Below are 144,179 nucleotides of genomic sequence, written 5' to 3'. Positions count from 1 at the left end.
CAAACATATCCATGGTTTGAAGAAGAAATTATGAAGAGGAGGGAGCTAAAAGATCTTACAAGGCAAGTGCATCCATTTTAAGATGGTACAACTAGAATAAGAATTCATATAGTTGCATTTCATAACTTTCATCCATCATTAAAATATGAAAAATACAAAAAAGCATTGGTTTTAAATTGTGGTTCCTCAAAGTTTTGCAGGATAGAAAAGTCCTCCTTGTGAATATTCACATTTATCTTCAATTAAGCTATCTAGCAGGTTGAAAAAAAACCATCCAAAACCTTGGAGTTGGCCAATTTGTTCAACTTTATAAGAGAGAAATTAGTGAGGATTTATGTCATTGTCATCATGTAAAATGACCACTCAAAGGGATGTTATTCACAAGAATGAGGAAAATTATATAGTGGAAGGGCATTAAGGTGGTTAAAGACATTGACCCACTATCCCACTTGTAGTTTGTTGATGACACCTATTTAATGAGTGAAGCTAATGCTCAAGAGTCAAGAATCATTAGATTACTAATTAACAGATAAAGTGCATCTTTAGGTCAACATGTAAGTTGGAACAAATTAGAGGTGTTTCTCTTTAACAAAAGTGTTCAATACCAAAGGCAAATATACAAGATCTTAGGCTCAAGAATGGGTAAATTGCCAAGTAAATATCTTGGTATTCCTTTATTTGAAGGTTCCTGTAAAACTAATCAATGGAAGGATTTGATCGGCAATTGTGTTAAGAGGCTAGAGGGATGGAAGAACAAATTGGCTAAGTTCTGTTGTTAGGACATTAATATTAAAGTTAGTAGTCTCAACTATTACAATTTACTCCATTTGTTGTCTTAAAATTACAAAAAAGGTAATAAGGTAATTGGAGCAAAGGATGAGGATTTTTTTTTCAAAATAGAGAAAATGTAGATGATAAGATGCCTCTATTGGCATGGGACAAGATTTGTAAAACCAAAGCATGTGGAGGTTTAGGCACTAGGAATTGATAGATTATGAATATGGTTATGGGTGCTAAATTGTATGGGAAATTTATTCAAATCCATATATGTTATGGATTAGATTTTTTAAAGAAAAATATTTAGACACAAATAATTGGGGGAGGATACTAACTATTAGGGAGCCTCCAAAAGGATCAACCACATGGAACTTTATTCTAGATTGCAAGAAGATTATTATTAATTATTTGACCAGGCAAGTGGGTAATGGTCAGTTGGCTTCCTCTTGGAGCAACTTGTGGAATGGTTTCCTTGCTCTCGAAGATAATGATGATTTTCATGATTTAAATTTTTTTTTTACTGATAGGTAGGGAGACAAAAATTGTGATTATACATAGTCAAAGAACATTATTTTTGGTGAACCATAGGGATGCATAAGTTTAGAAAATATAGGGCTATTGGGTCAACAACTAGCCTTAATGTGTGATGTTTTTAGAAATAGGGAATTTTTGGTGATAGGGAAGGAGGATAAGTTAATTTGGCATGCATCTCAAAGTGGACAATATTCAGTGAAGTAGGTTATCAAATAATGGCTAATGATATCAATTTGGTAGATTGGCCAACAAAGTTGTGCTAGGATAGAGATTTTCTACCCAAAGTTGATTCCTTTGTATGACTAACTATTCAACAAAGGATTCTGATAGAGGTGTGGAGAAAGAAATATGGCTTTATAGTCTTACTGAGTGTGTATTGTGTGGAGAGATTATGAAGGATGCAAATCATTTGTTAGTACAATATAGTTTTGTCAATGAGTGTTGGGAGATGGTTAGATTGAAGCTAGGATGGGCTAAACCATTACAAAATACTTTGAAGTAGGTTTTTGTTGGTTGGCCATCAAGTTAAGGAAGAATGGTTTTCATCTAAAATGTGGCATGTTAGCCTCTCAGTTATAGTATAGGAGATTTGGAAGGAGAACAATTGAATGATCTTTCAAGATAAAGTGGAGCTTTTGGAAAAGGATTAAAGACAAAATTAACCATCCAATTGAATAAGTAATGGGTGTTTCTACTACACATCTCAATCAAAGTATTCCCTATACTATGATGGATAAAGTAATTTAGTCAAAATTCAAGTTTTATAATAAAGTTTATGAATAAATGAGTTTCAATTGCCCCCTATACTAAGAAAAAGAAAATGGTTAAATGGAAGTCACTTAATTATAGATGGATTAAACTTAATCTCGATGTGACTATTAGGGATAATCTAGGTCTATCAGAGGTTGGGTTCATTGCAAGTGATTGGCTTGGCAACACAATACCCATTGCTACATAAAAACTTGATGAAGAGACGAATAATAGATTGGAAGAGAAGGCTTCCTTTTTGGCTCTTGAGTTGGGCACGACTTTAAATATGCAAAAAAAATATATAGAGGGCGATTCATATATAGTTTTGCAATATATTCCACAAGGTGAACCCCAATCTTAGCATCTAAAAGGTATAGCAAATTTTATATTGGAGGACCTAAATTATTCTAAGGAAGTAAATAAGCCACATGCACATAAATGGTAATATGGAGGCCAATGTTTTGTCAAAGTAGGTATTTTCCTTTAAGAAGTAAGATGAAATAAATATAGATGACTTAAGTTCTCTAAAAAGTTGAATTGTAAATTGGTTGACCTTTATTTAGTTATTATGGAGTGTTGATGATGGCTAGTTCGAGGGTCCTTTATATAATGATTTCTTCCTACCCTCAAAATTTGAGGATGGTGTTAGGAGAAACTTTATTGTCGTTTCATGCGATTGGATTACAATGGCCTTGATTCATCTCATGTCTCTAAGGGCTTGTTTGGTTGCTAGAATAAGATTTGGGAATCAAAATTTGGAATTCTAGATTTGGATTTCTAGAACTTAAAATCTAGTTTACAGTTTCCAAATTTTAGTTTGGGACAATTTGGTTCAAATTTGTTATTCCAGACTTGTTTGGTTCAAACTCAAAAATTTGTCATTCTGTATCTAGAATAGTTGAATCTATGGGATGTTGGAGTTGATGAAAGATCAACCCCATAGCTCCCAAGAATCACCTGCATACAAAAACTTGTCAAAAAAAGAGAGGAGCAAAAACCTATGGAAGCAAGAATTGCCAGATCCATAGATGAGACATTCTTGATGAGCAACAAGATGAATTGTTATTATCAACAATGAATTAATCTCAATGAATTTTTACAATGAGAGATCATCCTTATAAAGGTGATTGAAAACCTAAAAAGGTCTAACCTAGGTTTCATAATAATAATTAATAAAAGAATTAATTATTATATGCCTAAAGTTTAGCTTAAGTAAACTAGAGTTGATTAAAAATATCTGATTAGTCTAACACCCCCCCTTAAGATAAACTTAGGGAGTAGCTAAAAACCTAGAAACTACTACTGAAAGTAGAAATGGGTCTCGGCAACAAGACCTGATGAGGTACCCAAGCACAAGAAAATCTCTACAAAGAGGAGAAATAGACAAAACTGCATGGGAAAAACTCTACTCCAAAAAGAGATGGAAAACATGCTGAAAGAAACTAGTGAAGGATTGAAGAAACCTCCAAACTAGGGAATGTCTCAGAAGATAGGAACAAAAGATGATCATGAAGAACATCACCGAAGCATGTAGAAGCTGCAAAGCTCTGTCAAAAGTAACCACCGATCTGAAGAACCTTCGCTAAAATAGAACCTGACCAAGTAGAGAAGAGTATAATTTGCATCAAATTAGGAGGCACACAAAGGAAAATAATTGAACTTGAAGATATAGATGGCATGAAACACCAAAGCTTGAAGAACTAATCAATCGAACCAAGAAAGCATGATAAACAACAAAAGAACCCTCCTAATGCAAACGAGGGTGAGGTGATAGGCAACTGGAAAAAAGTGGACCAAAAGAACTACATGTCAAGGAACCACGATCAAGATGCACAAAAGAGTACATATGTGTGTACTGAGGTGATCAATCTCAGACACATCATGAGGCTAATGTCACAAAAGGGACACTCACTAGACAAAGGAAGATGAAAAACAAAGACAAAACATCATCCCTCCATGGCAATTTATCAAAGTAGTACATGTATAATAAAGCACAAGACATAATGAATCCCAAGAATACAATAATCTACACAATTTTCCTCAAATGACACTACTCAAATCAGAAGGCAAAACAAGGTAAAACAACTGAAATGAAAATATAGATGAAATATGTCACTTTATCTTAATGCATTTGCAAGAATGCATACAAATGATGTCTAAATAGACCAAAAGAGACATATGACTAATACAATAGATAGTATAAGTCATGACAAATCATCTAAAGCAATGAAATCGATCCTCAAACTTGAAACAACCAAGATATCTACTAGAATGAAAAAATGCAAAAGACTAAATAGAATGTGCCTAGAGTAGAATATAGATAAACAACTAGCATCACTAGAAAGAGCTCAGAAAGAGCTTTCAAATGATATAAAGAATTCTCAAATTAGAGGTCAGATGCTCAAGATATGTCTCCTGGAGTGCAAAATTGTACCCCTAACTTTGACAACAGAAAAAACTATTAAAAAAATCAAAACTACAAATGAACTATACCACTGTGACAACCTCGGAACCAACTTTCTGGTAATATCTCATTTTCAAAAAATGGAGTTCATATGCCTAAGATATTAGCAAAAATGCAAAGGAAGGTCCAAACTGAACCTGAAGAGGTGGCAAGAATGCTAATGTAGTGTTGACATGGCACTGATGTCAACAAGTGATGAGCCCAAATTTGATAGTCAAACAACCATTGAGGCAAAAAAAAGACTGAAAATGACTCCTACTAGAGCAGGGATAACTTTAAGGAACCCCCCCTCTCCCAAAATTTATAAAATTATGGCAAATCACATGTCATTTGAGTGAAAAAAAAGTTAATAGTGTTGGAAAATTATGCGTCAATGGATGGATATTTGGTGGCGATTTTTTTAATAGTTTAGACAATTTTTATAAAATAATGGCGATTATAATTTTTGTTTTTAATAAAATTATTAATATTGATGGCGAATTATGTTTTGAAATATGGATATTGGTTGGCGAATATTTTAATAACCGATACCTTTTTTATAAAAAGGTGGTGAAATTATTTTCCAAATAATTGAATTAATTTATTTGTTATGGCGAATAGTTTTCAGAAAGTTATAGTTGGTATGGCTATTTTCAAAAGATGGGAAATAAGTAGCCTAACCTAACATACCAACTTACATAAATTATTGGCCACTACCACTATAATTATCTTAAATGTATTATTTGAGAACTCAGACCGTCTGATGATTCAAGATCAATGGCTGAGGTTTAATTTTGGCCAACATTTCTTGAAGGAAGAAGAATTGTCGAGGTAGTCACCAGAATGTTGACACATATCAAGGTAAGTTGTATGCAGAGTATAGTGCACTCGAAAAGAATTAAATGCCATGTCAGTGATAGCAATATTCTCTCGCTAGTATGCTACCAAATGTCTGGAATGAAGCCTCGACCTTGTTCAAGTGTCTGGAATGGTGACACGTTTTTGTCCAACATGTATCACTTAAGTTGCAGGAGATAGTATATTGATGTCTTGTCACTATTAATTACAATCTACAATTGGCCTTTTCCATCGACTAAGTGGCTTCACATGCATTAGAGGACATGCCACAGTCCACTAGCAGTAGTATTATTACTATTAGTCTTAATTACAATTGGCCTTTTCCATCGGTTAAGTGGCTTCACACGCATTACAAGACAATGGACAGTATTAGTGTTTAATTACAATTGGCCTTTTCAACACATACTTGCAATTATGTTCAAGATTTGAGAATATTTGGTAATTTAATATAATTGAATTGGCAGTCGGACGGAAACAAACAAATAATCCCTGGCACCCTACCCACCAAGCTTATTTATAAGCGATTGAGCTACTTCTTTCATCATTGCTCATCTCATTTTTGGTAGTCGATAGGTCTGGTTTGTTTGGGGTTAGTCTGCTAGAACTTAGAGTTTGAACTTTGCAATAAAGATGGACAAGCCTATTCGCCTGAGATGCACTTTGAAAGAGGAGCAGAAGGCCTTTCTAGGTCGCGTTCTTGAGGAAAACCTCTTGTCAATTTGCAATGAGGTTGTTCCAGGCTCTGGTGTGAAGTTTGTTATTGTTGCTGTCAAAATGATTCTGGGGTGTGAGTTTTTGAAGAATGAGAATCGGTATCGTGTCAACAATGACATTACGTCACAATTTCTAGCCTCCCTACTTGACCTCGGAGAAGCAAGGGCCGAAATTGTGCTGCTCCTGAGGAAGATTTTTAAAGAAGTATATTTGGGCGATGACATTGAAATTGTTGCTCATGCAGTTTTAGGAGTGGGGATCCCTTGGGCAGGTGAAGTCCACAAGCTTTTGGAACCTGGCCAAAATGTGCTCTTGCAACCATTTTTACTGGGCTTGATTGCTGGGCAGTTGCAACACCATAGGAAATGCGCAAGAATTGGGTTGAATTTTCTTCGAAAATAGTTTTTCCTGGATGAAGTGGAAGATGACAACAACTAGCTACAAGAATTCGCAATCATGTCAATTCTGGTGGTTTCTACGACGAATAGTACAGTAGTTCTAGAGTCTAGGGTTTTCCCCTAATTTTGTAAATTTGTAAATTTCAAGAAATATCAATGAAATTTTTGGAGTTTCAGTTCCATATAAAATTGTATTTCATTGTTATAACTTCTTATGCTTACTTATGCAACATTGCAATATTTTGCATTTTTGAATTTTCTATTGAATTGTTTATAAAAGCCTATGTGAATATAAAATATTATTGGTTCTTGCCTTTGACAGGAAACTAATGGAATCACCTAGTTCCATATTAGTTCTATAATCTAAAAATTTCATTGATATACCAATATTTGCAAAAGGTTTATTAATTTGCATTTTTTTAAAATTGAAAAATACAATTTTTAAAAAACTTTATTGGTTCATGATGAAGGCAATGAAAAAATTCAATTTTCTTCATAAAAAATACAACTATTTTTTTCAACACCTCTATTAATGCAAGCATTAATTGCAACCTTATATTTTCTTGTGACAAGTGGATAAACTTTTTTTTTAAATAATCATTTTTCTAACACCTCTATTAATGAATGCATTAATTTCAATTTTATCTTTTCCACATTTGTGACAAGTGGATAAACTTTTTTAAAAAAAGACAATTAGTTTTAATTGATATTTATCTTTGTAATTTGTAAAATGTTATTCAAATATAGATATTTTAATCAAATATAGACATTTTAACTCTTTTAAATTGTTAATTTTTAAAAAATATTTTTTATATAGTTTAATTTCATATTTATTTTAATTTTAATTTGTATATAAGTTTAAATTAGAATTTAATTATTTTTATTTTTACATATCTAAACCAATGCTTTTAATAAATTTTCTTTTATTTTTTATTTATATATATAATTTTATTAGATTATACATTTATTTAACATATATATTTTTTACTATATTGATATTTTTAATTTATACTTTAAAATACATAATATTAAGTTTGTATCAATTTTAATAAAGTTCAAATTATTTAGCTTGGTATATTATCAACTTTATTTATTATAAGTGTGTTTGGTATTTTTAAAGCATAAATGTTATTTTAAAATTAATTAATTTTTTTTTTAATGCACTATATTTAACCTTAAGATTATTGTCTAGCAATTGGATGAATTTATCACTTGAACAAGATATATCAAACAATTTAATAATTGAAATTAATCAATTTAACTATTTTTAAAAAAAAGTATACAATTTTATCTATATCTCATGTATAATTAGTTGATAAATATCTTTGGTATGATAAATGTTCTTTACGATGTCTTCTAATTTTAATTTAGCATGATACTATAATGTTATTTATATATTCTTTTACTATTTTAATTAATATACATCATTGCAATTATATAATTTAATAATATACTAACTATACTTGTAATTTAATGGGAGTGGGACCCACGACCCACAGTGCCACCACACCGTTCACCAGTGCTATTGGATGTTTATAGATCAACAATCGAAGTTGAGTTTCGAGATGAAAGGAAAAAGAAACCCTATCATTTCAAACGCGTCCCGAAAACATGACACGTGTCACTAAACTCCTCGGTCGACCAACAAATAACAATGTCATTTCAATTTGGTGATGACGTGACACTGACACGTCTGACTCATGATGTGAGTCATCCTAATACCTGACTAACTTAGTTAATGGGAGTGGGACCCACGACCCACGGGGCCACCACACCATTCACCGGTGCCATTAGATGTTTATAGATCAACGACCAAAGTTGAGTTTCAGGATGAAAGGAAAAAGAAACTCTGTCATTTCAAACGCGTCCCGAAAACATGACACGTATCACTAAACTCCTCGGTCGACCAACAAATAACAATGTCGTTTCAATTTTGTGATGATGTGACACTGATACGTCTGACTCGTGATGTGATTCATCCTGATACCTGACTAGCTTAGTTAATGGAAGTGGGACCCACGACCCATGGGGCCACCACACCATTCAACGATGCCGTTGGATATTTATAGATCAACGACCAAAGTTGAGTTTTGGGATGAAAGGAAAAAGAAACCCTCTCATTTCAAACACGTCTTAGAATCATGACACGTGTCACTGCTCAGTTAACACATTGACATAATCACATTCCACTTGCAGTTAACAGTGACGTTATGAATGACATTAATACATTATGACGGGTTAGGTAACACTAGTGGTCCACGATTCCACTCACATTTAAACTGAAAGTGTACTGTGTGACAAGTGTGACAACTATAGACTATAGAGTACATATTGTACAATTTTGGCACATTAAGTTTCTTTAATTTTGCAGTTATACGTTCTTTGCAGATTTAGAAATTAGAAAGGGGTTACAAATTACAATTTACAAAGTTACACCGCAACAAAGTTACGAATTCTTAATTTCTAGGTTGACGATTGTGGTCTAAGGAAAGTAACAAACTATAGTCTCTCAGCTCTTTGCAAAAATCGAAACTAAGGGCAACATGAACGTGAACGAGTAAGTGTAACTACTAAAATCCTAAAAATTTACATCTCGCATTTTAAATTTTATGACTTTACTATTTATATTATATAAAAAAATTTAGTCTGTGAGGTTTTAATTTTGAATCACCCATGTAGGCTTGTAGTTGTGTTTAAATATTTACCACGATGGGCAAAACAAATACCAAGAATAACATGGGTAAAATAATAGAATTTCACAATATGCTTAAAACACCAGGTTTCAATGATTTATTCCATGATATATATGATCTTATTATTCATGGAAATAAGGGTATAATGGAGATAAGATTTGCACTTGAAAACAAGTGGAATGATCCAAATAAGGCTTCACAAATTTGTTCATTTAACCCTAGTGTAAATGCAACTGCAAATAAAATTGTACCGTGGCTAGCTGGGTCAACACACATGGTGTTACCTCAAGTATTCCCTTGCCCAGAAATTGTTATGCTCTGCGTCGAAAATTATGATGAAAATAGAAAAGCAATTGTGAATAAAATTACCCAGGAGAAAATTTTGTCCATAACTAAGAGTGAATTTGCTAGTATGTTGAACCTAGGGTTTCAACAACAATAGTCAAACGTACATATTGACCTGGAAAAACTGGCAGATGATTATGAAAAATTAGATGCAGAACAAAGAGATTCTTATATTAGAGGAATAACAAGCGGTTGTAGGCTGAGTCCAAATCACATGCCTCCTTATGATTTTGAATTTTTTGTGCCATGGGCACAGGACAATATTTCCTTGCTAGCATTTTGTTTAGGATTGGATAGTAACAAACAAGTGGATGCCATCATTCTTGAAATGCTTTATCATATTCATTTTAAAAAAGAACCAGTAAGATATCGTTATATTGAGCACATTGTTTGTTGCATGCAAGATCAATTACTAATGATTCAAAGAGGCTCAGAGAAGACATTTAGATTCTCCTAGCAAAGCATCGTGCATTATTTGAGGCAAACAAGCTTTGCAGTCAGACTCAAGGCCAAAATCCAATATATGAGTGGACACCTCAGATAAGGATGATTGATAACAAAAGGAACTACAACAATTTTGTAGACTTCTTTTTGGCACCAATGTACCATAAAATTATAGGCACTCCAATGCCTAGATTGCCTGTTACTTGTAGAAATTGCATTCAACTCGGAAGTGAACTACAATTGGCTAACCGGTACTTAATGGAAGAGTACAATGTGTTAAGGTTTTACGGTTCATGGGTAGAACCCTACAAACTTCCAATACATGTAACAGATAGGGTATTTGCATTGGAATATGTATGACAAATGGAGAGCACAGATGTACTCTTTCATGGTCAGCAAAAGAAAATGATATTTCCCTCCTTGCCATTCTCCTTTGGAGGGTTCGCATTTGAGAGAAGAGGATTCAAAGTGGCTGAAGCCTTTTTTTCAATTTTTTGATTTGATGTTGACAGTCACTGGCAGTATGACCCACTAAACATAATTGAAGCAAGGCTTAAGGGCATTGGGACTTCTACAAGAAAATATCAACATGAAAGTATGGCTTTGATTGAAAAATTTAAAAACATGGACTCCTGGGAGGAGGTGAAAAAATAGATAGAGAAATATGCTACTGAAAATAATATGTCAATACAGGAATTGTCATCACAAATAATGGCATTGCACAAACAGAAAGGAAAAGTGCAGGGCATGACATCATCCAATTTCTACAAGAAAGCTGATAAAGCATCTACAAAACCTATTCCAAAAGTGCTAATGAATGATTGTATAGATGTTGGATAGAGTCGAAGTAAAATTTCTCAATTTTGGAAAATGAGGAAGAATCTCGGTGAGCCAAAGACCTCTTTAGATCGTGATGAGGTTGAAGAGGATACAATATTTGACGAATTGTGGAATAAGGAGCATCCACCTAAAGCACATCACAATGATACTGATGATGATTACGATGACCGGGATTCTTTGAATCCCTCATCCAGTACACAAATTCAGAGAGGAGTTGATGCATCCACCAAACTTCTATATAGCAAAGGGGCAAAAATTGTAGAAAAAATGGGCTACCAAGGTTCTGGTGGTCTGGGTCCTAGTGGAGAAGGGATTTGGTTACCACCTCAACCACCAGCTGTAGCACCAAAACATGGTCAGAAACCAGGCCTTGGGCATGGAGATCAATCATCAACTCAGTCAATTCCATCCACATTGGATTCATGTCAATTAATTAAATTTGTTCCTGTTTCATTTACAGTTCCACTTCCAAGCACTTAGATTCAATCCGAATTAGTTGTTACTCCCACAGCTGTAGATATCATGGGTACAACTACAACTAATGGTCTAAAAAGGACATTGTATATAGATGCAAAAAAATTTGGTCCCGGAGATCAAGAAAGTGTAAAGAAGCAAGAGGTTATGACAAGAATTAGTAGTACTACTAGTACAACAACGCCAATGGTGACTGTGAGTCCAACAATTGCCCATCCTTTAAGACAAAACCCTCAGAATAGTCCACAAACCCCACTAATGGGTCTAGGTCTTGGTTATCCTCATGGTATTGGTGGAAGCTCGTACATTAGAGCAAGTGCTACTGCTATTTCACCATTCAAACATTCAATTGTCTCACAAAATCCTGATTTCCGTTACAATGAATTTGTAACTAACTATGAAAAATTAAAAAACAAGAATAGACAAAATAGTAAGACAATGAAGATGGAAGCAATTGCTGCAGCTCGTGATGTAGAACCTGCAACCAACAGGTTATTTCCCACATATGACCCAGATAAAGATATGATGGAATTCATGGTTGTTATGCCCCCAACTAGAGATAACAATCCACCAGAGAGTCAATTAGATCCATTTGAATTTCAAGTTAGCACCCTCCAAATGGATTTATCTAAAATTAAAAATATGGACAAGATAAATGTGTCCAAAATGACCAACCAAGTGGTCTACAACTCAGTGATGAAGTTGGAGAGAGAGAAAGGAAAGCTTCAGGGCACATTAGATAAGTTAAAGACAGACCTGGCAAATGCAAAGGCAAGTGAGAAAGCAGCAGTAAACAGGTGCAAAGAATTAGAGAAAAGGATAAAAAATTCATCCTCTGGCTCTAAAGAAGCAATTGAACAACAAGAACAAATGGACTCAGAACTGAAAACTCTGAGGGAAAATTTGAAAAAAATGGGAAAAAAACTTCAGGATGAAAAAGACTCTTCAACAAAGTTATACAGAAACTTGGAGAATGTTGCAAATGTAAACAATAAGTTAAATAAAGAATTGGAAAATGAGAGGGTAAAAACAAAAGAGTGGGAAGAGAAAGCAAAAGGGTGGGAAAATAAAGCACAGCAAATAAGAAAACGTAGTGAACACCAGTACTCAGAAATGAAAGAAGACCTAAAGAAGGCAAATGATATTATTAAAACATATGAAAACGGCTTGAATGACCATGTAAATAATACAGTAAAGAAAATAAAAAATTACTTCTGGGGGAAAATAAGGACTTCTGCTGATAGGTTGTGTGATTGGTTCAAACTCTACGAAGCTCTTACAGAAGTTTTTGGGAAGCTGAAAGAGCAACTTGAGGAGAACAAAAGTTTTGGTCAAAGACAGAAAACTGCAAAGCGGATTATGGAAGAAATCAACAGCACTTCTAACAGGCATTTGGCAAGCAAGGGAATTCAAGACCGCATTGGTTCAATAATAAAGGCGACCTTTGTATTTCATAAATGTCAAAAACTAACAAAAGCAAAAGAAGTTCTTGCTTTATTTGGGCCAAAGCTCACCAAGATGAACAATCAAATAGCATAATTGATATCTCCTTGTTTACCGAGTCCTAGACCTGATTTCTCAACAACGGGTTTCGTTGGAAGAGAAGTTTACAAACAAAAGTTGGAGGACCAAATAACCTCTGATTTAGGCAACTTTCCTCAAGACAGAACTCATGAAGGCATTGCAAAGTGCATCAAAACATTCACAAATTTGCATGCACTAGTGGAACGAACATTGCTTGAAACTCGCTCTTCTAAGTATGGAATGCTGACGAGAATGCAGGTCATTTACCATAACATCAAATTTTTTTCCCTTCCAACTAAAGAAGAATGGAGCATACTATAGAAACTTATAGTCTTTATGTGAAAGGACTTTCAGTTTCAATCATCTCTATATCTTTAGTATATATGAATATCTTTCATATTATCCTACATATTACAGTCTAGACTCTAGAATTGAGTTTAAAGTAACAAGTTTGAACTTTGTTTTTTGAACAGGATCAATGTTGCAGTCTTGCAGATGCTATTGCTTATGCTAAAATTGCTAATTTACTAAACTGGCCTATCAAATTCAGAAATGTACAACTAAAGTTGTAGAGATGTTGTAGACTTGTAGATGTCTTACTAATTTAGGTTTTGAGACTTCACATTAGGCAAATCGACCTGAAACTATTGTTGCTCCCTTGTTTCTATAAAAGGGAATTCAAGGTCATTGGCTTACAAGAATTATACTATATTAGCTGAATATTGTAAAGGAAAACCATTAATAATTATTAATTGTGGAATTGAATCTATGATTCTATCTAATTTTCATGTTTTCCAATTCAATGTATGTTGAATAAATGAATAAAATAGAAAAAAAAATTTCATTTAGGAATTTCAAATTCAAATATTAATGATCATTGATGACATGATATAAACTACACTCTACAGTAATAATACTCTTTGTTCTCAAATTTTAATGATGAAACATAATACGTTCTAATTTTTTGCTTTTCTAAAATGAACATTGAATGATAGGATATCATATAGTAGTTAATAAGTTCAAAAAATACCTATTGGTTGCCACTGCTAATTTAGCAAAAATTTCCTAAATTTTCCAATTCATCTCTATGTCATCATCATCATCTAATTCTAGTAGTCCAGTTGCTTCATTGTTCTCTTCATTTTCATTTGTGTCTTCTTCAACTTCAAGTTCATTCTGACCTCTATTTTTATGACTCCCAATCCCATGGCCAGTGCCACTGCCAACTGTACTTGTCCCACTTGGAGTCACTGTAGGAGATTGGTTAATGGTGTTGCCCAGTCCCACCCTTCTTCTTTTGCATCTTTTCTTCTAGATTTCCATTACTTTTTGAAAAGGAAAAGTATTGACATTATACCTAGATGTGTATACCCTTAAGCATGATTCCAAATTCTTGTCTAGTTTGTTTCTTAGCTTTGATTTTAGGAAGCCCAAAGCACTGAAAACTCTCTCATCCTCCACTGAACCCAATATCATAGTTTGACATAGATCAGCAAGCTTGAAGTACTCTGAAATTTCTTCATGCAACAATGTGCTCTGTTTTAGTTATGTCTAAAGATTTGTTGCCGAGCCCTCTTCATGTGGGTTATGCATTAATTGATATTGATGCTTCATGGTCCTTGCAAAGGTGCCTAATTGCTGTCTAAGAATACCCTCATCTAATATTCCATTGATAGTCACTCCATCGAATTCCATAGATTTGCAAAATTCTTTTATCAAAATCAACAGCCTTCTACGATAATCATCCTTATTGTTGAAGGACCAATATTGAGGAAACACAATTGCCATGGCCTCAAGCAGTTGATCATATGGGAATCATGATATTATTTCAGAGGAAACTCTATAGGCTATGTCCCTTGTAGTAGATGCTATAGAGTCGATGATCTTGGTAAACTCTTCCCTTGTAACTCTTGTAGCTCGCTTCTTTGGGGCACTGTAGTACATTGGTATTTGAAATCCCCTTACACAAACACATAAATCTCCATTTTCAATGATCTTTAAATAATTATCAGGATCGTCCAAATCTGTTAGTTTCTGCCAGTGATTAAATCTATCATCGAATAAATTTAGGTCAGTACGATAAAGACTATCGAGGGCTCGACATGACATTTTACGCAACTGAGCATATTCTGCAATATACATGGCTCTTTGTTGGGCTTTTTTCATAATTAACCTCATTTCTTCTAGCATGGGAAGAAGAGATGCCAAAGTCAAAAGTGTCTCTATATTGCTTAACCTCCGAAGTAGGTTTCCACATCTCTGATTTTCTGCATTGTCTCGATTTTCGTACATCAGTCCAATCAAAGATTGATATTCAGAAAATACTCGATGCATTGGTCCATCCAAAGAGATCCATCTGGTATCAACATCTTTTAGAAGCTTGTTTCCATCGGTAATTCCATTAGCAAAGTGCTGAAATTCCCTAAAACGCTTGGGACTTCGACAAAAATATGCATACAACTCTCTTACTAAATCTTCAACCTTGTTTACTGAAGGAAAATTCTTCACAACTCTAAAAGGAAGATTCATCCTATGGGCCATACAGTGAATGGCAACAATATATGGTGAACAAGAAGCCTGCATCTTTGTGCAAAGACCATTCCTTTGACCTTGCATTACTAAAGCTCCATCTGCTCCAACACAGACCAACTTCTTCGCTATTGTCAATTCATCCATAGCTCCATGTTCAATTAAATTGCTCTTTACTAACTAAAATAAAGTTTTTGCTGTCGCATTGTCTCTCAATTTAGCAACAGATAGTAGATGTGGTTGGCAAACATTATTCTATACAGTATAAACATGCATGCATACCCATGACGTATTATCTATTGTCGTAACTTCGTCTAAGGACAATGCAATAAAGTTTGACTCTTTTATTTTTCTTTGTACATCCTCTATTTCAACTTGCGCAATACAACTTGCCCATTCCCATCCACTGTTTATCAACCAATGACTGACAGGATAGTTAGGAACTTTTAGAAAGTGTATAAAACCACTCATTTCTGGATAGTCTGTCATTGGACGCCCTCCGCTCAAAATATAGAAAACATTACTTAATTGAACAGCTTTTCCACATTCTTCTACTTCACTTGCTTTTGCAAAAATAGCATTAATAGAACCTTGAACTTCACCAAGCTTCGTCTGAAATTTCTGAAACATATAATATTCTTCAGCATTCCTTTTATGTTGATATTGCTCCTTTGGTTTATATCTTACCACTTTTATTTCCTTACCATCTACAGTTGAGGTTTCGTAAATCTTACCAACATGTTTCTCTATGATGTCTAGTTTAAGTTGCAACCGCTTTTCCTTTTTATACTTCCAACTACAAATTGCACATCTGTATTCTATTGGTGGCTCACCTACAATTGGATTGTCCACGGGCTCAATGAATGGATACTTTGTTGCCTAGTCAAATTTAAATCTCCTAGCCATCTCCCAGTGACAATCAACTTTTTCTTTCGATTTTCCTCTCCCTCTAGTGTCACTGTTACTGTTAATTGCACCATCATCATCACTGAAGTCGATTGATTCGTCCTGGTACTAGTTATTTACTGGATATTCTTCTTCAAGGCCATCTTCATTAGAGATATTAGGTTTTGCAACTTCGTCACTAGATTTATTAGGCTCCCTAATTTGTTGAATGGACTCCTGTGTAGGTTGAGATTGTACAGGCTCCTTTGATGATGTACCTTCCTTACTTTGACCAACACTGTTGCATCTACCCCCGCCAAAGTATGAAGATATATTTTTGCATTTCATTGGCCTCTGTTGGACATCTCCACCTTCATTAGTCCTACTCCTCTTCCTATTTAAATTTGACTATGACATCTCCATCAAATTAAGGTTGCAATAAAATACTATGGACTCGTAGTTGTAGTCGTTCCGGTTCTCTACTGATCGCAATACTATGAAGAAGGCTCCTTCTTTCAGCATGTTTCAATAATGAAACTCATGTCTTAAATAGACAACTACAAATAAACCATTTTCATTTTGGCGAATGGGCCGACCGTTACATATGATAAGAACTAATATTTGGTGAAGCCCGCGTAATTTCAAGTAATCGAGTGGGCGAATAGGGCAGGAATTTGGGACCCCATTGTGTGTGATGCATGGTGAATTGGGTCCTAGGACAAATAAAAATTTCACATAGGAAAATGGGAATTCGGTGAATGATGATTGTCGAAAGAGACACTCAATTAATTCCGTGGCGAATAAGAGTAAACATTAAAGAGAAATATGGGCGAAGAACCTGACTACCAAACTGAAATTACGTAATAATAATGGCGAACGTTCCGACCACTATATGAGTATTTTATAAAATCTGGGCGAACCGGTCAACTAGTATACGATGTTTTTTTTCGCCCATTTCTATAGCCCGATCGGGACATATTCGCCAACTGGCGACTAATCGCCACTAAAAAAATCCCCGTACTAGAGAAAAATCCAGCCGTCGAAAACATTGTTGCCAGTCAAAGGGCCAGTGTAGGAAAACAAATTTTGGTTGCAAGGCATGAAAAATAAAGCTTGGTCTACAAAGAGAATCCAACATTAAAAGCATCATGCAAAAAAGAACATTTCGTTGGGGACCCTGCAAAGCCACTAATTGGGCGAGACAAACCAAAGAATGCGAGAGATTTTTTTTACAAAAAAAGCCATGATCAAAGCTAGAAATATTCTCCAAAGTGCCTAAAGATGAGGTGTGCCTTCTCCAAGATTGTATTACAAAATGAAGTCACATCATGGGGGCCCAATAAACATGCCACTATCAAAGGTACAATTTTCCAAAAAAGAAGAGTAGGTCTCAAGACTCCCAGTGCATTGGAGCGAGCATTGACAAGCCCATACCACCACAGAGTAGAGAAAAAATCTACCCAATGTGTGACCATTTTCTGCAAAATAATCCTTGCAAACCACTGATACACTTCAAACCAAGAAAATCTACACAAGATGTGACAATAGATCATCATAGGGAGGAGCCCATTGATTGCACAATAAATAATGTAGTAGAAGAAAAACACACCCACATGCTTAAAAACCCAATGAAATCGTAGGTAGATTGGGCTTCATGCAAAAGGAAAGCCAAATTTTTGAATACTGCCACCACCTTTTGTTAACCACAAAATAAACTTCTTCCCTGGTTAGAAAAAACCATTGATCAATGCATCCCAAAAACAAAATGCTATTACTACAAAAACCATCAATCCCAAGAAAATGAATGATAGGGTGAGCTAGGTGTAACATGCCATCTTTAGGAATTTTGTGCTCCACTTTCACATAGGAACACCATGTTTCTTGCATAGGGAACAAGAAATTTGATGGTCCATGTGGCCTCTAAAAAAACTAGTTTATGCTAAAAGATAAACAATTCCAAAATTGCAACTAGAAACAAGGATCCATTATACATCATAATAAATGCTAATTGGCATGAAAATTGATCGCCTCAAAATTTCCCACCGAGTTTGCAATTTTATTGAAGAAGTTGGTGAGGGTAGAGTGTTCAAGGCACATAGTGGTCAAAGAGATGTTGAGGCTACACACATCAATTCCACTACTGGTTCTGCACATGAACTATGAAGAAGTTAGGCAAAGACCACCAATCAAAGTAGTGGAGGAAAGCAGGCCTATTGAATTACTCACAACTCACACCTCCAAGCGTGAATCACCAAAAAAAATGGCACAGAAGTTGAGAGAGGAGAGTGGGATGTGGATTTGGGCACCCTTCACCCATTAATGGTGAAAATCTACCATGCACTCCAAGAATTAAGGCATGTCAACTTCATGGAAAAATATGTCCCTCCAAAAAATGTAGGACAAGTACACATCAATGCCCAAAAAAAGGGAAACCCAAGGTGGTGTTGAGGCTAGCAGAGCAACTCATTGAAGGCACACCAAGTTGTAATTAATTCTACACTAGACAGGCATAAAATCCCACAACACCAATGTGCATTCTTTAAAAACATGTGGGTAATCAACCAAGCACTTAAAACAAGGTGAAATTGATCCCTCCAAAGCACATATAGGTATACCAAAAATGGCAGAGGAGATCCCAATGAGTAGGCACATTTGTATGCGTAGACAGGGGTAAGAAACCATGCCTTCCTTCAAATTATTTTTTGAAAATAAAATAATCACTACCTTGATTTGCATGCCCAGGTAAAAAATGACCTAGGTACCAAAAAAAATTGGCTCAAATTTCAACAGTGTCCAAATTGGATGTATTTTATATGGTTAGGGGGGTTTTCGAGTGCTCTGAGATCAATAATGATGTCCATTTTTGCTCAAAGTGCCTCAAAAACTAGTGACCCCCTAGATCCAGTAAAAAATCACAGAAAGCTCAGATCTAAAAACCAATGGCAAATCTCTTAAGAATAGAACAGGGGCATGAAGATCTGGAGCTCTGACACCATATTGGAGTTTATGAAACGTCAACCTCATAGCTCTCAAGAATCACCTACATGCAAACACCTATCACAGAAAGAGAGAATCAAAAAGCTATGGACGCAGGAATTTCCAGATCCATAGATGAGACATTCTTGATGAGCAAAAAGATGGATTGTTATTATCAACAATGAATTAATCTCAATGAATGTTTACGATGAGAGATCATCCTTATAAAGTAGATCAAAACCTTAAAAAGGTCTAACCTGGGTTGCATAATAATAATTAATAAAAGAATTAATTATAATATGCCTAAAGTTTAGCTTAAGTAGACTAGAGTTAATTAGAAAATATCTAATTACTTTAACATGGGAGACCTGTAATTTTTTCACTACATTCTTCTAGAACTAGAGCTTTGTATTGTGATCTTCAAGCTGATGATTTTGTAATTGAAATTGAATTGTTTTAGAGATATGGAATGATGAAAGTTAGTCCTATTTTGGCTATGAATCTAGCATTTTCCAAGGAGCCATTCTTATGAAGTCTGTTTCCTTCACAACTATTTTTCAAGAAACATTACTTTTGGTAGTCTTAGACCATGAGAGTTAGACCAAAATAACATTTTCATTAGAAATTAATAAGCCTAGCCATGGGTAGAATGGCTATTTACTTAAACAATATCAGACCATAAGATATCAAACATGAACAATATTTTTAACTAAAACTTTAAAAAAATGCACCATCTTAATTAATTAAAGAGATCTTTTTCATTATCATTCTGAGCATCATCAACATTGTCTATAAGAAGCAAAGTGGAAAGCCCTTATTGTGTCCAAGGTAAAGCATTCCAAGGACAAATATCTTCATGAGCCTCACACAGATAATTGTATGTGTTGCTCAATGAATCCTCCTGCAGAATTGGTTCCTGCAGCATTAGACATGGCAAATCAGTGAGCAAGTAGAGGAAAATGTGAACAAATTATGTAAAGAAGACCTCAATTTCTTTTTTTTCAATTAATATTCAATGCTCATTTTTGTCAAGTTGGAATTAGAATGGGTATTAGAGTAGTTCTACCTATTTAGACGGTGGACCAAATTCCAAATTTGAGGGTAAATGGAGATACCAAATTATATATTTTTCCAATTGGATAATTTTGATTTTGCACACCCAAATAGTAGATTTGATATTTTTTAGAATTACAAATGTCAATTCCCATCTAATTCTGACAACCAAACATGACCTAATGAACATCAAGCTTGTGAAAGGATGACTTAATGTGTAATGATGAACGATAAAATGTGGATGTGACTATTGATGTGTGTGAATTTATCATGGGTATTACTTAAAATTTTAGAAAGGTGTGTGAGGATGTTAAAAGGATCATGGTAGGTGTGGTGGATGTCAATTGAGTGAGGAGTTATATGAGAGAAGAGGTGGTGAAGTTGTAGTGTTTTGGACAATGGGGACAACCTTTTTTGCAGATACAACCAAGTAGTAGAAGGGGTTTATGGGCTTTGTGAGTAGAGAAAGACTATGGGGTTCCTTAAAAATCAAGGATGAGGATGTGATTGACACTCTCTTTAGCATAATTGGTAAACAATTCAAGGAGAGGAATTTTTAAAAATGAGTAAATTGGGATATTATCTCAATCATTATCGCATGGAGGATGAGATTGGATAAGAAACCACAAAGGTAAAGCGAGTAGTAAGCTATCTTTTTGAGGGGGATTTGTTAATAGGTTCAACTCCATTTTGGAGTGGGTAGTGCCTAGAATTGGGTCACACATTGTTGAATGTTTCAAGGATGAGGATGATGCAAGGGTTTTTGGATTAGCGCCAATTCTACAATGGTGGGAAAAAGTGGATAAAGTGGTTTACTGTCATAACCCTATATTTACATATAATGAATCTTGTAAATAATTTAGTCAATGATATTTATCAAATATTAAAAATAACTATGCTCAATAAATAATAATAATATAGAATATAAAACAAATGTTTCATAAAGAAGGTGATCATTAGCATCAAGTATCAAAAGAATCTTTATCCACAACATCTGTAATTAATGAAGATATTGACTAATACAAGATAATAGTCAATGATAACTTATAATCAATAATATAAAGAAATATAAGAGTAATCAATATTAATAAAATTTATTTCTTTAAGAATAATCAATATTAATAAAATTTAATAAAAAATATATATAAAATTGTTATAAGAATACTTAAAAATATTATAAATAAATAAGATCATTATTGAAACAACAATAAATAGATTCAAGAAATGATAACCCAATTAAGGATATTAATAAGTATAATATCCAATGCAATCACTAATGAGGAGACACGACTATATGGGAAGGAATCATTCAAAAGTATATTAATTGGGGGAGAAAGGAAAAAGGACGGGGAAAGGGAGAGGCATTCGACTTGTATAAGGAACTTCCATGCGGCAGATAAATCCATGAATAAATGACAATACAACGACCTCTGAAACGGAGTCATTGACATTAAATGCAAGTTGCGGCAACACCAAGGACTATGAAGAAATGTATGAAGACTTTATCCATCATTCAGCCTGTGTGTTTGAAGATACCAATAACCAAGTGATTGTTAATAATGGTTGGAAGCAGGCGTAAATTCATGACTGGTTAGGAGAATAAGACTCACAACTATTGAGAAATAATAGAGGGAAGCAGATTATCGAACACTGAAGTATAGAATTGATTGCCTTCAATATTGGAGGAGGACATTGACGTTCATACATAGAAGATCACAGGGGAGAGAAGAAATTAATTTTCAATCAGAACTATACGTTAGAAGGAAGTAAAAGATTCAGATAAGATACACCAAGACACCAATAGCGGACGAGGAGTCAAGATGAAAGGCATCGAAGGGAAGAGAAAAGTCAGTAGAGATCAAACAAGAACAATCTGATAGAAAGATAACAAATAATATAATCTAACAAATCCCGGTAGCATAAACAGAGAGAAATAAAAAGACATACAGTCACAGGCAATACCCATCAAACGACAATGACTAATAGACCAACCATCACAATACACAAGGAAAAGAGTTTGCAGATCTGTATCAAGCATATATCATAGTATATAAGAAAAAGAATACAGTCCCTCATTGGGAAGAAAGAGACATCACAATGCGTTGAACATGACAATAATACAGTGAACTTTCGAAGAGAATAAATATCATAAATACTCCAAAGATAAATTTGTTAGTGATAAATATAAATTGGAAAACCATCAACAGGATTATACATCAGTATTAAGGAATTGCAAAGGCAATGCCATTGATGGAACAATTAGCTATTGAGACGGTGTTCCCAGCATACAAGGACTTTACACTCGGTGAACCTTTCGAATCAGCAAAAGAAGGTGTACAGACAGAGAATTGTAGAAAAATATTGTAGAGATTAAATAACAAAGTACGGAGATATCATAACATATATATTGAGAATGGGAAATTAGTTTTGCTATTAGAGATGGACAATTGAGGGTTAAAATAATGAGAAGTTTTCATACAGTGTGAGATTAAGAGAACATGAGGTATAAATGAATAAGAATTTATAGTTCTAAGAGAGGATGATTATTATAAGATCAAGCTCTCTTAAAGAGAACTCAGAGATTAGATGGCATTCAAGAATGAATGTCGGGATTAGAGTCCCAGAGAGAGATTTTAGAGAATCTTTGAGAGACAATATCATTCAGAAATGAATGTCGAGATTAGAGTTCCAAAGAGAGATTTTAGAGAATCTCTTACAACCAATATATATTGTAGTGGTCAAACATATGCATATGTCAGAGACTTGGTAGAGGTGGGATCTCTACCAAGTAGTGTTATCAGAGATCCCAAAGAGGCCTAAGGGAGAATCTCTTTCCATGACAATTCTTAATCGAGACGTAGTTCTCACCGGAGGGTTAGGTGATTGGAGAAAGGATCTCACACAAAGGATTAGGAAGGGTAGCTTGGGTAGAATTTAGATTAGTATTTATTTAAATCTAATATTGCTAATATGTTTTACATACAATTTTTTATATTGTATTGACAAATGGTTGCCGGTTACAACTTTCAAACCTAATCAAAAAGCACGAGGACATTACATTTACAAATTGAGTATAATGATAACATGGGGCATGTTAAAGAAAGCAATATTGAACCACAAGCTAAAGATGGTGAATATGCAAAGGGTTTACAAAATTTGTGATGTTGGGGACAACGAGGATGCAAAGTTGATGGAAGCACTGTTGAACCTCATGAATGCCAATCAAAGGTACAATTTTGGAGTTTTAATAATAGGGTAGCCGATGACTGAGCACTTTAGTAGTTCTCTTTCATGGTTGTAAAGTTGAGTTATCCCACTATGAGACGAAATAAACTTCGAATGCTACATGTGGAATCTAGGATGATCCAATATGATCAGGGGAGCTAATGAAGACACCAGACTACTGGTAATCACATTTTTGGATGAATTTTTCAATGTTATGTAATTGTATTTGTTAATTTGTCATTTCAATCCATGAAAAGGGCTCTCAATATATCTAGACTAAGTATTTTTGAGGGAAGTATATGCATATATTTCTATGTAGTTAATAAAGGACTTAGTATAATCCTTGTCAACGAAGGTAGTTTGTCTTAGTGCAAATTTTTGATAATCTTTTGTACTTCTCTAATGTATATTTTATCTATTACCAATTAAAATATTATCATACTTTTTTCAAATATACCATAAAATATTAATAGATAATATAGATAAGAAAGCTACTATTCTTATTCTTAACACATGAAACAAATTAAAATTATTGTTAGTCCCTACTTTATATAAGGCAGGGAACTAATCTTTTTGTTTGTCCCAAGTATTTCTTTTTTTAATAAGCAAGATCATATTCTTAAAGTTTTGAGCTGTGTATATTTAAAATCATTTATCATAACTAAAATTCTCTTTTTTAATTGGTTGAAGCCTATTCCCACACATAAATCCTAATTTTTAAGATTGATTTAAAAAAAAAACAAAAGATAAGAAGGTAATTAATGTTCCTATCATAATTTCTTTAAGAAAAACTTTTGTCACATAATTGGCCACTGACGAATTCAATTAATGGCTTCCATCTCTATCTAGTTTTTAGCAATCTCTAGAAAGTGATGGAAAAAATTTGTAACTCTGAAATTTTCTCACTCTATGAAATTGTCCCCCGTAGCTAGAATCTCTAGCCACAATATGTCCATTATTGTTATTGGCCAACATTTTTCATGCTTGGATAATGCTTGTTAAGCGGAGAGACTTTCTTCACTGACATCAATCTTAAATGCAAACATTTTGTTTTTTACAAAAATTGAGAGTCAGTTAAATGTCTAACATATAAATTGACAAAAAACAAATAATTAAATTTTAATAAAAAACTAAAACATCAGTAACACAAAGAACAATCTATCAACGATCATTTCTTCTTCATTTTCTTTTAGTAACGATCATTTATTAGTTCTTGCCTTTGGCAGGTAACTATTGTTTTCCTTTAGTCTACTTTATTATTAGCTGCACCAATAAGGTTTTGAATTGGTTTAAACCTTTGCTATATTTAAAAAGTCTACTAATTTCATTGCATTTAAGAAATCAGAATACTACTATTTATTTGGAATTTGATTGGCTTTGAAACAAAAAGGAAATGGGAAAATTAATATCAGTGTTAAAAAAAAAGTGAAATTAGAGATTACATTTTACACATCATTGAATAAGCAATAAAGTCCATGTACTATTGTCAGGTTTTCATTAACTCTGATATACTCTTTAGGTTGGTTGGTTTCCTATATTTTTTTCCCTAAACTCGTTTCCCATTTATTTATTTTGTTTTATGTGAGCTTTTGCAAATGCTTGGTATTTTTGTTGTCGAGTTCTATTGATCTCTTGCTTGCCTTGGACCATTTGTGGTTTGTCTTCGTTGGTTGTTCGCAGAACATTTGTAGTGTTGACAGTAGGTATTGATGCATTATTTTTTAAAAAAATGTATGCACTCGAATACATATTCTTTGGAAGGGTTTTTCCTTGCAGTATTGTTGTTTGTTTGCTTTGTCGCATATTCATTTTCCTCAGCTATTCCAGAGTAAATCCTGACTCTCTCAAAAAATTGATTGACTGCAACTATTTTGTGGGCTTGCATGATATTGTGAGCAAGTGCTTTAAGTGAACAAGGGCTGCTACTTGAAATCTAATTGTGCCATATTTGAATTAGAGAGTTTTTAACTTGGGTACTACACATTCCTTTATAACGATGCTAGCCAGTGGTTCTATAGTTAGGTTTTTAAAAAGAAGATGCATTTAGGGTTTATTTTGGAGGTTTCATGTTTTCTGCAAGTCTAATTTTCATTTTTGCGTTAACCTTTGTATTACTTGGGCACATAGACACAAAAAATAAGAAAAATAAGATCATGTCGTATATTCATTTTTCTCAGCTATTCCAAAGTAAATCCTAACACTCTCAAAAGATTGACCGACTGTAACTATTTTGTGGGCTTGCATGATATTCTAAGCAAGTGCTTTGAGTGAACAAGGGCCGCTGCTTGAAATCTAATTCTGCCAAATTTGAATTAGAGAGTTTTTAACTTGGGTACTACACATTCCTTTATAGCAATGTTGGCCAGTTGTTCTATAATTAGGTTTTTAAAAAGAAGATGCATTTAGGGTTTGTTTTGGATTAAAAATGGGTCTGGGGATTGAGGTTTCATGTTTTCTGCAAGTGTGATTTTAATTTTTGTGTTAACCTTTGTATTACTTGGGCACATAGACACAAAAAATAAGATCATGTATTTTATCCACTTGGAAGCCCTTTCCTGTGTCTGTGGATAGTTCTGCCTCAAAAGCTCTCAGGGTATTTGTGAAGCCTCTAAAAACTAGGAATTCTCTAATGAGCTCCTCTACATATTGTTGATTTCCCATTAGAGAAGGAGAAGAATGATTGTGATTTTTCTTTTAGTTGGAGTTGAAGAACCCCATTAAGATTTGACATATGGGCTAGTTCGTGACCTAAGTTTTCTTTGTACTTTCGTCTCCACTATTTTCCTTTGTTGTTTTTAATTTCTTCTTTTGGTCTTCAAACTTTACACTATTAATTTTTTATAGAGTAGTATCTCTACAACCTGCACTTACAAAAAATAGAAAGAGTGTATTGAGAATTCAAGTCTTACCAGATATTTACTTCAAATGATTAATTTTTAATTCAAATTTTATGGCTTTGTGATTTTTTTTTCAGTTTTGTTGATTGCTTTAGTTAATAATCTAAAATAGCTTAAATTTTTTTTTCATATTTAATAAGGAATTTCAGTTAAGCTAAAATTGTTCTTCGTAATTATATACATGCTATTAAAATTTCTAGATTTGATTTCGAATTTAAATTTTTTTAGTAACTTCTAGAAATCTAATAGCTTTGTACCATACAGATGTTTGGAATAGGAAATTTAGTGCATAAATTTAGTAATTTAGATACATGATTTAAACTTTACAAAGATTTGCAATTTGTTTGGAAAGTTAAAAACTAATTTTAAAAAAAGTGGCACTCAATTTTGTGCAAAATTCTCTAGAGATATTTAGAAATTTGTTATTTTTGACAAAATACTATAAATACATCATGCTTCTATCTTGCATGTGTTTTCAAAATTTGCCAACTATCAATTCACCCTGGACTTGCAACCGGCCCTATGTATCTGTAGGATGTATTTTGTGAAGCTATTCTCCCATTTGCATAATATTTTTTAGAATTTAGCCAAGATTTGCACCTAGCCTTATTTGTCTGCAGTAAATTTTTACGCTAACGATTTACCTAGAATTCGCAACTAGCCTTATTTATCCAAAGGACCTTTTAAGCAAGGTTGTCAATTAGAGATCTTGTGATAAAGTTTATTTATTTATCTATTTTGGTATATTTCAACTTCTGGAGTTCTTTCTTCATGTATCTCTTGAACCGATTCTACTAAATGTGGCTTGCAATATTAAATATTGAAAAATACACAAGCTATTCAAATGAAGTTGAAATCTCATCATGCGAACTTTGGGGATGTGCATATGTGGAACACTGATATGGATCATATCGCAGAAGACATTTCTAAGTTAATTTTATACGAATAAATGGGTTATGTTGGGGCAATGAAAAGTTCTTTGCCTCAATAACGCTGTAATTAGTTACTGACAAACCACTATCACAAGACTTGGACTCAAAATGTTGAAAGAGCTTGTTTATTTTAATGGTTGACAAAAAGCTCTTCAATAACTTGACAAAGAAAAATATTAGCTCCCCCTGCTTAACAAACACAATTGTAATAGACCTAAATATTGAATGCTAAAAAATCTATGACTGTATATCATTTTTATTTAGCAAATGCAGAAATTTAAGGGAGGATAGAACAACTTTTCTTTCTAGAAAAAATATGAAAATTTGAATGTTGATTTTGCTTTGCTTGATGATTGGAAAAAAATTTGTACGTTGGAATCCACTACTATCAGAACTGCAGTAAAAATGATGAATGCACAATGTGTGTGTTTAGATGGAATGATTCTAGTTTTAGCTATGATTTAGAATTAGATCTTTTGAGAATCTACAATAGACGATGAAGTGGCATCTAATAAAAGATGTTGACGAATGACCAAACTTTCATACAGTCTCAGATAAATAGAAATGAATAGCTCTAAAAATTCATTAAAGTAGCTTCTTGCTATTACCATGAATCTTTTTTGATACTTGACATGAAATTTCAGATTTTTATTGACTCAAAATATGCTTATGTTTTCCAAAATGTATTAATGAACTTATTTTGCATAGTCAATTGTAGAGCTTAAAAGAAGATATCACTATTGGTACATGTTGTACACATAGAAATTGAAGACAAAGGACACATTTACAAGTATCAATGCATTGTATGTTTCATAAAAAAAATACATTCAATTTGCAATTTGGCCTTACACTATTTTCAAGTTTTCTTATGATGCATAATACATTTAACTACTTTATTAGTAATAATTATTTTATTTATACTTGTGTAGCTTAAGCAACACTGTTTTGAAGAAATAGTAAGATCAATATTGTGCAACAGGTGTGCAAAACTATCTCTTGTTTCCTTGCAATATTCTAACATACTGGATTTTATAGAAGAGGTCTGAATTGCTCATTTTCACAACAACTTTTGTAAACATAGTCACAATACCCACCAATTTATTTCATATATGGATAAAATGACAAATTGCAAACATCTTACAAACTATGACCAAAGAAGCCAACCAAAACAAAACATTTCAGAAATTGTTGATGTAGAAAACTATGAAACTCAAATACAACTTCCATAATTCAACATCGATACTGTAGTAGAAAAAGAAGGATTGCATAGATCAAATCCATTTACATACACAATTGGAGATTGTTTATTTGACTCCTTCCAATATTTGCTCCATAACAAGTATACATCAGTTGAACTTCACAAAGGAACCATTGAATACTTCATGAGTTGTCTCCAAAGAGGTGAGTGGGACACTATTGACTCATACACCCTTGAATTAAACTCTCAAATATTATATGACCTCCACAGAGTTACAAATGTTGCATCATACTTGCATAAAATGCAATTGTCTACGAACCCAATCATAGGCAATAGCGAAATTGGACTATGGGGAGATGTATTCTGCATTCACTAGTTATCAAAGTGGTTGAACATACAAGTGTGTGTTTGGTCACTAACAAGAGGCAAGAAGTACTTGCACTTCAATAGCACATCACATGCAAAATCATATTCACTACTTTTTCATGAAAATAATCCACTATGTGGACACTTTGAGCCTCTCATGTGCTCCAAATTCAATTTTACCAATGACCAACCAAAACAACAATTCAACAAAGTGTCAACACATAAACAACAGAAAAATCTTTGTCAAATACAATTATCATTGATCAAAAAGGAAAATACCAATGAAATAATATCACTTTATACTATCAAAAATTTAATTAGAGATAATAATCAAACTGACAAAAAAAAATTCTTCAATTCCTTCCAAAATCCAACAAAACTTGCCAAAAAATGTAAGAAAAGGAAAAATCCACCCCAACAAAGAAAAAAAACACTATCACCAATACAAATGTTTGAAGCAAAAATTCAAGACACACCAAAATACTCATGCACTATTTGCCAGATGTTGTGTTTCAAAAAAGACATTAGAGCATTTCAGAATCAATAAAAACTAACCTATCACAAACTAGTCAAACCACGTATCAATCCATTAACAAATTACATTTGTCAAAAATGCAATACTGCATTGAAACATTCAACTCTTCCTAGGTATGCTACACCGCATAATATTAGAATAAACAATGTAATTCAATATGTCGAAATGTTAACACAATTGGAAGAGCATCTTGTTTCATTACGAATTGCTTTTGCACAAATATAGGAGCTAGGATACAAAATATCTAAATTAGGCTTAACTGGTTCAATCATTAATGTCCTTGTTGACACAAACATTATTCAAAGAGCTTTACCTATATCAACTACCAATACAACAACAATTGTACTTTCCCTAAAAAGACGTTTAGAATATAGAAATGCTTTCCAGAAAGGCATGGTATGTCCAACAGTTATCATGCAAGCTCTTCAAGAATTGACCCAAACAACATTATACAAAATGCACAATGTAGAACTCAATGACAATTGGAAACAATATCCAAATAAATACTAACATTACCAACCAAAATGAACTATCCATAGTTTACTTTGAGTTAGATAGTGACAATGAACAAGGACCATACAAAACTTTGGTTCATGGGTTCACTGAATCCATTAACATACACAAACTGCAAGACAAGTTGATTGAAGTTGTACCTACCCAAGACCAATGTCTTATTGGAATATTCCAAGACAAACATGCAGAAGAAATGAATTTTCCAACTTTGTTCTTCGGTAACCCATGTGATAATGATATGACTAAAAATTTTAGCTACCAAAAAATAGTGTTGTGGGAATTGTCACATTCACAGAGGCGATTTTCATACCATATGAACAACCTTTTCTTTTAAACAATTAAGATACTCATACATCAAGTAATGTCCACAATGTGGATAAGAACTCAAAAGGGCCAACTAAAAGAAAGAAAGCTATTGGCAAAAGAAGTCAAGCATAAACCAAATCTAGAGAAAATACTAAAGTCAAATATAGGTTATGTTGACTTAAAAAAAATACGAATATCTCTTGACTACACACAACACCTAAAAAAAATTTCTTCGCAATGATACGACAACTAGGACCACCTACTTTCTTCCTCACATTTACTAGTGCTACACAAAACTGGTCAATATTGCAAATGACATTGAAAGAACTACATACCTCCCACTATTCAACAAAATAGACAAAACTTGACTGCATAAAATGAAATGAATGTACATGAACTAATAAAAAGAGACCCAATAAATTATGCACAATACTATAGGCATAGGATAAATGCACTTAAAACATTGATCTTGACGGGGCAGTCTTTCTTTGGAAGTGTATCAAACTATTTCCCAGTAACTGAATTTTAAAATTGTGGAAATGAACATGACCATTTCCTCATATGGGTTCACAATGCTCCCATGTATTGAAGACACAACAATACAAGCATTAGAGAATTTGTAGACAAATATATTACATGTGACACAAAAGATTTAGAACCAAATATAGTAATACTACATGTACACCACCATACAAAACGATGCAGAAAATCCAAAAATGCACATTGTAGATATAATTTTCCATTTCCACCAATTAAGAACACAACAATACTTGAACCATTAGAAGATACAAATGGAAAATTATATTCAATTGCTACACAAATTCATACCAAAATTGAAAAAACAACTTACAACAATACATTTACATTCACAATTTTTTTAGAAGAAATAGGTGTCAATAAAAATGACTACATAATGGCCTTGAGATCTACAATCAATAGGCCTACCCTTTATATCCAGAGAACACCTTCATAGATATAGAATAATAGCTTCTCCAAAAAAATATTAGAGCTTTGGAGAGAAAATGCAAACACACAATATGTCCTCAATGCATATGTTGCAGCAATGTATTGCAACTCCTATATGGCAAAAGTGGACAGATCAATGACAAATTCATTCAAGAGAATCTGTAAAGACCAACAACAACAAAATATAGATGCCCTAAAAATGATATCAAACTTAGGAAATGCTTTACTAAACCTCCATCAAATGTCATCTCAACAAGCAGCACATATTGCACTTTCACTACCACTAAATCACGATTCTAGAAAATGCATCTTCATTGATACAAGAGCTCAAAATGATCAAACATTTATATTAAAATTAGTGAAAGAATTAAATAAAGAGGATGATGAATTAGAAAAAATAATGTACAAATCAATGATGGACTACTATTTACAATGTCCTCAGATTATTTCAAACATTTTCCTTGCAGAATTTGTCTTCGAACATAAAAAAGATGGCACTAAGCTTGATCATAAAACCAAGTCAAAAGTAATTCATTTCATAAGCTTCAACAAACATATTGGCATAGAGAGCCTTTGTAGAGAGCAACTAATATTATACAAGCCATTCATAATAAGTGAAGATACCCTTAATGAAAACTTTGAAACTTGGGAAAATGCATACTTGCAAAATCAATCAATTATCCAAATAAATCATGCAAAATTTTGCTACACCACAAAATCTGCATGGGGTGACATTGACAAAGCTATCTCTAAAGTCAATGAAAATGATGTCAATATCAAAAACATGAGATTTACAGGAAAAAATCTCACAGAAGAAGAAAAATATGACATGCAACAAGATATTCAAGATGCATTCAATAAGAGCACCAATAATATGTCCTTAAGACCATTTGAAATTGCAAGACATCCATAAATCTTGGACAACAACGAATACTATAGATTAAGAAGATCCCTAAATAGAGAGCAACAAATAATCATTAAAGATATTGTCATGAAAAAGTTAAAGGATCCTAGCACTTCAATGCATTTGTTCCTAACAGGAGGAGCAGGAACTGGAAAGACATTTACTACAACAACTATGTACCAAGCTCTCATTCAATTGTACAACAATACAAGTGATAGTGATCCTAATAAACCAAAAGGCCTAATGATTGCATATACAGGAAAAGCAACATACAACATTGGTGGATCAACATTGCATTCGGCCTTCCATGTACCTTTCAAAAAATCACAATTTGTCCCACTTAGCACAGAGACATTAGATACAATGTCAAAGACCTATAGTCAATTGTGTGTGCTTCTCATAGATGAGATCTCTTTGGTAGGGTCCACATTTTTACGATACCTTAATAAACAATTACGTGATATTATGCAACTACCTACTAAATACTTTAGTGACATTGACACAATTTTTTGCAGTGATCTCTACCAAGCTCTCTTAGTGCTAGACTCAAATGTATTTAACAATAACCCATCTCCAACAAAATTAATGCCCTACAATTTTTGGAGAGACAAGGTAAAGTGCTATTTTCTAACCAAAATAGTACAACAAAATGATAGTCAATTCATTGCTACTCTTAACAAGATACGTTTGGAAAAACATACAAATGATGATATACATTACCTCAATCATGCTTGCTTACACACAATGCCACTTGACCCAACATTTTCATACCTCTTCTTTAGAAAACAAGATGTTGAGACACATAACAAGAATATGCTATCAATAGTTCCCGATAACAACATCATATTAGATGTAATTGACCTTCTAGATCAAAACTGTTCTACAACCAAGATGCAATTGACCTTCTAGATCAAAACTATTTTCATACCTCTTTTTCAGAAAACAAGATGTTGAGACACATAACCAGAATATGCTATCAATAGTTCCCAGTAACAACATCATATTAGATGCAATTGACCTTCTAGATCAAAACTATTCTACAAATCTACAACCATGCAGCAACTGTACCAAGCCAAATAATCTGAAAACCAAATATCCTTGTTGAAATTATTAGAGAAAACTATAACACAGAAGATGGCCTTGTCAATGGATCAGATGGAATCTTCAAAACATACACAAGACAACAAGACATTGACATTATTTGGATCCAATTTAATGATCCCAAAATAGGCCATCACCAAATAAATAAATAAGCTCAGTACTATACAACATAAATTCAAAGAGATTGGGTCCCAATACATCAAATAACAAGACCAATTCCAAAAAAGTTCACTAGTGGACAAGTAAAAATTAGAAAATTGTTCCCATTACAACTTGCATGTGCTCAAACAATACACCAATCTCAAGAGCTAACATTAGAAGGCCTCGCTTTTGACCCAACTAGCATTACACAACATGGCTTAACATACACAACACTTTCAAGAACAAAAGAAATTCAATTACTATATTTACTTAAGCCTTTACAATCAAAAAATTTAAAAGTCAAACAAATTATTCATTGCAAAATGTCTTGCCTCCAAACAGATGCACAACGGAAACTTAAAAATCAGCTAACTTACTCGATGCAAGATTCACATATACTTCTATGCACACTAAATACCTGTAGCTTGAGAGCACATACAAATGACATTACTAATGACTATGATATCATGGCCTTTGATATTTTGTGCCTCCAAGAGGTCCACTTGCCTGCATCCCATACAAATATACTCCCCAAATACAACAACCATACACTATATCATATACACAACATAACAACTTTTGTAACAAACAATCTACTAGTGTTGAATACAAAAGAGCATAAAACACAAAATAGTGAAGCCATAACACTGACACTATGTCACCATGTCACTGAATTCAATGTTTCTAATGTTTACATAAACCCAATACTCCCATAGATGACATCTTGGTCATAATGTCTAACATCTTTACCTATCCAATCTAACAAACAACTCTTTTCATTATAGGAGATTTCAATTTAGACGTGTCTAATGATAACAAAAAAACAAAAAGACTCATACAACATATGAAGCAACGCAACACACAATTTTGCTCTCAACAAAACACATACTCCAAATAGACCACTAATTGACCATATATGGACTAACTCAATCGAAAATATATGTTCTGCCTATAAAACAGAAGCATATTGGATGAATCACCTCTCAACTTTCATAAACATTCATTCTATAAGACAATAACATAAAAACCTGACAATTATAATCTTTCAACATGGCTTAATGTTGTCATTTTAGATATATTCGATTTAATTGTGTTTTTACTAGCAACAATGGATACAACAAAAGTAACAAATGAAGTAGATACAAATGAAGAAAACAAATAAAAAAGGTAGTAATATCAATTGCTTCGATTTATTAGATTATGTACTAAATTAAAAAACTTAACATTGTGTTCTTTTCTTTATAATATACCAATATTAATGGAGACAACTAAAGCAAATACAAACAAGCAAAAAGAACCAAAAAGGTAACGACATCAATTATTTTAAAAATCTTTTGTAGTCTTCCAAATCATGCAACTTGACATCATGCTCCTCATTTTGTAATAGGCCAAAATTAACTTTTGAAATACCAATAACAATTGAAGATCTAAATGCTAGAAAAGTTGGCACAACTTTTGAAGGCAATGTGCTGGTCATCTACAAAGTTGTCCTTGACAAAGGCATATGAATGCGTGAAGTCTTCCAAGCTAATCTGACAGACTCTAAGGGTGAAATGACAATAACATTAACTGTCAGTAGCAATCTCCTATGCAAGTTCGAGGATAAGATAATACCAAGAACTATAGTAGCGATAAAAAATTTCCAAGTTGCACCAAAAATAGATTTCGATCGTGGAGATTCTGACTGCATCTTACTTTTAAAAGATTCTAGTGAAATTAAAATAATTCCACTACTTCCAAATGAATATAAGTTCATTCCAGGGACAACTATAAAACAACTTCTTTCCAGTAAAAAGAATATACTTATGGAACAATAGGTGCATTAGTTGTGGGAGCAAACACAAAAGGAACACAATACATACTTGATATCAAAGATGGACATATAGATCTTGATAAAGCACCAATAAGATTCTTCACTCTACTCTCATTTTCTTTTATCCTTTTCTTTATAATTTTGATTCATCTCCCAAAATAATCAATGTTACTTTTCCAAAACAGGTCTACATGCATCCAAATTTCTCTCCAATATACTATCAAATCGGACAACAGTTACAAAAAGGTGAAATTCCAATCTTCCTTTCTAGAAACATTGCAAAAAAGCAAGGCCAAAACCATACTCTCTGTACAACTCCATCAACATATATTTGTAGTCTTAATGACAAAAGAACATTGGAAAGACTTGATGCTTTACTACACACCACATTTGAGGTAACTGTTTCAAATATCTCACACTTTTCATTTCATACAATTAGGTTCAACATTCTGCTAATCTTCTTTAACCTTCTTACAGGTTGTTGGGCTCTTAAGGCCTGCAAATGCATATTCATATCCCTTTTATGCATTCTGTCCTAAATGCAGCTACAAATTTGATAACTATGCGACACTAAATGACAAAAAAATGCATTGTACCAAATGTAACAAAGAAGTTAGCTAGATATATTCCCTTCATGTTAAAGGAGTCATTACTAACAACAATAATCAAACTATCCACTGCTTTGCAAAAAAGAATATTGCTTAGCAAATCTGGCCTTCCTTAAAAAAGATGACATATGACGCATATGTCAATGACAAAGCAGTGGTTATATTTATGTTTTGAGACTTCCAACTAAGAGGAAAGTTCACTCTTAATCAAAGAAGTCAGATTGCTCATGTTCTTGCACTTGAAAATTAGCCCATACACCAGTTTCATTATGGTATACACATTCACAATATTCTTCTTTACTTTTCATTTCATATTCAACAATTGTTTGCATGTTATACTAACTTGGCCTATATAATGGTATCATTGTACAAGACCCCAACTACATTAGATACTTTTTTCCATGCTATAGCTCTTGCAAAATTTTGATCTCAGATACTTTTTTCCATGCTACAGTTCTTACGAAGTTTTGATCTTAAATACCATTTGACAGTTAAACATCAACTACAACAATATATTGTATATGCACTGGACACTTGTTTATTTACTGCCTGTATTCAATAATTACTCTCATAATTCAGACACATATATAATCAAATATACTATAAAACATACACTAGTAAATAGCTATCTATGCTATTTTTGAACATTCACTAGTAACATTCGAGCAAAAACATTTGGGCATATACTGAATGTTTTTAATGCCATGTTTAAAATTAATAGTTGTATGCTACTTGTACCACTTTACTTAATGTCTTCTTAACGACCATTATGCTTTTCATAGTTTTAATGGTATTCAATCTTATACATCTTTCCTCCAACATAGTATGTCTATAATGCTCTTTCACCATATAAATTATCTGTAAATTTTAATGTTTGCTTCATGTCTTTAACTTCTCAAATGCATCAAATCCAATTGATGCAACTACATCAACTGCAACAATTAAAAGCAAAATCAGGTATTCTATTTCATGCCTCCATTGTCAAATTTAACTTGCATATATAATAATGACTTCATAACTCCTTCTGCACTAACTTGCTTCCACTATCTATATCGTATACAACAAAACCAAATTTTCAGCAATAGATGCAGGTTCCATTCATCAAACAAAACCACCCAAAATAACATTTAGGTACCATTTTCTCATTCATGCTTTTTATGTATTTAACTTACACGTATTGTATTATATAGCTCTATTATATTCTTTCTTACACTTGCAATATTTTCTTTCAACTTTAAAGACTTATATAAAAATATGTACTGATCAACAACACCTCAACAACACAATAGCAACACCCCTACTATTTGTGAACACCAACACTTTTTCCAACCAACACAGGCAGCAACATCCCGACTATTCACAAAGGACATGAACAAAATTAAAAAAATTGTGTGGATGTTTTATAAAAGTTAAATATATTACTGTGCCATGTTTAAAATTAAGAGTAATATGCTACTTCTACCATGTTTGTTTTGAAAAGTCTTTCACCAAAGCCATAATGTTGAACAAGATTTTGAAATTTTTGGTATATTTAGCAACGTGCTCTATTTCTAAGAATGATTTTAAGGGATTCCATTCTTATACATGAGTACACAAGCTCTCTATTTTGCCTTAGTACATAGAGGAAAAGATTTTGAAATTTATGGTATATTTAGCAACATGCTCTAGTTCTAAGACTGACTTTCCCTATTTTAATTTTAAGGGATTCCATTCTTATACATGAGTACCAATCAAACCTGACAATATGCATATCAAGTGTTGAAGATAAATAATAATATTCAGTTATGAATTGTGTATATGAACTTTATCTTATTGAGCTAAAAAGAAAGTATTTTCTTCAACTTTTGATGGCTTAAAATAACTCATAATTAATTGTCCATGCCGAACTTATTTAATCCATGATGATTATAATCTTCTTGAAGTCTATTCTTAATCGATGTTGATTATCCTTTTTTATTGCAATCGTGAGACAACTATCTAGACTTTATAGGGAATGGTGCTAGTAGTGGGCACCTAGAATCCAATCTGATCCCTATTGTTCCATGACCCAGTTCAAAAAGAATGGAGCCACTTTCTGTTCAAGTACCCAAAGACCCTTTCTGTTCAATAGCCAGCATTCTTCCACTCTTGTGCATTTCATTCCATAATGCTAAAAATTGTAACTAATTTAATTTCCCCTTCATGCAATAATACTTTAGTCAACCATAAAAACATGAAGGCAGGAACTTTGTTTCAATAACATTGCTCGAAATCCATTCAAGCACCAAGCTTTTTGGGTTGACATTGTTGATAAAGATACTACATGGTCAATTTATTAGATGACAAATCTAGATGCTTCTCCATAGCTAAAATTTTATGCCGTTGATTTCTTTATTTATAGAGTCACACATTACAGGTTGGTTTCTTTATTTAGCTTTATCATGTTCCTCCTCAATGTGCAAAATTGGGAGCTTTGAAATAAAATATAGATTAGTAAAATTTTATCAGATTTTATAGTTGCAATTCCTTGCTACATATGTGCAGCAACAACTTATGATGCAATTTATTGTATCAACAAATTGGCAACAGTACTAGCATGTTGCCTTTTGAGTCTGATGGGGCACACAAATTAAAAAATTTCCATAGTCGAGCTTCTCTGTAAAGGAAAAATTTGTAGATATAAAGGAGAAAACTGTAGATTCGTAGATGTGAAGGAGAAAAGTGTAGATGTGGATTTAAGCAACGAATTATAGGCTCTAAAATCCAACTTGAATTTGACAGAGCCTTCATATTCTAAAGAAAGTGTGGATTTTCATGAAACATAGGGGTGAATCTAGAAGAAACTTGTTTTATAGAGCAAGATTTCATCGAACGTTGCATATTTTAATGGCAATCATAGATCCACCTCAGGAACTTTTAATGATGATTTTGGATCCATTTTAGCAGTATTGATTCCTTACTTTCAGATATATCTTGGTTGGTTCTGTCCATGTTTCTCTTCTTCTCATAGATTTTTACTTCTAATTTCTTCCCCTCAAAATTTTGATGTTGTTGAATCTTCTGGCAAAATTGGTTTTGATTTTTGTTGTTCAAATTTCTATTTGTTTCAAAGCTTTTTTTTCCATATTTTTATACAAAAGGGAGATGATCCCATGCACAAAGTAAAATGCACAATAGTTTTTTAATTGATTGAAGCACATCAAATTTTACTAGGTTTTTTGTAATATTGAATATAATATACTTAAGCTGCCTGGAAGGGACTATTTTAAGAGATATGAGACTGTGTTATTTGAATGGTATGTTTGATGTAGAAAAGTTATATTTCTAAGGAATTATTTGATCATTTAAGAACATTCTAGTGTTTTTAACTCTTTTTATTAATTGTCAATATTTATTTTAATATAAAAGTATAATTTTTATAATGTAGAAAAGAATTAATGTCAGAATAAGTATTATGATTTAAATGATTATTTAGGTTAAAGAATCAAAATAATACAAATTTAATTTAAAAATATTAAGATTTGCATATATTTTAATTATAACAATTTTATAATATTGACAATAACTACGTATGTTTAAAGAATATCAAAATATATTAATATTAATTAAGCCAATAGGCTTATTGTGGGAGCTTTGCTCCCTAATTTATTTTTTTGACATAAATATTGTAAGACTCGACAGAAATGTTATATGATTTCTTAGTTTTATGATTTTCTGTTGATGTAAAAAACTCATTGTTGAAAATTGAAGTTTCCTTTAGCATTGTCAATCTTGTGGGAAAGTTTCTACTTTTTATTTCGTCTCCACAAGTTTCTAGTTTTTCCTCTATTTAACTTATACAATTTACTATTTAACCTATAGTTTCTCTCCCATTTCTAACATTGTCAAGGCTCTATTGGATCTTCTTTCTTATCACCAATTTCTGTTATTTTCTCTTTTGTGCATGTTCATTATTTTTGCTCATATATGTAGGGATTATAGTGCCACAAGTTTATATACTGATATGAATTGCTTGACAAGTTTAATATAATAATAAATACATAGTGAGTAGTTACAAAATACATGCATATATATTATAGAGAAGTTGAGGAAACAAATGGAAATGGTAATAAGTGCATCACCTACTAAAAATATAATTTCATTTATCTTAATAAATTAACCATCAATATAACATTAATCTTTATTAAATCATAAGTAGAAATTGAACCCTTACGCTAAAAAAATGAGTTTTCAATACCTTCCAAAATATTCTCCAGTAAATTAAACTTTAACCTAACTCTAATACTTAGACAAAACCAAATTGAATCCTAATATATTTAAAATCTAAATAAATTAACCTAATCCTACATCATATAATTAATTTTGAGATTTTTTTTGGTACCATAGCCCTAATCCTAAATGATATTAAAATTTAAGATATATTTGAATCATAATCCTAACTCCAATCTTATCCAACTTCAAACTTAACTCTAACCGTAATTAAAAATAATGTTAAATTGAAAACCTAATCTAATTATAATCCTAAAATTAACCATAGTACTTCTTATTTGCACGTACATAAACGTGTGTTAGTATATATCAAGTCATATCAAATTTAAAATAACTTTCAACTTAAATTACTTCTTTTATTATTCATATTAAACAAATAAAGAAAATCAAATTTAATTTAGAAACATAAGAAAATTTACATATATTTCAATTATAAGCATTTATGATATTGATAACAAATCTTCTATTTATATTTATATGCATCTTTAACGAATATCAAAACACATCAAATTTAATTTAGAAACATATTAAAATGTTTATATATATATATATATATATATATATATATATATATATATATATATATATATATATATATCAATTTTAAAAAAAAATATATTAAAATTTATATATCAAATTTAATTTATAAACCTACTAAAATTGAAAAAATATTTAATTGACTAGATAGTGTAAAACTTTGTAAAATTATATGATAGTTAAAATAAAAATTCCATTTTAAAGGTTTAATAGGTTAAGGAATTTAAAGATATATAATATAAACATGTTAACCAAAACTATGATGCTTAAATAACAAAATCATATCTTCAAATTGGACATGAAAATCATATCTCATATAACCAATTCATGTCTTATATCGTTAATGTTTTAATAAAATCTTCTTAAAATAAATAAATTATTTAAATAAATAATAATAATTATAAGAATGTGATAGATTTTAGATTAATTATTATTGAATTCAACTAAAATGAATTTCAATTATACATGTCTTATATTTAAGTGAAATGCAAATACATTTAAAATATCGTTGACTTTTTTTCTACTAAATTTACATATATGTCTTTTTAAGCTACTAAAACTTTACACTATTAAATACAACATGCAAATATTTGAAAATAACTATAGTACATTTAAAAAACACACAAAATTTAAACTATAAAATATTTTTTCACAAATTATGACACCTAAAACCCCACCTACAACCCCACACCACTATGATCCCAAAAGATAGGAACTCCCCTTTAAAGTCTATCCATATAGTCCACCACACCTTTATAGCACCCACACAATTAAATTTCATTCGAAGAAGTAATTTTAGATTCAACAAGTCTTTACCAAAGATCCACACAACGGCTATCCAGGTGAACCCTCTTTTTCATAAAACAAAAAACTTGAAAAAAACCAAGTTTCCCTTGTATAAAACATTAATTTTATACCCTGTATATTTCGTGCCGTGCATTCGAGATACGCCTGCGTTGCTACATGACTGTTCTTCTCACAAACGTAGCCAAACAATATTCACACGGATATGGCGAGCAGAGGTTTTATAGCTGGAGGCTCTGTTGATACTCTCTTTCTGTTTTCTTCCGAAGCAATCCGCAGACCACTTTCACGTCAATCTTGCCGCGTGGTGCAGCATTCTCCTCTTTTAAGGGCATCATATTCCACAAGACTGAGCCCGAATGCACCAGATTTGATCAAGTGGATACGAGACGAGGGAGGTTTTGTTCATCAGGGTTTGAGACTGGATAATGAAGGCCCTTCAGGACTGGGCCTGCTGTCTTCCAGAGTTATAACAAAAGGTACGGAGATTATATCTCTTCCGCGCCATATTCCTTTGGCTCTGCCACCTCTCGACTCAGGCTCAGATCACCCCGACGCCGTTCTCATCGATCTGGCACGGCGTTTGCCCGGTTAGTACTAACCATTTTTTTCATTCATCTGTGTTAAAAGTCTCTGCTTTAAGAATTTTTAAGGTTTGAAAATATCTTAATTGCGGGTGCTTGGGTTCGTCCTGATAGGGTTTTCATGCCTCACGGAGAATTAATTCAAATGTTTGAGCCTTTGAAAAAAACCAACGATATTATGCAGCCAAGCTAGATATTTATCAACAGAGTAACTTAAATTCTTATAATGCCTTGTAACGAAAATGTTGTTATATTTTGGGAAATTTCCAAATAGGAAATATTTTACGATGCTCTGTATTGAAAATATCATTATTCTACATATTTGTGGTGGGAAAATATGATGATTTTATCATCTGTACAGTCTTCTGTTGTTTATAAATTCATCCCTTTTAGTTTGCACAGAAGTACACAATTCTTGGGTTGTCCGTGTGTCTATCTGGACGATTGGCTCCAACTTCGTGATCGTTCATTATTTTTCAAAGCATTTTATTTTAAATAATGTGGCAATTCAAGGAGGAAAGCAATGCTTTGTAAGGTGGTTATCTGCTGGTTGTTGACCAGTTTGACTGTTGTAAGGTTCAGCCCCCTTGTTTGGCTGCTTTTTAATTCAAAAACAATGCTTTGTAAGGTGTAACTGTTGATATGTATGTGACGTGGATGGCATTTTGATTAGAACGTGTCTAACTTGTGATATATTACAGACATCATTTCTTATTACGGGGAAATATCGTCAATAACAAATATGATAATATCTGCTTTTGAAGGTTAAATAATTCGACAAGTCAAACTAAGATATCAGCAAGATAACGAGATAGAAATCTACTGACCTATTGGAAGAAGATAAATACAAATCTTACACTAAAACTCTAGGGTAGTCTAACAAATTAGCATTGATAAATAAAAAAACTTTTAACACCCAACTTGCTTGCCTTGATTACAGTAGCCTGCATAATTTTTTTGTTCCTTTTATCAAACTCCTAGATACAGATTTAATGACTTCTTTAAGTGTTAAAGACAACAATAATTGATGCAATGCCAATATCAGTGGTCTTGCAATAATGTAGTGTGTAATAGAGCTCTTTTGCTAGGTGTTAGATGTCTAACAAAGCTCTTTTGAAACCAGCTGTAGAACTCTTAAGGTCTTCCAAGCCTTTTTATCTGAAAACTGAGAGTTTTATGCTGCTCCCCTGCTTGGCCAGTTCCACAATTATCTTCTATCTGCTGCTGGATTTTAAGTAAACCTTCTACTATTTTCTACTTGGCCAACTGAGAGAGATGGGTTAGGTTGAGGTGTCCATACTACTTATGCCATAGCGTACTGATAGCAGATGCACTCTTAGTTGTTAATGCATGCTTCCGAACTTTTTCAGTATCAGCAAGTGGGTACGAACCATGGTCACCAATTCCAATTGCAATGGTTTTCTTCGATTCCTTGTCGATAATATAGCATCTGCGTTTGCTAAATAGGACACCGAAGTTGACAAATGGCATATTTTGTGACTCATTGAGAACATATTGAGCTCCATTCTTGGCTCGTGGTATTCATTTAGGAAAATGAGATTGTACCTGCTGAAAGATATTTGCATGTTTCTTTGCCAAAACTGTGGACTCCCCACCATCATCAAAGATCATTAGACCTAAGCGAGGCACATACTGATCTGCTAGTCATTTGGCCATGAAAGCGTAGATGGTTTACTTCTTTTGTTCAGAAGGCTCTGTGATGTGAGCTTTTTGTGGGAGCCCTTCATGGTTGTATTTCTAATTGACCAACCTTTTTCTTTACTGCTTCTCCATATGACCAAGCTTACGACATCAGCGACATGATATTTTTCAGATTCTTCAAAGTATCATCAGAATTCCCTTGAACTTTCATTTCTGGCCACTCTCCTCTGCCCTTGATCTTGGCCGCTAACGCCTGTTGCATATTCAGTGAATCATCATTGCTACCAAAATTCCTCCTTCCATCTTTATTGCTGCAAGAGCTCATTGCCCAAATTGTTGAATTTCAGGTCAACACTATTGCGATTTCCTTTCTAACCTCCACAATGGTTGGTCGTTGGAAGATGATGAAGGAGACATGAATAAGGAGTGACAAATAGAAGCATCCCACTAAGTAGACAAACTTGCAAAACTTAAATCTGAATCTTAGATTTGATAATTAAACATGCAAACATAGATCCACAACACATCAAGAACACATAACACCAAGATTTTTTGCGTTGAAACCCGGTCAAGGGAAAATCAACGGTGGGGATGAACCTACAAGATATACTCTGTTAAAAGTATTTACTATTATATCCTATGAGGAGTACTGCAATGGGAATGCACATGCATTTGGGTACACTGCCTAGAGCTCACTGCTCAAACATAGAAGGGCTTATTGCCTAGGGAAGGCTCACTGCATTGTAGCAAATTTGGATTACATCCACATTTTATGAATTGTACAATAGCATCTTCGTCATGCCTAGATCAGTTCCATTGAAGCACAAGTACAACTTTCTTTTCGACACCTATTCACTTCCTTCAAAAGATGTATCCATTTAGCTCATTTGTACATCTCTCTCATCTACACATTCATCTTATACACTTACAAGATTATATCATTTATTTATACATATCATCAACCTTGCAAATATCAACAAGGTCAGCTCAACACGCACCACCTAATTACAAAAATATAATCACACTTGATTACAATATTAAATGCGGACCAAGCAATGTCAGCTAAGATATAGAACAGACCAAAATCTTCATCCTTGAACATGAAACACTCCCATGAATTATGCCTTGAACATCTGCAACACGCTACAGCATCAGGTCGGCCAGAACATGAAGAACATCAAGATATAGACTGAAATCACCAATTATGAGCACAACGTGTCAATGACCAATGTGGACTAGCAATACAAAAAGCACAAGATCTAGAAACATCCACAAACATCATGAATTGCCACAACAACATCCACATCAACTCAAATTCTTGAATCATCAGCATCTTCGTACCAACACTCAGGAACACTAATGAAAATTACTGTCAACCTTGAAAAATAGATTGTGGGCCTCCAAGTCACACACCATTTGAATTGAGGGCACGCATCAATGTTCCAAACATGCCACTAGATCTGTGGAGCAAGATATTACAATGTGAACCAATGCAGATCAAATTACTTTCACTCTGTCACCACTGAACAACTGAAAAGACAGTCATAACACAGATACTCATAACTCACTCAAAATTTCATGCAGACCTCTGAAAGTTGAACCCAGTCAACTACAAACAATCCACAACATAGTTCGGAATCACACACTCTGATCCTCAATATACAAGCTACACTGAACAAATGAACTCACTGAACTTCATTGCAATGCTGTCACAGACTGTCACAGACAGAGAAATATGTTGATGTCAATAACAACACATCTCTCAAATACTTGACAACACATCTTTCAAGCTCATATTTGCATATTATTCCAACAGGACATGCCAATGTTTGAAAGTAAAATTGATGTCACAATATCAAATAATTGGGTGCAACAACTGAAGGCATTTTCTCTGTCAACCATTTCAGTGATGCAAAGAAGGTTTCTTTTATGGTGTTGAAGTTCATTTCAGTGATATAGAAAGATATATCTTTATGGTGTTGAAAATGTTACTTTCATTAATGCCAAATGCTTGGCGCATAGCAAAAGGGACCTTGATCCAATTTAGACATTGTATTCCTTTGTTTGTAATTTGTTGGTGGAATACTACTGCCTAAGGCATTTGAGGATTCATACTTGAAGTTCCTGCAGTTATGTTTGTGTAAGCAGTAATTACTAATTAGTTATAAAGGCCACACGAATGAGTTCCCTAAGTACTCTACTTGCCTGCATGAGGACACCTCAAAGCAACACAAAGTACTCAAATTCATAAGTAGATTACCACCTTACACGTGTTGATGATAAGGCATCCTTGCCATCCATGCTAAGCAAGGACAAGGGCTAGAAGAAGCAACAAGTTGATAAATGATGCTATTGGGCCAGGAGAAGCAACAAGGTGATGTTGTGATTATTATCACCATCACCCATTTCTATGGAGCCCCTCCCTGTTGGTGTGTAGTAGAACCGAGGATGCGAACATAGAAGTCTACCATGGAGCCTCCCCCTCCAATTCCCGTGTTGCGCAATCAGTTTTGAGTAGGCACTAAACGCATCATCTACTGTGGATTCTCAAATATTGCGAAGCGCAGGTCAACCCATCCTGGGGATATGCCAAATCAAATATAATCCACGACAACAGGAAAATTGCGCTCTCCTAAGTTCTTGGACTGCACTTTTTATACTATAGAGGATTTTGTTAGGCATGGATGAAATCCATGACCTCCATTAATGTGCCCCCTCCTCAATTGGTGGAGCAGAATTTTCATGCTAGGGAGGATTGAGTCTCCCGTGGATGAAATCCATGTACCTACCGAAACCGCGCTTTCCTACTTTTTCAGAGTGCATGTTTATGTGTGTTTAGGAAAGTGTCCCAAGGGAAATTATGCGGAATACCTTTTAAAATACACCCCCTATTTTGCCTCACACACATTCCAATGCATCTCATGGATTTTCCATGATGGTAAAATTATTGACAATGAAATTTCCCATATCTTCGAAACTGTCGGGTGCGAAAAGATGAGAGAAAATTGAAAAATTTGGAATCGTGAAAATCCAAAGTGTCAAATAAGAAAAGTTGTGAAAATTTTGAAAATTCTGAAATTTGGGAAAATCAGAAAATTCTCGAGGATGAAAATCCAAAGTCATGCAAAAAAATTCAAAAAGTGTGAAAATTGTGAAAGGTCGACTTTTTTTTTGGAAATTTGGAAAAATCCCAAATTAAAAAAATTTGAAAATCAATTGAAATTTGAAAAGGCAAAAGGTTGGAAATTCTTCATGGCTGAAAAAATTGGAAATTTAAAAGCGTTTGTCAAAATGAACTTTTGTCTAGACGATTTTTGGATTTACATAAAGAATGATGATTAATTTTTATTTATATTTAATTTGATTATTTTTTGAAAATAATTCAAAAAATGAAATATTGGAAGAAATGGAAAGAAAAATTGATTATTGGCATTAAAAGAAGAATATTGATTTTTTTAATTAATAAATTCCCCCCCGAAAAAAAATCAGAATTGGAGGAATTAGGACATAATTTCATAATGAAGCTAAATCCATCAAATTGGAAACCTTTTGAAAAAGTGACAAGTGGCAAAGAAAGGGGAATCTTGGTGGCTTAAGTAAAGCAGCTGCATAATATTAGTCTACAACTTTATGGTAGTTTTTCCAGAAGGATTGCTTATATAATCAAACCCATTCATTCATTCATTCCTTCCCACACAGAAATTGGAAGAGCGAATTGAGAGCAAGAGTGAAATTTGGAGAGTTTGTGAGAAGGAAGATTTTTGAAGAAATTTTTGAGATCATTAAGAAGAGAGAAAAGGAGTTTTCTTCAAAGTCGTGAAGGAGGATTCCAAACTTCATCAGAAAGGAACATTTTTCAGTAGGAAGAATGATAAAACCCCAAGGAGCAAGAGAGACACGCGGACAATTGATAAAGAACAAAAGGAGAGGATTCTGCTTGGAATCCAAAATCATGTCGAAATGGGCATAAATTGGGGATACAAGCCTTGGTGGTCTTGATTTGGAAGAATTCAATCGGAGAATGTTTGGATACAATGACCATCATCCAACGCACCTAGCTACGAGAATTGTGAGAAGTGGAATTGTTGTTGTTGCTGGTTTCCCTTCTGCCTTTCAACATCCAGAGTCGATTGTGGAATGTGCCAAAAATTATAGTCCTAGGGATAGAACAATCAAGGATTCAGAGAAAAATATTCTTGTAGACCTTTCTCCTGCATCCATATTTGAAGCATTTGGGATTCCTTCACACTTGAGAATGGTGACGAAAACACAAGAGCTCGAATTTAGGTTTGTGAAGAGATAATCAACAAGAGATGGTTGAAAAAGAATATGTCGCATCATTCCAAGATTCCTAAGGAACTAGTATGGCTTGACTTGTAGCAGGAGTATAGCGACATGATCATGATGCTTAGTTGCATTTTTGGCATACCTCATTCCTATAGATTTGTGGTACTTTGTTGAGTAGGTGGCAGATGAAGGTGACATGATAGATTGGCTTGGGCTCATAAGTGACAACCTGAATGAGCAATTGATAAATCTAGAGCACACAAGAAAATTCTACATGAGTTCTTATGTCATCTACATGCTAGCATGAAGGATGAATTTTGATGGACTAAGATGCAAAAGACCAATTTGAAGCAGAACCCAACACTTGAAAGTTTATGAATGCTACTTGCAACTACATTTATATTCAAGGGACGATTATGTAAGGGTTAATGATGCCTTTGCTATGTGTATGGTAAGGATGTTGCAAAAGAGACTACATATGAGATTTTCAGTTGGTGCATTAAAGCTGGTGGAAGATTACGGTGCTTGGTACATCCAATTCCCCACTTTTTTATCCATTCAAGTTCAAGAATTCTCCATGGAGTTGTACAAACTGTCGAAGTACCTGATAGATAAGATGATCCTATTGGAACTCATTCAGCAACTCACAGTCTATGATAAGATTCGAAAAGGGAAGAGAAAGTTGGGATTGCAGTTCCCAATTTCCAGGAGAAGGAAAAACTAAGGTATGTCCATATCTAAAGGTTGTAGAGAGATCATTAAATGAACTTCATTTCTTTTGTCTTCTCCTTTATCCGAAAAGGTTTGATTATGAACCCTACAACAAGAACACATCAGTAGTAGGATCAAAGTACCAACATAAAGCTCACCTCGAGGACTTTTGGGCAAATTTTGCAGATTAGCACGTGATTAGAAATAAGATGCATTCAAGACTGCATTGATCATTATCAGAGCATCCAACATATTCCAGGTTCCTAATCAGATGGAGGAGCATCCAAATGTGATGTGAAAAAGGATTCAGTCAAGAAATGACAATTTAGACATATGATTGGAAAAGGAAAGAGATTACAAATTTCGAAGCTCTTTCAAAATAGTCTTGGATTTTACAAAGTGACGTAGCGTAAGGCAGGAGAATCCCCAAAGGAGATGTCCTAGCCCCCAACAAATAACCACACAGTGGAAGAATAATAATAACACAAAGATTTAGATCCAAATAACGCCAACTCTTATAATATAATCATAAGATTTACATCCAACATGCCTGGCTGTAAGTTCTTCCGAGTTACGACCAAATACACAAGCAATTACAATAGTAATTCTGAAAGATCTCGCAAGATCCAAATTCTAGCTAGCTTAGATCCACAATCTGGTAGAAAACCTGAAGAAGGATCTAAACTTGTGCTCCCAAGCCACAAAACAACCTTCTTGTTCCTAAGCCGCAGCTACTAGCTCTGCTCAACTTCTCTCTTCTCAGCTACTCCTCTCTAGCTGACTTCCTCCATGCTAGATGATGAATAATGACAACACAAGACCCTCTACTTATACCAAACCAAGCCACAAGTCGGCTTAGCAAGTTACATTAAATAAACCCTTACATTAAATAAACCCTCAAGCTACAAGTTTCATTTAATAATGGCACTTATTAAATGCCCTTTTCCCTCTTTTCTCCATTTTAATTAATTAATTAATTTTTCTTCTAATTTTTGTCACTTTCTCTCTCCACAATTTTTTACAAAAGTATATATATTTTTTGAAAACTTAAATTATGCCCGCCTTTATTTTCTAATGTAAGATGCTCTTGCGCTAGACTCCCCAGGTAGATAGAAAAGTGTGTCTCACTCTTTGACATCAAAATAAATATTTGCAATTATCTTCATCTTCACCAAAGGCTTCCAATCCATCAAGGACAAGAGAACAAATCTCCACTCAAACATCAGAATCAAATGAATCTCAACAACCCAATCAGCATGCTCACTCGCAGGAACAAGCTGAACATAATGCTTCACCAATAATTCCTACAACTGATCACAACCAACGATAATAATATCCTCTAATATGAAATCCATGGCATTAACATCATGTAACTCCAAAAAACCAAGTTAGCAACATTAAGCCAAATCCACACTAAGAGCAATATGTAAATCCTCAGCAATCTCATTGCTCACAACAAGATGCTGTGCAACATATAACTCATCACCAACAACAACTTGATTATCCATGACCAAGTGCTCTGCAATTTCCATGTTAGATCCAACCAACTGATCATGAAAACCAATCTCGATCCCAAGATCAACAACGTTAGGAATATCCTCATCAACAACCTCAAGTTACTCTGCAAGTTTTGCATTAGACTTCACAAATTGATCAACAAAACCAACTTCCAACTCGACCTTGTCATGCCCTTTTCTCTCTTGAACAAGTCTTCTAACCGGCTAGACAACTCTCTTTTAGATCGGTAAGCTCCAAGTCCAATAGCATAGAACTTCCTTCTTCTGTTTCTCAACTCTTTCAAAAAAGCAACATCCACAATAACGTCCACTCGAGCAATCATCTCATTAATCCTCATCTCCACTATATTACAGATATTCACAATCATCCTAGGGTCCAGTCTTCTCGGAAGCATCTTCCAAGATCTTTGCAAACCCTCTACAACAAATCTTTCCCACGCATCTTGTGACAAAGCTGAATTGTTTGCAAGTCAAATCGTGACCTACCACCTCATACGAACAACCAGGAACAAATCAAAAGTCGAGGAACATGGATCTGCAACATCACACAAACTCTCTATGATCATGCTCCAACAAGATCAACCTTCCATCTTTGCAACCATCGATCCATCAGATCAAGATCTTAGGTTAACTTCTCCCAATCCAAGGTCCTGGTGCAAGCTGCCTCAACTTTGGCGATCTATCTACACACTCAAGAACAACTGTGCTTTGATACCATTTAACGCAGTGCAAGGCAGGAAAATCCCCTGAGGAGATGTCTTAGCCCTAAAGATTTAGATCCAAAATAATGAGAATTCTCATAATATAATCATAAGATTTACATCCAACATGCCCGACTGTAAGGCCTTCCGGGTTATGTCCAAATACATAATCAATTACAATAGAAAATTTGCAAGATATTGCAAGATCCAAACCCTAGCTAGCCCAGATCTACAATCTGGTAGAAACTCCAAGAAGAATCTAAACTTGTGCTCGCAAGTCACCAAGCAACTTTATTGTTTCCCAGGCTGCAACTACTAGCTCTGCTCAACTTCTCTCTCTCTCTTCTCAGCTACTCTCTAGTTGACTTCCTCCATGCTGGATGATGAATAATGACAACACAAGATCCTCTACTTATACCAAACCAAGCCACCAGTCGGCCTAGCAAGTTACATTAAATAAACCCTTACATCAAATAAAGTTAAACCCTCAAGCTACAAGTTACATTTCATAATGCCACCTATTAAATGTCTTTGTCCTTCTTTTCTCCATTTTATTTTATTAATTTTTTATTTTTCTTTTAATTTTCGTCACTTTCTCTCTCCACAAATAAAAAAACTTAAACTATGTCCCCTTTTATTTTCTAATGCAAGATGCTTCTGCATCACAAATTTGTGGATTGAGCGTAAGCTTGAAAAGCTAGTTGCATCGGCAAATAGATTCTTGTATAGATTGATTGGTCAATGACCGCTCAAGGACAAAATACCATGACAAATATTTGAAGGGATTGTTGAAGAAAGAGAAGCTCCAGCAGAAGGTGTAGAAACTAGGAAAGGGAAAGAGGTAGCTCGAGAAAAGCATCCTAGGAGTGAGAAAGTCATCCAAGAGCCTCAATAGAAGAAGCGGAAATCTCACAATGCTCCATCTTCTCCAAGTCGCACTCCCAGTGTTCAGGAGATAGAAACATTTGAAAGACAGGAAGTAGAGATGAACATAAGGAGATTTGAGCGAGAAGAAAATTTGGCCCTGCTAGTACATGATAGACTAAGTATAAATGCTTCTGAAAAATCCATGCAAGGAAGATGAAGAGATCAAGCTGTAGCTACGGAGGAAAGTCTAGCTGCAATCTTGGAGCAAGAAATGGTGGAGGATGAGGCTGGTCCGGAAGAGGGAAAAACTCTTGCAGCAGCGATATAGTTTCCAAATGTTGATGTTGCAGCTCTCGAAGTGACAATGGATAGTCCAGGAGGTGAAGAGGAGATCGACATTCAAACAATCCAAAGGAAAGAACAATTGGTGATCCCAGTGGACTAGAGTATACCCATTCCAAAATGGTTGAAGCAAAGAATTCAGAAGAGTCATCAAAAGGAGGTCGATCCGGCAATTGAATTACAAGAAATTTTGGACTGAGCAAACCAATTAGAAGAGCAAGGGAAAGCAAAAAGATTTACTAAGGTTGTCAGAGAAGAATCGGGGTCGAGGATTTTATAGATTGCAATTCCTATAGTTGACAAGGGTAAAAATCAGATTGCTCCAGATGAGTACGATGCCACGGAAATCAATCTTGGTCATGCCTCTTGTGAGCAAATCATAGAAGAATTTGATGACTCTATGCAAACTTTTAAGGATAGACTAAAGAAGTTAGAAGATGGATACCGAAAACAGAAAGAGGAAATCAAAGTCTTGTGTAAGTACATCAACAACTTGCCTCGTCCAGTAAGAGAGGAAGGTCCATCATTTGTTCCTTTGACGGGTGTTTCAGTTGAAGCAATTGATGATATTGATAGGATCAAGCATATGTTCAAGGTGTGAAGGTTTGGGTTGTAGGAATTCAGGAGGAAGCATTCAAACACACAAAAAATTTGGTGCAAATACATACTAGGGAATTAGCTATACTCTCCAATATTTAGTGCATGGAAGAATCATGGGAGGATGAGTTACCAAGATGAAATGATTTCCGATATTCAAAATTTGATGGAGACCCCAAAGAAAGCATTGATCGATGGTCGAGTTATCAACGAGGGGGATATCTATGATTTTCTTTGATGGCACAGTGCAGTAATCACAACTAAGGAAATGTTTAAGGAAATGTTTGAGAGCTTCACCAAGGAATCTGCTTGATGGAAGAAGATTGTTGACAACATCAAGTAGGTGGTGTCCAACACAGTCGCATCTTTGTTATTACAGAGGTTGGTAGAGGATGAATAATTTGAAATTCAAGTTGGAGGAGTTATTTGAGTGGAATGTTTTTGAAAGAGATGATTTTGAGAACTTTTCTATTTCTCAAATACCATGCACATCGCTCAGGACTTGCTACCTGATTGGAAGGAAAGTTTAAGAAAGGTAGAAAGAGTAGTCGCAGTTCTAGAAATCAAGCAAGAATTGACACCAAGCATTAATACAAAAGAGTTGGAGATGGTGTTGGATCAATTCCATGCGTTCAAGTAGGGGAATCGAGGATAGATGCATTTAATGCATAATGGCTGTACTTAGTGGTCATTTATTGCACCGTACTCCTTGGACAGGTATGCATAGTGGACATTAATGTAGTGGATTCCTTATTGCATTAATGTAGATGTAGATTCCTTCTCTTTGCCCTAACCTAATTAGGACTGATGTGACACAATCTGGGCCATTGATTATTTTGATCATTTGGGCCATCCATTGTAATCGAGGACCTATATAAAGGCCTCACTCCTCATTTATAAAGGGGAGGATTTCTTGAGATTGTTGCTATGAGCTATTGAGATAATAGAGTTTTCATTGAAGCTTGGTGATTACTTGATGTGTCTTGGTGCTTGCTTGTTCTCTTAAATCCCCTCATTTACAGAGTTTAGTTTAGTTAAAGTGTTGTGATTGCAATGGAGAATGTGATGGTGTATTGATGAATTCCTTTGGTTCACACTTTTGACGCTTTATTGATTCTAAATCGTTGTGCAAAGTTAGCCTGGACCTCTTTCATGCATATGTTTAACTTTATCATTCATATACATTGTTCTTTATGATGGTGTATGTGGTGGTATGAAAATCTTTGGCATAACCGCACCAGTTTGTGCATAGTTGTAGTATAGCTTGGTGAAGCATGGCTCAGTAAATTGAGGAATTTGTCCACCGGAACACCATCTATTGTCATCACTTTCCTTAGGACTAGAATGGAATTTTTAAACCCTATCCCATTTTATTTTCGCATCTTTTGTGAAAATCCAAAAAACGCTTAATTGCAAAACCTTTGAATAGCTCCCACATATAGTATGGCTTGAAATGAATTTGAGTAAACATACTTAAGACCCCTTGTGATCATCAACAAATTACATCAACCGCCAAGCTTATCCATAATCAAGACGTGACATTGAAGGAACCTTGAAGTCTTCGTAGATCTTGCAATCTTAGCATACGCAAGACTTTGTTCAAGAAGGGTTAAGATATTTTGGTATTTTGTTCTACTATTTGGTGGGCCATAGAATATGCATCAAAAAGTGATAAATGGTGACATTGCACTAGTGCCCAAAGTGACATTCCATGATGTGCAAAAAAGTGTTTGATTGTGCAAACCACATCCACCAAAAAGGTGATGCATTCAATCAGAAGAGTGTCTTAGTGCTAGTTTTGTTGCATTTATGCTCAAACAAATACGTATGGTTCTTCCATATGAAGTGATGGGCAATAGACACCTAGTGCATGTAATGATTGATGATGGACAAAAGAACATCATCACGCAAGATGCATTCAAGTGCGTTGGTATTTCCACTAAAGTGTACTTGAGAGTTGAGACCATACTTTGTAGGATGATTGAAGCAAGGACATTTGAATTACACACCAATGTACATTCAAGTATGTAGTTAACCCAATATATGACACAATCACTTGTGATATTGCGTTTTTGAGGGTTTGTGACATTCTATGTGCGAGGTCATGCTTGTATGATAAATGCAATATCAATCAACCAATACACAATACTGGACATGACCAAGTAGTGCAACTTCCACGAGTCTCTATGAAAGGGCAAAGTGGCTCTGATCTTTGCCAAATTATGTGTCAAGATCATTTCACACATGCAAACTTTTGTGCTTCTCATTGTTTTCCTAGAGGGACTTGTGCAAGAAAAAAAGCATGTTTTGTAGCATACAAGTTGTGGAAACCTTTTGGCAACAACTCAACAAGATATTACAACATTATAAGAATATCTTTGAGGAGTGCAAAGGCCTTCCTATGCATTGCATAGAATGACACAAGATTGATGTAGTTCTTGGATACCCTTTCTTGAATAGCCCTCAGTGTTGAATAGCTATTTGGGATAATGCTGAAGTTTGGTATCAAATTTAAGAGCTGATTGATTAGGGCAATTTCAAAGCCAAATCTTCTCCATGTGGTGACTTGTTAGTTCTTGCGTCAAAAGATGGTACATATTGCTTTTATTGACTATTGCTTGCTCAACAAGATCATTTTGAATAACAAGTATACTTTGTTCCATATTGACAACTTCTTAACTAGCTATGTGTTGTGCAATACCTTATTAAGATTGGCTTGAATTTAGGATGTTCATAGGGTACTAGTTCATGTCAAAGATATTCGGGAAGACAACATTAAAAGTTAAGTAGGAACTCTACTAATGGATGGTCATGCCTTTCGAATTGACCATTGCACTAACAACATTCATTTGCATGATGAATGACATTCTTTTCCATAGTGTAATCATCTACTTGGATGACATTCTCATGTTTAGTGACATCTTAAAGACAAACGGATGAACTATAGAAATTGATGCTTATGACTGTTAGTTTGACCAATCTGCCAACAACATTTACTCTCTTGATGAATGACATCATTTTCCTTGTAAAAATCTCTTCCATTGTTATCTACTTGGATGATACTCTCATCTTTAGTTAGATTTGGGAGGAACAAGGGGTTCATATCTCCATTCCCTTGAATGTTGGCACCAACACAAGAGAAGTTTGGCTGTGGTACATTTGTAATTGTGTAAATCTACTATTTGGGTGACATTTTGTTTGCTTAGGCATCTATGTAGGTCTATAAAAAAATGCGGTGATTTAAGATCAGAACATTGCACATTATTACTGATTGACTAGCTTTCTTGGACTTGTCAACTTTTACCTTAGGCCTTAGATTCTCCCATATTGCTTGGTTGCCTATTAAAATTGATGCATTTAATTATGTACTTGTTATAGTACTCACTTAACATGGGCATTTGATCTCTTATCATTCCTAAATATTCTATGAAAAACACTATGTGCCATTGTTCATGCTATTAAGTAGTGGTACTGCTACTTTTGGGTAAGGAGACATGCATTTGCTTTGATGTTAAGCTGTTTTGGTTTTTGCATGCACAAAGAAAATTGGGGAATGTGCCCACATGACGTGGAAAATATACTTGCTATAGTTCCATTGCATGACATAGCATAATAGGAGGAAAGTGTTAGAAAGTAAAGTCCACCATGATAACTAAAGGGGGGGGGGGGGGGTGAATCAGTTATCCAATTATCAAAACACTTATCAACCTTATTAATCCTTAAGCATGTGAACGATATAATCAAAAACCATAAGAGTATATACATACACAATAACACCAAATATGTTAACTAGGGAAACCCTTGATCAGAGGGAAAACTTCGGTGGGGATGGTACCCACAAAATGATGTGCTAATATAAAAGTTCCTTGTTAGAGGATGGACTATGTTAGGAGTCAATGAAATACATTCAATACATGAGTCCCTGTTAGGAGACTTTGAATCCCTATTAGGAGACTATGAATCCTTGTTAGGAGATTCAAACCCTGTTAGGAGTTGTGCCAACCCTGTTAGTAGTTGTGCCAAACCTGCTAGGAGTTGTAGAAGGCAGATGGACCCACTGTCCAAACAGCTACAGGGGCAAGACCACCAAACTCACTGTCCAATTGGTCTCTATATCATTCCTTGTAGAATGATAGAATTGAAATAACTTCAGCTCCTCTGTCCTCTTGACCGGACTTATCCTTTTCTGATCTTAATACCAGAGCACAAATCTCGCATCCAAATAATCCCTTGGATCGCTTACAGAGATTTACCAACTTCGCATATTACTTGTACAATTCACACCTCATACATCAATCGCATATTTCATAACAAGCAAAATAACCTTCCTTTATACCATATCCTCAAAATAATTCCTTAAGGCTTTCCCAATTAATTATAATAGGATCTCATTAAGATACTAAAAAACATTACATCTTTTTGCAATTACAAGTCATTGTTGACTCACAGTCTTTACAACCTTCCACATGTGTGACCTCAGACCTTGTTCACTTGCTGACGTCATCATCAGGTTGTCTATTGTCATTGTCTAACTGCGCTCATCACGATTCTATCTCAGTTAAGAGATACAAATCAATTATCCGAAACCACTTATTAGATACTTTGTTTGCTTTCTGTCTTTTGTAAATCTTGAATAACTTTAGTATGTCTTCGACTTTCTCCATGCGCACTTAACCACTTTATTAGGATACATTGTAGCACATATCGTTAATTGCGTTTGACCTAATCATCAATACTCAATCTGTACGACCTCATTCTTTGTCTACTATTCTGTATTCTTCACAGAAATAATACTATGTTGACATCAATGACAAACACAGCCATGAATGCTACATGTCAATCATAAACAATCTCTCCAATGCTTAGGATACTCCCTTAAAGGAATACCATCAACATTCATGCTAACAATCTCCCCCTTTGGCATTGATGGCAACATAGATGAAAAACATCTAAGTTCGAAGAATACCAAATCAAGCTCTACTGCTGTTCTCTTCTTTTCAAATCCTCTTTATCAATCAAATCTAAAACTCATTGAAACACTGCTCTGTCTTGTGTTTACTCATTCTTAGGATTGATATCGATTGTTCACACTCTATCTCACAGGAAAAACTTACATGGATGGAAATCAATTGTTCACATTCTATCTCACAAGAACAACTCACATGGATGGAAATCAATTGTTCACAACTTCTCCCCCATTGATATAGCTTAATGTTTCTCCCTATTGACATCAATCACTCTCATTGGTCCATCTCCCCCATTGTTACAACCTTTCTCCCTCATTATGACACTTCTCCCCCATATATACATAGGAGATGTTTTTCATGCAATCTCTCCCCTATTGACATCAATGAAAAAGGCTTCATTATGTCAATCATCTGTTACAAGTCTTTAACTAGCTCAGGTGTCCAAAGACACTATTCTATACGAACTACCAAGATTCCTTGATGACTCTACGCATTATAGATACTCCCCATACAAGAAGCATCAACATTCAATCCAGATAAACAATGGTGCTCTGTACCACTGGACTGATGCATTCTTTGCATCATCTATTCAGAAGTAGGCAGGGGCATAATCCCAAGCATATCTCGCAAATACTCAAATGTATCTTTAGGCAAGGGCTTCATAAAGAGATTGCAATCTGCTCTTTTGTACTTATATGCTCTAATCTGATCACTTTCTCTACAACTCTCTCACTCAAAACATTATACTTAATGGATATATGCTTAGTCTTAGAATGCAATACATGATTCTTAGACATACTCATTGTACTTGTGTTGTCACAATGTATGATAACAGGTTTTGAAAACTCTATCCCAATATCCTTTAGCATCTGCTTCATCCACATTATCTGATTACAATTGTTTACTGCTGCTACATACTCTGCTGATGCTGTACTCGGTGAAATACAGTCATGTTTCTTGCTTAGCCAAGAAACGAATCTTCCTCCTAGGAAAAATGCTCCACCACTGGTGCTCTTTCTGTCATCCATATTACCTGCTCAATCTGCGTCAGTATAAACACATAAAGTTAAATCACTTGATCTGTCATACCATAGTCCAAAATCAGGGGTACCCTTTAAATATCTGCATATTCTTTTTACTGTTGCATAATGTGATTCCTTAAGATCAGCTTGAAATCTTGCTACTATCCCAACTGCATATGCTATATCTGGTCTGTTGCTAGTTAGATATTGCAAATCTTCAATCATAGATATGTATTTTTTCTGTTCAACTGTAGGTGTCTCATCTTTGCTAGTGACCAATTACCATAGGTGTACCAACAGGCTTACAACTTTCTAAGCCAAATCTTTTCAATAAGTCTTTTAAATACTTTTCTTGTGATAAGAAAATACCATCACTATTTTGTATAGTCTCTTCATAATCTATGTCTTCTTGCTGTGAATATCCTTTGCATACCAATCTTGCTTTATTCCTCACAACTTCACCTTGTTCATTCATCTTATTTCTAAATACCCATTTGGTTCCTATAGCATTATTGTCTTTAGGTCTAGGAACCAATTCCCATGTCTCATTCTTCACAATTTGATTGAGTTCTTCCTTTATAGCTTGAATCCAATGATCATCCTTGCATGCCTCGTCTGCACTCTTTGGTTCAACTTGAGAAATAAAACATAATTCCTCATGTACTCTGTTTCTTGTCATAACTCCTTTGTCTTTACTTCCAATAATTTGATTCTCTGGGTGGTTCTTTGTCAAATTTTTGTTTGGTGTGGGAGTTGCTATTTCAACTTTGACTTCTTCTCTTGGTTCAGATCTCTGTTCTTCTCTTTGTTCAACAATTTGAACATCATTCTGCAAATCGTTTATCTCAAAGAAAACTTCAGTATTTTATCTAACAGGTTTAGGATAATCTTCTTCTTCATCAAAAATATTATCCAACATTCTTTCTTTACCTCCAAACTTTTTATCCACTTTCACATTTGCAAACTCAACAATAGTCTTAGTTCTTTGATTAAAACATCTATAAGCTTTGCTTTTGAATGAATAACTAAGGAACATTACTTCATCGCTTCTTGCATCAAACTTACCAATATCATCATCTCTCTTTATGTGACACTTATTTTCAAAATTCTGAAATATTTTACTGAAGGTACATCTCCAAACCATAATTCATAGGGAGTCTTGTTTATATCTTTTCTGATCTACACTTTGTTCATGGTGTGTACTGCTGTGTTGACTGTTTCTTTCCAAAATGTCTTGGATACATTATTCTCAAACATCATTGCTCTTGTTGCTTTAGTTACAGACCTATTTCTTCTTTTAGCAATCCCATTTTGCTTAGGAGTCTTAGGTGTTGATAGCTGTCTCTTTATACCATTTTCTTCACAAAAGATGTTAAACTCTCTAGAAGTAAAACTCTTCACCTCTATCTGATCTCAAACACTTTATCTTTACACCAGATTCATTCTCAACTTTATTTTTGAACAACTTAAACTTTTCAAATGTCTCAGACTTCTTTGGGAAATGCTACCCACATCATTCTAGTGAAATCATCAACAAAAATCATAAAGTACCTTTCACCATAGAATCTTCTTGCTCTAGTAGGACCACTCAAATTTATATGAACAATCTCCAATTTTATTGTGGTAGTGAACTTCTTACTGGGAAAAGAAACTTTCTTCTGCTTAGTCATAATACGTTCCTTACAAACAATATTAGTAGGCTTCATGATTCTAGGTAGATCTCTGACAACAAATGTACAACTAGCCTTCACAATACTGTCAAAGTTTACATGAGAAAATCTTCTATGCCATAACCAATTGTTATCCACCTTTGCAACCAAATAGGTCATCTCTGTAGGGTTCAATTGGAACAAAAATACCTTTGGATCTTGTGCCAGTTCTGATAAACTTACCATCTTTATCCTTGATAATGTACGTCTTCTCTGTAAATTGCAACTGTTAACCTTTGTCAACCAATTGTCCAACACTTAATAGATTATGCTTTAATCCATCAACAAAATAAACATCATCAGTGTTAGTCTTTCCATCAAGCGTAATAGATCCTATTCCCATGATATGACAAGCTACATTGTTACCAACTCTAACAATTTCTCCATTATGATTTTTAAAATTGACAAACTTATTCATATCCCTAGTCATATAGTGTGAACACCCATTGTCTATAATCCAATTAGATTTTGTTTCAACCTGTGAAACTAGGGCTTTTTCTTTAATTTCCTTTTAAGGATTCTCTTCTGTTATAGCCACAAATCCTAATTCATCATCACTTTTACTCCTAACACTTTCCTCAGACTCATCATCTTCATTTGCATACAAACAATCTCTAGGTCTTCTAGACTTGAAATTCCTTTTATACTTTTTCTCTCTTTTAGGACTCTTAGAAGCATAATTACCAAATTCATTGCAAGTCCAACCCTTCTCTTACCATATGGTTCTCTTCTTACAAGCAGGGCAATTCCTTCTTTAATTCTTTTATCCTCCTCAGATATGGATCTGCTGCTGCTAGCATGGTTGCCATTGGTGCTTGCACTTCTTGATAAAGAAGAGCACTCAATGCACTAAAAGCTGTTTCTACTCTGGGCAGTTCCAATCTTCCAAGTAATGTCTCTCTGGTAAACTTCTTAGTGCAAGATATCACTTGTTCAATTATTTGCACTATTTGTTTGAATGGTGGTGTCAAAGTTTTCAAAATCTTCCATATAATCTCATCTTCATCTTTAGATCCCTGACAAGACTTAATTCTTGCAACAATTTCTCACATTCTACCTATATAGCTTCTCACAGATTCATCTTCCATCATTTTAGCATCTTGAAACAAACATATCCAATTTTGTAGTCTGATTCTTTTAGTATGTTATCACCTTCAAAAGTAGATTCTAAGGCTTTCCAAATATCATATGATGTTTCTAAAAAATTTACCTGACTGTATTCATTGTCAGGAAGAGTTGACAATAATGCTTCTTTGGCTAGCATATCACACATAAACAAATCTCTTTCAGCTTCATTGCATTCCTCAAGTTTGCTTTTTTCCACAATCTTCTTCTTTGTCTTTGTCATCATCCGATACCCTGGATCCATACATAACAAATGAGTATTCATCTTCTTCTTATAGCTGTCATAGCTAACTCCATCAAATTTAGGACTTTTTTTTTGAAGTGACATGTCATTGATCTCGCAAAGCTGTTAAGCTTTTTCTTTAAGGACCTGATGCTCTGATACCAATTGTTAGAAAGTAAAGTCCACCAAGATAACTTGGGGGGGGGGGGGGGGGGGGGGTGAATCAGTATCCGACTATTAAAACACTTTATCAACTTTATTAATCCTTAAGCATGTGAACAATATAATCAACAACCATAAGAAGATATACATACCCAATAACACTAGATATGTTATCTAGGAAAACCCTTGATCCAAGGGAAAACTCCAGTGGGGATGGTACCCACAAAATGATGTACTAATATAAAAGTTCCTTGTTAGAGGATGGACTCTGTTAGGAGCTAATGAAATTCCAACCTTGTTAAGAGTTGTGCGAACCTTCTTAGGAGTTGTAGAAGGCAGATGGACCCACTGTCCAAACAACTTCAGGGGCAAGACCACCAACTCACTGTCCAATTAGTCTCTATATTATTCCTTGTAGAGTAATAGAAGTGAAATAACTTTAGCTCCTCTGTCCTCTTGACCGGACTTATCCTCTTCTGATCTCAATACTAGATCACAAATCTCTCATCCAAATAATCCCCTGGATCGCTTACACGCATTTACCAACTTCGCATGTTATTTGCACAATTCACACTTCATACATCAATCACACATTTCATAACAAGGAAATAACCTTCCTTTATACCATATTCTCAAAATAATTCCTTGAGTTGGCGTTGAGGCTTTCACAATTAATTATAATAGGACCTTATTAAGATATTACAAAATTTTACATCTTTTTGCAATTACAAGTCACTGGTAGCTCACAATCTTTACAACTTTCCACACATGCGACCTCAAACCTTGCGCACTTGCTGATGTCATCATCAAGCTGTCTACTGTTACTGTCTAATTGCGCTCATCACAATTCTATCTCAGTTAAGAGATACAAATCAATCATCGGAAACCACTTATCAATTACTCTGTCTACTTACTGTCTTATGTAAATCTTGAATAACTTCTGTATGACTTAGACTTTCTCCATGCACACTTAACCACTTTATTAGGATATAGTGTAGAACATATCCTTAATTGCGCTTGACCTGATCATCAATACTCAGTCTGTACAACCTCGTTCTCTGTTTGTTATTCTGTTAGTCTTCACAAGAACAATACTATGTTGACATCTATGACAAACACAGTCATGAATGCAACATGTCAATCATAAACAGTGTGTCCAATGCTTAGGATACTCTCCCAAAGGAATACTATCAGCATTAATGCTAACGGAAAGATCATAAGGCAATAGATTGTCATAGTCAGGTGATAGTTTATGCACTTATAAATGTTGGACCCATGTAGTTATAACTTCTTTGACTACGAGAACCTTTATTTTATAAACATAGACTTTGTACAAACTTATACTATGCTTGTTCAAAAGAAATAGGTTGAAGAGTGTGAATTCTTTTTGAACTTGGATACCTCTATGATTCAAAAAGGCACACCTCACCAAAAACTCATTGAGGATGCACACTATGTTAAGTGTTTGGATAAGGTGACCCAACCTCAAAAGCCCTTTATTGGTTAATTATTTGTGCATTTTTGGAAAGGCACTTAGCGAGACCAAATCTTCTACAAGGACAGACTTAGAATGAAAATTATAATGTTTATCTTTTGGCATATTCTCTTGGATTTGTATTTTATGCAAGAGTTATGCATAAGGAAGTCTCTAGAAATAGGTTGTAAATACATTGAATGTAGATGCTTTAGAAATAGTTTCCTTTTGCATGAAAACTATATAAATACAATGTGTTGCTGAAGAGAATTGAGAGAAGTATTTGAAAAGCAATGTTATGCTACCAAAATTATTCTAGATCTAGATATCACAGTTGATTACTCTTGGAGAGCATTGGCTCTTGAAATTGTATTGTAACTAATTTATTGTTGATAATACAATTGGGTTTGGCTTTGGAGTGGTGGATTTTTTCCCGAAAGGGTTTTCCCATGTATAACTAGTGCGATGTGTTTATTGTTTTAAATCCAATTTATGTCTGTATCTAATATGTGATAGATAAGGACTTGCAAGAATTTTTTCTGCACTATCTTTCCTTGTAGATTTAGCATTTGGAAGCATTTCTTAACTTGGGATTCCTTTCAAATGGTATTAGAGCATGTCCAACTTTGTTATTGTTGTTGAGAGAAGGGTTTTGTTTTGTAGTGATCTAGTTTTAGTGGGAGTTTTGTAGAGAAATATATCATAATTTTATTGCAGGTTGGATATTGTAAGCACATCTAGTAGAGTAGAGATGTATAAATTTAATGGCAACAATTTTGAGTAGTGAAAACTCAAATTGAAGGACATGCTTGTAGATAGGATCTATGGGCTGCAATTTCTTCAACAAAACCCCAATCAAACCCTAAAGTACACCGTAGGATGATTGGGATAAGATGGATTGAAACGCCACAGGTTTGATAAGACTTTGTTTGGTTGATTCAGCCTGAATGTCCATGAAGAGAAGATTACAACTGATCTTTGGAAGAAGCTTGGTGATATTTATTAGGGGAAATCCTTGGTAAATAATTTATTCCTAAGAAAGTTGTATTCTTTGAGGATGGAGGAAGGAGGCTCTGTTGCTGATCACTTGAATGCATTCAATATGTTAGTTGCTCAGTTGAATTCTATTGGTGATAGGATTGATGATCAAGATAAATGTATAATTCTATTATGTTCTTTGCAAGACTCGCGAGATCACCCTGTTATAGCCATTAGAAGCACAATGTCCACTTTCAAATTGGAGGATGTGGTTGGTTTGTTGTTATTTGAAGAGATGCGAAGAAAATCTTTTGAGATGGCTAAGGTAACTCTAGTTGCTTGGTAGAACAATGGAGAAATGCAAGAAGGACAAAAGGGTAAATCCAAGTTTCCTCGTAGATCTGAATCTCTTGGTAAAAAGTCCAAGTAAAATGTTGGAATTGTAGCAAACTTGGTCATCTTTGAAAAAAGTGCAAAGAGGAGAAGAAAAAGGAAGGTAAAGAGAATTTCTTTGATTCTCACCAAAAAATCCTCTCTAGATGATGTAGATGCTTTTGTTATAGCCTTGACAACACATGCATCAAAAGATGTGTGGTTGATAGGTTCAGGTGCTTCTTTCCACATGACATATCACAAAGATTGGTTTTCAAAGTATGATGAGTTTGATGGCGGGAAAGTATTTGGGTGATAACTCTCATTTGAATGTTGTTGGCCACGGTAGAGTCAATATTAGATTCTTGATGATAGAGTGAAGGGGATTGATGGTGTTCTGCATATTTGCGGTTTAGCACGAAACCTACTTTCAATTAGCAAGCTTGGTGATGTGGGTGTGCAGGTTGTTTTCTCGAGTAATGGATACAAGATGACAAGAGGCTCTATGGTGCTTGCTAAGGGTGTTCAGATTGGCACCTTGTATAGGCTGGATGCATGCAAGGTTCAGTGTAATAGTGCTTCTATGAGGTCAAAGAAAAGGGCTTTGGATTCTTTATCCTCACCATCAGATCAAGAAAAAGAAGATTGTTGTTTCTATATCCGATGGTCATGCTTTCTAGGTATCCAAGGGTGCAAATGCTTTGGAGATGAAGCTCTCAGCTGAGAAGATGTTGTTATAGCACCAAAGATTTGGTCACATTGGTGAGAAGGTTCTCAAAGCACTGAAAATCAAGAGCCTTTGAAGGCCTTGATGTTTGTAATCTGTTGTTTGACTTCTGTGAACATTGTGTTTATGGTAAACAACACTGTGTTTCTTTTTATTCCAGCTCTCATAAGTCTTTTGGGATTGTGGATTATATTCATTCAGATGTGTTTGGTCCAGTTAATGTGCCTTTGGTATCTAGATTTGTGTACTTTGTCTCATTCATAGATGATTATAGGAGGCATACTAATGAGAATCAAAATCGTATCGGAATTGGCAGGGCCGAATCGAATCGTGAATCGGGGGTGAATCGGCAAATTTGAAAAAACCCTTTAAATGTAGAGATTTTAACAATTTAAGACTTATTTCATGCACCCTTTATTGAATATAACTTAAACACACTATAACATCATCAAATAGAAGTTGAAACTTAACATATATAAACATGGAAGTTTGTGTTTACCACATGGGGTAAAGAGTTTTTATAAGACAGCTTCACATCCAATACCTACTCCAAGTGCTTCAAAGCATATCACCCCTCTCGAAAGGCTTGCTCTGTTGTTCTCTCCACTACAGACACTCCATGCCTGCAATAGCTTCAGGTCTCATCAACTGGTCAGACTTCTCACGACTGATAATCGCAGCGATTGGGGGTCTATGGGGCAACGCCCCTAGCGGGGTCGAGGGGCAGCGCCCCCGCGGGGTCTTGCGCGCTCCCTGTTGCGATACAGGACGGGGTCGAGGGGCAGTGCCCCCGCCGCCAAGATCAAATTAGCACTCTGAAACCCACACAAAACTACATGGAACACAGTGTTTTTGTGATTTTCTTTTGATCCCACACTCTTTTTGGGAACTGCTAATGTTTTACTACCTGATTATGTTTTTCCGTTCGTTATACATTCTAAACATTTTTTATTTGTCGTCTTTTTTTTTTTTTTTTTTATAACCTATGGTTCTTCTTTTCTCTTCTCCTCTCTTCTAGTCATGCTTAACAATTAGAAGGCCCTTTAGGGTTATAACAAAGAGGAAAGGTAATAAAGAAAGCAAAAAAACATAAGTGATTTTTTTATTATTTCCAACTAAACATGCTTGCTGTTGCCAGCCAATTTTTGGCGATTTCTGATGGTGATTCAGGCGGTTTTTTGAGTGAATCGCCGATACATGCGATTCAAGCAATTCACCCGATGAAATCGCCAATCACGATTTTCGACACCAAAAAAATCGGCGTGCATGAATCTGATCGTTGAATCGGCGATTCACACGATTTCAGTGCGATTCTCGTTACTATGATAGGAGGACATTTATGTATTTCCTCAGAAGTAAATATGAAGTTTTTGTTGGTTTAAGGAATCCTTGTGTGAAAATTAGACTGGTAGAAAATTTAAGTGTTTAAGGACTGATAATGGCGGTGATTTTGTTCAATACAATTTGACAGGTTCTGTAAGGATCATAGAATTGAGAGACATAAGACAACTCCATACACCCCACAACAAAATGGAGTTGTAGAGAGGACGTACAAAACGTTGATGGAGAGGGCTAGGAGTATGCTAAGTGGTGTCCAACTTGAACAAAAGTTTTGGGCTGAAGCTGTAGCTGGTGCATGTTATTTAATTAATAGATCTCCTACTTCGGTGCTAGTTGAGAAGACACCCATAGAAGTGTGGTTTGATAAGAAGCCCTCAATGAGACATCTCAGAGTCTTTGGTTGTGAGGCACATGCTCATGTGCCAAGTGAGAAAAGATCAAACTTGGAGAACAAGGCAGTTAGGCACGTACTCATTTGCTATGGTGTCTCTGAAAAGTTACAAGCTTTGGTATCTAGTTGCAGAGAAGGTGCTCTGTAGTAGCGTAATCTTATGTGAGTTGAAACCTTCTAGTTGATTTGCAACAAAAGAAGGAAGAGAAATAGAAAAAAGGAAGTGGTCCACATTTAATTTTACTCCTAAATGAAATGAACTATGAACTCTTGTTGGACTTATGATGAAGAGAGTTCAAGCAGCTTTGAAAGCTGTGAAGCAGAGAAAGAACTTCAATCTCAAACTTTGAGGAGGTCTACTCTTGATAGTTAGCAACCTAATAGATATGGTTCTTCACATGAAAGGTTTGGATATTCTTTGTTGTATTCCAGTTGTATATTTGCTTTGATTGTTAACATTTGATGAGCCTAGGATTGTTAGAGAGGCTATGGTTATGAATGATGCAGACTCCTAGATGGATGTCATGAATGAAGAGATGACAACATTTAAGAAGAATGCTATATGGGATTTGGTAGCTTTGCTTGAAGGATCGGAACTTGTTGGATGTAAATGGCTATTCAAGAAGAAATTGGGTGCAGATGGGAGTGTTGAGAAGTATAAGGCACAACTGGTTGTGGAGTATTCACAGGTGGAGGGAATTAATTATGATGAAATATTCTCTCTTGTAGCAAAGCTGTCATCATTTTGATTCTTATCATCACTTGCAATAGTTTATGATTTTGAAGTTGAGCAAATGGATGTGAAGACAATGTTCCAGCCAGAGCATTTCATTTAAAAGTTAAAACCTTGCTTGTAAGTTGAAGAAATCTTTGTATGGTTTGAAACAATATCCTAGAAAGTGGTATCAAAAGTTTGACACCTATGTGTTGTCTTTGGGATTTTCTGAGATCTAAATCTGACTATTGTGTATAGTATAAATATGAAAATGGTCACATTCTTATCATAGTCTTGTATGTAGTCTTGTATGTAGATGATATGTTGTTTACTGTTTACTAGTTATAGTAAATTGGTTTGATACATGCTACAGTAATAAGGAAATATAACACATAAGCAAATGCAAATGTTTTAGGAAACGACAAGTATATATTCCATTAATGCTCTTCAAGTACATCAATATCATAAAACAATACAATGCTGAAGATGATCTTCTCAGTTATGGAAAAGTGTACATATACTATCCGAAGGGTTGCGACTCAATCCTCGTGTCATCACAAATTGCCCTTTGCTTAGTAACAACTTCCCAACAACATGTTTAACCATTATCGACAATAATATGATTCTACCAACAACATCATCCCCCCCAAAAAAAAGAAAAAAGAAAAAGAAAGTTATCTCTGACAACATACAACAAAAATGGAGATAATGTATATACATAAGAGAAGAAGAAAATAGAAGCTAAGAAGAAGGGGGCTGAGGGAGCATCCTTGAAGATTCTAGTTGTGATACTGCTGAAAGAGTCAAACGTGCCCACAACTCATAGACTTGTTGGGTCCTCACCTTAAAGTCTTGTTCTGCCTGCATTTGTGTCTCCAACACTGTCTTTAACATCATGGAAGCATCGACTAGCTTGGTCTCCTTCACCTCAAACTTCTTTGTCACTTGAGCTAACTGGGTCTATAATAGGTACTTTTCCTTCTTAGCCACCCCCTAATGAGCCATTAGCTTCGCTCTCTCTGTCTCCCAAGCTGCTTGTTGGCTAGCCAAGTCTCCCTCCATAACTACTGACCGGGTAGCCATCTCCTTTCGAGCTCACTGCCGTTCCTAGATTTATCTCTGTCGCTGCCCGATCTATCTCACTTCGCCTCAGATCATAGTAGGTGTCTTTGTACACTTGCTCAATATCGTGGCTGAGGTTCTCTACTCAACTTTCCACTATCGGCTCCCCAACAGTCCACTCCTATAACATCTTTGGAGTCTCTATGGCTGGCCACCCTTGTGCTTCAAAGCAAGTGGCGAATACTGTGGGACACCCAACTCTCATAAAGTCAACACATGCTCCAACTCTTGAACGATGCCCTCTAAAGCCCAAGCCTGTGCAGAGACCACTACCTAGTGGCCTCGGGCTACCATATCTACTAGGCATACCTCCACATCCTCGCTAGGTATGTCTCTTGATGGCTCTGCGAGTGTCTTCAACTACCATTGTGGACCAAGTATTGAAGGCGAGATGGTCTTCAACATGGTTTGAGAAGACTCTACTGCAGGTAGTCTCTCATCCCTCTCAACTGGATGATGCTCTTCGTCCTTTGCATGAGCTGCTACGATAAGTACGACGACTACTATAGACTCTTCTCCTCTTGTGTCAACTAACTCCACAAGCTTGGGAGGAGGTGCATCTCTAATGGGTGAAAGTATAATAGATCCAAGTGTGATTGGTGTGAGGTTGAATCGTTGGGTCAACCACCAATCATACCCTCAGACGAGTGTGTTTGGCTAGGTACCACTCTAACCATGGGACCTTCTGTCATTGATTCAACTAACGATGCAACATCCATCGTCACCACTGCATCAGACGCAACCACCTTTAATCGAACTTGAGGCTCTTCTAGGGCTTCGTTGCCATGTATCTCCGGTATTCACTACCTCCTTAGACATGACTTTGTATGGTGATCTAGTAGTCTTGGTTTCTGCCACTTCCTCTCCCTTATGAACCCCACTATCACTGGCTTAGGAGTCATTCCCTTTGAAACTGCCACGAGAGTTCTCTCTGCCACAACTGTTGATGAAGACATGTCTATTGCTACCCTAATATGACTGAAAGAAGGGATAGGCGCTTAACTAATTATCAAATGTGCTGTTATAGGTTGGAGAGGTTGTGCAAATAAGATAGGTATGGGTGTTGAAGTGACTACCTCCACTTGTCATCCTCTATTAGCTGAGTGATATCTCCATCATCCAAGTCACTGTGACTCTCCGAGGTCTTTTGTCGACTAATATCCATATCTCCCTGCTCAGACCCTGAACTGACCTTTTGTCTACACCATTTTGGCTCTGCCAGAACCTCTTGTCCAAAGGGCATATCCTAGTGTTGCCAACTCATAATCAGAGGCTCTCCGTGTGCTAATGGTCTTGGTATGACATCGAGTCTGTTTGTTGGAATTTGTCTTTGTGTGGTGCCTAGGAACTAATTGCATAGTATGACATGTAAAATGTCCTATATTGCAATGTCATGAATTCATACATTCGCTTTGACAGTAACACGACCCAATAAAAAACTGTACCATTCATCAATTCATTCATGAGTACAATCTGAGGCGCGACTTGATCGAGTAAGCCTACTTTCTACTATGTCCATTAGGTAGTGCCAATGCCCCTTTCAAATGAAAGCTTTATTCACACCCCTTCCCTTGGAGGCCTTTGCTAGAGAATCTATTTTACTCTGTGTGAGGTCGCTACATATCATTTTGATTCAAATTTTCTTTACTTATTGTTTCATTTTCTTGACCTTCAACTCAATCTTTTTTCCCTTCCCTGGTATACCAAATACTTGTGTGAACTTGGCTGCAGTGAATGAAATCTCCAAATTGTATCCAAGGTAGGGAATCGTACCATTCTTGGAGTGTCTATCGAAGACCTCAATCCTGGTGTGCAGAGGACCTTCAAAATTTTTGATGCAAAAAATAGGCATTTGGATCGCCCAATGGACTTGTGCTCCCTGCAAACTATCCTTGATTGGGTCATTATCAGACATCTTCCACCATTTGCGACACTCCAACCCATTCAAGCCCTCGAAAGGTATAGTCTAAGGTGTGTTGTAATCCTTTGATGAAATTGCAGGTGCCATTTGTACCTTCGATGTCTTATCTTTTTCTTCCATGTGTCAATCTGTTCTGCAACTTGCACTCCAGAAGGCAACACTTGTGCATTCCTGTTCATGCTGCTACTAGAGAATAGAAACTAAGAAGGGGGTTGAGAGAGCATCCTTGATGATGCTGGTTGGGATGCTGCTGAAGGAGTCAAATGTCCCCGCAACTCAAAGACTTGTTGGGTCCTCACCTTCAAGTCCTGTTTTGCCTACATTCGTGTCTCCAATGTTGCCTTTAACATCATAGCAACACCTACTAGCTCGGTCTCCTTCACCTTAAACTCCTTCATCACTTAAGCCAATGGGTTATGTAACAAGCACTTTTCCTTCTTAGTCGCCTTTGATTGAGGCATTAACTTCGCTCTCTCTGTCTCCTAGGTCTACTGCTGGCTAGCCAAGACCCCCTCCACAACTACTAATCGGGTAGCCACCTCCTCTTGAGCTTGCTCTGCTACTACTCGAACTGTCTCACTCTGCCTCAGAGCATAGTAGGTGTCTTTGGTCATTTGCACTATCTCGTAGTTGAGGATCTCTACTCGACTCTCCACTACTAGCTTCCCAACAATCCACTCCTGTAACATCTCCGAAGTCTATGTGGCTGGTCCCACTCGTGCGTGCTTCAAAGAAAGTGGCAAATGTGGTGTGACACCTCACTCTCATAAATGTCAACACATGCTCCAACTCTCGAATGTCTCTAAAGCCCGAGCTTGTGCAACGACCACCACTTGGCGGCCTTGTGCTACTATAGTTGCTAGGTACACCTCCACATCCTCGCCAGGTATGTCTCTTGATGGCTTTGCGGCTATCTTGAACTGCTCTTGTGGACTAAGTACCGAAGGCTAGATGGTCTCCAGCTTGGCTTGAGAAGACTACTGCAGGTAGTCTCTCATCCATCTCAACTAGATGATGCTCTTCATCCTCTCATCAGCTACTACGACAGATACAATGACTACTATTGAGAATGGTAAAATAATGATTTCAGATTTGAAGTTTCAAGTTAGCAACACAATTTGAAATGGAATATCCAGGAGCAACTAGATATATTCTTGGGTTTGAGCTCATTAAAGATAGAGGTAGCAAATTTTTTTGGATGAGCCAGAGAAAAAATGCTAACTCTGTGTTGTAGAGATTCAACATGGCAACTTGCATGCAGTTAGTTGTTCCAATGTTACAGGGAAGGAAGCATTCTAAGGAGGATGGTCCAAAATTTCCTACTCAGATGGAGGGCATGTCTAGATTACCTTACATGAGTCCTATTCGTAGGTTGAGGTATACTATGGTCTGTACGAGGCCAGACATTGCCCAAGCAGTGGGAGTCCTTAGTTAATATATGGCCAATTCTGGAAAGGTGCATTGGGATGCAGTTAAGAGAGTGTGCAGGTATGCAAGGTGTACATCTGAGTATTCCTTATGTTTTAATGGTAATCCTACTGGATCTCACATTCAGTTTACATCCGTGGATGTGGATTTAGATTGGGCAGGTGATATTGACAAAAGAAGATAGACCAATGAATATGTTTTCACAATGTTTGGTGGTGTAACTAGTTGGATGAGTAAGTGGAAGGCTGTAGCTGCTTTGTCCACTATGGAAGCAGAGTATATGGCAACTACTCATGCTTCTAAAGAGGCCATTTGGTTTAAGAGATTGTGCTTTCATATTGGTTTTGATGTAAGACATATTATTATCTATTGTCACAGCCAGATTGTTGTTTGTTTAGCAAAACACTGATATGGATCGACACAAGAAGCTAAATTGTAAACTCAGAATATAGACTATTTCACCTGTCGTAACAGTAAAATGAAAGAGTCATATTTGATGCTTCTTATAGGGAGTCTATTCATGATATCCATGTTGATGGGTTCCTAGGGCTCTTTGTGATTTTTATAGACAACTGGAACATTAAATGCAATTTAAAATAATTTAGCTTATAGAAATAGTTTTCTAATCTCTATATGGACACCCAGGAACATGCTCAGAAAAATAATCAAATGAGAGTTCTTAAAGTTGGGCAATGCTAATACATACAGTAGCTAAAAGTTTATATTGATATTTATCCTGGTTTTATCTCCTCAGAACAAATTGGGGACATGATCCTAAGACCTAAATTTAGATAAGACTGCTAACATGCTCCAAAGGAAAATATTAAGTCAAATGAGGTGTTTTTTTTAAAACTGTGAAAGCTACAATAAGTTTGATGTCCATGAGAAATCTTGTATTAAAAACATATCATGTTTTAGAGAAAAGTATATAGATTTAAGTATACTGCGAATTGTTTGATGGGAAAGGTTTTTTGTTTGAACTGTATCTTCTATTGACATGCTTCTCTTTAATGGTGCAATGCATCTTAATCTGGGTTGAGGCGGCCTTCAAGGTTTGGTCTTCATTTTGATAGCATGTTAGCTGTGAAGATTTCATGACAGAAAAATGTGGTTTTGCTATGTTCTATGCATTTGACATTATGCAGTTCTGTTTGAAGTTTTTTTTATAAATAAATCTGTTTACTCTTTCATTTCAAAGTTTTCTGTTTCAAATGGCTGTATTGTAGAATAGGGAGCTTATTTTTTTTCCCTTTGAATGTTTTAATTTAGATTAAACTGCAATTTTCGAAAAAAAGAGTAAAATGGATGAGGGGTGGAGAACATGTGGCAGAGGAGCTGTGGACGTTGAGGTTAGGTCTGAAGCTTCTTGGGGAGAGAGCAAAAGTGGGTTCTTTCTGGTGGCCATACATCAGTAACTTACCTCAAGCTTTTAATGTGCCGATTTTCTTTTCTCGAGAGGAAATAGGAAACTTGCAGTATATTCCATTGATTCATCAGGTATATTTCTATTGTTTGTTTTTATGTTTAGAGTGTGTTTAGTCAATAATTTCTCTTTGAGATCTCCAATCTAAAGTTTTTATCAGATGTGCTCTGGAATTGTCAATTTGATGTAGGAGGTCCTAGTGTGATCTTGAGGGGAATAAAAATCTGTTTTGGCTTGTTTGCGATTATATCTTTTAAAAAAAAACTTTTATTAACAAATTATCTTTGTACAGGTAAACAAGAGATGTAAGCTGCTTTTGAGTTTTGAAGCAGATGTTAAATCAGTTACTGAAAATTTGGGGTCAGAGCAGCACCCTTTTGGTGGTCAGCATGTTGATGCAGCTGCCTTAGGTTGGGCCATGTCAGCAGTTTCTACCAGGGCATTTCGTTTGCATGCACACATAACGTCTGATGGTAAACGTGGCAGCACTCCAATGCTTTTACCTCTTATTGATATGTGCAACCATGATTTTCATGCCAATGCTCAAATTGTTCAGAAGGCTGTTTCTGGCTCAGATGGGACTCTAGTTAAGGTGCATTTCTCAGATTTTAAAGCTTTTTTCTTTGTTCTGGGATGTAAAAGTGTGCATTCTTACCAAAAATTTCTTATCAAAGATTCCTATAGAGAAACAGCTTTAGGTAATGGCATTTATAATATATATCCATCCTAAATGCCAACTATGGAAGTCCGAGTCACCTAGCAGATTCCCAAATATCATGTCACTTTAGGGATTTGAACATGATCATCCACATCGAGAACACAATGATTGTTATTCTCAAATCTATGTTTTTGCAATGCTAAACATGTCTGCCTGGCAGAAAAATAATGATTTATTCTTGACAAAATATTTTCACAGGCCATTTTTTCGTTGTAGTTGAATTGGATATGGATAACCATGAAATATACGTTTAAGGACATTTTCTTATGGGAAATGGAATGAGTTATTTGAAATATTATTATATTCCCTTTGAATTTCAATTTTTGTTTTATGTTAGGAGTTGGACGTCATGACCAAGTGCAACCTTGGTGAGTAGGACTATCAACATTATTTTGGTAAGACACAAGCTGAGGGCTGCAAGCAAACTGGTAGCATGTTGTTCTTCTAGTGGGGTCCACTCCCAGCCTAAACAGTCACAACATGCAGACTGGTTAAGTTCTGAACTTGACCTTCCAACATGCTTAGTGGTGCTTTTCAAGTAATTTAAAATCAAAGTTTCTGTATGCTGCTACATATCTACAGAAGTAGAACAAAAGAATGCATATGCAGCATTTATTTAATTTATTTTTGTTCAAAACATTGACATTGTGATGTAGTGCAAGGCAGAAGAATCCCTAAAGGAGATGTCCTAGTCCCCAGTAAATAGCCACACAGTGGAAGAATAACAATAACACGGAGGTTTAAATCCACAACAATTCCAATTATCATAATAGAATCATAAGATTTACATTCAACATGCCCGGTTGTAAGGCCTTCCAGTTTATGGCCAAATACAAAGCAATTACATTGATAGTTCAACAAGACTTGGCGAGATCCAAACTCTAGCTAACCCAAATCCACAATCTAGTAGAAAACCCCAAGAAGAATCTAAACTTGTGCTCACAAGCCACTAAGCAACCTTCTTGTTTCTCAAGCCCACACTTAGCTACTAGCTCTACTAAACTTTGCTCCTCTAAGCAACTTCATGCTGAACCAAGTTGACTCAAGACACCACAAGACTCTCTACTTATGCTAAACCAAGCCACAAGTTGGCCTAGCAAGTTACATTCAGTAAACCCTCAAGTCACAAGTCGGCTTGGCAACAAATATTAGATACATGAAATAACTAAATACTTATGACAGGCCACAAGTTTACAATGCATAACTAACTCATATGACAACATAAAAGTACGTGCCCTTAGTCATAGGTTCACATGCCATCCAACTATCCAAATCCAAGAGCACATGAGACGACTCCCACAGATTGAAGCTCATGAAAACAATCTCCAAAGTCTATCCAGGAAATTAGGAACACGCTACTAGTAGCCATCAAAATGGCTCTAACTCCAAGACGTTTACTCCAATCATCATGCGCACTTAGGACAAGGTTCCCCAATGTGCCTCGAACACAACCACAAATCCGAGCTTGATGCCCTTGCATACAAGATTACTGACTACCCCAGGATGCTCTTGCATTAGACACCCTAGGTGTGAAGAAAAGATGTTCTCAAAAGTTGGAAGAACATCTTCCAGGGTGCAACACATAAACCCCGAACTAGTTCTTCACATACATGTCCTTAAAGTTATCAACTTGTACACTTCTGCCTTTGTTCCACTTCTGCAACTCTTTTCTTACAACTGTCATCTTCACATCTGTCTTTGATGTGCCACTAATTTGTTTCCCATGCTGATCTTTAACCTTTTGAGAATCTTTCAACTCAACTTGCCTAGCAAAACTCAGGTTCCTCCTACTAAGCTCTGCATTCTTCAAAGGAATCAGGGAATGCTTCTTGATAGAATCATGCATTACCTTGCAATCATACTGCCAAAGGTCTACCAAGTAATATGTGACAACTACTCATGTCCACAATATCACACAACACTTGATCCACATATTCCCCAATCTGAAAATTAACAAGACATTGCTCCCTCACCTCCAAAGCATGTTCATCTTGTAACCAACTGATCTTATAAGTACAAGGATGTCTCATTCTCTTTGAACCATGTTTCTGAACCATCTCCTCAACAACTAGGTTATCAGTACCATAGTTCAAAATCTCGTTCTCTATCACTTACCGATGAGGCAAAGAAAAGTTTTCTTGGCGAATATCGGAGAGAATCGACAACTTCTTGGGCAAATATCGAGAATTTTAAAAATGACTTAAATTTAATTAGAAATGATTTGTTTTACATAATTCAATAAGTAGATGCAAATTACGAGTCAGTAAATGAGTAAACAAACCAAACAAGCTGATCTAGATATAGAAAAATGCAGTTAAGTAACAAAATTGCATCCTCCTAAACCCTTCTCCACCCAAGATGCTCAACATTGGAAAAGAGTAATATTTGGCCGTTTTGCTGGGCGTCATAGTTAAATTGGCAATGCCCATGACGTCAATACTTCTCACCGAGAAGTGGTGATTTTCTTGCTGAAAAGATAATAGATTTCAACTTCTGTTCGTAGATTTCTCGCGTGAAAACACAAGTTTTCGCACCACACTCAAAATCTGGTGAGAAAACGAGATATTGATGCTATTTTGAACTATGATTAGTACTACCACCATCCACAATTACATTCTAGTAACTACCTCTAGATTTACTGTCCTGAACAAATTCTTTCTTTGACAAGGTTTGAACATCCTTTTGCCAAGCAACACTCGCTGAACTAGTGAGTTCTCCTCCTCCAACTCAAGTTTATTCGTTGAATCCACATTCTCATTCACCACAACAACTCTTTTATCACCAACCTTTCTATTGGCATTGGGACATTCAAAAGCTCTATGTCCTTCACCACTTTTGAAACAAGTACCCTTAAATGCACCTCTATCTCTTCATTTCCTTGGTTTAATAGGTTTTGGTTCATCCTCAACAATTTGTTTATTCTTCACAGAGTGTTCCTTCTTTTCCTTTCCTCGGGAATTACCTTGATGTCTTCTCTTCAACTTATCTTCTGCCTTCGAAGCATACTGATAAGCATCCTCCATTGAATCAATCTTTAGCATACCAATCTCATCTTTGATATTGAATCTCAAACCATTAATATATCTAGCCACCTTTTCCTTAGAAAGTTGTCTATGTGTAGACCGAATTGTTAACATGTAGAACTCCTCAATGTAATCCTTCACAGTCATATCCTTTTGCTTCAGATTCTGCAACTTCTTAAACAATTCAAGTTCATAATTAGCAGGAATAAACTTAGCCTTCAGTTTAGTTCCCATCAATCTCCACTAATGATCTTATTTCACCTTCTCTATTTCTTTACAATTCTTTCCACCATAAAGTAGCATGTCCTTTTAGCTTACTTTGTGCCAACCTCACTCTGAGTAGATCTCCAGTATCCTCTAACTCAAAGTAGTCTTCTAATTCACCAATCCAATCAATTAGGTCTTTAGGACTCAAAGTATCTAAGAAATTAGAAAAATCCATCTTGTGCTTTAGCTTCAACTGAGCTCCAGGTGTATCCAACTGACTAGTTTTGCCTTCCATAGATCTCTCCATCCGATCAGTTCTGTCTTCACTACTAGATTCAACAGCCTCAGAGTCTTCAACAACTTCCTCATAACCACTTCTATATCCACATTCCTAGGTACACCAGCTATAGCTCTCATGATCTTAGTGACCATATCATTCTTCATCAGCTCCATCTCAAATCTGAAATCCTCTTTAACCTTCTCTAAAATATTAGTCTCCACTGCATCATAGAGATCTGCAATTGTTCTAGAGTCCAATCTCGGAGGCATCTTCCAAGATCTTCGTAAAGCCAAAGCAACAAATCAACAAGTTCAACAAACTTTGATACCACTTGATGCAGTGCAAGGCAGTAGAATCTGCAAAGGAGATGTTCTAGCCCCCAACAAATAACCACATAGCGAAAGAATAACAATAACACAAAGATTTAGATCCACAACAATGCCAATTCTCATAATAGAATCATAAGATTTACATCCAACATGCTCGGGTGTAAGGCCTTCCGAGTTATGGCCAAATACAAAACAATTATAATAACAGTTCAGCAAGACCTCGCAAGATCCAAACTCTAGCTAGCTCAAATCCACAATCTATTAGAAAACCCCAAGAAGAATCTAAACTTGTGTTCGGAAGCCACCAAGCAACCTTCTTGTTTCACAAGTCCACACTTAGTTACTAGCTCTGCTAAACTTTACTCCTCTCAGCCTGTCCATGTTGAACTGAATTGACTCAAGACACCACAAGAACCTCTACTTATGCTAAACCAAGCCACAAGTTGGGCTAGCAAGTTACATTAAATAGACCCTCAAGCCACAAGTTGGCTTGGTAGTAGACATTAAATACATGAAATAACTAAACACTTATGATATGCCCCAAGTATACAATGCATAATTAACTCACTCGACAACATAAAAGTACACGGCCTTTGGCATAGGTTATGTGCCATCGAACTATCCAAATCCAAGAGCGCATGAGACAACTCCCACGGATTGAAGCTTGCGAAAACAATCTCCAAAGTCTGACCAAGAAATCAGGAACATGCTACCAACAACCACCAAAATGGCTCTGACTCCAAGACGATTACTCACATGACAACATAAAAGTACATGACCTTAGGCATAGGTTCATGTGCCATCGAACTATCCAAATCCAAGAGCACATGAGACAACTCCCACGGATTGAAGCTCGTGAAAACAATCTCCAAAGTTTGTCCAGGAAATTAGAAACATGCTACCAATAGCCAACAAAATGGCTCTAACTCCAAGACAATTACTCCAATCATTATGGGCACTTAGGACAAGGTTCCCCAATGTGCCTTGAACACACCCCCAACTGCGCAAACCATAAGTCCACAAATTTGAGCTCGATGCTCTTGCATATAGGATTGTTGATTACCTTGGGATGCTCCTGCATCACATTGATAGTAACTAATCTATTGGTGTAATTTACCTTCCAGATTCCAAATGAATATAATTGAAATATGGCTTTCCTTTGAACCTAGAATTTATAGAATTTTTAAGATTGCTATGAGAAATCCCAGTCATATTATTCAAGTTTAATAGTATAACTAATATATTGAGGGGCTTTCATTGTCTCCTTTTCCATGGGTGATTATAAAATTGGATAAAGTCTTTGTAAAAGCGCTTGCAAAAAGTTATTTGCGGTTGCCACTGAATAACACTGTTTACAGTTCAAAATTTGGATATGGTTTCCTGTCAAGTACATCTAATAGTTCTGATTGACTCAAATGGGATGTAAACCATTGAACTAAGCTAATTGGATTCTTAAAATACCAATTGGGGTGTGGCATTTTAGTTCAATTGAAATCAAAAATAATTTTCATGTCAAGTGCATTACAAGAAACACATCTAACTATGGAGTTTTTTTTGATTTAATACATGTGGACTTTTTAATTGTTGTGTTTATACAAATAATAATTAATATTTAGATATTCACTTGTTTCTACATAATCTTTAAGGATTCCTTTAAATGAGGCTTCCTAACCCTTTGGGAGGATCCCCTGTGTTTTGGAGAACAGTCCTTGACTATTCTGCCATCCTTGAAACTGTTATTATAGTCAAGCTTCATAACCCTTTGGGAGAAGCCATTGTGTTCTGCAGAATGGTCCTTGATTAGTTAGCCATCTTCCTTGAAAGGTATCCCTTGAGATCTACAAGATTTTCCTATGAAATCCCTCACATTTCCCTTAAATGGGATCACCTAAGTCTATGTCCTTCCATATCTTATTTGATTCAAAATATTGATATGAATTAATATCATTCTCATTCTATCTTCTCCATTTGATACCATTCCCCTTATTTTTTTCTTATTCATTGTTGATTTCTAAATCTTGTATTATTTGCCATCTACGTCCTTTTGAAAAGTCACAACCTTCATAATCACAATCACAATCCTTTCAAAAAGTTACAACCCTTAATAATCATGTTCTTTTTGAAAAAAACACTATATAATTACAATCTTTGTGAAGAGTCACAACCATTCATAATTACAACCCTTTCAAAGAGTCACATCCTATTATCAATGCAACCATTTGAAGAAGTCGCATCCTTTTTTTCTTCTCATTCCTTTCCTCTTCCACTAATCCTTTGTTTAGCTCCTATCTTCTCCTTCTCTTCTTTTTTCTTTAAAATGAACTCACCTCCCTTTCATATCTTCATTTGAAAGAGTCACATCTCTTGACTTTTCATTATATTTAGTTAATTTCAATTATTCTATATTACATTATTTATTTACTAATCTATTTTGTATTTATTATCATTTATTATTAGATCCTATTTAGAAAGGTAACATACTTTCTACATTATTCTCTCGTGTATTTAATTTAATTTATCTATTCATTCTTTATAATTTAATTGTTTTAAATCTTACACTAAATATTATTTATTGATAATTGATTATATATGATTAATTATCATTTCTTATTTTTTATATTTTAATATGATTTCATTAATCATTAATTATTAAATAATATTGAATTATCTAATTGTTATTAAAAATTCTATCTTAAAATGGGGACATGACATCCTTGACTACAATTTTCAATGGATTCTATGTGATGGATGAATTTGTTATACAATTCCCAAATGGAGAGATAGATTCATTGGGCATAGCACAAAATGGAGGGAATGCGTACCATCCAAGATCTCTGTTTGCTTCATTGTCTCCTTTGACTTCTTCCTCTTCCGCATCAATTGATGGCTCATTCACCCTCAACTCTTGTCCTTTAGATTGATTATCTTTGATATGTTCTTAATATTTATTATTATTTATTGTATTCCATTTTTATAAATTTTTAATGTTTTTTAATGTATATTTTTATGTTACTTATTTGTATTATGTTATATTTATATATAATATTTGTATATATATATATATATATATTAGTTATTTTATTAATATATATTTAAATAAAATTATATACTCATATTGTAAATATTGAATATATATATTTTTAATTTAATTTGTATTCTCCACAGTATTTAAATTAACAAGGGAATTACATAAATAAATTTAAAATTAATAACAATATAATATAATATTGTAAATTACACAAGCATAAACCCTTATCCATATCAGGCAAGAGCCTATAACACAACGATAAATTGTGAGCCTCTTATCTGGGAGGTCTTGGGTTCAAATCCATTCGAGCTTAATAGATAATAATAATAATTAATCACATAACATAATAACAATTAATCTTGGCTTCAGCCTCTTATCAATATAAAAAAAAAAACCTTACCCATAATTGAGGAAAATTAAAAAAATATTGTATTGATATACCTCAACTTAGTTATCTAGCAAAGTTAAACCATATTGCTAATTTTACTTCTTATATTAGCAATATTTTAAAAAATGTGTATTGTAAAAAAGGCCAATTTAATAACATTATTTTATTGGGATATTTTCCCCATGACAGTTTATTTGAATTTTATTGTGGCTGAACACAAACACGAATTCATACCTTGTGACAAGTTTCATAAATTAATTGAAAATATGGTCATCTCTGATTGATGATGGTATTTAACTTCCAATCTTTGCCTACCATATTGAGGTGATCCTTTTGTTTTCTTTGAAAACATGAGGTGATTATTAAATATAAATATAGTTAATATTTAATCTTCATTGATATTCTTGAATGGTGAAATTTGCATACCCATGCCACTTCGCATATCGTTTTGTGCCTTTTTGATGAGAATAATTTGATGCACCAACATGTTGAGTAGAGGCATAATTTTGTGAAAAAAGTTGGGTCCCTTAAGGCTTAAACTATCACTTGTCTATTTATTACACATTCCTATACACTTATCGCCACTTCATCCATATGGTTATCCAGCCCAATGCATTGACTAATTCAACACACCCATACTTCATTATGCCTATACATGCACACATTTCTAGGTGCGCATTACCTATCCCAATTCACCCCATTTCCGGTCCCAGGTCAAGTTGTCAGTTGTTGGGTCAAGCCAAATTACAAATTTCTGTCGACTCTTGCCAATTAGTTCCTTTCAAGGGCTTCTAAACTCAAATTTCCAAAATTTACTGTGATGACCGTTGATGCAAGTTTTATGACGACTTCAACCTACAGGATAAAACACTCATTATTCTGAGATGAAACTCCAAATATCAAATTCTCTCTTGAATAAGAAAGCGCTGATGCTAAACAATGTATATGCTTGTGTGATCAACCGAGGCAACCCCAAGGCTCTTTCTTATTTTGGACTTAACTTAGTTTTGGTGATGTGTTTTGCTGGTAACCACAAAGGGACGTACATTTTTCATTAGTAGACTTCAACTTTGCGAGTGTGAAAGATACAGAAATGATGGCTCTTCAAGTACTTTGAATCAAACAAATTGCAAAGGAGTAAGGGTTTAAGAATTTTAATCTAGCTCTAATAATGCAAGATATCATTGATGGTGAGGTGAGACTTTAAATAGTCCTTGCCTCGCCAATTCAACTATGCAAATGACGGTGCTTGCTTCTAAAGATGTGGGAATGATGTTCAAATTGTCAATATTCATTTAAATGCCCAATGCAGGCACAATCCAAGTGAATATCTCCAATTGAAGTTAGATGCTTGCAATTAGGCCTAGACTAACCTTGCAGTATTACATACAATCAGCAAGTAACGAAAGGTATGGACACTATCTTCACCAATAATCACCAACAACTTCCATTCATTTACTTCTACTTCTACTTAACATGAAATTCTATTCTATTCTAAGTGAGGAAATATAGAAACCATGCAATACTCCAAAATGATACAAGCCATCCACCTTAAAAAACAAAAATGAACTAAGAACAATTTTGACAGTATTATTTCAACAATCTCAAGTTTCTTTTAACAAATGAGGAGAGCAAACCTTGTATTAGTACAATGAATGGCCAAGATTGGTTTGGAATCAAGGGCCTAGATTTGTCCAACAAAGCTCTAATCTAACTAACAGCTACAAGCATTAAATGCTTGATCAATTATAATGAAGCACCACCTTGTGGGCCAACGGAAAAATTACAGTGCTTTGTATGACCAATCAGAAAATTGGCTAGGGAGAAGCATCAAGTGGACTCCACATATACACTGGGCATGATTTGATTAGATGTTCCTGGAAGTGTGACTAAAATATTCCGATTGGCTGAAGATGAATGGGTGCCACGTTAACATGTTTATCTAAATTCAATTAGTTTCTTGGACATGAAAATAGATTTTGATGGCATATATTCCCAAATTGCTTCATCTTGAAAAAATTTCTCTACCTTCGTGGCTTTGAAAATCTTCCCATTGAAATGACTTGAAACTGCATGTGCTTGAGATTGTGATTCCTTGGCCTTGGTTTTCTGAAAGTGATACAGGTGCTCTATGTACTTGAATCTTTAACTTGGATTTTCTGAAGGAAATTCAAGTTGGTGACCTCCTTCATTTGTAGCCTTGGTCATTCTTTTGCACAACTTGTCCTTTGCATTCCATCGTGATAACTTGAACTTGGAATCCTCTTTCCCTTTGATCTTGAATCGGAGCCATCTTCTTGTTTGTCCTCTTTGATGAATAGCTGGCCATTTGTAGATTTTGCTTGAAGTTTCGATCTTGATCATGCCATTAGTCTCTTCTTGTGTCCAAATCCTTCTCATTGCTAAACAAGAAGAAATTGTGTTAAATTCACAAGAATGGTGGGTGTAAAGAAATTTAAGATATTCCAATCAATGTTCACATAATATCTTAACATGAGGCTACATTTGCAAGACTATTTTTATCTTCTGTTTTCAAATTTAGATTTCTAAATTCTGGGCCTTTTAAAGTTTTGATGTCCTGATTTTATCATATGGTTTCTAGACAAGAGTGAGAACCTCAATTATAACATTCGCTAATTGTGACAAAAATCTGAGTTTGCACCTTGGAGCTGATAGAATTTTGCCCCTATAAGAATTATGTTTGCGAGTTTTGGAAGCTTCTCTAAGTTTCTAAAACTCTGATTTTCACTTCTAGTCTGGTTGTGATCTTTACAGCTATCTTGCTTGGAAATTCACCCTCATCATTTTGGGCAGAAATTAGCGTCTAGTTGTAATTTTTGTAAATCTTAGTAGTATTGGAAACTGACTTCACATGGAAAGCGGTACTTGGATACCTCATGGAAATTGCCAACTAATTGCATAAAAAAATCATTCATGTTTGGAGTTCAAATCTACCTAGCTGGGTGGAGTTTGAGGCCTAGTTCGAAATGCATTTCCAGCTCATGGTTGTATTGTGAGGCTTTCACACCATTGCCCCAAAACTTTGGGGAACCCCCCTTTTTTGGGTAGGCCTTTGCAATTTTCACGGGCGTTGTAAGTCTTTGTTTGGCTTAGTGAATTCTTGGAGTTGTCTAGAAGTTTCGGATTGGTAATTTTACACCTTAGACGTCTTGGTCTCTAGGAGGGATTTGGTTTATTTTCACCTGGTGCTAAACTTGATTTTTTGGAACATGTAATTTTGTCCTTAGGCCAAATAGAATTTAACAACATTTTTTCGATGGTTAAAATAATATCTGGTAGGACAAATTTGTAAATTTTGGACTTAGATGGATTTTTGAAAATTTGATATAATTGTATAAGTTTGAGCATTTTCAAAATGAATTTGTGGACTTAGTTGTTTTGGAAATCTAAAAAAACTTGACGGTGGAAAGAAATTTTTCGATGGTGAAATTGAATTTTGAATAAAATTGAATTGCCAAATAAGGATTTATTTTAATTGCAAATTGAAATTGTATAGCAAAGAAAATTGAAATTGGATTGAAGTGCAAAATTTGATTAAGTTGATATTAAATTGCCTAGAGGAGGATTTCAAAATTTTAAAAGGAAGTGAAATTGAAATTAAAATCATATTTTTGGGTTGACTGTTTGTAATTTGGAAATTTAATTTGGTCCCCTTTTTGTGTTAAATTCAATGTATTTTAAGGCCTAAGATGTGTGAAATTCAAGGTAAATTATTGGGTCCACAATGGGGAAGGTTTAAAGCTATATTACAGGCCTACATGATTTTTTAAAAAAAATTTCAACTCCAAGGCTTATGGTAATTTCGGATTTGGCTAATTTAAACCCCTTATTTAATTTTATTTCCCTCCAATGTAGGTAGGCCCTATTCAAGGAGGCAAATGTTTGGTATAAGAAGAGGCTCCTTCTTTTCATTTCTTATTCCAACTTCTTCCATTTTGTGGAGCAGCAAATTTGTTTGGAAGGGGAGCATGGTTGATCACGAGGTCTGATTTTCCGATTTTTGACAGCAATTTTCCTCCTTTTGGGCAGTGACTTTCTTCATTTGAGGGGCGTTATTTTTTGTGAGGAGCAGATTTCTTTTCTGACCTAGGCGAATTTGTTTGGAGGCCCAAATTTGCAGCAGAAGGTCTGATTTAGAGGAGCAATTTTCTACCCTAGCTGGGCGAATTTTGGAGGCAACAATTCTAATTTTTAGGGGGCAATTTTCTGCTCTAGTTGGCCGAAATTTGTAGTATGGCAGAGTTTTAAAGTGCAGACCCAAATTTGCAGTAGAGGTGCAATTTTGAAGGCAGGTTTTGGAGGTTGGTGATTTTTGCTTGGGGGGATTGTGATTTCTTCCTAGGGCAATTTTGAAGGTCTGAAATTGGTTAAAGGGCAGAAAAGTTGTCTTGGAAAGTCTGATTTTTGTAGAGCTGGGCGAATTTCACAAGAGGGCAGAATTTGCATGAGATCCGATTTTGCATATTGGAGAATTTTCAAGAGAGACAAGGTTGTTGAATTCTGATTTTTGCTAGAGATTCATTATTTGCAAGGAGAATTGAATTTTTTCAGATCAGATTTGAACTTGAAGAGGCCTGATTGTTGGGAGAAGGCAAATTTAAGGTAAGATTCTCATTCTTTTTTAGAGGTGAAGATTGGTTTTAAAGGCGGATTTTATTCCTTGTTCTTGCTTGGTTCGTTTCCCTTATCTTTTTTTTGCACTATTCATCCACCACTTCATCATCTCCATTGATAGTCTGAAGTTGGGAGATAAAGTGCAGATTTCATGATAGGATATTTGGAGAGGCAAAAATAAGCTAGACCACCCTAGGATTGAAGTTGGGAGATATAAGTGTAGTACATCCTAAGGTAACAAAGAGGCAGAAATAAGTGGTAATCCCACCCCTAGGATTGAAGTTTGGAGATTGATAAGTGTAGAGATATGATTTGGAGAGGTGGAAATAAGCTAGATTCCATCTATAGAAAAAAGTTTGGAGATTGATATGTGTAGTCCATATCATTTAGAACGAAGAGACAAAAATAAGTGTTTAAGATGGTGAATGTTAGTACAAGCAAGAACCCAAAGGGAATAAATACTAAAAAAGAAAAGATATGATACCTAAGACCACCTTCTTCTCAAAAGTGAGATGAATAAGTGATACCAATATCGACACGGTGAACATGGTACAGTTGAAGGATAGATTGAAGGAAGGACAATCTCCCATGGCGAAGAAGATCTACAAGAGTGGAATTGTGTACGTGGCGGCTTTCCTTCCTACCTTGCTTTTTTTAGAATTGATAATGGAGTGTGCATCCTAGTTTGATATTGTGACCAAGTCCATCGTTTTCGATGAAGGGAAAATAGTGTTGGCTAACATCAGTAGATAAGTGGTCGAAGAAGTATTCAATATTCCCCAGCATAAAGGCATGACAGTCGTAATGATGGATCAGGGGACCAAGTTCTTTCAGGATAATTAGGATGCTTACTTCATTCATCTAAGACAAAATTGGTTACACGAAGGCAAGAAGGGAGTTACTAGGCCGTCAAAGCTCACTCGGTTAGATTTCAAGTTGGAGTATGACAACCTTATTGTGCTTCTTAGTTGGATCATGGGCATGGCTCAAGGTATGCAATTCGAGAATTGGATGTACTATTTTATTGATGAAATTGAAAATGGAAAGAGAAAATTTGATTGGGCTAGAATTATAATTGAAAATTTAGAGTTGCAACTTAGGACAGTGCAAAATCAAAAGCAATTCTATATGGGGTCCTAACTCTTTTATTTGATTTAGAGGCAGTGAAAATTGAAAAGTGAATCTCAAGGAAGAGTGAATTTCAGGGAAGAACAAATTTGAAGTGATTTGAAAATATTTGAGGCTAGGCAAGGCTTGGCTATTCATGCAAACCAAGTTCGAATAGGAAGGTTAAGGAAGGCAAGGATAATGAAGGAGGAAAGTTAGACGAAATGTTGAAAGAGGTCAAGTTCGATTTCAAGGTGGTGGCCAAAAGCAAGATTCTCCAATTGCAAAGAGGTTCACATTTGGGCAAGCTAGCGAGGCCAATGCCAGATTACCCCAAGTGCATGGAGACCTCACCCTTTCAAGGTTAGGACATTAGGTACAAGCAAGATCAAGTGGCGATGAGAAAGTTTCTAGGGACGAGCTCAAGCATCCAAGGCTTCACCTCATCTCAAAGATTAAATAAATTTATAAGGTTGATAAGGTGGCAATTTCCTGTGCATGCAATCAAATCGTGCCAAGTGTCCTATGTTCTCATTGGTTGACATATTATTGTAATTTTCTCATTGGCCCACAAAGTTGGTTCCCTCATGTAATTGGTTGAATGATGGTAACCCTAATTAGGGATTTGTAGGGTTTAATCTTGGCCCTTGATTTTGCCTCTTAATCTTGGCCACTCGTAATTTTGAGCCTCTATATAAGGCCATTTTGTTCTTATTTGTAAATGAGAGTTATGTTGGAGAATTGTTGCCAAAATACTGTCAAAATTGTTCTTTATTCATTGTTGTGGCTTGCATGGTGGATAAACATGATAATTTTGGTGTATTTGCATGTTTCTTCTCATCTCTCAAATTAAAGTAGGATTTCATTTTATTTTGTTAGAGTAGAAGTAGATGGCTAGGTGTATGATGATGTTAGTGAATGTTTGATAGGGATCTATATACTAGGCCATTAGCATCCTAGTTGCTTGTTAGGAAGCCTTATGTCGTAATCTAGTCCGATCGCTTCCAAGTTCTGCTTGCATTTCATCTTTCTGGTTGTACTTCAAGTTGGGTTGGAAGATAGGTGTTAGTGTGAAAATCTTAAGAATATCCCTTAGAATCATTGCACCAATAGAGGTAGTGCCGCTGGCAATTTAGTTGGATTTTCGTCCATTTGCTAATTTCTTCATTCATAGGAGTAGTAGTAGAGCAGTAAGCAATTAGTGGTAGGAGTAGTTGAAAGTGGAAGTGATCAAGGAGAAAAGAACAAGTCAAGCAAAGCAAAGTACGACTAGGTTATCTTAGAATGAATATCGTAAGCCCGCGTACGCGACTAACCAACAAATCACATTAATATAATTGAGTTAGTATCCACAGGTGTCAAGAACCTTGGAGTTTTTCTCATGTTCTTCATGAGTATTTACTTTTCAAGAGAGGGATTGAGTGTTTGGTATTCTATATCAAGTATTCGATTGCTATGTGTTATGTAGTGGTACAAAACTGACATCAACAGGTTGGAATTGATTTCCAGCTCTTGGTTGGAATTCAACCACGAGTTGGAAATCTTCCAATCCATGCTAGATCCCAATTTCGTCCATTCAATTCTCTACCTGGAATTTATGGTTTTGGCCTTCATTTATGACTTATAATTTGCACATTTGATTGCAATTTTTTTTGTTGATTGCTGATGGAATGCAATTCAGATTTAATTTTCATCTCCTGATTTTGTTTTGGAACCTGATTTCTTCCTTGAAAAACTTGACCAATTCTCCTTATTCTCCATCCAATTTGATTTTCTACTTTCATTTCAAGTCCAATTTCATCTCCCAAACATCTTGACATGCCTCCAAACTAGGTTGGAATTTGGAGGGTAGTTGGAAATGGAATTCCAACTCATGTTCAGATATTGACGTAGAGCCGTAATTCAATTTTCAGCTCACAGTCAGATTCCAACCATGAGTTGGAAATATTTTTTGAGTTCCAAAATTCTTGAGTTTTTGTCTTTTCTTTGAAAGCTTTAACTTCTTCCTTATTGCTTAGTAAAAAGTCTTCCTTATTGATGATTTTTTTCTTTTGGCATTGTTTCATTTCAGATCTAAATGCTGGAACACTTAGTATACATCTTTCATGTCCACATCTTATCCGTTTATGTAATGGACACCCAAGAATGCCCAAAAGCTGGACCAAGGCTGAAATTATATTAATGCTGAGAATGCTGCAATCAATTACAAAGAGATGTATTCCAAAGGCCAAACCCTAAGGGAATGACGTCTAGAATGTTACAACAGAGAATGAATGTCCTCTATTGCCCAAAAAGGAGTGTGATTCACACATCCAAGCTCTTATCAAATGCAAGTCATAATCATCTGATGATCAGCAATGAGACTTTCAGCCCTATTTATCCTTTTCTTCATCCTTCTGGAAGGAACTAAAACATTAATTAATTGCAAGAGCTAGAAGCTTCGTCCTTCCAATAATTAATGCATACCCCAGAAATTCCTCCTTGGCAATAATTAATTAAATCACGAGAGGCTTCCGTCCTTCCAATAATTAATACATACCCTAGAAGGTACTCCCTTGTAATTGATAATTTAATTAATTAAATACAAAGTCACCTTTTAATCTTTAATTAAATTAATTTAATTTCTTCTTATCCTCCACTTGGACTTTGGAGAATGTGAAGGCTAAAAGATTGGATCATTACAAATCCGCCCTCCTTAAAATTGCTTGTCCTCAAGCAATTAAGTAACATAATGAACTCCAACCTCCACCTGGATCCCAATTGAAGTAATATGTGATATCCATATGGACATTAAACAAACTGCAAATGAACACCATTAAGACCAACCACATGTCCTGCAAGCTAGCTCCCAAAACTTGTGCTGATGAAGTATAAGTCTGGATGTCACCAGAAGGCGGCTCCATAAAAGATCTATGAAATCTCTTCTTCCCAATTTCTGCAACACAAAATTGAATCTTTGTAGATGGTGAAAACAAAGCCCAACTCCACTCAGGAGAGTGGTCAATATCAATCGCAAACATCAAATTGTCATAGGACAATGTGGCATCCATGTTGAACATAGTACTATCGCAAAAGTGAACATCAACACTTTGTTGATCGATAGTATAATATGACTTTGTCACTATATCACTCACCTCATTAGCAATAACAGGTGTACTATCATCAAAGCACACATCTACAACTGCATGCATACTGCTAAACTCCTTGTTGGATGGTTCAATTGACATAGAAGTGGCTGCTGATATGACAGTATCCTTGCATTCTCCTAATCCCATTATTGCTGCATCACCATCCTCTGACAAAGCTTCATATGTGGACTCCTGACTATCACCAACAGCATAGCCCGGTGGTGTCTCGATCCCATCTGAAGAATCAACTACCTTCTGCTCTGGAGCAACATACAAATCATCAATGTTGATGCCCATCTTTTTAGCCATAAGTTGCAACATCATATCCATTCGCCTATTTTGCTCCTGTTGCATACGTCGCCCTTTCTCTAATGTACCTAGTAATCTAAATATTACATTTTCTTGGTCGGAACTGGTATTTCTATCATCTCGGTCACCCATGCTACTGTCTTGTTCAAAGAATGTCTCCTCTGTGTCTGTATGACTGGATTAAATGCTTAAGATCTCCACAGGATGGCAGGACTAATGGCTCTGATACCACTATAATGGACACCCAGGAATGCCCAAAAGCTGAACCAAGGCTGAAATTATATTAATGCTGCGAATGCTGCAATCAATTACAAAGAGATGTATTCCAAAGGGCAAATCCTAAGGGAATGACGTCTAGAATGTTACAACAGAGAATGAACGTCCTCTATTGCCAAAAAGAAGGGAGTGTGATTCACACATCCAAGCTCTTATCAAATGCAAGTCATAATCATCCGATGATCAGCAATGAAACTTTTAGCCCTATTTATCCTTTTCTTCATCCTTCTGGAAAGAACTAAAACATTAATTAATTGCAAGAGCTAGAAGCTTCCTCCTTCCAATAATTAATGCATACCCCAGAAATTCCTCCCTGGCAATGATTAATTAAATCACGAGAGGCTTCTATCCTTCCAATAATTAATGCATACCCTAGAAGCTACTCCCTTGTAATTAATAAGTTAATTAATTAAATACAAAGTCACCTTTTAATCTTTAATTGAATGACTTTATAAGAAATTAATTTAATTTCTTCTTATCCTCCACTTGGACTTTGGAGAATGTGAAGGCTAAAAGATGAGATCATTGCAGTTTTCATCCTAATTCTTGTGCCATTTTCTCAATACTTGGCCTCAAACTTGTTCAAATTGTTGTCTCTAAGTTGATCATGCTCAAATCAAGTTTTCTCCATTTATATCAGGCTTATCTCTGATCAGATTATAAAAGTCCCCTTTCTCATGCTTTGATCCTGACATTGCACCTCGATTCTCACTTTATGGTGTTCCTACTCCGACTTTTCACTCTTTTGATCAGGCTTCCACTCTCTTGGTGATGGAGACTTGAATTCTAAAGCAGACTCCTGACTCCTTAGACCAAATCTCAATCTTACTTAGGCAATTGACTAAGTGCTAGACACCCAACATGGCAACTGAGAAACCTCATACTCTCCTAGACTCCAACCTGATTCTTACGCCACTCCAGGAGTTGGCATTGAAGACCCCGAAAGCTGCTGTACTGCCACCAAGACCACTAAACTACCAGCTGCTAAAGTGAAAAGAGGGGCCCCCATTTGCAATGGGTGATGGTGTGAAAAGGTCGCAACAATGCCTTTGTATATATACATTTGATACATTCATTATACATGTCCTTGAATTTCAGAGCTACATTCAAATACCATCCACATTCCATACTTCAATTGGTGCAATAAAAGAAATCTAGATCTGCATAGTATTCCTTGGAGCATATGCACATGTCAAGGATGCTGTCATCAATTGTTCATACACATTCCTTTGGGTTGACCTAGAACAAGTTCGCATGTGAATAATGGCAGCCCCACCAAGGGTATATAAAAATATTGCAGCCCTTAGCCATAAGGAAAGAAGTAGATGTGAATCAGGTGAAAAGCATAGAGCAGAATTGTATGGTCTGCTAAATCAATTCCACATGTAAAAGACATTTTGATGTTTGTGGATTGTCTTTGATCATCAGACCCGATCCTGCACAGTGAAAACAAAATATTCCAATTCTGAGGTAGAACACAGTTATAGATACTCTGTTTCATATCCTGATGCATAGTAAATTCACAGCTACATCAGGTTTTGTGCTTTCTTTGGTCCTAGAGGTAAGTACATTTATCTTACATTATCTTTCTGCATTTTAACCACTACAGATATTCAGAAAAATATAGCCCTCAGATTCATACGCACATACATGTGCACATGAGCATGCACACAAAAAGTGGATTAGTTGAAGTGGAGAACAGAATTGTATAGTCTGATAAATCAATTCTCCGGGTAAAGGCATTTCCATGATCATGGATTGACCTTGATCATCAGACCCAATCACTACTTAGTGAAACAACATTCTGATTCTAAGGTGAATCAATGACGTAGATACCCTCTTCAGATCTTGAAGCATATTGGACTAAGAGCTACACCAAGTTATGTGCTTTCTTTGGTTGGAGAGCTAAGTACATATATCTTAAATTAACTTTCTCCATCTAGCTATTCCAGATTTTCAGAATGCAATAGCTGTCACACACACACACATATGACATTCAGAGCCACATCAGCCTCTGTGCTTTCTTTGGTCGTAGAGAAAAAACATCTAACTTGTATTTACTTTCTGCATTTAGCTGTTTGAGCTATTTGAGATACACGTGCAGGCACACAACCTTAGGCTTACACATTAAAGCTCAATACTGTCTAAGACCGTGACCTCTGCTACATGCTAAGGGATCTTACTCAAATTAGTTTTGCCTCTTGCCCATAAAAGGATCCAATGCCTGCCAACCTACATCAAGTTATGTGTTTTCTTTGGTTGTAGAGCTAAGTACATTTATAATTGTATCTTGAATTAACTTTCCACATCTTACTATTTCAGATATTCAGAAAGTAATAGCTCTCTCTCTCTCTCTCACTCACACATGCACACACACACACAGCATTCGGAGCTACATCAGGCTTTGTGCTTTCTTTGGTAGTAGAGAAAAACATCTAACTTGTATTAACTTTCTGCATTTAACTGTTTGAGATATTTGAGATAGACGTGCATGTACACACATATGCGTTCACACACACAACCTTAGGTTTCAGCATTAATGCTCGGTACTGTCTAAAAAAGTGACTTCTTCTGCATTCTAAGGGATCTTACTTAAAAGTATTTTCTTCTTGCCCATTAAAGGATTCTAATGTCTGCCAACCTAATTGTACTGTCATCTACACTTTTAAGAATCAAAGCTCAATTCTGTCTTAAGAAGTGACAGCTACTTTATGCGAAGTGGAAAGGTATCTTTCTCCAATGTATATTTGCTTCTTGCCCATCAAAGGAATCTAATGCCTGCCAACTAATTGTATCCTCATCTATATTTTCACTTACTTTTCCAGTTTCACATCAATGTTTCAAATTTCCTTGGACATGTTCACTATGAGTTCTGCTACCAATTTTATTATTTAAATTGATTAAAGTCTCAGTTTCTGGATTCTTCTATTTAGGCCTGGGTCCTGGTACTGGTCCTTCTGGGGTACTTCACAGGTTCTCTGTGGGTCCTTCTGTGAGAGACCTACAGTGAATCTGGGCATCTAGAAAGTACCCCAGGGCGGTAGGTCAGTTTATGTATGTATTTCAGATTTGTTCATCAGCATGTTTTTTTCTATCAACTTTAGATACTGTCTTGCAACAGCTTGGTAATATTATTCAAGCCAAAATTATTCTATATAATACCCTTAGTTCATGGCAGTAGTGAACAGAATTCTACTTCGATTCATTTGAAGATCAGGGATTGATTTTTTTAATTTGTAGATCTAAGGACATGTCTGTTGATAAATTTGTAAAAGCCAGCCAATAGTTATGTTTGTTGATCATGTTCATGTTGATGTCAATTGCCAATGCATGTAATCTGAAACTATATCAGTAATACAATTGATTAATTTATAACTTTAGTGGCCATTATGAATTTATGAGTATCACTCTTCTTTTATATTTATAACTTCGATGTTTTAACATATGTACATGCATACATATACAGACGAACCTGAACCCGCAAGGGAGGAAAAATATTGTCGTACCCACGTACCCGAACCCCATATCCGTAGCTGAACCGGAACCCAAATCGGCAACTTAAATTAAAGTATCTTCATTCTAGGAGATTAGAAACTATAACAATGAGATACATTCTGAGTCCTGACGATTGATAGCTAAGATTCATCTACTTAAATTGTAGATGATATTCTAATGCATGCATTCTAAGGTGTTATCATTACGATGAGATGAATTATCTTTTTGAAATTTTACACGTAGATCATCTACGAGCTTTGGGTTGGCTTGTAGATTTTTACATTGCGTTTGTTTTTTGCCATGCAGGTTGTTGCAGAAGAGAAAATTGAAGAAGATGAACCGATACTATTAAACTATGGTTCATTGACCAATGACTTACTTTTGTTAGATTATGGATTTATAGTCCCTGGAAATCAACATGATTATGTAGAGCTAAAATATGATGAACTTCTTTTGGATGCCGCTGCTATAACTGCTGGTGTGCAGTGTACTTCTTTTGCATCTCCTGCTGCATGGCAGCAGGAGCTTCTTTCTCAATTACATTTTCATGGGGATAAGGTCAATTCCAAGGTTCATCTCTAAGTTTTGTTAGCTTAAGCTGCTTAAATTTATTGGTCTGCCATAATTAATGTAGCAAGAGAATGTATGTGAATGTTCAGTTAAACGTTTGATGATATCTAACAGGTAACTTTGGGAGGTCCAGAGATAGTTGATGGTCGGTTAGTAGCTGCTCTTAGAATATTGTTTGCGGAAGAGTCTGCGTCTATTCAGAAGTATGGTCTGAATGCTCTTCATTCATTGACTGTCGAAGCTCCTCTTGGTGTGGCTAATGAGAGTAATGTTCTCCGCACCATTGTCGCTCTATGTGTCATTGCTCTGGGACATTTCCCAACCCAAATAACTGAAGATAAGACGATTTTGGAGAAAGAAGGGAATTCTGAAGCTCTGAAATTGGCAATTGAATTTCGGTTAAGTAAGAAAGAACTGCTTATCAAAGTCATGAAGGCTTTGACTAAGAAAGTGAAGAATTTAAGATGAAAAGAAAACACACGGCATAGATGAATTGATTGGGCAGTTTTTATGCGGCAAAGATATATATGTTTGTTTTATCTAATATTGAGGTTGCATTTTCCTAATCAAATGAGCGCACATATGTTTTAAAGAAAGTGTGCTGATACAATTTCTGAGTAGCTTATCGAAATCTTTTGCTTATTGTCGGAATGCAATAGAGTACTTCAAAATTTGATATGAAGGTTTGTGGTCTGATATCTATTGACTCTATTAAAATTTAATTCTATTCGTGTTATCTGTATTTTTGTAAAGCTTATTATTGTTGCTGATAAAAAATAGTAATCCCATACCAATGTTGTTAAGCACCGCCATTAGTGAATATCAGATCTTTTTGGAGAATTTTCCTGCATTTTTGTTTCAACCCAGATTACCCAGATTCTCCTACATTTACGTCTCATATCCTTCCGTGAATAGATCTGGAATCATCAACCAAGACTGTGAACTACTAAAACTCTTTTGTGCAAAGATTGGGAAGCATCAATCGAGATCAACTGTTGATTTCTAGAATTCTGTCTGTAATGGTAATCCAATATCTATCCAGCAGTTATTATCGTTAAGATGCGGAACAATTATCTGGAAGCATGTCTCTTGTTTATATGAAATTGTATTGTTGAGAAATGGCTGTGACAGGACATGGGTGTATTTTGTGATGGGATAGTCTTGGGTGGGCAGAATTGTGGGAGAGGCAGTTTATTAAATGCTTGGAAGATGATGAATTTACTGTAACTAGTAAAGTATATCCGTTTCATCTTAAAATTGATCAGGCTTCCCAGATGACAACAAAAATCCTTGCAGTATCCACCGCTTTGGTCGTTGATTCACAGTCTTGTCAACAGTTGGAACGACTATAAAATCAATATTGAGTGTCTTAGAGTTGTGTTGGTTCTTTGGGAGGCAAGATCTCTGTGGTCTATTTGAACTTTTTAGGAATCGATATATTTGTGTATGTAATGTTTATGCTAAGCATAAAACTGTTTGACGTTTATGATAAAAATACTTAAAAAGGGATACAGAAAACACCCAATAAATTTGCTCATTTTTCAGCAACGAAGTGATAGGCCAACACTGGGGCAAATAATAAGAATAAATTAATAATTTATGATGAATTTTGGCTGGTCTATATGTGTTAATCCGAGAGCATAAGCTTGTGAAAGGTGTTCGAGCAATATGCGATCAAGGGATGATAGTTGTGATTTGAGTGATTATGAATGAAGCTGAGACACACAAAAATGCACTTATGGAAAACTGAAATAAAATTGTGACGGGAACTATCACTTCCTGCGACATGAGCTCAATTGAAACCTACTAAAACAATAAGAACATTAAAAATGAAAATGTCTTTTCAAACAAAAATAATGATACAAACTAAAATAATTCTAGAAATCAAACTCACAATTCCAAAGAACGCTAATCACTAAGCAATACAAGAATGTCACGTTGGATAGTTGATCTAGCACACTAATATTCGAAATGGAAATCTGATTTAATAGTTTAAATATGACGGAAACTATTAACAATGTATTGACTAATCTGAAATTTGAAATACAGTCGGAACTTGCTATGCTGAATGAATAAGATAAAACATAAATAATTCTATTGTTCAAAAATATTGATAATGCAAATCCGACTATTAATTTAAACAAAACACTATACCATTGAAACTTCAAACACACCACACTTGAAATAAAAACCAGAAAACACAACAGACGTCCGAAGAAGTGGGCCCTCTCCTCAGTCCGTCAGATGGTGAGATAGAAAATGTTGAGTACGGGGTTGATTAGCACATTAAACAATCTTTTATTTCTCAGAAAAATAATACAGAATTGTCTCTCACATCTCCATATTACATTTCTTATATAGATTAGACATAACAAGTACATACAAAAGATATGGTCTATTTTCGGTTAGAGACAAACAAACTATGCAATTGAAATCGTAAATATAAAATTGAAATACGTGGTGGGTTTCGCTGGCTGTTTAAAAGAACAGATTGACCACTTTTCACATCCTCCATCATACAACAATAGCTAATCTGATTCCCTTTAATTAGTTATGAAAGGAGTTATTAAACGTTGTGAAGATGGCAGCGCCCTTAGATCCCACGGGTAAGAATGGGAACTGATTTCTCAGCCACAAACTAAGAATAAGTAATGGTAAAATCACCATTTCATTGCATCTACGTAGATGAGTTTGTTGTCACACTAATAAATGTAACTGTAACACCAAGATAATGTGATAAATAAATATGATATCCTTGTGATCAACGACATACATGGGTTCTTTGTCCAAAGTGCAATATGAAGAGTTTGTAAAATAAGCGATTGGAACATCTACACTCATAAATCAACATGATGTAATTATAACAATTAGTAAAAGATATCAATAATGCATTTTCCATATTTTAATCCCAAAACCTCATTGAATACGACATATATATAAATATTAAATCATATGCAACGTAAAATAGTAAAATGGGTTGAAATGGGATGGGAATGGAATACGAAAATGAGTATGAATCTAAATGAAATGGATTAAAATATGCCATTAAATAGGTTGTAATCGGCTCTCATCACGAAGTACCACATGGGTTAAAACAAATTCCGACAACTTAAATATTGGATCATAAATATATATGCTATCTAATAAATATACACGAGTCTACTCTAGTTTGTCATTAAAGTTTTTTGGTTAATTGCTAAAATTTGTAATGTAGAATGACTTACCCACAAGTTTTAGATTTTCTATGTAAAAAGTTGTTGAAACAGTGTCCAAAAATAAATAAATAACATTACAGGGCGGTGCAGTCTATGGTGCAACTTAAATGCACTTTTACTCAATAAATAATTTAGAACACTTCCACTATTTAACATTGGCTATGGGTGCATATGAGTGCATAAGTTGCCCCGTAGCTACTACCCAATGGGCTTTGGGAATGAAGCAGAATACTCTCAAATTCACCATACAAATCAAGTAAATTACAAAACTATTGTCTTGTTGCCATGGTTTATGTACTTGTCAAATTGCAAAAAAAATATTTCATTCAGTCCAGATGAATCCAAGTGTGTTAAAATTTAAATTTTAAAAGTTTGCAATCTATTACCTTTTTAATAATTTTATGGCCTTGATGCCTTTGACTTATCTCTAGCTCCGTTTAGCACTCCAAATTTTTGAAATCCGACATTGGAGTGCCAAGTTATGATAGGTCTCAAAATAAGTGTTTTCAATCGAAACATTAACCTTTAAATAGTAACATTAAGAGGTTAAGAATTGGGTTCAAAACACGTAATTTCATTCGAATTCTTAACCTCCCTACCCAAAAAGGAGTATAGAAAAGCACTTCAAATGCACATTTTGAACACCAAACATTAACCCACCAAAAATTAAAAAGGTTAAGCAAGACCCAAAACACATGGTTTGGAGATGATTTTTAACCTATTTTTCCCAAATGCTAAGGTTAAAAATTGAGAGGTTGATGAATTTCATTAAAAGTTAGTTATCTCCAGGGACTCATAATCTGTAGAGTCATTTTCACAATTGAGATTCATTAATCATCAACTGGGGTTCTTGAAAACACAATGATTTGGTTGAGAAAGTTTTGAATTCCTTCATGCCAATGGTAAAACTTGGTGCAAGGAAACATCAGATACTTAAAGGATTTATGCTCTCACATTCCCACAGTTAAAAGGTAGAAATAATTAAAACACACCAAATTGTTCAATGGGAACTCTCAAAGAGATGCCATCTCATGGTGAAGTATGATCTTTCAAGGTCTTGAGCGTATATCTAAAGATGTAGATTGAAGGTGATAACGTGTTTTTACAAATAAATGGGAGTAATTTTTAGTGGGTCCAATGCAAAACAAAAGAATTTGATTAAAAGTCTCAGGGGCCGTTGCCATCTTGAACACGTGATCTACTTGATAGAAGGTTCGTGACTTAATTCCAGCTATGTGCAAAAGAAATATGAGGTTGAGCAATCAATACCATAGTGCTAGGCATCTCCAATGCAAAGTATATTGGAAAAAGAAACTTGCGACACATTGAGTGGTTGATGGATGAATAAAGCCAAGGCATTCATTGGAAGAGTTAGCAGTCTGCCAAGACTTATATCAAGACCATGTCTTACCTCTAGCTTGAATACGTGATCTATTTGATAGAAAGCCCATGTCTTCCTTACACCTACATGCAAGAAAATTTTGTGAAGTACAGAGTCAACACCATGGTCCAAGTTACCTCAGTACATCACATTTTGAAGGAGAAACTTATAGCGCTGCCCAAGCTTGCTATTGGAAGCATGAATGTTGATGATACTTCTATGGAGGAGTATAGTAGAAACATGATTAGATCATTATCATGATGATATGTTACATTCATGACTGTGTTTTTCATTGATGTCAGTAAGGCAATTTTCTGTGGTATCTAACAAAAGAACAACAATAAAGATCAAGTTTGTCATTGATGTCAACAAAGCAATTTTCTGTTGTATCTAACAAAAGAACAATGGTAAAGATCAAGTGTCTAGTATATGCAACTAACCTTGAGAGCAAAAGATATTAAGCCTGGAAGAAGTTATGCAAGTTTTTGTGAAAATTGTTCTAAGATAGAGTTTATAGAAGCATGTTCTGGTAAACTTGTTATATCTCTTAGCAGATTTATTACTTTGAGAAGCAAGATTAAAAGCGTGTAGAAGACATGTTGGAGATGATGTGGCTAAGCTTGCTCGTCATAATGTTACACTTACAGAAAGTTATTTAAGTTACAAGGCGACATATTAATGTTTTCACTAAGTAAAAAGTGTTCTTAATGAGGTCCTATAATAATTAAATGAGGAGGTGTAATAGTGGACTCGAGGGAATTGTTTTATGGATTTAGTATAAAGAGAGGACATTTTTCTTTGTTATGTATGAATGATTACATGAAGTACGAAGATTGAAAAAGAGGAGAAAAGAGATGAACGCCGAGTAATTGCAAAGATAAGCAGAGCAGAGCGAAGTTGAAGAAAACTTCGTTGCCAAGGTTTTATTTTGAGATCCGAAGTTTGATATTTGGATCCAAGGTTTGTGACCTGGTTACATGATACAGGAAAGAGGATAAAGCATAGTAAGAACAATTATTCTACAAGGAATAGTTGAGAGATCAGTTGGATAGTGAAGTTCAATGGTCTTGCTCTGGAAGCTGTTTGGACAGTGGGTCCTTCTGCCTTCTACAACTCATAATAGGGTTGGAATCTTCTAACAAGGATTCAAAGTCTCCTAACATGGACTTATGTACTGAATGCATTTATAGTCTCCTAACAGGGTCCATCCTCTAACAGGGAATATCTATGTTAGTATATCTCTGTGGGCATCATTCTCACCGGGGTTTTCCCTCTGATCAAGGGTTTCCCTAGTTAACAAACCTAGTGTAATTGTGTATGTGCATCTTTTTATGATTGCTGTTTACTTTGATTGAATGGTTAAGATTAATTAAGATTGATAAATGTTTTAATTGGATAACTGATTCACTCCCCTCTCACTTATCTTGGTGGACTATTATTTCTATCAACTTGCATTTATCTCTCTTGTTATATAAGCCACCTCTAGATGTGAAAAAGCTATAGATGGATGTGTAAGGCTGCATTAGAAAAATATAATGAGAATATGAATTGCTAGTTTGACAGTGGCTTAATTGACAAAATTCCTAAAGAACGAAAGCGCCCATTCAACATGGTAAATGCCTGATCAAAAGCCTGGTCAAATTCCACACTTACAGTTGCTAAGTGGGCACGAGGTTGAGTTGTATGTGAACATGAGTTCAAACTGTTGGACACTTTTAGTGTTGGAATGAAGCTTAGTGTGTGATGTTTAAGCTGTTTTGGATTTACATTGTATGAGCCATAATGATCGTTGATGAATTGTTAGACAATAAACCAAAGAACCATTTGACACAATTCCTTAATAGAGATGCCATCTCAACACTACATTTATGAATGTCCAGTGAAGCATCTTATAAGATTCTCGAGTAAATGTGATACAAGAAACTCATAAATCATTTGGAATCGTTCAAGTCACATCATGCACGTGAATTGTTTGACATACTTTCCACCACCTTTGATTGTATTTGCCGCTTGGACATCAAGTGCATAGCAAGGGAAGCCACACAACATATACAAAGTTGTTTATTACATCACTATACAGAGGATGCTCATGAAGTATTTGACCAAACACTAGAAAGAGATCCCATTTCCTTCACTTCCATGATTGCAGGGTATGGTCAGAATGATTGCAACGAAGATGCGTTGAAGCTTTTCTTTCAAATGATGTGTGAAGGAATACAACCAGGTTTTTTCACTTTCAGTATAGTCCTGTGAGCTTGTTTAAACCAGATGGCTTATGGAATGGGGGAGACTATTCATGCCTTAGCCATATAAACTGAGATGGAATTGGATGTCTCTGCAGGCAGTGACCTTGTGATCTTGTTATTATGTATGTCAAGTGTATGAGAATTGAGAATGCATGCCAAGTGTTTGAGAAAATGAGTGAATGGGATTCTACATCATGGAATATCATGATTGTTTCTTATACACAACATGGCTTTGAAAAGGAAGCCTTACATTTGTTTTGTGTAATGCAACATTGAAGTATAACACCAACCGATATCTTGTTTGTTAGTATTATCACTATTTGTGCTAGTGTTGGAGCATCTGTAAGAAGGCAAGTAGGTCCATGCCCACATCATTAAGAAAGGATTTGAACTACATACATTTGTGTTGAATGTGCTTGTAAAAATGTATTCAAAGTGTGGAAGCCTAAACGATACTCATTTTATGTTTGACAAGATGCCCTCACAAGCACTATGATCACATGTTTGGCATTGAATGAAATTGTTAAAAATGACCCACCTATATTGTTATACCCCTCCTTTGCTATCATGTAGACTTAATTGTTAAAGTTCTATATGACTCTTCTATAGATGTGTTAGCCCTTATTTGATATTTGAAATGCAATATTTTGATATGTTGAGTAATTGATATGCAACATGAAAGTATAACGCCAACTGATATCTCGTTTGTTAGTATTATCACTATCTATGCTAGTGTTGGAGCTCTGCAAGAAGACAAGTAGATCCATGCCCACATCATTAAGAAAGGATTTCAACTACATACGTTTGTGTTGAATGTGGTTGTCAAAATGTACTCAAAGTGTGGAAGCCTAGACGATACTCCTATTATGTTTGACAAGATGCCCTCACAAGCATTGTGATCGCATGTTTGGCATAGAATGAAACTATTAAAAATGATCCACCTATATTATTATACCCCTCCTTTGTTATCATTGTAGACTTAATAGTTAAAGTTTTATATGACTCTTTTGTAGATGTGTTAGCCCTTATTTCATATTTGAAATGCAATACTTTGATATGTTGAGTAAATGATTATGTCAGATTGTAACAATTTTGTACTTGTAGTGATGATGCTTTAATTGTTCTTAGTTAGTTAATGAAATTACTTTTATGACGATGTCATATGGTGTGTCTTAAACGATGTGTATTATGTCCTCGTGATGATGAGATGTTCATGTTAGAATACAATGTTATATATATATATATATATATATATATACCTCATACTTGCATGTGTATGGTGTGTGTGTATGTTTTATATTTAATATTATGTCAGATTGTAATAAATTTGTACTTGTAGTGATGATGCTTTAATTGTTCTTAGTTAGTTAATGAAATTACTTTTATGACGATGTCATATGGTGTGTCTTAAATGATGTGTATTATGTCCTCGTGATGATGAGATGTTCATGTTAGAATACAATGTTATATATATATATATATAATTTACTATTATACTTACCTCATACTTGCATGTGTATGGTGTGTGTGTATGTTTTACATAATATATTATGTCAGATTGTAACAATTTTGTACTTGTAGTGATGATGCTTTAATTGTTCTTAGTTAGTTAATGAAATTACTTATATGACGATGTCATATGGTGTGTCTTAAACGATGTGTATTATGTCCTCGTGATGATGAGATGTTCATGTTAGAATACAATGTTATATATATATATATATATATATATATATATATATATATATATATATATATATATATATATATATATATATATATATATATATATATATATATATATATATATATATATATAATTTACTATTATACTTACCTCATACTTGCATGTGTATGGTGTGTGTGTATGTTTTACATTTATGTTTGACGTGCCTAATATGGTTGAGGGAGGGACTTGTAGTCACCTGCTAGTTAGGATTTACACGATGTACCACTACCCACTATTGTCTGTTTAGCTTATATATATATGCACATGTACACGCTCGTATTCTCTACAAATTTGTAGGTATTGGGCATCGACTTCCTTGAATTGCTAGGATGAGCATTCCCTATTGCAAAAACTCAATGGTAAGAATGAGGAGATAATGTTAAGGTCCAATCCAAGCCATAGCCTAATTACTTGTCATAAAGAGGAGGACATGTATTTAACTTTCCACCCCTCTTAAACCCATGAGTTTATCTCTGTTCGTGTTGTTTACTTTTGAGTTTTGATTAGTTTTGGTAATGTTGCTTTTATGTGGATTTGACTATGTGATTTATTTGATAAGTAATTTAATTATAATATTTGTGTTAATCATGTAATATTGAGAATTATTAAATATTATTTCATAAAAAATATATATATTAAAATATGAGAATATTTAATTAATTAATTAAATGCTTTAATTTAAATAGACTTAGTTTAAAAGTGTAATATAGAAAATTGGTTAAAAAGAAATTAGAATATGATGAATTTAATTAGAAATTAATTAAATATGTGCTTCAGTTTAAAAGATTTAATTTAAAAGTATAATTTAAGAAGTTGGATAAAAAAAGAATTAAAATGTTAAAAAATTAAAGATTTAATATTCCTTTATTATAAATATTTAATTACTAATAATTAAAATAAAAGCAGTACTTTCTACTATTCCATCATATCAAATATCTCGCCTTCCTCTCTCTAAAGGTGTCAACAAACAACTAGAGAGTAATTTTTTTTTTTTTGGAACGACACATAAGAGAAAAATAAACTTTCCTTAATCAAATGGGAAAATATTTGCAGATCTAAAAAATTAGGAGGACTTGACATAAAAAATTTAGCTAGCAAAATGAAGCGTTCGAAGCAAAACTTATTTGGCGTTTATATCAAGAAAAAGATAGTAAGTGGGCCAAAATCCTTTATCACAAATACTTGGGTACTGATGATGTTATTTCAATTTTTTGGATAATACGCCCCCCTAAAGGATCAAATATTTGGAGTTTTATGATGAAATGTCACCCACTTATTAGTAATAATTTAACTTGTGATGTTGGGAGTGGAGAGGAAACCCTCTTTTGGGAAGATTCGTGGGGCAGTCTTCCTTCTCTAGATAATTACAATTTATTGGAAAACATAAAAAATACTCTAACCCAATTATGGGGAGAAAAAATCTTTGATTATATGCATATAAATATAAACAACGGAGAATCAGTTTGGGAATGAAGATCACTACAGGGTACTAATCTCTCTCATAATGAAGCGGAGGATTTGACAAACTTCCTTAATCAAAGATCAACTTCATACAAAAATAGATACAATAAATAAATATAGGGCCCATCTAAAGATGGAAAATTTAGCATTGGAGAGGGGTATGAAATTTTAAACAAATTTCACAATCTAGCTGAATCTTACATGCCTACTAACCTTTGTTGGGATCTAACTTGTCTACCTAAGGTAGGTATATTTTTATGGCCTGCCATTCAAAAAAGGATACTAACTACAGATATATTTACTAAACTTGGATTCAAAGGCTCGTCGTGATGTATTCTATGTAAAGATAACACAGAGAATGCATAACACTTGCTATACTAATGTCCTTATTCTAGGTAGTGTTGGGAATGACTTAAACCATAAATTGATTGGATTGCTCCATTCCCAACAAACCTAGAGTAACATTTAAAATGTTGGCCTAATCACAATAGGGAAAAAATATACTCCAAATTATGGAACATTTCACCTTCCATTTTATTATGGGAAATTTGGAAGGAGAGAAACATGCAAATTTTCCATAATATCAATATGGATATCCCTTCTCTTCTTAACAAAATAGAATAAGCATTTTAAAAAATATGAAAAATTACCTCCGAAGAACTATCTTAGAAAAAGGCACATTCATAGACTGGGATGCAGAGATGAAAAAAAGAGTACTAACCTAATTAACCCATTCTTATTATACTCCAAAAAGAACTCCCAAGTATGAAAATAATGCATATGGGAACCTCCACTGATAGGCTGGGCAAAGCTTAACTTTGATGGAGCCTCTAAGGGTAATCCAGTCAAAGAAGGAATAAGATGTATCATTCGGGTAGATGATGGTACATGGATGGTAAAATGATCAAAATACTCAAGCATTGCAACAAATAACATGGCAAAATTAGAAGTTTAAAAGAAGGATTGAAACTAAGCTCACAAAAGAGGATTAAAAAATTAGTTATTGAAAGAGACTCCCAATTTTTCTTAAATGCTTTGAGAAAAAACTCTACCCCAAATTGGAGCATCAACTGTAAACTAGATACCATTCTGCCCCTTTTAGATAAATTCAAAGATTATAGAATTCAACATATATATCGAGAAGGCAACAAAGAAGAAAATCAATTAGCCAATTAGGGGGTCATGGGTGAAGAGTCCATTATTGAACATTGATTCATTATACAATATTAACTTAGTTAAACTTAAGACTTAGTAATATCTCATTATATTATAGTTCCTTAATTTGTAATAGTCTTTCTCCTCTATTTCACAACTTTCACTATATAGATCTCTCTATACCATATTAACGTACCCTCTAGCCATCACGTCCAACTTCTATAATTAGTCTTATAGTATGGTATCTAGTGGTTAAATCTAGTCTTTCATTTATGAATCCACATCATTAATAATATCCATAACATATCAACTACGTCTTAATCATTATTATTCTGATTGATCTTATAGATCATAAGCATTATTTCTACATTTCACTCACAAATTTAGGCTCACACACCAATCGATGTAATCAATGCCATCTAGATGGTTCTAAGAAACTCAGATAGTATATTCTCATAGTTGAGTCTCATTTCACTACATTTGGCATATAGGCAATAATGGTAAGTGGTTTTGGGTGAATTCCTTAAGTTAGATAGAGACAACCATCAACTTATTTCATGTTTATGAAATCAAGACTATGGCATTTAAAGGGAATGTAAAATTCGAACCTTGGAATATGATTCTCAATCTAGTAGATGACATGTCTAAGGTCACCATTTCTAGGGTCTTAGGTGAAAAATCTTTAATTATGGTTTCACTTGGCATACCAACAACTCTGTTCTAGGTATTTTCATAGCCTGCCTTGCTAAAGTCCACATCAGTTAGTGGGAAATCATTCCCTTGTGTCACAATTTGTTCGACCCTACTTGGCTAGAAGGGCTAGAAATCCTTAGCATTGACTCTCATCTATAGATTCCCTATCCTAAAATCTACATGGCTCACCCACCTAGTAGCTTTACCCATGCCATTGTTCGTAGGCGTCCAATTTTACATATCAGGGATCAAACCCTTTCCAACAAAGAATGGCCAAAAATGTTAGCAAGCATCCATTTTCAGCTCAACTGGAGAGGCATTGTGGAAAACTAGAATTGTGATTGGCTTCTTAATTACCTCAGAATTTTTTATTTTTACATCGAACTGGGTATCAACTTTATGGATTTGGATAGGCTTGATATCTCTCTTCCAAATTACAAAAAATCTAGTAGGTTGAAAATGACCTTTGTATTGTCTCCTCGAGCTACAACATTTGACATCAGCGAGGTTATTGGTCTCATTATGGTCTTTTGGAAGATTGAAGAACAATATTAGTAATCTAGGCTAGTGTTGATTCCCGACCTATCTTCTTGAGTTAGAAAATGTTCTATTTAGTTTATACTGAAACTCTATTATGTTATAGTCTAGTAGTATTTTTTTTTTGATCTTTGGAATTTTTTTCCTCTTATAACCCTTCCATTATTTTTTGGCTTGCTACTATCAATTTCTATATTCAAGTATTGCACTATTAATATTCTAAAGAATACTTGGTACTGATGGGTTCACGTAAGCTTATTTGGTAGAATGAATGTAGCGTTGTAGTGTTGGAATACTTTAGAATAATTGAGAGGGGAGGGGGGGGGGGGGGGGGGGGGGGGGGGGGGGGGGTTGGGGGTGAGTATGAATTAGTTATCCAAGGTCCAAATGTACAAATAAAACTTTTCAGTTTTGCAACTTATTCTTATGCATGCATTGACCATTCAATATCTTAAACATACATGTCTTGTTGTCCTATATCAAAATAACTTTGCAGAAATGTAAACATGCAATACCAAAAAATCAATCACACATTTTGACACAAGGATTTTACGTGGAAATCCAATTTGGGAAAAACCATTACTAACATGGTACCAATTTTCACTCTTTTGAAGTGAGCTCTGTGAGGAGCTAACCTTGTGAAAGGTCACAATACACATTGTTAAATGTGACTTGGTTAAAGGATTCCAATCACCTTGTTAGGAGTGAGCCTTGTCAAAGGAGTTTAGAACATTCCATTAGAATGCCACCCTATTAAAGGATTTACTAATGAATGTTAGGTCAACATTAATCCAAAGGATTTATCCAGACTGATATAATTGTTAGAGAGTAACACCATGACTTGATATGATAACAATAACAAATCACTTGCAAATTATAGATCTCACATTCAGTCCTCCATTCTACTTGGCATTCATGCTCTTCCTCTCTGACAACTTATTCACCCTTCAATCCTTCATCACCTTAAGCCTTCTTGCTTTGTATGCCAATTGCAAACTCTTCTATTTGGCTACCCTATGAAGCAACACTGTAGACTTCTTGTCTTAGGTTCTTGCACATGTGACAAGTGTTGCTTCTGGCCTGCTATCTCCTTATATAGATAATTTAGGTCTTTTGTCGCTTTACTAAAATCGTGCATTCTAGGGTTAGGTAGGATTCAATGAATCTACCCATTTTTTCATTTTGTTCCCTTCTAGAAACTTCCTCTACAATCCTCTTTGAATTCACCTCAAAATGGTTTATCTTGAATTCTATGCCACTAGTTCATCGTAGTGATCTTCCACACACTTCACATAATTTAAGAAATTAACTTTGTTGGCTCAAATTTGTTAAAGCTTCAATCTAACTCATTTTACTGGCACTCGACAACAATACTCTGTTTGCTTGAAAAACAATATCTTCTGATGCTCGGTCAACACTGGGTTGCTCAGCATCCACTAAGTCTTTACTAGTGCTCAACACATACTAACTTTCTTCACTTAGCACCAACTAGATTTCTCCTTCTCAACACATACTAAACTTACTGCTCGGCTTCAATTAATTTTTTGCTCGGCCTACACTGACTTTTCTTGGCTTGCACTATTTGCTCGATTAGGCTTGGTAGACACATTTCATTACTTAGCCTTCTTCTAGTCTTTTCTCAAGTAACCTTTCATTATAGCCTTAAGTAGATAAACGATACACTATTTTATCAATGTCTTATTTGGTCTTAGTGTTCCTTTTATACACCATATAACTCAACCTTTCTCTAGGTTCTCTTGTTATCCTTTCTTTTCAAATCCTCTTCATCAATCAAACAAATGATAGCATTCAAACCAAAGTAAGCAATTGTCTTACCAAAAAGTAGTAGGTTTGACATCAATGACAAAATAATGATTGTTCCACAATAGGTTTCATCAATCTTCTTCACTTCGACAATCTCCCTCTTTTCCATTGATGGTAGACCAATACCAACAACAATACAAAAAAGAAACTTAATACCTTTTGTTGAAAATCTCTCCCTCTATCAATATGCATGCCTTTGTATATTTTAATCTCAGATTCCTCCCTCATCTGATCTTGTCCCTCTTTGACAATATTTCTCCTTCCTTCTTTGATCTCTCTGATATCTCCTTTAATACATTCTTTGGGTTTTAGGTACAACTCTCTTATATATTCTCCCTCTTTCTCTTATATCTCCCTCTTTTACAACAATGCCAAAGACTTGTCATCTATACATGAATATATAATTAATTCAGGTTCTCCCTCTATCACCTTGCATGTAACTGTAAATCTTATGTTTTTAGCTCCTTTACTTTAGGTAGATCCTAAAGTAAGATCCACTGCATCAATTTATAAAATATGTCATTCAACTTAGTTGATGCAAGGCGTTACTCTTGCTTCTTAAGTAGCTTTGGATAGGGGCATCACTCCTAGTTTACCTCTAAGATATTCATGTGCATCCTTAGATAAAACCTTTGTGAATATATCAGCTATCTATTCTTTTGTATTCACATGTTCTATTCTCACTTCTTTTTCTTGAATCAATTCTATCAAGTAATGATACATGATTACAATCTGCTTTGTCTTTGTATGCATCATAGGGTTCTTTGATATGTGCATAACACTTGTATTGTCATAGTAGAGTACCATAGGTTCAATAATTTCATCCTTCATTCCTTTGAGTAATTTTTTGATCCATACCACATTTGTGCAATTCATTGCAACAGCCACATATTCAGCTTCAACAATAGATTGTGATATACAATTTTGTTTCTTGCTGGTCTAAGTGACCAATATTTTTCCTGCAAGGAAACTTGGCAACAAAGAATATAACCATTTCCACATAACCCATAATAGATCTGAAATAAATATGGAATTAAAATCCACATGCAAGAGAATAGACAACATACCCACAAAATTGTGACACAAGATATACCTTGGGAAACCTTCATTGAGGGAAAAAACCCAGCCTCCAAAAGCATCCATCACCATATATTATTCAACAAAAATACCATTGCCGTACAACTATGGAAGCCTTCATGGCCATAGCCACAACCGAGAAAACTATGTGAACAAGCATGAATCCACACATCCCATCCCATGCTTCCAACCTTCACAAATGCTCCCTTGGCTAAGCTGTCAAGCCTTGTCCCGCTCGACTCTTACCTTTCTCACTCTTACTCTACAACAACTACCCTTGTGGTTGCTTATATAGTAGCAAGTCCTACAAAACCACCAAGTGTTATTACATAAACCATGTGCTAAAACCATGTGCTACCTAACCCACTGACCCCACATTTAATATTGGGCATTTAATTCTTTTTCCCAATATTAAACAATTACATAAAATATTATCACAATGTTACAATACAACTCATCAAGTATATCCCATGGAAATCTTTACATGTTGCACGTCCATCTAGGCACAACATTACATAATAAAATAATAAAATATAACAATATCATGCAATGTGTGCAACACCCATTATCTCAACAATCTCCCACTTGTTGTATACATTGCATAGGGTCAATCCGTAGCCACATTAATGAACAAGGGAACAATCCCTCCTAGCACATCCACCATCATGGATCAAAATACACCAAATGCTCTATCTTGGTACCCGCAACAAAATCAAAGTATCCAGCATCTCAAACATGAATGATCTCACCTCCTATTATGCCACTACCACTGGACATACATAGAAGCCATCAAAGAGAAAGCCACCCAACCTGTTGCATTAGAAGATCATAAAATCCTATACCAACTAAAATTTCAAGCACAAAAACCTGATCCAAAGGTAATTACATGTATATGTAGTTGTCAAAATATATCCATAGCTGAATTAGCACCCACAACAAAGTGCCAAACCCATCCAACTATCCATACCTCAAAGGTATAACAAGTGAATCTCATATCACTGACATATCCAATCTATAACTTGCAATTACAAGCCTCAAGAGCAATACCTGCCACATATATACCAAGAAGCTCCCATTGCAAAAGATAATGTCAAATCTATAACCAATCCACTCAACACATCACAAAGAAGTGAATCCATGTAGTATCAAGGACATCCACAATACATAAACTGATAGCCTGCAAGAACAATTCTCATAACAAGTCTCCAATGCTCTCCCAAGTTCTCCACAACCAATAGAGGAAAGAGATAAAGTAAGAACCATGTCATCTCTCACATGAAATACATGAGCACAAACCAATGATCACAATCTCTAACCAATCCAAAAATTGAACATCCAGGAAGATAACCAAGACCAAGAGAAACCATGCAAATCATAACCTGTATCATGTCCTTCTACACACACCTCTAGATGTAAATTGTGCAAGTATGATCTCCTTCATAAAACCCCAACAAGAAGCCTCAACAACACCCAAACCATACCATATAACTAATCATGGATGTAAGCCTCTCACAAGAAGATCAAACTCAATAAACCATTCCTAAACCAAGGAATAACCATTCTTAATCTAAGGAATATGCCCAATATAAAAATATATCCCAAACTCAACCAACATAACAACATATGCACATGGAGATAACCAATGCTAAACCATCTCTCAAATGAACCCTCCAGAACTAACTCATGTATCATAGCTCAAGATCCATATCCATGAAAAGAAAAGCATAAATATAATGCAACTGAGAAAAACAATGGGCTATACCTCTCAAGTAGCAAACTGCCGAGTAGACCAAGAGTGGGGAATGAGAATGCTCATCAAGATACCCAAGTCTCCAACCAAGACTCATCTAAGAACAATCTCCTCTCAAGTCCATATCAGGTGATTGCCCCTCGGACTTCCTGCTGAAACCATCAATCATCCCAACAAATACTCCTCTAATCCAAGAGAAATCAGTATCACCACCATCTCTAAGTATCCATGAGCACCTGTAACCAATCAATCCATGCCAACTCCAAATGCAGCATAGCAATATCATGAAGTATCCAACTTATGATCTGTGTACTGAATACCAAGAAACTAAACCAAGATCAATGTCAAAGTTCCAACCATGGCCTCAGGAACATAAACATGACAACATGATCTAACCAACTCAACCAAAAAGATAACATGCTCGACATGAACATAGTATAACATGTCACAACTCTAAACGCGTATCAAGAGTATACCATGACATAATAATGAAACCATCCTCATACCAAGGATAACATGTCAAATAAAAGCATAAACCACACCTTTACCAAGAACCCTGTGAGTCTTCAAGATGCAACCATCTCCACACACCATGAAGAAAACCATCTCCACATACCATGAAGAACCATCTCCACATACCATGAAGATAACCAAGAACTCCATGAGTCCTCAAGATCTAACCATCTTCACACACCATGAAGATAACTAAGTGTGCCATGCAAATGTCAAAGACGTTTCTGCAGCAATAGGATCTAAGAAAAACCTCCAACATCTGCATACACTCAATAAATATATCAATTCCAAAAACTCCCACTCAACTATGGAACCAAGTCACCTATGGCATCATAAAATCCATCTCCTATATGAAGATCCAAACTAAACCAGGAACTAATCCTGCACTATCACCTCATCACTGTCACAAGCTCCCACTAAACCATGTATCCAAGCTATCCATGAAATCATGATGAAAAAATCCATCCTGTAACCATGAGAATCAACCAAGGCATCAAACCATCAAAGAACTCAAAAATGCACATCATGAGCTCCTCAAAAGAAACTAAATAACCATGATTCTCAACCAAGAAGATATACAACCATAACTGAATCAAAAAATCCAAGCTAATGAACATCAAGGATGTACCTGTATAACCAATCATGTCATGCCAATATCCATAGCACCATGATCACATCCATGAACCAAGCATCTGACTCACAATGTGTCTAACTTGTCAGCATAAAATAGTCAACGACAATCCTCCACCATGACTGTACCTGGTAACAACATCTCATCCCTTCTATATGAAGAAAAAATTAGCTAATCATGTGACTTAGGGCATAGACAACCCAAATCCAAGCCACCAATCTAAATATGCATCAATAATGAAAGATCAATGGGCAAAGACAACCCATAACCAAGCCATAAATGCAACCTGTAAGTATAGATTTCTTACAACACTGCACAACTTATAGACCCAACAAGTCATCATGCATATCCAAATCCAAACATTGATAACCATATCATCATGAGACCAATCTGAAATATGAACTGAGGATACAATGACATCAAAACTTAAATCTGCAATGCCATAAACTCACAGTGTTACCATAGTAAAAATATACCATAAACTGTTTAGATAAATATATCACCAAGTAAATCATGCCAAACTTGTACCAAATTTGAACCAATGTGTAGAGCTCTCCAAGAGCTTTCCGTTGACTACTCAAAGTCCAAAATCTGACTCCATATGCCCAAGTTATGCCCTAATCCGTGCTCAAAATAAATAACATCTAACTTTAAGGCCCTTAAAATCTAACAAAATTTCAAAATCATAGAACCAAACTTACACCATGTTGTAGTTCTTTGAATTAGCTTTCCAACGCCTATAAGAACTCTGAAATCTGATATTCTGAGAGAAAGTTATGGCCATTTTACTAAGACAGTCTTTTTACCATTTTAACTGTGATTTTTCATTTTTTATTTTTTTCTGTGATGAAAATTCCGATGGGATTAAATTTGACGGCCATCATGGGCTGAAACCAAAAAACTCTTTCATTTCCTCTTAACATGGCCAAACTAGGGCATATTATATATCAAAATTTATGGAAATGTCGACCCAGATCCAATGGTGAGGTCTATTTTTACCCAGGAGGTCATTTTTGCAAGCTCCCCCACAAAACCCTCATAAAACATCCAAAAAAAAATCCTTTTGTCCAAAAAGTTTCACATGCCCAAATCTACCAACATCCCATCATAATAGCAAATTCAAAACCCTTAGATCTGTAATAAATCATTCATATATCTTGCCCTTTTCTTTTATACTCTGATGCATTCCCATGGATTCAATCTAGGGTTACAATAATAAAACCATAGCTCTAATACCACTTGCAAGGAAACTTGGCAACAAAGAATATAACCGTTTCCACATAACCCATAATAAATCTGAAATAAATACGAAATTACAATCCACATGCAAGAGAATAGACAACATACCCACAAAATTGTGACACAAGATATACCTTGGGAAACCCTCATTGAGGGAAAAAACCCAGCCTCCAAAAGCATCCATCACCATATATTATTCAACAAAAACATCATTTCCATACAACCATGGAAGCCTGCATGGCCATAGCCACAACCGAGCAAACTATGTGAACAAGCATGAATCCACACATCCCATGCCATGCTTCCAACCTTCACAAATGCTCCCTTGGCTAACTTGTCAAGCCTTGTCCTGCTCGACTCTTGCCTTTCTCACTCTTACTCTACAACAACTACCCTTGTGGTTGCTTATATAGTAGCAAGTCCTACAAAACCACCAAGTGGTATTACATAAACCATGTGCTAAAATCATGTACTACCTAACCCACTGACCTCACATTTAATATTGGGCATTTAATTCTTTTCCCCAATATTAAACAATTACATAAAATATTATCACAATGTTACAATACAACTCATCAAGTATATCCCATGGAAAACTTTACATGTTACACGTCCATCTAGGCACAACATTACATAATAAAATAATAAAATATAACAATATCATGCAATGTGTGCAACACCCATTATCTCAACATTTCCTAAGAAAATTCTCCACCACTTGTACTCTTTCTATCATTGAATTTTCTAGCACAATCAACATCTTTATAGGCTCCCAATTCAAACCTGTCATTTGTCTTGTAGTATAAACCATAATCTTATGTTCCTTTTAGGTATCTCATGATCCTTTTAACAACCATTAAATGGTTCTCCTTAGGAATTGCAGAAGACCTTGCAACAATCCCAACAACTATTGCAATATCAAGTCTGCTATGTTACATATTGCAATTTTCCAATCATAGACCTGTACAATGTTTGATTTACTTTAGCAGGATCATCAATTTTGGATAGTTTGTGTCATGTCATCATAGGAGTACTAATAGGTTTTGAATCCTCCATACCAATTTTTTAAAAAGATTTCCTTCACATACTTGGACTAAATGATGCAAATACCATATTTCATCTGATATACTTGCAATCCAACAATTTTTTTTAATCTCTCCAAACATAGACATCTCGAACTCTTTCTTCATTTCATTTGCAAATGTCTTACACAATGTATTTTGTCCTCCAATTATGATATCATCAACAAATAATTCAGCTAGTAAAATTCCTTTACGTCCTTCTATCTTCAAGTACATATTGTTATTGTCATCAGTCTTCTCAAAACCAATCTTCACAAGATAGTTGTGAAGCCTTTCATACCATGCTCTTGGAGTTAGCTTCAAACCATATAAAGCTTTGTGTAATCTACACACCATGTTCTTGTTGTTTGGATCAACGAATCCTTTGGGTTATTCTATGTAGACCTCCTCTTCCAGTATACCATTCATAAATGTTGAATTAAAGATCCATTTGATAAATTTTAAATCCTTTCTATGCGGAGTAAGCAAGTAGAGTTCTTACTCCTTCCAATCTTGCAACTGGGGAAAATGTCTCTCCATAGTCAATTCCCTCTTCTTGTTTATATCCTTTGCAAACTAATCTTGCCTTATTCCTTGTAACTTCACCATTCTCATCCAATTTGTTTCTGTACACCCACTCAGTTCCAATAAAATTATTGTTCTTTGATCTGGGTACTTGAGTCCATGTTTTATTCTTCTCAATCTTCTTAATCTCTTCTTTCATGGCTTTACTCTAGTCTTTATTTTCTAATGCATCCTTCACTGAATTAGGCTCATGCATGCTTAACAAACATGTATCATTTCTCAACCTATCCATTGTCATTGGTCCATCTTCTTTATCTCCAATAATTTGTCCAGCAGGATGATGTCTTCTAATATACTTTGACAACCTTGGCTCAACTCTTCTTTGTAAAATGTGTCTTTCAATTTTAGATTCAATGTGCACTTCTCTATTAGGTAACTTGGAATTCCTTTCATGTAAATTGATCTCAGTATCAGAATGTACCTTGGCTCCTAAGTGCAACTTGGCTCCTGAGTGCAACTCAACTCCTGAATGCAACTTGACATCCATTGTATGTGACTCAACAATCATTGATTTTTGTTGATTAGCAACTTGATTTGCAGAATTATCATCATTAGCAGATGTGCCTTCATAGTAGTATGTAATGGTTCTATAATTTTCAGGTTCCTTCTTTAGTTCGTCTTGATGTACTTCTATATATTCATCAAACTTTACATTTTCACTGTCTACAACTTTGCCAATGTTAGTATTTAAACACTTATAAGCTTTACTTCTTGTGGAATAGCCTAGGAATATACCTTCTTCACTTTTTGAATCAAGTTTACCATTCCTATTGTCCTTAAGAGTGTAACACTTGCTTCCAAATACCTTAAAATATTTGACAGTGGGTGAGTATCCATACCATAATTTGAAAGGTGTGGAATTTGTACCTTCCTTGACTTGTACTTAGTTCATGGTATAGACAACTGTATTGACATATTCTCTCTAGTATTTCAATGCAACATTCTTCTCCATCATCAATGTTCTAACAAAATCCATTATAGATCTATTCCTCCTTTCAACAATCCCATTTTGTGGAGGGGTCCTAGGTGCAAAATTTTGTCTCTTGATTCCTCTGCCATTATAGAAGTTTTCAAACTCATTTGATGTAAACTCTCCACCTCTATCAGATATCAATCATTTCAAGCTTTTACCAGTTTCCTTTTCAACTCTTGCTAGATACCACTCAAACATTTGAAAAACATTAAATTTTTCTTTTAAAAACATTACTATCATCATTCCCTAGTAATCATCAACAAATAAGATAATGTACCTGTCACCTTTGTAGCTTTGAATATCAATTGGTCCACATAAATTAGTATGAACTAATTCCAAAATTTCTTTTGAAGTATGAGTCTTACTTTTAAAACTAGACTTTGTCATCTTTCTCAACTGACATTGTTTGCAAATCATATTATCAGGTTTCTTCAGTTTTGGAAAATTTGTGACTCTTTTCATCTTATTGATACTGACCAAACTATCAAAATTTACATGACACAACCTCTTGTGCCATAGCCACACATCATCAAATTTTACAACAAGACAAGTAGCATCATTCATATCAAGATAAATTAGATTACCTCTAGTCTAATCTCCACTTCCAATTAGTTTTCCATCAGTGTCATAGATCTTAGCCTTTTTGTTATCAAATTCAACTTTGCAACCTGAACTATTCAATTGTGACACACTCAACAGAATATAATTAAGTTCTTCCACATAGTAAGCATTGTCACACATGATCTTATTTGTCAATCTTATTGATCCTTTTCCTTTAATCAAATAGGGCACATCATTACCTGTTGGTGTAAATAATTAATTATTATTACACTTTACTTAAGTTTACTTAGGAATATGCATATTCATATGAATTGTCTTGTTGACAACATAAGAGTTAGCAACTTATTAAAGCACATGGTGTCTACAACATCTCTTTATGAGATACACCTATGTAAACTTATACTCTCATCATCACACAAACTCCTATGCTCAATGGAGGATAATCCACCTTTGGTGGACATGTGCTAAGTTGTAATCCTTATCTCTTGTGTGACTTCTAGACATATCAATTTCCCTTATATACAGACACCCTCTATGACGTAATTATCAATTATCCAATATTCTCATTATTGTTATTATGATCATCCATTATTGGTCCATATTGTGCTAGTGCTTGAGCTTCTTGATCTTGGCATCATTTTTCCCCAAGAAAAATTCTTACATGGTATCAGAGACATAGGAGATCTCTTCACATAGCTATTGGAGATCATTTTTGCTTCACTTCTCGGAGAGCCATGATTCAAATCTAGAGTATCCATAGATATTGGGAGCATCTTGAGCAAGATCTGACCTCACTATTACATCCAGAGGATTGATTCGAGAAATTTTGACTATAAATTTGCCCACCTTAGGCCATAGTCAAATTTGAGGCAAGTTTTTTTGCAAACTGGAACTAGAAGGCTCAATTTGTGAAATTGGTATCATCTTTTTAGATCTGTGCAATTAATATTTCAGATCTGTACATTTTCATTTGTGTCTCCTTTTGGATTTGCATTATTTTTCTAAAAAAATTGCCAAAAAAATTAGCCATTTGGCTGGTAGGAGAGCATTTGTTTTTGCAGGCAAACTAGGTGGTCAAACCCTGGCCACTTGCAATTAGTAATAGTTTGTAGAGGTTACCACCGCATCTTTTAAGCACATGTGATAAACTGTTGACTACTCATAGAAACCATAGAGCGTCAATGTTAATAAGGTATCACAACTACTAATAGCAAAAGGTAACCAAAAATCAGTGACTTCTAAACCAATTTCACTTCTGTAGGCTCCCACTTTTATAGGCTTTTGCGAATACAAATAGGGAGAATGTGGAATTAAAAATCCCACTCCTGTCACTCCCTCCGCACCATTGGCCACCCCTTCTTTGCTGACACTCTCCACTACCACAGATTATTGGCACTGCATTCAGTGCCTCTGCTATGTGTCTGCCAGTTAGCACCCAACCAATCGATTCTGACTGCCACACATCCTCCACACGACAAAGGCAACTTCATAACGTAACACCACTACCACATCATTTTGCAGTGCCACGTGTTCGACCATGTCAAGCCAAGTTAGTACACATTAGTAGGTGACTCAGTGCCCAGTCAAATGTCACATGTCATGCACACATCATCTCATACAATACAAACTAGCACATCACCTGCTTGGGTGGAATTATGGCTAACATCATTATCTTGGTGAGCCTAAACTTGATAGTCATTTGACCATCATAGAAGGGCCAAATTGCATTGTTGAGACAACCATTTGGATGTCAATGTTAACACAGTGTTTTGCTAATGTCATCAGGGAAAATCCCTCATCATATGTAGTTTTGATTTGACAGTCCAACTTTGGGAGGCCATATCTCAGCCATACGAATTCCAAATTAGGTGCAATTTTTTTATTATTTGGGCTAGAATTTCGTAAATTTTTTAGTGATGCTATTATTTTCTAGTTTTGGTGGACAAATTTGTCAAAAAAATCAATTGTTGGTGACTATATCTATCTAATCTTGCATTTTTCAAATTCAAATGCTCCGTACGAGTTCATCTAGACACATATTCAAGTTCTATTTTTGTGAAAGTGCATGATTTTTCATCTACTTTCTAGATCTACAATCAAATTATAGGTTTGTTGGACTGACATACCACTTTCAAAAATAGGTCCTTTTTTGCATTGTATTGCTTTGATCAAAATTTAAAATTGTTGTACATCTGAGCAACATTGCTAAGTACCAGATTTGAACTCCAAGAGGAGGTTGCAAACAAAAAAATAATAATTCCACTTAAACCCTCAATTGGAAAGTGGCTATTGTAATCACACTAAGTTTAAAGTTCCTAAAGCATTCATTTTGGGGGGGGTGGGTTCTTTGATTGAGTGAAAAGTGGGGGTGTCTCTTGGTGTTGTGTTCCTTTCTTCTTGCTATTATCTTTCTTTCCTTGCATTATGGGAACATTAAGGTTCCAAAATTAACACCACATAATTATGACACATGGTCAGTTAAAAAATGGTGTGAATTAATGAATGAAGAAATTTTTTAATATGTAGATGGATCTCTACCTAAACCCATAGGTGATAAAGTAACTCAAAGTGATATCTATGCTTGGGATTTGGCAGATAGAAAAGCCCTAGGAATCCGTAGGTTAGGGGTTGATGACAAGATCCTTTATCAGATCATAAAATATGATACATCCAAGGAAACTTGGGATGCCCTTAAAAATTTATATGGGAAAGTGACCGAGGAGGATTCTACAAGATTGAAGATGAACTTATCTCCCTCAATCCTAAGAACTTTGATTCCATCTAAGATTTTATCATTAAGGTGAATGAGTCAAGAACAAAACTTGATGGTTGTAGTAGTGCCATTAAGGATGATAGGTTGATTTATCTAATTCAGAATAAGCTTCCATTAGACTACTCACCATTTGTCTCTACTTTGAACACCTCAAAAGCAACTTAGGGGCTTCTTATTAGAAACTCACTTTTGATGAATATGCCCAATTGTTAGAAAATGAACAAGCTAAGTTGATAATAATGAGGATTCTCAAGTCTTCAAAGTCTAAGGCATTGGTGGCTAACAATGAGAGCTCCAGAAATCCAATTGGTGAAAGTTCAAACAAAGGTAAGGGTAAAAAGAAGAGGGAAGATAACAAACAAGGGGACACAAAAAAGTCACCACCTAAATCAAGTCAACAACAAGACAAGTCTTCTCCTAATACCAACAAAAAGGGGGACAATAATCAAGAAAAGAAGAAGTGTGCCTATTGTAAAAGAATTGGCCATGATGAACATGAGTGTTATCATAAGAAAATTGATGAATTGAAAAACATCATGAAGAAGCACAATGTTCCATTGCTTATTGCTTATAAGGAAAAGGGGTCTTCATCTTCAAATTCTAAGAGCAAAGGGCAAGCTTTACTCACACACACTGTCAATCAGGGGGAATGGATTATTGACTCAGGAGCCACACATCACATGGGGGCTTTAGAGAGAGATTTTTCTTCAATTACACCTTCAGAGGTACCTCACATCTTTTTAGGGGATGATACTAAAGTAGAAGTTGAAGGAAAAGGTGAAGTTGAGATGGAAAGTGGAGCATTCAAGGATGTTTTCTATGTTCCTAATCTTATCTCCAACCTTCTTTCAGTCTACCAAATCACTCACTATGGAGGTGGAAACAAGATTTAATTTCTTCCAGATTCAGTTGTTGTGAAAAGCATCAAAGATGATTCTATGGTTGCAATTGGTAAAGCTAAAAATAATTCAAGGCTTTACACTTTCTCTTCCTTTGTGCCTAAATCTAATGCACAAGCCTTGTTAATTCATTCGAATACAAAAAGAAAATTGTGGCATAAGAGGTTTGGACATCTCAACTACATGTACCTTCAACAACTTAGCAGCAAGAACTTGATTCATGGTCTACCTCAAGTCTAGTTCATAGATGGTGTTTGTTCAAGTTGCACACTTAGGAAGTATCAAAAAAAAATGTTAGACAAGGGGAAGTCTTGGAGAGAACAAAGTGTTCTTGACCTAGTTCATAGTGATGTGGCGGGCCCATTTCCAGTGCCATCATTTGGAAAGTCTCGCTATGCACTCCCTTTCATTGATGACTATTCTTGCTATACTTGGGTATTCATCATGGATCATAAGAGTGAATTGTTTGAATGATTTCTCACCTTCAAGGCTCAAGTAGAAAAGTAGTCAGAGAAAGCCATCAAGGTTCTTTGAACAGATAATGGAAGGGAGTATGTGAACTCAAGACTTATAGATTTTTGTACTCAAGAGGGAATTGGCCTTCAAAATTCAATACCATACACTCCATAGAAAAGTGGTGTTGTAGAAAGGAAGAATATAACCCTTAAGGAGATGACCACTTGCATGCTACTACATAAGTCTCTTGATCAAGATTTTTGGGCTGAACCAATGAATTGTGAAAACTACATCCAAAATAGGAGTCCTCATAAAGCTTTGGATGGTCTAACTCCTTTTGAAGCTTGGAATAGAAGAAAACCTATTGTAAAGCATTTTTGAGTCTTTGGTTGTCCAACATGGGCATGAATACCTCCACAGAAACACAAGGCAGTGGAACCTCAAAGTAAACCTTACATCTTTGTTGGTTATGCAAACTCTCATAAAGCCTACAAATTGATGGATCCAAAGACACATGAAATTTTCTATGAGAGGAGTGTACACTTTGAAGAAAGTTGTCCAAGCTTTACTTCTTCAACTCCTCCTTCTTCCTTCATTGAAGAGAGTAACAATGATGACAATGACTTTGAAGATGTTCATCCACGACCTAGATAGAGGAATCAAACAAATGAGGTTGAGGAAATCCCTTCTACTTCTACATCTTCTTCCACTAGGCCTAAATGGGCTTAGTAGACATTGGATGTGGCAGGACCACTGGTAGGGAATCCTTTAGATGCTAGGAGGACATGATCACAATACAACTCAATTCCTCATGATATTGCAGTTGCTTCCTATCCTCAATTATTCAAAGAAGCTTCAAGAATTCTAGAATGGGATACAACAATAGAGGAATAATACAATTCTCTTATGAGAAACTACACATGGGACTTAGTCTCTCTTCCTAAGGGAAGAAAATTGGTTTGGTGTAAGTGGATCTATCGAACCAAATTTGTAGCGGATGGAAGTATTGATAAGTATAAGGCAAGACTTGTTGCAAAAGGTTTCTCTTAGGTGTTTGGTATTGACCACACTGTGACCTTTGCCCCAATTGCAAAAATGAACTCCATTCGTTTGACACTAGCTATAGCTACAGTTTAGAGATGGGTTGTTCACCAAATGGATATGAAGAGTGTGTTCTTGGATGGACATCTTTACGAGGAGATTTATATGGAGCATCCACAAGGTTTCATTCAAGATTCTAATTTGGTTTGCAAGTTGAAAAAGTCTATCTATGGACTAAAACAAGATCCAAGAGCTTGGTACATGACAAGATGGATTCTTTCCTTCTCTCAGAAGGGTTCGCCAGAAGTCATTCAGATTTGAATGTTTACATTCTTCACCGGGATGATTCTCACTTGCTACTTGTGCTTTATGTTGATGACTTGATCATTACAGGGATTACATCATCCATCATTGATAGTGTCAAGTCTACTTTGCAGGACAAATTTTCCATGACACACTTGGGTCTACTTCATTATTGCCTTGGTATTGAGATACAATAGTCTTCATCAGGGATCACATTATCTCAACCCAAGTATGCTCTTGATCTACTTGCTCGATTTCACATGAGTGACTATGAGGCTACATCTACTCCATTTATTTCAGGTGTTAAGTTAGAAGCAAAGTGTTCTACTTGACTTATTGATGCTAGTTTGTATGGACAGTTGGTTGGAAGTCTCATCTACTTGACACATACATGCCCTAACATATCATTTGCAGTTGGCATGGTTTCTCGCTTTATGCAAGAGCTACATGAACTTCACTGGAAGGAAACTAAACACATCTTACACTATATGTAGGGTACACATACATATGGGATATGCTATGTAGCTAGTACTAGACTATAGTTAGTGGATTATACAGACTTAAACTATGCAGGGGTCTTGATTCTTGCAAAAGCACTTTAGGGTACATGTTTCATCTTGGTTCTGGCCCCATTTGTTTACAGAGTAAAAAGTAGAACACTATTTCTCTTTCATCTACTAAGGCTGAGTATCGAGGAGCTATCACTACGGCTACAAAAGCTATTTGGTTACAACATATTCTGAAGGAGTTTGGTTTTGACATACCTAGGCCCATAGTTATATGTTGTGATAATCAGAGTGCCATTGAAATCTCAAAACATCCAGTGCAACATCAACACACAAAACACATTAAGGTTCATATGCACTACATCAGAGAGCTAATTCATGAGCAGGTTATTGCATTGCAGTATTGTCCTACAGAACAACAGATTATAGATATCTTCACCAAGCCCTTCACTGAGGTCAAGTATCTTCATTTGCGAGATCTCTTGGGTTGCATAATTTTTCACCAAGGGGGTCACATGACTCTTCTCTTCTTTATTGTACTTATTTCTCTTTTTGGAGGAGGTTTTTCCCATGAGGTTTTCCCTCTTTCTTCATTTTCAGAGAGTTTTCATTACATTGCATTGTGTCACATTGTATGTATAACATTCCATTTGTACATGGGTACTTAACATGGCCTAATAGCCAGGACCCACATTTCATCTTGCATTTAGCTTTGTGAGCTTAAGTGCATTCCCATAAGTTGCACTTAAGGGGGAGTGTTAGTGTAAAAAATTAATTATTATTACACTTTACGTAAGTTTACTTAGGACTATGCATAGTCATATGAATTGTCTTGTTGACAATAGAGGAGTTAACAACTTATTAGAGCACATGGTGTCTACAACATCTCTTTATGAGATACATCTATGTAAACTTATCCCCTCATCATCACAAAAACTCCTATGCTCAATTGAGATAATCCACCTTTGGTGGGCATGTGCTGAGTTGTAATCCTTATCTCTTGTGTGACTTCTAGACATATCAGTTGCCCTTATATACAGGCACCCTCTATGATGTAATTATCAATTATCCAATATTCTCATTATTATTATTATGATCATCTATTATTGGTCCATATTGTGCTAGTTCTTGAGCTTCTTGATCTTGGCATCATTTTGCCCCAAGGAAAATTCTTACATTACCAAATCTAACATTATTTCCATTGCAATACTCAAGGGTAATGAACTTACTTTTGTCTCTAGTCATGTGATGTGAACATCCACTATCAATGATCCATTTATCACTTTTTTTCACATAAGATATCAATGTAGTTGCCTCATATTCATTAGAATTATCCTTCATAGCAACATAGACAACTTCATCATCATGATTTTCATATTCATCATTGGATTCTTCTTCAACAATGTAACAAGCCTTCTTTCCCTTGTCCTTGTAGCCTTTGTTACTTCTTCTTTGCTACCTCTAAATTTGTCTTCATTCTTGTTGTTTTTTTTATTAGGACATCTTGCTACAATATGACCAACCTCATGACAATTAATGCATACGATGGGTAACTTACCTTTGTATTTCCCTTTGCCTCTGTGAAATTTCCTAGCCAACAATGCTTCTAGTTCTTCTAGCTCTTCATCATTTGTATCATTGCCACTAGCAACACATTTGACCTTTTTCTTTTTCTTGTCTTTAGGTTCTTTTAGTGTCAGCTTAGCTTTTAAAGAATATTCAACATTCTCATATTTGAAATTGTCAAAATTTCAAAGTTCTAAAGTAGCGAGTCTACCAATGAGTCCTTCAAGCGTCAAATTACTACCAGAGGTACACCTCAGTTCTTGTATACCAGAGACTCTAATTGCATAGATAGGCAATAAGGTTCTCAATACTTTACTAATCATAGTCTCATCTTCAATTTGTCCATTATATCCTCAAATATCATTAACAATATCTTTGATCCTTGCACAATACTAGACTATAGTCTCACCATCTTGCATTCTTATTTTATCAAATTTTCAGCTGAGACTTTTAGCTTTGGCTCTCAACACATTCTTGTCTCCTCCATAGATCTTCTGTAGGGCATCCCACATCTTTGTAGCAAAATCACATCCTTTAATGTCATCCAACTTTGAGTAGCTTAGGGTAGATTCAATCATCAACATTTCCTGATTGTGTTCTTTCTTCTGTTTCAATTGTTCAATAGTTGGGGCTCCAGTTGGATCAACATGCTCAATGGTGATAGTTGATTGTGCATAATCTGCAAGACCTCTTAGATGTAGCTTCATCAAAATTTTCCACACAAGAAAGTTTTCCTTGTTTAACTTGCACACCTCCTTTCTGTACATCTTGATCTTTAGCTTTAAGCACCTTCAAACTTTCTCTTTACAAGCACCTGGTGCTCTGAGACCAATTTTTGGAATACTTTAGAATAACTAGCGGGGGGGGGGGGTGAATCAGTTATCCAAGGTCCAAATGTACAAGTAAAACTTTTTAGTACTCCAACTTATTCTTATGCATGCATTGGCCATTCAATATCTTAAACATATGCATATTTATGTCCTATGTCAAAATAACTTTGTAGAAATGTAAACATGCAATACCACAAAATCAATCACACATTTTGACACAAGGATTTTAGGTGGAAACCCAATTTGGGAAAAACCACCAGTAGCATGCTACCAATTTTCACTCTTTTGAAGTGACCTCTATGAGGAACCAACCCTATTAAAGGTTACAATGCACACTATTAAATGTGGCCTGGTTAAAGGATTTCAATCACCCTGTTAGGAGTGAGCCTTATTAGAGGACTTTAGAACATTCCCTAAGAATGTCACCCTAGTAAATGATTTACTAATTACTAGTAGGTCAACCTTAATCCAAAGGATTTATCTAGATAGATACAATTGCTAGAGAGTAAGAACATGACTTGATTTGATAATAATAACAAATCACTTGCATATTACAGATCTTACATTCAATCCTCCATTATGCTTGGCATTCATCCTCTTCAGCTTCGACAAGTTCGTCACCCTCAAAGCCTTCATCATTGGTGTAGGGAACTCATGCAAGGACAAGGAAAAAAAGAGTCTTCATCTCATCAGCAACCAGGATTGACATCATCATGATTTGATTTGTGATTAGTCTTATTAGGTCTTGGTCACTTGTAAAGGAAAATGCATCAAGATGTTTCTAAATCTTGTTTGCATTTATCCTGTTCAATGACCCTTAGTTAGGAGTTTTTGATTTAGTTTGGTTAAATAAGGTGAAAAAGGTCTAAACTATGGTTTTAAGCATGTTTTTAATCTTATCTTAGTCATCTAATAAGGTTAGAAGTCAATTTTTTCCGTTTGAAGAAAAATTGCACTTTGTTGCAAAAGTTGTTTAGCAACTTTTTGTCAAGAAGTTGTAAAAACTTGAAAAATGATCTCCAAAAGCCAAATATGGTTGTAGCTATTGGAGGGAGGCTATATTAGATAGGTTTCATCTCTCTCAAGTTAGAGAACACCATTGCACGAAAGGATACTTTGGAAATCAATAAAATATACCCTATCTCTATGCATTTTTGTTGTAACTATGATTGGTAGGAATTGGTATGAATGTTCTCACACCTGCAAGTGACATGGTTGGATAGAGGGAAGAGTGAGAATTTTATTGCAATTGGTTTGAAGTCATTTCATCAAATAGGGAGCAAGTTGTATTGATTTTTTTAAAATTGGTCTATCAAACCCTTAAATCTAGGGAATTCACCAAAATAGAGACCTAACTTGACTTCCCACCAGTGGATTTGTATGGCTACTTGGAGGGATCAAGTTAGGATGATGACTAATCAGATTCCAAAGGCACAAACCTGTTAGATTATGGTGACTGATCAGGAAAGTACTGTACATACTTCATAAATAGTTATAACCAACATGTTATAACCCTAAAGCGGTTTAATACTTGTATAAAAAGGGCTTAGGGTTGGGTATTTTTTATATGTGGTGATACGAAATTGGTTCTTGCGGCGGTATTGAGCTGTAAGGGATTACGGATTGTAATCAGGTTGTAATCACTGGATTGTAATAAGATCGGACTTGCTGTTTGGTGGACGTAGCCCAGGGATTGGGTGAACCACGTTAAATCTTGGTGCCTTGTGTTTATTTCTGTGTGTTCTATTATTTTCTGTTATTGGTTATATTTGCATGTAGTTTTTTATTTCTGTCCATGGTTTTTTCCTAACAAAACCAAGGAGATGAAGTTTGCTATTTTTCCTTCCTTGGCCTAGGCTAAATATCTCAATGTATTTAGCATCTAGCGATTGTGTTTGAAGGATCAAATGGCTAAGAAATATTGATTTGATTAAGTGAGGGTGGATTTAGTGTATTTTGGAGTTAGGGAACTTTTTGGCAACAAAATTTCAATTCTATGAACACACTTTAGAGTAGTTCCTTAAGAAACCACACCTAATTAGGCCTATTAGGTTTGTGAGTCTTGGGACCATTCTGGGATGCTGGGGTAGGGTTGGAATTTGAAACCTCATAGTCTCTAAGAAATTCCAAAATGGTATTATAATCTCTAATTTACTTTCTAAGTCTTCTAGACAAATATCAAGTTTTTTTGGGAAATATCAAGTTAGGATGCCTAATTGGCATTAGGCCTAGAAGTGAAAATTTCTAAGTTTCATAGTTTGGTGATTGGTGAAGGAAAGTTATTGAAGGATCTAAGTAAGGGTTTCAAGTGAATGTTGTAGACAAGGAGTAAAATCTTCACAAGCCTTTGTGATCAAGTTTTGAAGATTAGGCAATTTCTCAAGGATATTGAACCATATAGCATCTTTTTGGGTAAAACCACCTTTTTGTACCAAGTCTCTGCACCAAGTGGCATCAAAGCCACCTTGATTCTAATTTAGGATCCTACATAGGATAAAATGTTTGAAGGTGAAGAAGGTTATAGGGAGATCCCTCTGAAGGTGACTAAGATGGAGTTGGCCAAGATAGTAAAGGAGCAAATGGAAAAAAGTAGAGCAGTCAGGGATGAGAATAGAGCTATGAGAAGAGACTTGGACAAGTTGAAAGGGAAGGTAAGAAGAGGAGACAACGAGGAGTCAAAGGTAGAAGAAGTGGAGGAAGAAGATCCACTTAGACTGACAGACATGACAGAAGATCAAAGGGCTATGCTTATAGCCCTAGAAAGGGTATGGAAGAAGGAAAAAGGAGACCTACCTATGTTCCATGGTAAGTTGGAACTAGAGGAGTGCATGGATTGGTAGGGAGCCCTTGAAAATAACTTTGAATGTGATGATATACCTGCAAACCAGAAGGTTGAGATTGCTAAGTCCAAGTTGAAGGGACCAACCCTTAGTTGGTGGAACTTACTATAGAATGAGAGGGAAAAGGAATAGAAGGCTCTTATATCAACTTGGAAGAGGATGAAAGAGAAAATAGAGAAGAAATTCATCCCAAAGGACTATGAGATCATGGTCCAAACGAAGCTACACAATCTAAAGCAATGAGACCTAGATGTAAGTACCTATACTCAAGAATTCCATTCCTTATCTTTGAAGGCAAGAATGTATGGAAATGAGAAACAAAAGTTGGCTAGGTACATTAATGGTCTTAAGTATAGTATTCAAGATGATCTCACTCCAGTGTCTATGGAGTCTATTCATTAATGTTTTCAATTAGCCTTGAAGAACAAAAGAGGAAGGGGAATTATAATAATAGAGGAGGAAGAGGAAATAACATTAGAGGAAGGGGTAGGTTTCAGAATAGGAGCTTTAATAAAAACCAAGGAGAGTCAAGTAGTCCAGACTAGGAAAGGGATAATTCACCAAGGAGAAACTCTAGAGGTGGCAAAGGTAATAATAGGGGGAGATTTGGAGCAAAGGTTAGGGTGTCTTCACAGGGAAATGCTTCTCCTGCAACCAAATTGGCCATCAATACTTTAGGTTTCAAACAAGGAAAATACTAATGAGAGTAATCAGAGAGGTGATAGGAGGATCCAATTGACACATGAGGCACAAGAAGATGAATTGTAGAGTACAACCTCCTACCATACTAGAAAATCAAGGTCTGCTAATCTAGAACAAGGTGAGTGCATAATGTTTAATAGGAATTTGCTAAAAAAATTGGTTAAGGAACCACAATAGAGGAAGTCTTTATTTAGGACTAACTGTAGGGTGAATGGGAAAGTATGCAAAGTTATTATAGATAGTAGGTCCACTAAAAAACTAGCATCTAATGAGATTATTAAGAAGCTTGGCTCAAAACAATCCCTCACCCCACAACTTATAAAGTCTCTTGGTTGAAAAAAGAGTAGCATATTGTGATAGATGAATAGTGTTGGGTAGATTTCCAAATAGGGGAGTATAGAGATAAAATTTTATATGAAGTTGTAGGTATGGATGCATGCCATCTCCTTCTTGGAAGGCCTTGGCAGTTTGATGTGGAGGCCCAACATGGGGGAAAAACAAATGTTTATACTTTAACCAAAGATGGAATCAGTTACACAATGAAGCCCTTACCTGATAATGAGAAGGAAAGAGTCCTAAAAAGTGATGTCCTATTGATAGGAGAGAAGGAGTTCTTAAAGATCCTTAAGGAGAAGGATAGACCTTGTTTTTCCATTGTGGTAAAACCAAAAATGGAGCCTAGGTTGAAGACTAAGAACCAAGAACCTTTGAGGAAGGTAGGGCTTAAGGAATAACAAGAATTGTTGTAGCAGTACCAAGGAATAGTAGCAGATGAGAGATCAACTACATTGCCACCCAATAGAGAAATAAGCCATTGTATAGACCTAATCCTAGGTGCCACATTACCAAATAAAGATACCTATAAGTTGATTCCAAAACATAACACTGAGATTGCAAAACAAATTCAAGGATTCCTAGAGAAGGGATTCGTTAGGAAAAGTATCAGTCCTTGTGGAGTCCCTGTAGTTTTGGCTCCCAAGAAGGATGGTTCATGGAGACTATTTATAGACTCTAGAGCCATTAATAAGATAACTATAAGATATAGGTTCCCTATGCCTAGAATGGAGGACCTCATGGATTGCCTAGGCGGAGTAAGCTATTTCTCTAAGATTGACTTGAAGAGTGGTTACCATCAAATATGAATAAGGGAAGGGGATGAATGGAAGACAACCTTTAAAACCAATGAAGACTTATTTGAATGGGTAGTCATGCCTTTTGGCCTCTCAAATGACCCTAGTACCTTCATGAGGCTAATGAATGAAGTCCTCCAACCTTTCATAAATGTCTTTTTAGTAGTCGACTTGGATGATATCCTAATCCTTAGAAGAGATAAAAATGAACATTTAATCCACCTAGACACAATATTGAAGAGATTACATGAAAAACATCTAAAGATAAATTTTGAAAAATGATTTTTTTTTTCAGGAGGAACTAATATTTCTTGGTTTTTTCATCTCTAAGGGACACTTGAAGATGGATCCCTCAAAGCTGGAAAATATTTTAAGTTGGTCACTCCTAGAGCTGCAGGTGAGGTAAAAAGTTTTCATGGCCTAACAAGCTTTTATAGGAAGTTTATAAGGGATTTTAGTGGAGTTTGTGCACCAATGATAAACACTATCAAAGGGGGGAGAAAATGTCAGTTTGTATGGAAAGATGAAGCATATATGTCTTTTGAATACCTCAAAATAAGAGTGGCCCAACAACCCATACTAGTATTGCCAGATTTTCAAAAAGTGTTGACCATTGAGTGTGATGCAAATAACAAAGCCATAGGTGGTGTTTTAAGTTAGGAAGGCAGGCCTGTGGCCTTTTTTAGTGAAAATTTGAATGAGGCTAATAAAAAATACTCCACTTATGACTTAGAAATGTATGTCATGGTCCAACCACTCAAGAAATGGAGGCACCACCTTTTACCAGAAGAATTTTTTGTTTATACCAATAACCATGCTTTGAGATTCTTGAAATAGACTAGAAAAGTTGAATCACAAGCATCTTAAATGGATGAAGTACTTGCAAGAATTTACTTTCACCATCAAGCATAAAAAAGGGGTGACTAACAAGGTGGCAGATGCCTTGAGTAGGAGAAATCTTACCATTCAGGAGGTCCAGCTAGAGAGTGTGGGCATCAACACTCAAGGACATGTACCAATAGGATGAAGACTTCAAGACTACATATGAGGTTTGTTTAGAACTTGGGGACATGTATCACAATGAATACTTTGACTTTCTCATTCAAGAAGGTCTTCTTTTCAAAGGCAGCTAGTTATGTATCCCTAAATGCTCTATGAGGGAGAATATAATAAAATAAAAACACTTTGGCAACCTATCAAGTCATTTTGGCGTAGGTAAGACTCTTGAACTAGTAAAAAGATTTTATTATTGGCCTAAAATTTAGACATGTGTTAGGATATTTCTGGAAATTTTTATGGTATGCCAAAGGGTTAAAGGAGTGACTTCTAATGTAGGATTGTATATACCTCTACCAATACCCTCTAAACCTTGGGACTTTGTAAGAATGGACTTTTTATTGGTTTACCTAAGACCAAGAATGGTTTTGACAATATTTGTTTTATTGTAGACAAAATTTAAAAATGGCACACTTTTTTCCATGTAAATCCACCAATGATGCCTCAAGCATTATAGGGTCATTCTTCAAGGAGATTGTGAGACTTCATGGGTTATATTTGACCACTGTGTTAGATAGGGACTCCAAGTTCATTGGGCACTTTTGGAGGACTTTGTGGAAAAGGCTAGGAACCAATCTTTCCATGTCTTTAGCATACCATCCACAATCTAATGGTTAGACTGAGGTCACAAATAGATCACTTGGCAATCTGTTTAGATGTCTAACCAAGGAGTATGGAGCATCATGATACACTATGCTTGGACACTATACTACCTCAAGTAGAGTTTTCATATAATGACTCAACAAACAAGAGCACTACATGCAATCCCTTCCAAATTGTTAATGGGACACACCCTAGAGGAGTACTTGAACTTAGAGAGGTGCAAAAAATTGGGCATAAGAGTGCATTAGCTGATGACTTTACAAAAATCATGAAGGATATACACAAAAAAGTCAAGGAAAGACTGCAGAAGACCATTGTGAAATATAAGCAAGCAACAAATGTGAAAAGGAGACATGTGCAATTTAAGGCGGGAGACTTGGTGATGATACATCTGAAGAAGGAAAGACTTCCCAGGGGCAGATACACAAAGTTACATATGAAGAAAATTGGCCCCTTCAAAATTTTGAAACAATGTGGACCACATGCATACAAAATAGATCTTCCACTTGACATTGCTCTTTCTCTCATTTTCAATGTTTCTGATATTTATGCCTATAAATCTATCAATACTAATGATTGTGCTCTAGGAAAAATTGAGGTTGTATCTCAGGAATCTCTCAAAGATTTACCTATCCAAAATCCACCAAGTACTGAATGCATTGTTGACAAAAGGATAAGAAAATAAACAAGGAGGCATGTGTATTATGAATACTTGGTAAAATGGCACGACAAAGCTTTGGAGGAAGCCACTTGGATGAAAAAGGCTCAGATTGAAAAGATTGGAGCAAAGTTTTCCACCATTCCAACTCAAGGGACTTGAGTTCAATTGGCCAGAGGAGTATGGTGCAGGGCACCTATGAAAGGAAAAGGAACAAAAGGGTCACAATCTCATCAACGATTGGGATTGGCATCATCACGATTTGATTGGTGATTAGTTTTATTTGGTCTTGGTCACTTGTATAGGAAAATGCATCAAGATATTTATAAATCTTGTTTGCATTTATCCTATATGACCCTTAGTTAGGAGTTTTTGCTTTAGTTTGGTTGAATATGGCAACTATGGTTTTAATAATGTTTTTTATCTGATCTTAGTTGTCTAATAAGGTTAGGAGTCAATTTTCGTTGTTTGAAGCAAAACTGCACTCTATTGCAAAAACTTGAAAAATGACCTCCAACAATAAAATATGGTTGTAGTCATTGGAGGGAGGCTATATTAGATAGGTTTAATCTCTCTCAAGTTATAGAGAACCATTATAGAGAAGGATACTTTTGAAATTAATAAAATATACCCTATTTTTGTGCATTTTTGTTGTAACTGCGATTGGTATGGATTGGTATAGATGTTCTGACACCTACAAGTGATATGGTTGGATAGAGGGGAGAGTTAGCATGCTATTAATTTTTTTTGAATTTATTTCAACAAATAGGGAGTAAGTTGTGCTGATTTTTGTAAAACTGGTCTATCAATCCCTTAAATCTAGGGTATTTATCAAAATAAAGCCCTAACTTGACTTCCCACTAGTGGATTTGTATGACCACTTGGAGGGATCAATTTAGGATGATGACTAATCAAATTCCAAAGACACAGACTAAGGGGATGGAGTTTTCTATCTTTCCTTCCTTGCCCTAGACTAAATATCTCAATGTATTTAGCATCTAGCAATTGTGTTTGAAGGATCAGATGACTGAGAAGTATTGATTTGTCTTAGTGAGGGTGGATTTGGTGTAGTTTGGAGTTAGGTCACTTTTTTGCAACAACATTTCAATTCCATGAAACCATTTTAGATTAGTTCCTTAAGAAACCACACCTAATTAGGCCTATTAGGTTTGTGAGTCTTAGGACCATTCTGGGATACTAGAGTAGGGTTGGAATTTGAAATCTCATAGTCTCTAAGAAATTCCAAAAGGGTATCATAATCCATAATTTACTTGTCAAGTCTTTTGGAGAAATACCAAGTTGTTTGGGAACTATCGAGTTAGGAAGCCTAATTGGCATTAGGCCTGAAAGTGAAATTTTCTAAGTTTCGTAGTTTGGTGATTGGTGAAGGAAATTTATTGAAGGATCTTAGTAAGGGTGTCAAGTGGATGTTGTAGAAAAGGAGTGAAATATTTACAAGCCTTTGTGATCACATTTTGAAGATCAAACAATTTCTCAAGGAAATTGAGCCATATTGCATCTTTTTGAGTAAAACCACCTTTCACTACCAAGTCTCTGCATCAATCACCTTAAGCCTTCTTGCTTTGTATGAAAACTATAGACTCTTCTATTTAGCCACCATATGAATTGACACCCTAGACTTCTTGTCTTCCTTAGGTTCTCACACATGACAACTGTTGCTTCTGGCCTACTATCTCCTTATATAGAGAATTTAGGTCTTTTGCATCTTAAACCACAATTGTCCATTCTAGGGTTTGGTAGGATTCAATAAATATATCCACTTTTCTATTTTTTTCCCTTCTAGAATACGTCAAAATGATTCATCTTGAATTTCATGGCACCAACTCATCATAGTGATATTCCACACACTTCACACAATTCAAGAAATCAACTTTGTCAGCTCAGATTTGTTAAATCTTCAATCTAACTCATTTTACTGGCACTATGCAATAGCACTCTGTTTTCTTGAAAAAAACTATCTTTTGATGCTCAAACAACACTAGGTTTCTCAACATCCAGTAAGTCTTTATTGGCGCTTGACACATACTAACTTTCTTCACTCGGCACCAACTAGATTTGACATCAGTGACAAAATAATAATTGTTCCATGATAGGTTTCATCAATCTTCTTCACTTCCACAAACTCCTTTCAACACGTAGTTTATAAAAATTATTTTTTATGGACTATGATTTCTTTGGCCTCTCAATGTAGGCTTCTTTTGATTATTGATGGGTTACTATAGTTTAAGTTTATGTATGGATGTTGTTTATTGAATCATACTTTTTGATTTTGCATTTTGTGGCCTTCTCCATCAATTTTTTTTGTCAATGGTTGGGATGGTTCTTTCCCTTGTTTTGTACTCTCTATGGGGTATTTTTTCTCTACACCTTTCTTCCTATGAGGTCCTCTTCCTTTTTTTTCTTTTGTCTCTTGTTTGGTTTGATCCCTTCTCTGCTCTTAGATCTATATTCTAGGTGTGCATTCATCTTTTTATCTTCTCTCTTGTTGTTGGTCTCCCCATTGCATCTCCTCTCCCCTTCCCCCCTCGCTAATGTGCTTGTTTTTCATTCCTCTAATAATTCTCTTTGGTAACTCATTCAGCCTCAACCCCCCACTATAAATTCTCTCATTAAACTAAAGTGACTAATGACCTAGAATGCTTTTGATGAACCCATCTTTGATTGACATCTTTCGGTTGTCCTTCTACATTCCCATTTCTTGATTAAGAGGGAAATATTAATAATTTTAGGGAGATAATTCATTAACAACATAGATTGGTATCATGTCCTTAGCAACATTCCTACTATGTTTTTGGCTTTGTCTTGTTTATTAGAAGTTGATATATCCCATATCATCACCCTTTATAAATGGATTTTCAAACCAGAATTTATCAGTAATATTGATAAGGTCGTAGCAAGTATTAGAAATGGCATTTTCATATGTAGACCTTGTCACTATGACTCTCCCATTTACCAAAGGCAACTCATTCCTCTTTAGACATTAGTGTCTTCCCTAGAGTCTAATAGGTTGATAAAATGGTTTCCTATTGTTAAAATGAATCTTGCCTTTCTATTTATTTTCTTTCATATCTAACCAACACACTACAACAATTGGATGGACATTTACTTGGAAAAAGAGTGAATTGAAGATTGGAATAGAAATTTAGTTTTGGATACCAATTCTCTCGATTTACCTATCTTGCCAAGAGAGGTAGAAATGGATGAATCTGATACCCCTACTCCATTAGCATATTTGTCTTTCTATTTTAGACTTTCTCCCTATCCTTAGGCTTCTTTAGTCCGCAATTATTTTCTATTCAATTTCTAAATTCTTTCAGTTAAATTTGAATGTGGAGCTAAAAGTAATGATCAATGATTACAAACTTTGTCTCTATTTTTGCATATTTCTCAATTAAAATAGATTAACCTCATTCTTTTATACATAGAGTAAAAAAAAGATAGAATAGTATCTAATCTATGTTATATATTAATAGATCAAAATTAAAGTTACAAGCAATTTACTCCATGGCAATTAAGTTGTCATTTGAAAGTATATTTAAGCTATGGATATGACATAAGTAAATTGATCTAAGGTGCCTAACTTGCAAGATTTTTATCCTAACATTGTACCACTAATGCTTTTCCAAAGTTTGTAAGTGATGACTACATTTTAGGTTTTCAAGATCAGATCTCAAGCATTTGACAATTAAAGAGCTATTCGAATTATATAAATCTTTATCCACTCTTGTATTTTTGTATATCTCTTTGATGCATCCATGTAAATGAACAATCAAAGTGTTTAAATAAAGCATTTGTATTAAATTGGGGAGTGCCCCTTTTAATTATGTATTCATAAAGGACTATGGTCCCAGTCAAGACTAGAGGTTTTCTTCTTCGTTCTTTCCTACAAGTGCCGGTTTGAACAGAGATATTTGTGCTTTATTTTTTATTAATATAAAGAAAAGGATTCGACTATTTACTGATATAAAAAAAGTAGTTACACTGAATAATAAAGTGGAGGAAAAGAAAAAGAAAAGAAAATAAAATTTAATAAAAAAGTTCTTTAAGTGTATATAAAAGGATTAAATAATAAAAGTTTATTTTAAGGAGAAACCGTTGCATGTTCAAAAATTGAAAACCCTAGGTAGAGTTAAACTCTTTGTTAAGGAATTCAAGCTCATTTTCTACACACACAAGGTTTGGGGAGCAAAATTTAGAATTGAATCTAAAGAATTGTTGAAAGTTTTGGAGGATTTGGATTTGCACACGTTCACATATTGTTGTAGACTTCAACTGCACGATATTGAGGTAGGGTTTGAAAACCCATTATAAAATTTTATTGAAAGATCGGTTTACTTTGTGTCTTCCTAGGTGCTTGCATAATGCTTATTAATTTATTGTATTAATTTTTGGATAAAGAATTATGTTATAGATTCTGAAAAAGAAAAACTTATTAATCAAGAAAACTTGACTGAGGAAAATTTTAGAAAATTTTAGAAAATTTGTAGTGCCTGCCCTCATTTACATCTTTTTTGGACATTATTGTTATTATTATCAGACTATGTTAGAGTAGCCTTATGATGATGGATTAGTGGTATTGTTTTGAGATTATCAAACATTATGTTATGGATTCAGTTGGTATATGATGAGATCATTTAGACTTTACATTTCATGTATGTATGATGATCATTACATTACTTCAATTATTGATGATGATTAGTTAGAAGGTTTATTATCTCATGTGTTTTTATTATGGATACTTACCCCATACTTGCATGTGTATGGTGTGCATGTTTTCTTATTGTATGGCATTTTTGATGTGGTTAAGGAAGGGAGTCGTAGTCACCTGCTTAGTCAGGATCTACACGATGCACCACTTCCTGTCATTGTCTATTTAGCTTAGCATTATATATATTGTATGTACATGCATGGTTTTTTTGCAGGTTGTAGGTACCGGGTATCGACTTCCCTGAATTGTCAGGATGAACGTACCCTATTATACTATCTCAATGATAAGAGAATGGAGATAAATTCTCAAGTCCAAATCCTAAACCCTTAAACCATTTGTCCTAGTAAGGTAGGACAAGTATCTGGATATTTTACCCATCGAATGTGTCAGATGACATATTTCGTGATTTTTAACCCTTTAGACTGATTTTGTGTGAATTGCTCTATGATGGGTTTTCATATTTTATCTTGGAGGTCTATGGTGAATTTTCTATTAATTAAGTCTTAGTAAATAGATTTAATTAATACATTAATTATTTGAGAAAATTAATATAAAATATCATGGTTTTTGATATTTTGATTATAATTAATTAAATGAGAATTAATTGACGAAAAAGAATTAAATAAAAAAAATTAGAAATTAGAAATTAATAATAATTATAAAATAATAATAAAGTAATAAATAAATAATAATAATAAAAGTTATAAAAATTAAAATAAAATTTATAAAAATTAAAATAGAAATTATATAAAAAGTAAATTAGAGTTATAAGCTTGTCTAGGAGTTAACGCACCTTTCTATTTCTCATATGTCAACAGCACGGGGGTTAGTGCATCAATTAAGCACATGGTGTCTACAACCTTATGACTTATCTAGAAAGTTGGAAAAGACACATGCTTAGTTGGTGACACCTTCTAGCTATTTCTAGAGACATTCTAGGTATTTCCTGAGAGCTCTTTATATTCAAGCATTCCTAGAAGCTTACACATAGCGTTTGGAGAGCATTTGGAGCATTGAAGGACTCGCGAACTCTAAAGAAGGAAGGAGCTTGCTCTGTGGGTTTTCTGAGGAAGAGCGAATTAGCATCAGAATTTGGGTAGATTGTTGTGATTTTATTTATGCTATTTTCGCATCTTGCATTCCCTGTCTTCTTCGTGTCTTCCATATGTCTTCTGAGGTTTTTCCTATTTTAATTGTATGCATTCTCAATATGGGTAGTTAGAATCTATTTGAGAATCTTATTTGCATAAATCTGAAGAGAACATGGGGCTAGGGTTTAAATTGTAGCCAAATCCATTAGAAAACCATTGGGTAAATTTTGAGATCAAAAAAGTTTATAGGAAAATTATGAAAATTGGAACCTTTAAATAAATTGTGTATATGCTCATTGTAAAATATACATGTTTATATTTTTGAATCTGCAAACATACATACATACATACATACATACATACATACATACATACATACATACATACATATATATATGTATGTATGTATGTATGTATGTATGTATGTATGTATGTATCTATATGTATATAAGTATATGTATGTTAGTTATAAATATTTATTTTATTTAAAATGATTTATATAGATGGATCATTTTGTAAGGATAAAAGATTAAAATATGATTAATAATTATTATGAAGAGATATCAATAATTAACTTAATTAAACTTAGTTTAATTAAGGTTAATTATTAGAACGTGTTATAAATTGAAGTTTTGGAATATGCAAATTGTTTGATAATTTTGGATTCATTGGGAATGCCATTTTCAAACAAAGTTTATATAAATAAAATATTATTAGATCAATTAGAAAATTGAGTCTAATGGTTTTTGGGGAGAAACTTTTACCTATCAATACGATACATGGGTTAGGTAAAACGTGAAACTTCTCCACTTCATATCTAAATTGGAAAACATAAACTGAAACCTCCACATTTAATTCAAGTATGTAATTTAGCAAAACCAAAATGCGTTTGCATTGTGTATTCTTTATGCTATTGTTTTGGGTTTTGGGTTGACTAGTGTTGACCAGTTATAGGACGTCTACCAAAGGCTTGGAGGTTATGTGATTATGATGTCATGATGATGTTTTAATCTCGATCTTTATAAACCCAACCATGGTTATGTGATGGAATTCTCTATGAAATGTTGGTATTTACTATTTGTTATAGTTGAGATCCTTATGTATCTGATACACTTGACTTAATTATATTTTTGGTTCATCGATCAGTTATCCTTGGTTATTTTCTAGTCGCCATGATGGGACTGAAATGTGGTTTTATTCTTGATGATGTCATGTTGTGACATGTTTGACTCAACCATTTTGGAGTCTTCGATCAGTATGATTGAGATATATTTTGGTTATTGAGAACCAATGGATACTTTAGTTGCCAATAGAGAGCTATTGTGATCATGATTTTCTATGTTGATGCTTTTATGCATGTTTGATTATTTTATTATGGATTATCTTTTGTGATTTTGAGATTTATGATTCCATGAGCTTAGGGCAGGTTATCTGCATATAGTGTCGAAAAGTGGCTTGCAATGGGGGTCGGGGCCATAAGAGGCTACCGAGGTAACTCATTGTAAGTTGGTTAAGAAAGTGAAAACATTCACACCTAATACTAACTAAATGAACCTAAAAAGATAAGTGTTTTATTCTTGTCCATGCCTCAAGTGCTTGTACAGACTAGGATGGGAGTAGAGAGAACGCATGGTTGCAACCTTGCATTCCATAGTATGCCTCGTCAGTATGAGAGGATACTAGTGGCCGCATGAGATCAATATGGACCCATGGAGTTTAGCTAACTACTAGGGTAACTTGTACATGATATATGCGATGACACTTTCTCGCTTGCATAGTAGGTTCCTACATGTCTTCATGTGCCTCTGGGAATTAGATGTCGATTTTGTGATTGGAACCTTTGAGTTAGTATACTTTTGAGATTCCTGGACTTATAGAGATTTATGCTATGTGTTTTGGATAGCCTATTTGGGACTTGAGATTATCTCCTCAACATGGTGGGAGTGGACCACTTAGGTACCACGCGGTCGGGTGGTAGTGTTTTTTCACTCTTATCATTTGAGATTCATTGAGACATCGTGACTGATGCATCCTTCATGATGGTGGATATGTATCCTTTCATTTATGATTAGCATATGTTAGATGATGTTATCTTATGCTTATATTGGCATGTTAGATTACTTTCTGCATATGATATAGTATATGTTAGGAGTGACATTCCTACTATGTTAATATCGATGATCTCTTCAATGATTTGGAATGTTACGCACAGAGGGATGGCTAGGGCCCACGATGGTCTAATGATGCTATTAACGGTTGGGAGGAACCGTGCACTTAGTTTATCATGTTTGATCTTTATGATGGATGTTTATATCTTCTATGATGATGTATCAAGTGTATCATGTGATTATCTTTACTTTGATGTATCATGGATTAGAATAGGACGATGTACCTTATTTCACATATGTATATTATTTTAAGCTTTTCATACCTTGTGACATGTATAGTGGATGATTGAGCATTTGAAATGTAATGTATAAACATTGGACTTATCATTATTATTTCATGAGGTTGCTATATTAGATGGATTCAATAATGTTAGTTGAGTTAGCTGTAATTCAACATTAAGGGATCCTTAAAGAATGTAATCCGTGATGAATGTTATGTTTACTTTTAGATGGTCATTGCTATTGCTTCCGTTGTGATGCATAAGTTATATGTGGTATTTACTTTCATGTTTTAAAAAAAAAAATGCTACCGAACTTAGTGAAATTATAGGTTAATTCTTTGGATCCCTTGGCGAGGCATTACAAAATTATTATGATTGTATTATTCTAAAATCCTTTCTAATATAAGGAAAATTTGATTATAAAAAATTGGAAGAAAACAACTAAGGTTTCAACTTTAAATTTCTCATTAGAACCATGTGATTATCATGCATTTTCTAAATAAAGATAAATATTCTTCTTATATCTAAAATATTTTGGTTGCAAAATTTATTTTTTTTAAAAAGATTAATTGAGAGGAAAGCATGTTGCAACTAAATGTATGCATGCATGTAAAAACAAATTAAAAAAAAAATAGAAAACTAAGTATAGTATGGTTGCATGATTTGAGAGATCAAATGCATGCTAAAATAGTAATTGTATGTTTATTTTTATTTTAGAAAAATATAATATAATTTTCAAATTTATTTTATTGTAAAAATAATAATTTATGATTAATTATTAATTTTAGAAATTAAAGAAAATTAAAACTAAAAAATTATATTATTTATTTATTTTGAAAATTAAATTAATTAATACTATTTATTTTCTTATAAGTGGTTTTTAATATCAATTACTTTTAAAACTCTTAGTGGGATATAACTTATTGTATATTTATTAATGCAATTGGAGTTACAAATTAATAAATATATAATTGTTATTTAGTTATATTTTAAGAAAAGCTATAGTGGAGTTCACTATATAATTGTCTAGTTATGAATATTTAATATTAGGAGAGATTGTAGATAATTTAATTAAAATTATAATTTCAAGTTTGGATTATCTCTAGTTGCATTATGAAATACAGGAAGAGTAAATATTAATAGTGGACTTAATTAAAATTAAAATTAAAATTTTAGAAATGAAATTGATATTAATATTTAATCTAATAATATATACTAATGTTATTAATTAAATCATTCATGATTTAAGATTATTTAAATTAATTAACATGGTAATATTGCATGATATTTTATGTGCACAAATAGATTTGACATTTAAATATTTATTGATTTAAATATTTATATCAACATAACAATTTATATTGAAACATATATACTTACTTTATTTTAAAACACATCCTTATGACCGAAACTAAGAAAAGAGAAAATGATGGAATTAAATCACATGGCTGAAAACTATGTATTTTCTTATATTCAATTTATAGTCTTATGATGTTTATTTTTGTGACAATTTTCTTTGTGGGTTGTTTAGTTGGCCAAGTTAGGATGTGCACAAAAGGTGTTTTTGAGATTTCTTTTATGAATATTTGACTAGATGTCATGATGTGTTTTATGATTCAAATTGAGATTTATTTTTCTTAGATATCTTTTGATGACCATTTATGAGAACTTGGGTTTTGAGAACCAATGTTATTTTTGGGTTGCCTGTTAAGGAACCAAATTCAATCAATATTTTTTTTGTGGTATGTGACACAATTGTGGTTTGTGAGTTTTGGGAAGGTAGTTTAGGTGCATGTCTATGGGAGTGGCTTGCAATGGGGTCGGGGCCCAAAGTGGCTACCAAGGCAACTCATTGAAAGTTGTGTAACAAGTGATAACATAGTAATTAAAATAATTCTCCCACCCCGCCCCGCCCTTGAGATAAATTAAAAAGATAAGTTAGAGATTTTTCCTCTTCCATGCCTTGAGTGCCTGTATATGATAAGGATGAGAATGGGATGATACCTTGAGAGGTATGCTTAGTTTCCTCGTCTTCACAAGAGGGTATTCTGGTTTTGTATAAAGTCATTAGGGGGCTGAGGTCTTGAGAGACTGCCAAGGTAACCTTAGAGTTGGCTCATGTGATGACACTCCATAGTATGTAGCCTAAGTCTCCTTCATGTTTTCTTTATATTTTCCTCTAGTGATGTATTTATTGGTGGCATACTTGTTGGATATTACTTTTGATGATGTATTTATTGTGAGTTATTATTTATTGATTGGATGTCATCTATCATTGACAATTGACTTTTATTAATGAATGTTAGTTATTCATTAGTGGCATTTTTGAAAATTTGTTAAGTGCTCCCCTTGGGATTCATGACAAGGGCTTAACTGCCTCCTATGTACTATAAGTTGAGTGGTTCTATTGGACATTGAAAGATTGGTCTTTTGGTGCAATGACAACCCCACTCTAACAAGTGGTATCAGAGTTTGGTCATAGGTTCAAATCCTCAGACCCTTGGGTAACGCTAAGGGGGAGATTATTGGAAATTTGTTTAGTGCTCCCCTCAAGATTCATGACAAGGGCTTAACTACCTCTTATGTACTATAAGTGGAGTGGTTGTATAGGGCATTGTCAGATTAGTCTTTTGGTGCAATGGGAACCCCCTCTAATAGGTTTTTTTTATTGTTGGAGTTACTGATTGGTGGTTTACTTTTATTGATGATAGTTGTTATCTGTTGGTTATTGTGCTTGTGACACTTGACATTGACTTGGAGGTGGTTGTATATTTTTTATTTTGA

The 144,179-nt window shown here is 34.9% G+C and overlaps 1 protein-coding gene across 2 annotated transcripts; it reads left to right on the top strand.

Moving 5' to 3' along the window:
- The first annotated feature begins 41,306 nt into the window (after positions 1 to 41,306).
- On the top strand, positions 41,307 to 95,944 carry LOC149536925 (Rubisco methyltransferase family protein). 2 transcript variants are annotated; one of them, XM_089805765.1, is made up of 5 exons: positions 41,307 to 41,921; positions 73,607 to 73,773; positions 73,992 to 74,291; positions 94,929 to 95,180; positions 95,307 to 95,944. In XM_089805765.1, the coding sequence occupies exons 1-5, from the start codon at positions 41,537 to 41,539 to the stop codon at positions 95,658 to 95,660; spliced, it is 1,458 nt and encodes a 485-aa protein (XP_089661891.1). In that variant the 5' UTR covers positions 41,307 to 41,536; the 3' UTR covers positions 95,661 to 95,944. The 2 variants fall into 2 exon arrangements, with proteins under 2 accessions (XP_089661891.1, XP_089661890.1); XM_089805764.1 differs by having other exon boundaries at positions 41,353 to 41,921; positions 94,929 to 95,192.
- The last annotated feature ends 48,235 nt before the right edge of the window (positions 95,945 to 144,179 follow it).

Source organism: Cupressus sempervirens, chromosome 10 (assembly GCF_028749045.1).
Source record: "Cupressus sempervirens isolate cs-2001-9-10 chromosome 10, ASM2874904v1, whole genome shotgun sequence".
Lineage (NCBI taxonomy): Eukaryota > Viridiplantae > Streptophyta > Pinopsida > Cupressales > Cupressaceae > Cupressus > Cupressus sempervirens.
Note: the sequence above shows the minus strand (reverse complement) of the source record. Positions and strands in the feature narration are given on the sequence as shown.

What these genes read in the sequence shown, in the direction of transcription:
- LOC149536925 (XM_089805764.1), top strand. Translation starts at nt 41,537, where the DNA reads ATGGCGAGCAGAGGTTTTATAGCTGGAGGCTCTGTTGATACTCTCTTT. An exon ending in CAGATGGGACTCTAGTTAAG is followed by an intron (nt 74,292 to 94,928) that starts GTGCATTTCTCA and finishes TTTGCCATGCAG; the next exon opens with GTTGTTGCAGAAGAGAAAAT. An exon ending in GGGATAAGGTCAATTCCAAG is followed by an intron (nt 95,193 to 95,306) that starts GTTCATCTCTAA and finishes GATATCTAACAG; the next exon opens with GTAACTTTGGGAGGTCCAGA.